The sequence below is a fragment of the Nyctereutes procyonoides genome, unplaced genomic scaffold, assembly GCF_905146905.1.
Source record: "Nyctereutes procyonoides isolate TBG_1078 unplaced genomic scaffold, NYPRO_anot_genome, whole genome shotgun sequence".
In the NCBI taxonomy this organism is placed as follows: Eukaryota; Metazoa; Chordata; class Mammalia; order Carnivora; family Canidae; genus Nyctereutes; species Nyctereutes procyonoides.
The window spans coordinates 14352946-14492479 of NW_026575155.1; the positions used below are offsets into that span (position 1 = coordinate 14352946).

The 139534-nt window shown below is 50.8% G+C and overlaps 2 protein-coding genes across 6 annotated transcripts; one reads left to right on the forward strand and one right to left on the reverse strand.

The window, feature by feature from the left end:
- The first annotated feature begins 15112 nt into the window (after nucleotides 1-15112).
- MX1 (MX dynamin like GTPase 1) lies at nucleotides 15113-44480 on the forward strand. The gene is made up of 15 exons (XM_055313758.1): nucleotides 15113-15200; nucleotides 18983-19073; nucleotides 20059-20179; nucleotides 23955-24141; nucleotides 25425-25562; nucleotides 27769-27923; nucleotides 28588-28726; nucleotides 29261-29459; nucleotides 31519-31597; nucleotides 33186-33308; nucleotides 33631-33772; nucleotides 36779-36937; nucleotides 39413-39489; nucleotides 40428-40676; nucleotides 43626-44480. The coding sequence occupies exons 3-15, from the start codon at nucleotides 20081-20083 to the stop codon at nucleotides 43854-43856; spliced, it is 1977 nt and encodes a 658-aa protein (XP_055169733.1). The 5' UTR covers nucleotides 15113-15200; nucleotides 18983-19073; nucleotides 20059-20080; the 3' UTR covers nucleotides 43857-44480.
- A 4133-nt stretch (nucleotides 44481-48613) lies between these two features.
- TMPRSS2 (transmembrane serine protease 2) lies at nucleotides 48614-83640 on the reverse strand. 5 transcript variants are annotated; one of them, XM_055313717.1, is made up of 14 exons: nucleotides 83504-83640; nucleotides 74908-74978; nucleotides 72571-72793; nucleotides 68321-68407; nucleotides 67462-67581; nucleotides 62241-62367; nucleotides 60867-60977; nucleotides 57762-57805; nucleotides 56096-56267; nucleotides 54643-54818; nucleotides 53580-53675; nucleotides 52490-52632; nucleotides 51993-52145; nucleotides 48614-50044 (listed from the first exon to the last, which is right to left on the reverse strand). In XM_055313717.1, the coding sequence occupies exons 2-14, from the start codon at nucleotides 74920-74922 to the stop codon at nucleotides 50033-50035; spliced, it is 1479 nt and encodes a 492-aa protein (XP_055169692.1). In that variant the 5' UTR covers nucleotides 74923-74978; nucleotides 83504-83640; the 3' UTR covers nucleotides 48614-50032. The 5 variants fall into 5 exon arrangements, with proteins under 5 accessions (XP_055169692.1, XP_055169694.1, XP_055169691.1 ...); XM_055313719.1 differs by having other exon boundaries at nucleotides 83565-83584; XM_055313716.1 differs by lacking the exon at nucleotides 83504-83640 and adding an exon at nucleotides 78910-78928.
- Between the last annotated feature and the right edge of the window lie 55894 nt (nucleotides 83641-139534).

Here is a 139534-nt window from a genome sequence, read left to right on the forward strand (position 1 = left end):
TTCTTTTTTCCTTCTTCTTTGGAATTCTTGGCCTTTTATTTTTTGCTACTTTGTTTTGAAATTTGCTTTTCACTTTAGTAGTCCTTTTATTTTGGTCTGATCTTTGTTTTCAATTTCTGCTCTTTGACCTAATCAGTATCATCCAGGTTGAAATTTACTTAGGTCGTGGTTGATATTCTTGACTCAGCCGGCTCATACAGCCACTCTGCGCTGAGAAAAATGACTAGAAAGAAGAACTCACCACAAAAGAAAGAATCAGAAACAGTACTCTCTGCCACAGAGTTACAGAATTTGGATTACAATTCAATGTCAGAAAGCCAATTCAGAAGGACAATTATAAAGCTACTAGTAGCTCTGGAAAAAAGCATAATGGAATCAAGAGACTTCATGACTGCAGAATTTAGATCTAATCAGGCTGAAATTAAAAATCAATTAAATGAGATGCAATCCAAACTGGAGGTCCTAACGACCAGGGTTAATGAAGTGGAAGACAGAGTGAGCAACATAGAAGACAAGTTGATGGCAAGGAAGGAAGCTGAGGAAAAGAAAGGCTAAGGGAAATAAATGACAGCCTCAGAAGGAAAAATCTATGTATATTTGGAGTTCCAGAGGGTGCCAAAAGGAACAGAGGACCAGAAAGTGTATTTGAACAAATCATAGCTGAGAATTTCCCTAACTTGGGGAGGGAAACAGGCATTCAGATCCAGGAGATAGAGAGATCCCCCTCTAAAATCAATAAAAACTGTTCAACACCTCGACATTTAATAGTGAAACTTGAAAATTCCAAAGATAAAGAGAAAATCCTTAAAGCAGCAAGAGACAAGAGATTCCTAACTTATATGGAGAGAAGTATTAGATTAACAGCAGACCTCACCACAGAGATCTGGCAGGTTATATTCAGGGTCCTAAATGAGAAGAACATACAGCGAAGAATACCCTATCCAGCAAGGCTCTCATTCAGAATAGAAGGAGAGACAAAGAGCTTCCAAGATAGGCAGAAGCTGAAAGAATATGTGACCACCAAACCAGCTCTGAAAGAAATATTAAGGGGGACTCTGTAAAAGAAAGAGGAAGTCCAAAGAAACAATCCACAAAAACAGGGATTGAATAGGTATTATGGTGACACTAAATTCATATCTTTCAATAGTAACTCTGAAGGTGAATGGGTTTAATGATCCCATCAAAAGATGCAGGATTTCAGACTGGATAAAAAAGCAAGAGCCATCTATTTGCTGTCTATAAGAGACTCATTTTAGACCTAAGGACACCTACAGCCTGAAAATGAAAGTTTGGAGAACCATTTACCATTCAAATGGTCCTCAAAAGAAAGCAGGGGTAGCAATCCTCATATCAGATAAATTAAAGTTTATCCCAAAGACCGTAGTAAGAGATGAAGAGGGACACTATATCATACTTAAAGGATCTATCCAACAAGAGGACCTAACAATCATGAATATTTATGCCCCTAATGTGGGACTTGCCATGTATATCAATCAATTAATAACCAAAGTAAAGACATACTTAGATAATAATACACAAATACTGGGAGACTTCAACATGGCACTTTATGCAAATGACAGATTTTCTAAGCACACCATCTCCGAAGAACAAGAGCTTTAAATGATACACTGGACCAGATGGATTTCACAGATATTTACAGAACTTTACATCCAAAAGCAACTGAATACACATTTTTCTCAAGTGCACATGGAACTTTCTCCACAATAGACCACATACTGGGTCACAAATCAGGTCTTAACTGATATCAAAAGATTGGGATTGTCGGGACCCCTGGGTGGTTCAGTGGTTGAGCGCCTGCCTTTGACTCAGGGTGTGATCCTGGAGTCCTGGGATCGAGTTCCACATTGGGTACCCTGCGTGGAGCCTGCTTCTCCCTCTGCTGGTGTCTCTGCCTCTTTCTCCCTCTCTCTCTCTCTCTCTCTCTCTCTCTCTGTGTGTGTGTGTGTGTGTGTGTATCTTTCATGAATAAATAAATAAAACCTTTTTAAAAAAGATTGGGATTGTCCCCTGCATATTTTCAGACCATAATGCTTTGAAACGAGAACTAAATCACAAGAAGAAATTTGAGAGAAATTCAAACACGTGGAGGTTAAAGAGCATCCTGCTAAAAGATAAATGGGTCAACCAGGAAATTAGAGAAGAATTAAAAATATTCATGGAAACTAATGAAAATGAAGATACAACCATTCAAAGTCTTTGGGATACAGCAAAAGCAGTCCTGAGAGGTAAATACATCACAATACAAACATCCCTCAAAAAATTAGAAAAACTCAAATACACAATCTAACCTCGCACCTAAAGGAACTGGAGAAAAACCAGCAAATAAAACCTACACCAAGCAGAAGAAGAGAGTTAATAAAGATTTGAGCATAACTCAATGAAATAGAGACCAGAAGAACTGTAGAACAGATCAACAAAACCAGAAGTTGGTTCTTTGAAAGAATTAATATGACAGATAAGCCATTAGCCAGCCTTATTAAAAAGAAATGAGAAAAGACTCAAATTAACAAAATCAAGAATGAAAAAGGAGAGGTCACAACCAATACCAAGGAAATACAAATGATTTTAAAAACATATTATGAGCAGCTATACACCAATAAATTAGGCAATCCAGAAGAAATGGACGCATTTCTGGAAAACCACAAACTACCAAAACTGGAACAGGAAGAAATAGAAAACCTGAACAGGCCAATAACCAGGGAGGAAATTGAAGCAGTCATCAAAAGCCTCCCAAGACACAAAAGTCCGGGGCCAGATGGCTTCCCAGGGGAATTCTATCACATGTTTAAAGAAGAAACAATACCTATTCTACTAAAGCTATTCCAAAAGATAGAAAGGGATGGAATACTTCCAAACTTGTTTTATGATGCTACCATCTCCTTAATTCCAAAACCAGACAAAGACCCCACCAAAAAGAAGTAGAGACCAATATCCCTGATGAACACAGATGCAAAAATTCTCAAGAAGATACTAGCCAATAGGATACAACAGCACATTAAGAAAATTATTCACCATGACCAAGTGGGATTTATCCCCAGGATGCAAGGCTGGTTCAATCCTCATTAAACAATCAATGTGAAAGATCATATCAACAAGAGAAAAAACAAGAACCATATGATCCTCTCAATAGATGCAGAGAAATAATTTGACAAAATACAGCATCCATTCCTGATCAAAACTCTTCAGAGTGTACGGATAGAGGGAACATTCCTCAGCATCTTAAAAGCCATCTATTAAAAACCCACAGCAAATATCATTCTCAATGGGGAAGCACTGGGAGCCTTTCCCCTAAGATCTGGAACATGACAGGGATGTCCACTCTCACCTCTGCTATTCAACATACTACTAGAAGTCCTAGCCTCAGCAATCAGACAACAAAAAGACATTAAAGGCATTCAAATTGGCAAAGAAGAAGTCAAACTCTCCTTCTTCACAGATGTCACGATACTGTACATAGAAAACCCAAAAGACCCCCACCCCAAGATTGCTAGAACTCATACAGCAATTCGGCAGTGTGGCAGGATACAAAAATCAATGCCCAGAAATCAGTGGCATTTCTATACACTAACAATGAGACTGAAGAAAGAGAAATTAAGGAGTCAATCCCATTTACAATTGCACCCAAAAGCATAAGATACCTAGGAATAAACCTAACCAAAGAGGTAAAGGATCTATACCCTAAAAACTACAGAACACTTCAGAAAGAAACTGAGGAAGACACAAAGAGATGGAAAAATATTCCATGCTCTTGGATTGGAAGAATTAATATTGTGAAAATGTCAATGTTACCCAGGGTAATTTACACATTCAATGCAATCCCTATCAAAATACCATGGAATTTCTTCAGAGAGTTGAAACAAATCATCTTAAAATTTGTGTGGAATCAGAAAAGACCCCGAATAGCCAGGGGAATATTGAAAAAGAAAACCAGAGCCAGGGGCATCACAATGTCGGATTTCAGCTGTACTTTGTAGTATGGTACTGGCACAAATGCAGACACATAGGTCAATGGAACAGAATAGAGAACCCAGAAATGGACCCTTAACTCTATGGTCAACTAATATCTGACAAAACAGGAAAGATTATCCACTGGAAAAAGGACAGTCTCTTCAATAAATGGTGCTGGGAAAATTGGACAGCCACGTGCAGAAGAATGAAACTAGACCACTCTCTTGCACCATACACAAAGATAAACTCAAAATGAATGAAAGATCTAAATGTAAGGCAAGAATCCATCAAAATCCTAGAGGAGAACACAGGCAACACCCTTTTTGAACTTGGCCACAGCAACTTCTTGCAAGACACATTTATGAAGGCAAGGGAAACAAAAGCAAAAATTAACTATTGGGACTTAAGATAAAAAGCTTCTGCACAGCAAAAGAAACAGTCAACAAAACTGAAAGACAACCTACAGAATGGGAGAAGACATTTGCAAATGACGTATCAGATAAAGGGCTAGTATCCAAGATCTATAAAGAACTTATTAAACTCAACAACAAAGAAACAAACAATCCAATCATGAAATGGGCAAAAGACATGAACAGAGATCTCACAGAGGAAGACATAGACATGGCCAACATGCACATGAGAAAATGCTCTGCATCACTTGCCATCAGGGAAATACAAATCAAAACCACAATGAGATACCACCTCACACCAGTGAGAATGGGGAAAATTAACAAGGCAGGAAACCACAAATGTTGGAGAGGATGCGGAGAAAGGGGAACCCTCCTGCACTGTTGGTGGGAATGTGAACTGGTGCAGCCACTCTGGAAAACTGTGTGGAGGTTCCTCAAAGATTTAAAACTAGAACTACCCTATGACCCAGCAATTGCACTGCTGGGGATTTACCCCAAAGATACTGATGCAGTGTAACACCAGGACACCTGCACCCCTTTGTTTATAGCAGCAATGTCCACAGTAGCCAAACTGTGGAAGGAGCCTCGGTGCCCATTGACAGATTAATGGATAAAGGAGATGTGGTCTATGTATACAATGGAATATTCCTCAGCCATCAGAAATGACGAAGACCCATCATTTGCTTCGACATGGATAGAACTGGGGGGTATTATGCTGAGTCAAGTAAGTCAATCAGAGAAGGACAAACATTATATGGTCTCATTCATTCGGGGACTATAAAAAATAGTGAAAGGGATTATAGGGGAAAGGAGAGAAAATGAGTGGGAAATATCAGAGAGGGAGACAGAACATGAGCGACTCCTAACTCTGGGAAATGAACAAGGGGTAGTGGAAGGGGAGGTGGGCATGGGGACAGGGTGACTGAGTGAAGGTCAGTGAGGGGGGCACTAGACAGGATGAGCACTGGGGGTTATGCTATATGTTGGCAAATCAAACTCCAAAAAAGAATATACAAAAAAATAAATATTGCTATCCATGAACATTGGGTGCCTTTCCATTTATTTGTGACTCTTTTAATGTCTTTGAGCAACGTTGTGTAGTTTTCAGTCTGTATGTATTTCACTTCTGTGATTAAGCTAAACCCCAAGTAATTTATTCTTTTTGACGCTGTCATAAGTGGAATGGTTTTTCTTCATTCCCTTTCCGGATCATTCATTGTTAGCGCAAAGAAATGCAACTGACTTTTATGTGTCAGTTTTGTATTTTGACACTCTCCAATTTGTTCATTAATCCTAACAAGTTTGCGTGTGTGTGTGTGTGTGTGTGTGTGTGTGTGTGTAGTGGGTTTATTTGTGGGTTTCCACATATAAAGTCATAATCTTTGAGCAGAGATTATTGTGCTTCTTCCTTTCTGATTTGGATGCCTTTCATTTCGTCATCTTGCCAAATTCCTCTTCTGATACTGTCTTGAACTGAAGTGGCAAAATTGGAGAACCTTGTCTTGTAAAATGTCCTAGGTTTTAGAGAATGTTTGCAATATCATATCGAAGCTGAGAGTTATGAAAAGAGCGTATGAAAGAGAAAATACGAGTCTCAGTTCAGGTGTCCTTTAATTTTTTTTTTGGTAATTTGGACTCATTGTACATAATTTCCCCTTGGTTTATGAGTCGGGTCACATACACAAATAGTTGGTAGCATTGCTGAGAAGACCCACTGTCTTTGATTCCTTGTTTGTTTGTTTCTGAGCCTTCAAATTATAAATGCTGTTGTGAAAATGAAGTCTGAGGAAAAGAAAATCTCATATTTAATATTTATTCCATTAATCGCATATTCAGAGCCTCCTCACCTCACATATATGCACACATATGCACACACACACACACGCATGGCCTCAACCAGAGCTTCTCATCTGCCACCTGGGGATGGACCCCCAAGCCCAGGTGTGAGCACACAGGGAGGTTGCTCAGGCCTGGGGTCCCAGCATCATGGGGGGACCATGAACTGGATGGCTTCACACTGCAGAAATCTGCTCTCTCATAGCCTGGAGCCTGGAGGTCTGAAGCCAAGGTGTTGGCAGAGTTGGCTCCTCCTGGAGCAGAGAACCTGTCCAGGTGGCTCCCCTGGTTGCCGGTGGCCACCGCGTCCTTGGCCTTCTGTGCCTGGCCCCTGTGTTAGCCCCGTCTCCACCCCTTCTTCCATGGCCTCCTCTGGGTCTCTCAGGCCAAGTGTCCCTCTCCTTTCTCTTTTATAGACACCGGTAATCAGGCTGAGTCAGGATGACCTCATCCTGAGATCTGTAACTTGATGACATCTGCAAAGATGCTATCCAAATGAGGTCACATTCCTAGGCTCCGGGGGTTAGCACTGGAACACAGTTTCTGGGGCCACATGGCAAGGTGCACCACCCCGGGCCTCCCAGCAGGGTGGGAGCAAGGGGCTGAATGCCCACCTTCTCTCAGGATAAGACGGTTGCTGCAATAGCCCCTCGAGATCTCCTCAGCTTAACACAACCCAAGTGTGCTCCCCACTCACATCACGGACATCCACGCCGACTAGCAGGGTTCTGAGCCACACGATCCCTGGGGCCCCACCATCGCCGGGCCTTCGAGCCCCCTCCAGATCCTCTGCGCCCACCCAGCAGGTGAGGAAAATCAGAGTACAGAGGATTTGCAGGGAGGCTACCGGGAGCCCTGCTCAGTTGCTGGGTAGCCCACTTCCCCCCCGATTTGCAGTGGGGGGCAGGTGAGGCCCAGGGCCCCCCACTTCACTGTGGTCCAGCAGAGCAGGTGAAAGGCAGGGGAGGCAGGATTTGGATGTTGCCACACCCGTCCCTACATCCACTGGGATCACACTCCTTTTTTTTTTTTCCAAGACTTTTTATTTATTTATTTATTCATGAGAGACACAGAGAGAGAGATGCATAGACACAGGCAGAGGGAGAAGCAGGCTCCATGCAGAGAGCCTGACGTGGGACTCGATCCAGGGACTCCAGGATCACACTCTGGGCTGCAGGCGGCGCTAAACCGCTGCGCCACCGGGGCTGCCCGGGAGTGTTCCCTGCTTTCCCTGCTTTATCCCAGGGTGGCTCCCTCACACACACGCACATGCACACACGCAGGCACACGCATGCCCACGACGGTTTCCTCTTCCAGGGTTACTGTGGGGCTGTGCTTTCGCTCCTAACAAGTGCGGAAGGAAGGCCACCCAAACGGGAACAAGCAGACTATGGCACAGAGGGGAGCCACCATCGCTTAGGTTTTGGCAGAGCCCCCCCCCCCCCCCCCCCCCCCCCCGGGCAGGGAGAGCAGTGGCAAAGCTTCACAGTGGAAACCTCGGACGGTCCCCGGCTGTGCCCGGAAGGGGCTGTGGCCCCGGGAAGCTGTGGGCCCCTAATGAGAAGCAGACATCCCACGTGGTCAGGGGTACACATTCGGCTTTCTCTGGTTGGCCCGTTACAGAATTAGGGAACTGTCTGTTATTAGGCAAACACTGGTCATCTGGGGCTAACCATTGTAGGGATGATTGTTTAACTTCCCGGATTGTTGGTGCTAGCAGGGGGGACGTCCCGCCATCTGGCTTACGAGGGGCTGGCTCACCTGGGCTGGTTACTGCAGAGAACAGATTGGTTTCCCAGGCAGGTTGTCATGACAGCCCTGGGTTTACAGCCCGTCTGGGTGCTGTGTGAGTATATTCAGTCTGCCACAGCTTCCCTTACCCTGTGGGACCCTCCCTTCTCCTCTGGCCGGGGTGCTGCACAACAGCCCCTGCTGGTGAGACCTGCTTCCATCGCAGTCTGGTGGCCGCTGTAACATGGATCCATGCCCCTGTGTGTCTACCTCCTGCTATTCCTCTGGGTGGCAGTTGCTCCTGCGGGGCTGCAGCGGGGTGGGGGTGGGGGTGTCCAGTCAACGGTACAGTGATGAGACCCAAGAGTATTCATGTAAAGGTATCAATAGGCGATTTCCCATCTAGTTTCTACTCCTTGAGGCCCTCCATGCCTCTTTTGTCACACGCAGGGACATGCTGTGTTGGTTATCTATTGTTACCTAACAAATTATCCCCTGGGGCGCCTGGGTGGCTTCAGCTTGCAGGGGGTGATCCCCGGGTCCAGGGAGAAGGTCCCGCATTGAGCTCCATGGGCAGAGCCTGCTTCTCCTCTGCCTGGGTCTCTGCCTCTCTCTCTCATGAATAGATAAAAACTTAAAAAAAAAAAACTATCCCAATTTTAAACCCCAAAATTTCCTATCTCAGTTTCTCTGGATCACGAATTACCGTGTTCCTCAGCAGGTGCCTCTAGGTCCCAGGGCGGGGCGGAAGGGGGTGGTGGTGGAGGCAGGTGTCTCATGGAGCCTGTACAGCTGTGGGCCAGGCACCTGCACTCAGCTTGAGGCTCAGCTGGAGGAGGATTCGCTTCTGTGGTGGGCTGAAGAACGGCCTCCCAGACAGCCAGGCCCCAATCCCTGGCGCCTGCGAATGTGACCAGAACTGGATACAATCTCTGCACAGAGAGATTCTATGTTGAGGCTGCATTTTGCTTTCTAACTAATCAGCTGGAACTGGGTCAGAATCCAGCAAGCAGTTCATAAAATCCACCAGAACGACTAGCATTCGGCCACAAAACTGCTGATATGAACCCTATGATGAGCAAAGAGTTAACTAATGCATACCAGGAATAGTTTTGCTTGACAGCACCAATAAAAGAATTGATTAGCTGGTCATGAAAAGCAGCTCGGCTGGCTAGCACTGAATCCACAGGTTTCTTTTCTTCCTTATCTAAATCACGTGATTACTTTCTTCTTCTTTCTCATAAAACCCCCTTGCTTTCCCTACCTAAATGGGACACTTTTCTGGTTACTCTGGAATCTGTGCTCCCAAAGATAGGGAGATGCCCCCCAATTACCCGAGTGGGCCTCTAGATGCCATCACAGGTGTCATCATGAGAGGGAAGGGGAGCAAGAGCTGGCTACAGAGAAGTCAACGTAAAGAAGGAGCATGTCGGAAGACACTACCCTGCTGGCTTTGGAGAAGGAGGAAGCGGCCATGAGCCAAGCAAGCAAGGATGCAGCTCTCGAAGTGGGACAGGGCAAGGAGAAGTATTGTGGCCAGAGTCTCTAAAGGGAATATGGCCCCGTCAACACCGTGACTTCAGCCCCATGGGAAACTGACCTTGGACTTCTGGCCTCAGAACCGTAAGAGTGTAAGTGTCTGTTGTGTAAGTGGCAATTTGTTACAGCAGCTGCGGGAAGCTGATACAGGCTCCCAGCTCACTCATCTGTTGTAGACAGGCCTCAGGCCCTCGGTAGCCGTGGCCAAAGACATCAGTTCTGTGCCAGGTCACATGTTGGGGCGTTACCACAACATGGCAGCCCAAATGAAAGGTCTATAGGATTATCAGGATCAGGATGGCATTTTGTAAATAGGATTGATTACATTTTCCTTAAAGCTGCCCGAGTGTGATGACAGGCAGCGTGAAGACAACTTTTCAACACAGAAGCCTGTTCTTATCATGGTACCTCGCACACCGCAGACATTTTAGACATGTTTTTCGGAGCAATGAGTAATGGCTGGCAGGCAGGTGCTTGGAATGGCAACCCAGAAAGCAGGCTGGCCTGTGAAAGCATGGAAAGGAGTCTCAGTTTCTCACTAGCTGTCTGAGTTCAGGCAAAGGAGTCCCCCTCTCTGAGTCTCCACCTCCTATTTGACTGATTCTCGGTATATTGGAGATCGCAGAAATTGGCCCAGAATCCGACAGGGTTAATATTGCATGAATGCTCCACAGCCAAGGGATGGCATTTTTAATAGAGGTATTTGTGCGGGTCTCTCCACTTCCTACACTATATACAGGCTGCCCGAGCAAGCATCCCACTTCCTATAGGATGAAATACTGAGCCCGTTGCAGGTAGAGGAGGAATGCCACTGACTGGCTTGGTATTTGAGAATTGGTGAAAAGAACGGATTGCACCAATTCCCAGAAGCCCTTTGGGAAAGGTCCTGGGAAGGCAGGTCACCCGGCAACAGCCTCCCTTATCTGAACAACAAGCTTTCACAAAGCAACCACCACCAGGCCCTATCGCAGAAAAAAGACCTTGTGATGGCCACCGGCCTTCCCGTCACTGCAGGTCGGGTGGGCCCCGCGACACCAGCCCAGGGCCCAGGGCCGCCAGCTCAGCTTCACCATTCTGGTAGCTTATCTGCTCTGGCACCGGCGCTCTGTCGGGCCTGGGGCTTTGAAGGCAACCCCGAGCCCTACACTTAAGCACCAAATAAATAGCAGTCTTGCAGGCACCAGGTTCTCACGCTTGAATTGCAGACGAGCCACTTGGAGAACCTCCTTGAAATGCAGATTGATTCAGTGGTCTTGGGGTGGCCCCAGACCCTGCAGTTCCTGCAAGCTTCCGGGTGACGCCGATGCTGCTGGTCCCTCCTTTGAGAAGCACGAATCTGGGGCCGGATCTATGGAGGAGAAAACAAAACCGGGCAAAGGACACCGTACTCTGGCCTCGCGCCCCGGGCGGCACAGAGGGGACGCTGCGCGGGGGCCCACTGCTCTGCCCCCCGGCCCAGGCGGCGTCAGACGCCCCGCGCGCCCCCTCGAGCTCCCACCCCTTCCCGGCACCGGAGAACCGAGTCCAGGCTGCGCGGCGCCTCCCGGAGGCTCCCGGGCTGGAGGGCCTCCGCCGGTCCCGCCCCGGCCCTCCCGCGGCCCTCCCAGGGCCGCCCCTCCTCTGGCCCCGCCCCTCTCCTGCGGCCCCGCCCCCGTTCCTCCCACGGCCGCCCCTCCTCCTCTGGCCCCGCCCCCTCTCCTGCGGTCCCTCCCCTCCTCTGGCCCCGCCCCCTCTGCTGCGGTCCCGCCCCTCCTCTGGCCCCGCCCCTCTCCTGCGGCCCCGCCCCCGTTCCTCCCACGGTCGTCCCTCCTCCTCTGGCCCCTCCCCCTCTCCTGCGGTCCCTCCCCTCCTCTGGCCCCTCCCCTCTGGCCCCGCCCCCTCTGCTGCGGTCCCGCCCCTCCTCTGGCCCCGCCCCTTCTACTGCGGCCCCGCCCCTTCCCTCCAGGCCCCGCCCCTCCCCCCCTCCCCGGAGCCCGCACCGGCAGAACCGCGTCCAGGCTGCGCTGGACCTCCGGGAGGTGCCCCGGCCGGAGGGCCTCCCCGGTCCCGCCCCGGTTCCTCCCACGGCCGCCCCGCCCCCTCTGGCCCCGCCCCCTCCCGTCCAGGCCCCTCCCCTCCTCCTCCCAGAGCCGCCCCTCCTCCTCTGGCCCCACCCCTCTCCAGGCCCGTCCCAAGCCCCTGAACCCGCCCCCTCTCCTCCAGGCCCCGCCCCCGTTCCTCCCAGGGCCGCCCCCTCCCCCGCACCGGCACCGGCACCGGCACGGGCACCGGCAGAACCACGTCCAGGCTGCGCCGGACCTCCCGGGGGCACCGCGCTGTAGGGCCTCCCCCGGCGCCGCCCCCGTTCCTCTCAGGGCCGCCCCTCCTCCTCCCAGGGCCGCCCCCTCCCTCCTCTGGCCCGGCTCCATCCTCATCCCGGTGCCTCCCCTTCCTCCTCCTCGGCGTCGCCCCCTCCTTCCGCTCTCGTGAGTTTCCTTTCTGGGAACCTAGGGAAAAAAGAAACTGAAACTGAACCCGAGGTGACTGGGAAAGGAAATCAGGGAGGAGGCGCTGAGGGTAAAGCCCCCGGGGGTCGCCTGAGGAGCACAGCCAGTCCCCCCGCTCCCCATTCACGCGCTCATCCTAGAAGCGTGATCGAAATACTATGCGCCACGCGCTGTGCTAGACCCAAGTGCAGCAGCAGCTGCACCGGCCTGCTGCGGCCCTGGGGCCACCTGGGGGCTCGACGGGCCTTCACGGAGGTCGAGGCCGAGCGATGAGGCCACGGTCCGCGAGTGGGAATGGGAGGGAAGCTGGGGCTCTCAGGAAGCGGCCCCTGGGTCTGGGAAAGGTGGCTGGAGGCTGTGAGCTGGGAAGGAGCCCAGCGTGCAGGTGGAGGAGGAGGAGCACCCCCCCCCCAGGTGAAGGAGTAGCTGGAGGAGTTGTGTGTAGTGAGCAATAAGCAGTGGGAGCAGGGCTGAGCCAGGGGAGGCTGGGCACGGGCACGGCTGGCGCGCCAAGCTAAGCAGGTGGGAACACCCCACACACTCCCACTCCCTACAGCATGTAAGCCGGGTGCTGTCCATTTCCACGGAGGGGGTAGTGGGGAAAATCCACTGGCTTGGAGGAGGTAGGGAGCCACCCCGCAGCTTCCCAGGCGTGGCTTTCCATCCATTAACACCAGCACAGCTGTCCGCAGCAGGTCAGGGCCAGGCCTGTCTGGTGGAGAGAGGGTTGGACAAGGACCAGAGACACCTGGGGTGTCCTGGGCACCTGGGTACTGGCAGCAGGGTGATTGTTTGTCTACTAATGTGCTTCTCTGTGGGTTTTTGCCAGATGTCTTTTAATGCACACAGGAAACAACAGTAAGAGGGCAGTGCCCACTGGCCCTGGTGGCCCAGGGGGAGGGGGCTGGGCACCTCAGTCCATTAAACTCAGCCCATGCTTACGGAGCACCTGCTGTTGGTAGGTGGTAGGCACTGGAGGGAGCAGGCTTGCCTTTGTGGACATGTCAGCCCCGTGGAGGTAGGTGATAACCGCATCCCTCCCGCCCACCACCCAACAACATCCACCTGAGAGCAACAACATCTAAGACTGAGCTAAGATGGGCTGATGGGCTGGAAGAGGCATGACCCAGGCTTGGAAGGAGCTCCCAAGGGTGGCTGCATAGACAGGGAGCATCACAGTTGGGACTTGGCAGGGGAGGAGAGGGTGTCTCTGGGAGCCTGGGAGGAAGGCAATAGTACCGTGGGCTGCATTCAGGGATGTCTGAGTGGGGTGTGGAGCCGGAAAGACAGTTCTCAAAGGCTGAGTTTGACACTTACTTGATAGAATACACAGTCATCAGTGAGGGTTGTTTTTGTTTGTTTGTTTGTTTTTTCTAGAGAAGGAATCGTCAGTAATTCGGGTGGAAGACTGTGAGCCTGTGGAGGAGCAAAGGGAAGATGCTCCAGAGCTGAGGAATAAACCTGGGGTGGCAGTCTGAGCTCTCCTGCGTGCTGGCCCCTTCCTAGCCCTGGGACCCAGCAGGGACCTCATTCCTTGGTCTCCCCATCTCATGCATAAACTGGGAGTGATAGCCTTCCTGCCTTCCTCGTGTCATAGGAGGGCCGTGCGGGTGACTTACTCTCTGGGGCTGGCGTGTGGCACGGCCTTACTCAGGACCTAGGACCTACTATTGTGTTATTTCTGAATTACACCCCCTCACAAGCCCCTGGGCCCTTCAGGGAACTTCCTATAATGAGCAGATTAGAAACAGGGAGGTACTAAAATCTCACACCAGGAGTCCCTGGCATCAGGAGAGGGAGGCGCCAAATAGCTGGCAGTCGAGCAGTGCCTTTTAAATTTGGCACACCAGACCTATCAGCCACCTTCCCCTAGTCCTGGCCCGGGCATTGACTGGTTCCACCTGGCTGTCACTTTTGCCCCAAAGCACTTTGTGATGTCATTCCTCAACCTGAGTGGTTGGGGAGAGCCTCCTGGGTTTGCAAAAGGACCATCATTCCTCGGAGTTCTGCGTCCTATCATTGCACGCGCACCCACACTTTCCCGTGTACCCATGGGCACCTTTCCTCCATCCTGCTCACAGCCCATCAGGAATTGGTGTCATTCTACCTCCTGACCAGAGAGTAACTGAGGCTCACAGGAGTGAGTGGCCAGACCAAAAGTCCTCCCTGATGATGGGGAGAGCCTGAGCCCCCTTCTGCCCCCCTCCTGGCTGGGCTGCCCAGACCCCCACAGTGGATCCTGCAGAGCAGAGTTCAACCAGAGAGTCTAACTGTGGGGCCTCCTCCCCTTTTCTGGGGTGGGCCATACTACCTTTGTTTCCATCTGGGCTTTCCCTGACCCTGGGGGGCTTGGAGCTGAGGTGGGTTCTGGGGTCTTCCAGCAGACTGGGGTGGCCCTTTCCCATCACAGCCTTCCGGGAGCCTCTTGTCTGGGACTCCGAGCCGAGCTAAGGAGAATGGAGAGGCCTTCCAAGAGGAAATGTGACTCCCCGCCCAGGGAGGGCCACTCTTGGGCCTGCTTGCTCTCTGCCTCCACCTCCCCCACCTCCATCTCCATCCTGGAGAAATCAGATGCGCCCAACTCCCCAGAGGACCTGACGTGGACAAGGAGGCAGAGGATGAGGATCTGGTGAAAATAAAGAGAAGCTCACTGGAGTAGAAGCGGGATGCTAAGTGGGGAGGGTGGCGCCACTGGGTGTCAGTGACAGGCCAGGCGCAGATCCAGCGCAGACTCACGACAGGGGAGAACCATCAGTTAGGGCCCAACAGGGAAGCGTGCGCGCCGCACCTGGAACCAGAAATGCCACCCGTGCATCTCAGCCAACGGGAAACTGCCGTCACCCCCATGCTCGCTTTTCTCCAATAGACTTTTGTTCAACATCCCCCCCCCCCACCATTTCCTCCAACTTCTCCATAAAATAACGTTCCTCCCTTCTGTGTGTTGGACTTGCCTGTGGTTTTGCCATAGCTTGCTTGTGATTGGCAATCCTGTGCTATTCCCAGGGGCCTGCGCCCCCCCCCCGCGATGGGCTCCCCGGGGCGCAGAGGCGGAGGGGGGCGGGGTGCCCGGTTTCGTTTCTGCGCCGCCGGAGCCCCCTCCCTGGCGTCCAGCAGAGTTTCGTTTCTCCGCCGCGGCGGCTGCGGGGGCGGGCGGACCGCGAGGGGCGGCGCCTGGCGCTGCATAAAAGCCGAGGGGCAGCCGGTGGCCCTCGCGGCTGCGCGGGGACAGGTGAGTGTCGCGCTCCTGGGTCCCAGCATCTTCCATCGGGCTGGTGGGGGGGGGGTGTGCTGGCTGCAGAAACCAGCTCTCCGGGGCGGCGGGCGCGGGGGGGTGGGAGAGAGATGCGGGATGGGAGATTGTAGCGGCTGGCCCTGGTGATGATGGGGATGGGGATGGGGATGCTGCGCTCTAGCGCGCCTGGTTCTCTTCGGGCCAACAGGCTGCTGAGGCTCTGATGACTCATCAGGAACAGCGCCCCTCTCAACCCTGCGGGATCTTCTGCTGGGGAAGGTGGGCAGGCGGAGGGGGTGGCAGCCAGGTGGGGGGGGGGTCTCTCAGGGAATGCGCACTGAGAAAGTTTCACATCCACCGCGGCGGGGCCTCCACGGCCACCTCCAGGGTGGATCACCCCTCGGGCCCTTTTGTATTTCCTGCTGTTGACCCGAAAAATAAAGCAGTGAGTTCTTTCGCCCGCCCAAGTGGGTTTGTTCGGGAATAGCCGAGATGCGCAATCCGGGACACGCAAGGTCTTGGCAAAAGCGTAAGAGCAGTCCGCCCAACCAAGGGCAGGAATGATGTTTCCTGGAAGGGGGTGGGGAGGGGCTGTTTTGACCATTAGTCCACCCGAGAGCAATGCAAGGGTTCGGGGTGATGGCGGCTTCTCGTGGGCCGGGGTGCAGGAGTGGCGGATGTCGGTGGGAGACGTACTATTGCCTCTTTCTCCGCGGAGGCCCGCCGCGGAGGGTCCTCGGTGGGACTGAGGAGGAATGGTACAGGCCCCTTCCGGCCTCCCCATTGCTCCGGGGACGTTTTGACTTTGTCACTTTTCCCACTGTCGGGGAGCGCAAGCCGGGCGGGCGCACGGTTGGGACTGCGTAGACGCGGGGTCCGCAGGAGCCGCTGCGGACGCGGAGGGTGGAGCGGAGGGTCCCCGCTAGGGGGCGCGCCGAGTCCCGAGCCAAGCAGCGGGAAGGAGCGGCAGGTGCCAGGCCCGCCCCGGGGGGGCCCAGGCGTCTGGGGAGGGACCCCTGCCCAGGAATGGGCTGCGAACACGCTAGTCCCCAGGGATGGAGGGAGGTGAGACAGTCCTGGGGGCTGACCTAGGGAACCAGGCTCTGACACCTGCACTCTGTCCACCCCTGGTGACCGCTGAGCTGTGCCCGTGGGATTCTAGGAATTTGGTTAAATTTTAAATCGGACTTTGTCAAGTGATTCTGACCCTTAGCTGTCAGTCCCAGGCGGCTCCTGAAATGTCTAGCTGTGTCATTTTTTAAAAAATATTTTATTTATTCATGAGAGACAGAGAGAGGCAGAGACACAGGCAGAGGGAGAAGCAGGCTCCATGCAGGGAGCCCCACGCGGGACTCAATCCTGGGACTCCAGGATCATGCTCTGGGCCAAAGGCAGGTGCTAAACCGCCGAGCCACCCAGGAGCCCTGTGTCATTTTTAAAAAAATTTTTTTTAAATATTTATTTATTTATTCATGAAAGACACACACAGAGAGAGGCAGAGACAGGCAGAGGGAGAAGCAGGCTCCATGCAGGGAGCCCGATGTGGGACTCGGTCCCGGGTCTCCAGGATCACGCCCTGGGCTGAAGGCAGACGCTCAACCGCTGAGCCACCCGGGCATCCCTCATTTTCTTTTTTTCCACTTTGGATCCAAGCTGCTGGCCAGGATGGCCAGGAGCCCCTGTCATGCGGGCGTCCCTTCCCCCCATTTCCATCCTGGCTTCCCTCCCATTCTAACACCCCCTCCCTTCACCTCCCAGCACTGAGCTTTGAGTGGAGAGCATTAGGTCTAAAGTACACCATAAAAATTTTAAACGTCAGGGGGTTTCAAGAGAAAAAGGTAAATTTAAGTTCTGTGAGGATTAGTTTTAAAACTGAACTTAATTTTTGTTGGGCACGTTGTGGACTTTGAATCGGTCATTTGGCAGGATGCGCACTGGTTGGTGGTGCTTATGAGGGGTCGGGAGATCTCTATGGGGTCTGGGTTGAGGAGGCTTTCCCACAAGGGTGGCAACCCACTTGGCACCCGTTGAATGCCACCTCCACCCCCCAGTGCGGAGACTGCCCAGTGACCCTGCTGCTGGATGGTGTCTGGGTCTGGAAGCCACTGGCAAACTTCTGCTCTCTGAAATCAAACATTCAAGGGGCAGCCGGACAGCTGCCTCGGCGGACAGCAGGGCCCTGAGTATTCACAGACCTGCCCTAGGTAGTCTCCCCCACCCCTGCCCCAAACTTTGGCAGTTAGAGAAGAGGCCGTCCGTCCTGGCTGCTGGGGTTGAGCAAGATGGGTGAGGATGGAGGCTTGGGGGTGGTGTGCACCTACCTCAGTACTCCTCGCAGTCTTGTCTATAAACATGGGATAGGGATTAGACATTTTATTTTTGTTTTGTTAAGATTTTATTTATTTATTCATGAGGGACACAGAGAGAAAGAGAGAGGGGGGAGAGGGACAGAGACACAGGCAGAGGGAGAAGCAGGCTCCAGTCAGGGAGCCCGATGTGCGACCTGATCCGGGGACTCCAGGATCATGCCCTGGGCCGAAGGCAGGCACTAAACCGCTGAGCCACCCGGGCTACCCGAGGTTAGACATTTTATAAGCCGTTTGGGGCTGGGAGTTTGACTCCACCAAGGCTGGAACTAGTGAATGCATTCAGTTGAGTTTGACAGCTGCCGTGGGGTGCTGAGTGTAATGGATGAGTAAGAAATGAGCTTTAATTGGGGCACCTGAGTGGTTCAGTGGGTCCCAAGGTCCTGGGATCAAGTCCCACATCAGGTTCCCTGAGGGGAGCCTGCTTCTCCCTCTGCCTGTGTCTCTGCCTCTCTCTCTCTGATTCTCATGAATAAATGGATAAAATCTTAAAAAAAAAAAAAGAAAGAAAAGAAAAGAAAAGAAAAGAAAAAGAAATGGGCTTTAATGACGGAGATCACCTTGCTCCTGAAATTTTCACAAAATCCTGTGTTGACCGAATCTGAACCTGTGGTCATGGAGGTACAAGCCCTGGGGACCACCGATGTCCTGACTGGATGCATTAAGGCCAACTGAGGCAGCTGTGGTCTTCAACCTGGAGCTCCAGTCTGGGACCCCTTGAGCACAGAACAATTCCAAAAGCATAGAGGGGAAGGAAGGGGAGCCAAGGAAGTAAATTTCCAAATTTCCATATTCTGTAAGTAGTCTTTACAATCGATTGCCTTTCAGAAAACTTTTCTCCCACTTGCATTAAAAGGAATACATCCAAAAAAAAAAAAAAAGAATACATCCCTCTCTCCCCTCACCCTTTTTCTTAACCTGGCTCTTTCAACTGCCCCAATATTTGTTTGTTTGTTTGTTTATAAAGATTTATTTATTTATTTGAGAGAGAGAGCATGAGCAGGAGGGACAGAGGGAAGAGCAGACCCCACACACTGAGCATGGAGCCCGACTCGGGGCTCAATCCCACAATCTTGAGATCACAATTCAAGCGGAAGCTAGGAGTTGGTTTCCCAACTGACTGCACCATCCAGGCACCCCTCAACTGCCCCGATATTAAAGGAAGATTGCATAGCTCTTGGGGGAGGGTCTTGTGAAAAGAAGCATAGAGAGCATCAAAAAAAAAAAATCTTGGTGTCAGGCAGTAAATTTATAGCAAGGCTCTGTGCCTTGTCCATCTATCTTAGAACTAAGATATTTAAGAGTTACCAAAAGGATTCTGAGAACCATGACCTCGCTTCAACGCACATCCCCTGCACACCGTTCTCAGCAGTGGGACTTTCCATTGATGTGCGCTCACATTTATTCACCCAGGTTGTGATCACCGGGCGTGAGAGAACAGCTCTGCGATTCGGTCCAGCTAGTCAGCGCTACATCGTCAAGTTAAAAGGAAGTTGTGTTGGAGGTAAGTACGTGCTTTATAATTTTCATAACATTTATTTCAAGTTACGGAAAAATTCTCATGTACTTTTACCTGAGATTATTAGATGTGTAAAATTTAATATTTAGAGACTTGTGGTCCCCGAAGTTATGAAAAATGAATTTCAAATATGTATGTATATGTATTTTTGGATGCAGATGAGTATGCTAAAGTGGTTGATTAACTTCTTTCAAAAGAAAATGATACTGTATCTATATTGTATCTATAGGAGAAGGTGGGTGTTAATGGAACCTATGGTGGTAATCAAAATAGGTTCAAAATACACAAAATGTATAAATCAGACCATCGTGCTGTACGCCTCACACTTATGCAGTGATGGATGTCAGTTATGCCTCAATGAAACTGGGAAAAATACAGTAAAAGGCAGTAAGATACACTTGTATGGGGGAAATGGAATAAAAATATGAAGTCTAGAGCAAGAGGAACAAAGTAAAAGAACCTAAAGGTCAGGTATTTTTTTCAACCATAATATTGGGTATCAAATTCCCATAATAAAAAAATAAAATAAAATAAACAAAAAACAAAACAAAACAAAAAAACAAATTCCCATAATATTCAGATTCCTGCAGCTACATTGGAAGTGGTTCTGTAATAATTTTACTTTTACACGTGAATTTCAAAAGCGCATCAGTAATTTTATTCTTTGCCACAATTTAAATTTATGGCAAAAAGATTTTTGATGTTCAACCTCAAATTGTAACAGGAAGTATGTAGTTGGAAGGACTCTTTTGGGCTCTGGAGCACATTCCTGAAGAGGGCTGGGCTGGGAGGCAGGTCTGTCTCCATTCATCATTTGGCTCCTTGTTGTCATTTCTTTTCCTTAACTCTTTTCCTAAAGAGTTAAGGAGCCCAGGGTGGGTCCCCGCTGTGTCTTGCAGTAGGCGTATTTCTGTGACTGACGGTAGCTCAGCTTCTGAACTGTCTTAATTCTGATGTGCTTTGGTTTTAGGCTGCATTGATAAAGGAAGAAGATGGTTAATTCTCAAGGAAAAATCACTGACTCGAATCCTGTACCCAATCATGTGTTACTAAACGGACTTACTGAGAAGGCAGAGAAAAATCAGGGAATAGTAAGTTGCTATCTGAAAACGTCTATCTGTGTGGACATGAGCTGTGTTGTGTGAGGACTGTCCATGTAGACCGTGCTTCCTCCCTGCTGCCCCCACCCCATGTCAGATGCTGCTTCCTTATCCCTCTTGCCCTGCTTGCCTGTGTGATCCCTCCCTTGTTCAGCTGGGGCCCGTCTTGGCTGATGCTGGTTGATGGGGTGCAGTTTCAGCCTGGGAAGCCACGGGAGACACTGACGGGCTCCTGGTTCAAGGACCACTGTGCTGTCCCGTGCCCACTACATGGCTCCACCTCCAGTTGCAACCCTGAGGTGTCATTGTGACGCTCCCTCAAAGGGAAGCCATGTGGTGCCCTTTTTTCCAGAATCAAGGGGGGGTTTTTGCAGGGGTGGGGGGAGCCAAACTTGGCCTGTGGAATTGGTCTGACCTGAGTTTTATCCTAATGCGGACACTTCCAGCTGTAGGATCTTGTTTATAACATGGCTCTCCCTCCCTGGTTTGAAAGCCTGGCTTTCCATCTCCCGAGTGGGAATGATAATAGTATTTACTTCATGTGACTATGAGAGAGAGAGAGCTCTCTTTACTGCTGTCATGCATCTGAAAGTCACATAGGTCGTCAACCTCTTTCAAGTTGACTCCATATTTGTAATTGATGCTTGATATATTTTAAACAATATTAAAAGCCACACTGAAGGGCATAGAAAGATAAGAGGGCTCCTAATATAACTGTGTCTCTTGCCTGACTCTAACCAGCAGCATATGGGGCGGTAAGAGCTCATGCTACTTGTAGGCACTTACTTGGCCATAGCTTGGCCTTTTCCAGGCACATTGAGTGGGTGTATTTTATAATTCAGCAATTCTATCTCCACGCGTAGACCTTGTAGACCTTGGTTCTCCAAGTGTGGAGACCAGCATCCTCAATAAGGCCTGGAAAGCTCGAAATGCAAATGTGTCTGAAATGCAAATATCATCCCCACACAGCCACCTCCCCCAGACCTAAAGCACTAGGAACTCCAGGGGTGGCGCCTACCATCTGTGTTTTCATGGGCCCTCCTGGGTGATCCTGTTGGTGCTCAGGTTCGAGAACCACTATGCGAATTCTTGCAGGTGTACTCGCTGAGAGCCATGTTCAAAATGATGTTGTTTTATGATAGCAAAACCCAGAATCAACACAAGCACCCGTGAATGGTGGACACATATGTAGATAGCGGTACGCTCATGCAGTAGAATTCTTATATAGGCGTCAGAATCAAGGCATGAGGTCTGAAAAACCTCATGGTGAAACAGAGTCAAGTCATCGAAAAAATGTATGGTGTGGTCCCATTTATATAAAGTTCCAAGTCAGGCAGCGGGAAGCAGTGTATTGCTTCAAGATGGGTAGGTGAGAGAGCCATACAGAAGAACAAGGTTCTTATGAGCTCAGGCTGGAGGGACCCTGGGTGGGGGGAGGGGTGACAGCAGGAAGGTGATGGGGGAGCATACTGGAATTTTGGTGTTTTCTTTTTAGATTGTGTGTTTTCTTAATTCAGGTAATTGGCTCATGCACAAGCACTACTATTCATGTTTTATAAACTCTTGTGAATGGGTGATATAAAGAAATGAAAACCTAAAAGAACCCATGAGAAAGGCTAAGATGGCGTCTGGTGGGTACAAAGGTGTAGGCAGGCTTCCAGCATTACCACCACAGGGCTTTTCTTGTGGAGGTGTTCTCCAGACCTTTCTGAAGTTTGTTATAGAGAAAAATCACAGCAGGTGCTTGTTAAAAACACAAGCAGGAGGATTTTATTGGAGGCTATGGCTATAAGGGAGAGAGATCGAAGTCAGGGTAACAAGGGACGATGGGGATATATAGACAGCCAGAAGGGTGAGAGAGAGGAGCAAGAGTTACTAAGATCAGGCTAGCAACAAGGGGCCAGGGGAGGGAACTTGATTGACTCTAAACGGTGAGTGGATTCTGGATGAACTGCCTTAGCAGATTCTTTGCTAAATCTGGACTCAGCACCCCAAGAGGTAAAGCAGAGAAGAGGGCTCAAAGGGGCCCCACTAACATTGGGTCAAGGGGGTCTTTGTCTGTATGGACCCCCTTCTCTGCAGAAATCTGTCAGCATTGTCTGTGTTTCAACTTTTGTACTCACGAACTTTGTAAGGTAGTGGTTCTCAGCCAGAGCTGCTTTATCCCCTTGGAACACATGGCAATGTCTGAAATCATTTTGGGGTCTTCAAACACCACTTTGGTGGTATTCACCTCAGGGTGAATGACGAGCCAGGCGTTCTGCTAAACCTCCTGCAATGCACAGGATGGCGCCCAACAATGAAAGCTGATCTGGCACAAACTATAAATAGCTTCTCACCATGATATAAAGGAACTACTAAAACTTATATATATATTACAAAGTCCATTCTTGTATTTTCTTCTTAATCAGGTAGGTTGTTCTCTTGTTGAGTTTTGAGAGTCCTTTATATATTATGGGCATAATTCCTTTATCAGATATATGTTTTGCAAACATTTTCTCCCAGATTATGGCTTGCTTTTATTCTCCTAAAAATCTTTTTTAAAGATTGGGTCTTTTCAATTTTGATGAAGTCCAATTTATCAATGGTTCTTTTAGGAATTGTACTTTGGGGGCCACATCTAAGAAAACATTGCCTAATCCTCAGCCACAAAGATTATTCTCCTGTTTTCTTCTAGAAGTTCTGTAGTTTTGGTTTTGGGTTTTGCATTTAGGTCTATGATCCATTGTGAGTTAATTTTTTTATATGATGTGGAATATAGACACAAAATTCTTTTGTGCATGTATATATACGCCCAGTTCTCCCAGCACCCTTTGTTGAAAAACGTATCCTTCTACTACATTGCCTTTGAACTTTTGTCAAAAATCAGGTGGCCATACATAATGTCAATTTATTTCTGGAATACATATTCTGTTCTATTATCTCCTTCTTTATGTTTGCACCAGTATCACATTGTTTTGGTTACTGAAGCTTTTTAAGTAAATATTGAAATCAGATAATGTTAGTTCTCCAACTTTGTTCTTCTTTTTCAAAATCACTTTGACTATTCCAGGCATATTTAGAACATTTATATTTATTGTGCATGTTAATGTAACTAAGTTTGAGGTAATTTTACTATTTGCTTTCCGTTTGACCTACCTGTCCTTTATTTCTCTTTTTCTCTGCCCCTACCTTCTTTGAAGTAATCAAATTATTTTTTATGATTTTAAAGAAGGACTCTTTAATATTCCCTATGGTGCTGAACTGCTGGTGATGAATTCATTTACTTTTTTATGTCTGAAAAAGTCTTTGCCTTCATTTGCTAAAAAGATATTTTGGCTGGGTATAGAATTCTAGGTTGATGGATTTTTTTCCCCCAATCCCCCAGTATTTAAAAAAGGCTATTCCACTCTCTTCTTATTTGTATTGTTTCTGATGAGAAATCTACTGTAAATTTCATCTTTGCTCCTTAATGTGTAACATAGTCCCTGGCTGCTTGAACTTTCTCTCCATCACCAGTTTTGAGCAATTTGATTAAAATGGGCCTTGATGTAGTTTATGTTTCTTACATTTGGGATTCCTGGAGCTTCTTGGGTCTTTGGGTTCATCATTCAACAAGTTTGGGAAATTTTTATCTATTATTTCTTTACATATTTCTTTCTGTTCCTTTCCCATTCTCTTTTGTGAGCTCCATGAACCTATGGTATTAGGATGATTGAAGTTGTCCATCTTTGATGGAACAAGTCCTCCAGGCCAGGACAGAATTCTTTGATTCTGCTTTCTTTAGGGGAACAGCCTGTGTAGCCAATATGAGGAGAAGGTACGCCCGTGCATTGACCTCATCGACTCCCTGCGGGCGCTGGGTGTGGAGCAGGACCTGGCCCTGCCGGCCATTGCTGTCATTGGGGACCAGAGCTCGGGCAAGAGCTCTGTGCTGGAGGCTCTGTCAGGAGTTGCCCTTCCAAGAGGCAGTGGTAAGAACTTGCCCTCTGTATTAGTCAGCTCAGGCAGCCATAACAAAATGCCACAGACTACAAGGCTAAAACAACAAAAATTTATTTCTCATAGTTTTGAAGGCTGGAAGTCCAAGACCAAGGTGTTAACAGGGTTGGCTTCTCCCAAGACCTTTCTCTTCATGCAGATGATCATCCTCTTATTGTGTCCTCATGTGGCCCTTTCTCTGTGCATGCAGATGTCTGATGACTTTCCTTTTTTTTTTGTATGGATGCCATCATATTTGTTAGGGCCCCATTCTTATGAGCTCATTTAACTTTAATTACCCCTTTAAAAAAAAAAAAAAAGATTTTCTTTATTTAATCATGAGAGGCACAGAGAGGCAGAGACATAGGCAGAGGGAGAAGCAGGCTCCCTGCAGGGAGCCCTATGTGGGACTCAATCCTAGGACCCTGGGATCATTCCTTAAGCTGAAGGTAGGTGCTCAACCACTGAGCCACCCAGGCGCCCCTTAATTACCCTTTTGAAGAAAGGCCCCATCTCCAAATACAGTCACATTGAAGGTTAGGGCTTCAACATATGAATGGGGGGGGGGTCATGATTCAGTCCATAGCACCCTTGTGTTGCATATTTTTGTATGTATTGTATGTAACCTGCACTTTGTGGAAGGTCTAAGTAAATGTAGTTGGGTCCCTAGAACCATGTGCATGTGGGTGTCTTTCCTGAGCCCCTTCTCATGAAGTGACCCTCCGAATGGGAGGTCAAGATTGGTGCTCTGGTTAGTGGTGCTGTTTGAGTGCCAAGGCCAAGGGATCAGTGAGGGCTGAAGGGAAGGAGGTAGACCTGAGATGGACCTTGAAGTACAGATCAGATGTAGAGGGTGGGATCTGGAAGTTTGGAGCAAAGGGATTGTGGTAGGATGGCCTGGTGACAGCAGTACGCATCCCTGATGGTAGTAGATCCTGTATCCTGGGGAATAATGGAGGATATTTACCTGAGTTTGGGGGTTTCTCACTGCAGTGTGCCACCTGAGCTGATGGCAAAACACTGAGATGAAGTGAGAAACCTAAAGTGATGGCTTTCAAGCATTTGTGAGCAAAAAATTACCTGGGATGTGTACTCTAGATGCATATTTCTAAGGCCACCCCAGACATAATGCATCTGAATGTGACAGAATAAGATCAGAAAGCTTTAGAAGTCTGCCCAGATGATCATGGAAAAGTTTGTACACCACTGGTCTGAGGCCACCCTCTGGGACCACTAAGAGCAGAGTTTATAGGACTGATGTGCATGTGGTCTCCAGGTATTGTTACAAGATGTCCTCTGGTGCTGAAGCTGAAGAAGCTCATAAATGAGGATGAGTGGAGAGGCAAAGTCAGTTACCAGGATACTGAGATGGAGATTTCAGACCCTTCAGAGGTGGAAGTGGAAATCAATAAAGGTGAGTGCCCCACGTTTGTTTGTCATCACCTGCTTGGATGTCTGGTCACCTGTGTGAAGTGGGAGGAGGTCCATCTGTCATTGTTCCTACCTTCCCTTTCTGGGCTGGTCCTCCTCTCACCCTGTGTGCATCAGGCCCTGGCTCCCTCATAGCTTCTCTTCTTTGACCCTCATTATGACCAGCACCTTGGACAGGATCTGATCTCAGCAATTTATTGCTTAGTTTGTAAGTAAGTATCTGGAGGTAATGTGAATTTTAAAATTTAAACAAGGAGCTGTCCTTTATTCAAGGGCTTTCCCCCTCCACAGATCTGATGGAGGAAGAATCGGGTTGTGGGGCTGGGAAACCTCTTTCCCATTCACTTGGGAATTCACCTGGTTGAAAGGCATTCTGGAACACTCCTGAACCCTCTTTAGAAGCTTTCCTGGGGCCCTTTCCGCCAAGAGTGAAATGCATGTGTGTGCATAATCCTAGCTTGGGCTGACTTACGATAGGTCTCAGTGAATGCAAGCCATGCAGGTCATGCTGCCAACTTGAAGCATCTGAAAGGGGAAATAGCACTTGAAGTAGGGAAGGACCAGTAGTGACCCCATTGGTTGCTGCTGAGACTGAGGAGAATAAATAAGCTTTTCAATCATTTGAGGAGGGTTCAAAAGTAGCATAACATTAATATTGAGCAGCAGAAAAGGAGTTTGACTTTTATGAAGTAAAAGCCCTAAGTCGTATTTACAGACTGTTTTTACAAAAGTTAAGGGATGTTTTATAGTCAAAACGCTATTGTGTGATTGTTGGGGTCAGGTTGGCTCCTGGGGCAGAAAATTCAAAACCACTGTGTATACTTAATTGGCCCTTTCTGTGTAACAAACTGATCTCAAAACCCAATGGCTTGGAACTGTTCATTACTCCTGATTCGGAGGATCAGCTGGCTTGGCTGGGGCCAGCAGTCCAAGATGGCTTTGGTCACATACCCAAGCTCAGGGCTGCAATGACCAGGCCTTCTCTCCATGTGGTGGCCATACTCTTCCAGGAGGCCAAGTTGGGCACTTTAGATGGTGGTAGAGGGGTTCCCAGCAGCAAGGGAGGAGGAGCCCCATGCACAAGTTCTCAATCTCTATTGCAATCCATTCTGTGATGTCCTGTCAGCCAAAGGGGGTCACATGGGCAAGCCCAATGTCAAGGGACAGACTGTCTGAATGGGAGAAGGTCACCCTGTAGAGGAGCATGCAGACAGCGATGGAAGGGACTGTTGAGGCCATTTGTGCAAGTAGGCTGCTAACACGGTGGTTTAAACAATGTGCCCATTTTATTTCTCTCTCACATAGATGTCTGGAGGTGGGCAGACCAGAGCTGGTTTGAGGGTTCCAGCGTCAGGAACCAGCCTCCCATGTTTCTCATTGTGTGTGGCTGTCACTCCCAAAGCCACATGATTAATCAGAATTCCCTTGTCCCAGCCAGCTGGAGACCAGCACAGGGCTTTTCCTGCCTGTTCAGGAGAGTTTCTGGAGGTTGCCTGTGCCTTTGTCACATTTACCTCATGGGCCAGACTTAATCTCACAACCACATGTCAGGTAAATGGAAATTGGAGGCACAGTTATCAGATGATGACACACACGCTATTGCTGTTACTCTCATCCCAAGTTCCTGACTGTATAAAACAAGCCAAAAAGGCATTCTGGGTGTAGAAAGAAGTCAAATGGTAGCAGCTAACAATTTGACAAAATCCATTTATATCTTGAAATTTTCATCATTAAGGAGGAAGAAGTAAAATGAAATCCCATAATGGAATACCAGTGCTCATCTTGCTTGAAACAAGCACGTTCCCCTCCATACCTTCCCAGATCATGTTTCAAGAGTCCCTGTGTGTTTTTATTTGCTTTCATTTTACCTTGTTGGTAATTTCCTAATGACATCAATGGGAAGATTTAGGTGTGACAGCAGGAAGAACTCAGGCCTGCCCAGCTCTGAACTGGTACAGGTGGGGGTGATCTTGAGGGATGTTTTCACTAGGTCTCTCTGCATATGGTTCTTCCCATTGGCAAAGAAAATACTGAGTTATCCTTTGAGGTTCCTTTTAGCTCCAGAAAAGTACATCTGTTCCAGATATGCCTTGTCCAGGACTCATGGCAGGGAAGTTTTGCTGTAGGGCTGTAGGGAGATGCTTCCACTATAAGCTCTGTTGAGTTTCTCTCATTTCCCCCTTTCCTAGCCCAGGATGCCATTGCCGGGGAAGGACAGGGGATCAGTCATGAGCTAATCAGCCTGGAGGTCAGCTCTCCTCATGTCCCGGATCTGACCCTGATAGACCTCCCTGGCATCACCAGGGTGGCTGTGGGCAATCAGCCAGCTGACATCGGACGCCAGGTAAAACCTTGGTCTGGGAGGGGTGCAGAGTGGTGCCCCAGACAGCAGTGGGTTCAGGGCTGAGCCAGGATAGTGAATCTCAGGAGGTGTGAAGGGGATGGGGAGAGCGTGGTGGTCTCTGTGGCCTCTACCAAGCCAGATGGAGGCACTCTGGGGAGTGTGAGACCAACAGGCAAGACTGGAAATCCATTTTACACACGTTTGGGTTTTACCCCATGACTCGTTTTTGGTTATAGTTACATTTTGTGGCGTATCTAGACCAATGTGTATTAGGAAGGGGTTTTATGTGGGGAGAGAAAGCATTAGAAACAAGTATAATGATATTTTCGTATTGGCGAATGTCAGCCAATAGATGAAATAAAGATTTAGGGCACAGTTGAGTGCTTTTTTGAGTTTTATTTTTCCCTGTGGTTATCAGCTTTGGAGGCTTAGAAGGCAGTTAATGGGCTAAGATCTGGTGTTTTCCCAGAGCTCTGGACCTCAGAGCTCTGTTTCTGCCATGGGGAAACTTGGATTCTTGTAACCCAGGCATGAGTTTTAAGTGCCACCAGGATTTGCTGTGGGCTCATTTCTTTTGGGGAGATACTCCCGGGACTTTGAGGTCCCAAAGCAAGTGCAAGGTTAGGCCCTGTCCCTGCTCTCATATGCTCTTATTTTTCCGCAGACCAAGCAACTCATTAGGAAGTACATCCATAAGCAGGAGACGATCAACTTGGTGGTGGTCCCCTGCAACGTGGACATTGCCACCACGGAGGCACTGAGCATGGCTCAGGAGGTGGACCCCGATGGAGACAGGACCATAGGTAAGAAGAAGGAAGAACCTAGACACCATAGTGGTCTTCACTTTGCAGCGGCCTCAGCCAATGATGCCACTGTCCTGGCCGAACTTGTGCTTCTCCGAGGGTGGGCCACTTGCCACCTGCTGCAGGAATAACTGCAGAATGTTTAGAAATTCAAGTGCCTTGACCCCGCCAACCTTCCTGTGTCAGACTCTATGGGGCAGGGCCCTGCATCCTAAGACTTGCCTCGGGAAGGGGGTTCTGCTGCACAGGGATATTTGAAAACCACTGCAGTAATACTAGATTGAACTTTGCCACTGGGCAGAAAGAACATTAAAAGGCCATCATATGCTGCTGTCTCTCTGGCAAGGGCCAAGAGCTGGGGGAGGTAGGCCCCCCACCGCCACTCACGAGGGCAAGTTGTCTTTGTGCAGCCTGAGCTGTGGTTCTGTCGCAGGCGGGGGGGGGGGGGGGGGGGGGCTCTGCGTCACACTGGGCTGTGGTCTGCCCTCAGGCTAGGCTGTGAATGTTCTCTAATCAAAAGGCCCCGGCTTGCAGGAATCTTGACAAAGCCTGACCTGGTGGACAGAGGGACTGAAGGCAAGGTGGTGGACGTGGCACAAAACCTCGTCTGTCACCTAAAGAAGGGCTACATGATCGTCAAGTGCCGAGGCCAGCAGGACATCCAGGACCAAGTGAGCCTGGCCGAGGCTCTGCAGAAGGAGAAAGACTTCTTTGAGGACCACCCACATTTCAGGTACCCTGGCTGCGTTTTCTTATGGGTGAACCCAAACCTAGGACCTCTGTTTTGCCTGGGGACAAAGGAGATATTCGGAGTGTATGTGTGAGCGTGCTTGTATAATGACCCTGGGAATCGTCTGGAAGAATAAGAGAGGAATTGACATGGGGGCGCCTGGGGGGCTCAGTCGGTTAAGCATCTGCCTTTGGCTCAGGTCATGACCCCAGGGTCCTGGGACCCAGCCGTGCCTCAGGCTCCCTGCTCAGTGGGGAGTCTGCTTCTCCTCCCTCTCTTGCTCCCCCTGCTTGTGCTCTCTCCATATCTCTCTGTGTCAAATAAATAGTCTTTTTTTTTTAAGAGGAATTGTCAAAGTATTGCAGAAAATAAATTTAAAAAATCAGATAAGGAGGGAATTTGCTATAGTCATTTATATATGGTGTTTGAACCAGAATGAAGACGTAAATGCCTCAGAATAGAAAAAAAATTTAGAAAGCCTGGAAATTGACCCAGATACATATATTTGATGTATGATAAACATGGCCTTTCAAATCACTGGCCACATGAGTTTGATTATCAATCAATGGACTGGAGGAAATTATAAACTTTATGTTATGTACATTTTATTACAATTTAAAAAGTTGACAGTTGTAGAGACCAACACTTAGCCATGTGTGTACTTTCACAAATAGACATGTAAACTCATGGTTCCCTGCTGCCCTTTAGCCTAAAAAATCCTTTAAAATATAAAGAATCCAGGATCCCTGGGTGGCTGAGTGGTTTAGTGCCTGCCTTCGGCCTAGGGTGTGATCCTGGAGTCCTGGGATCGAGTCCCGCATCGAGCTCCCTGCTTGGAGCCTGCTTCTCCCTCTGCCTGTGTCTCTGCCTCTCTTTCTCTGTGTCTCTTATGAATAAATAAATAAAATCTTTAAAAATAAATAAATAAAATAAAATATAAAGAATCCTGTAAAATAAAAAAAATAAAAATAAATAAAAAAGGAATGAGCACCATGGTCAAAGAGGATTCAGCTTTATTTTTTTTTTAAATAAAAAATGTTCATTCAAAAAAATGAAAAACAAAGAATCCTGTAATAACTCAGCGAACATAGATTTGGGTGGAGTAAGAATAAGGCTTCCTTCCTCCAAGCAGCTCGTGGTTTAAGATCTCCTCTTGAGGAAGGGCCATGTTCCACAAACCAGTATCCTGCACACTCCTACGTAGGTATGCATCAGTGTATTTTTGTGAAGCCCTATACCGACATGCATTGTGTAGACTGGCATGTGCATCACACACAGAAGGATGTGAGTGTTATGAAAATACATTTGTAAGTGATCACGTGTGTTTTTATAGACTGGTTTTATATCCACATGTCATGAGACATATTTAATGTATCAGCTGGAAGGAATCACTCAATACTATTTTTTTAAATATTTTTTTTTCATTTTTTAAAAAGATTTTATTTATTCATGAGAGACACAGACCAAGAGGCAGAGACACAGGCAGATGGAGAAGCAGACTCCCTACAGGGAGCCTGATGCGGGATTCGATCCCAGGACCCTGGGATCACGCCCTGAGCCCAAGGCAGACGCTCAACCACTGAGCCACCCAGGCATCCCTTTTATTTTTTTAAATAGACTCCATGCCCAGTGTAGAGCCTAATGCAGGGCTTGAACTCATGACCCTGAGATCAAGAGTTGGATGCTCAAAAAAAAAAAAGAGTTGGATGCTCCACCGACTGAGCCACCTAGGGTCCCCTGTACCATATTTAAGTTATGCTTTTTATTTTAATTCCAGTTGTTAACATACAATGTTATATTAGTCTGAGGTGTATAATTGATTCAACAATTATAAAGTGATTCAACCATTCGGTACAACTCTATGCCGCTGTTGAGGTATCCAAAATAACTACAATTCGGTCACCATTCCATGGAAGCCAGTTCTGACCCTCCATTGGGTACTACTTGCAGGACCTCCCTTCCAGGTGGAAGGAACTTGACTGTCCCTGCAGCAGAGAGCCGACTTGCGTTTCCTGGCCACACCACGGTGGATGTGTGCATGTCTTCTCTTCTCTGTCCGCAGGGTTCTTCTGGAGGAAGGAAGGGCCACAGTCCCCAACCTGGCGGAGAAACTGACCTCTGAGCTCATCACGCACATCTGTGTAAGCACGTGCAGAGCCGTCCGTTTTCTGACTAGAATCCCACAGGCCCCAAGCTCCACCACGGGGGCCTGACTAACCCACTAACGGATCTCCCCGGTGATCTCTCCAGGGTGCAGGCTCAGGTTCAGTGGGTCTGGAGTGCAGCTTGGGATTCTCCATTTCTAGCAAGCTCCCAGATGGTGTGGACGCTACACGTCAGGACCACAGGTTGGGTGGGATCTGATAGGCTATATCCACGTGGCCTAATTAAAAATTAAAACCTTAAGGGCACTGCACCAACTTTGCCTTTCTCCTAGCCAGCCACTGTCCATAATGTCCCGGTAATTGTGATGTACATATATTTCATATTTTAAATCTCTCTGTGGGTTCTTTTTCAAATTTGTCTGGCCAGAACTCTCCTGCACTTTCACATTTGCCGTCCCTCAGAAAGAGTTGTCACTTGTGTTTTGAGCTCGATAACTCCAACGTCAGAAGCCTTGGTTCTGCGGGCCAGCCCCTACGAGGACCTGGGTCAGGGTTTTGACTTTGGGCCTGTTTTGGAACGTGATCTGAGGCTGTTCGTGGAAGCCCGGGTTCAGAATGGGTTTGTGCAGGGAGAGAGGCAGCATTTGCTTCAGCCAATCCCCAAGAAGGGCCTCCCGGTGGAACCGCTTTACAAATTCTCAGCGTGAGGTTTTGGGGGAACCCCTTGGGGAGTGGGAATTTGGGCAGCAACCCCGTTTGAGGGCTGGCTTGTAGTTACAGATGTTCAACAGAGATTTTATGTTGTCCCACTCAGCATGGAGTTCAGGCATCAGTCCCCAGGAATGGGGATGGAGGGTGGGGTGGTGCTCAGCATCCCAACATCGTGACAGCCTGGCTCCTTGAGGGTCCGGCTTTACTTAGAAAGAAGATGCTGGCTCACTGGATTCCCCGCCTTGAGCAAGCTTACCTGGATTTATTCTTTGCCCCAACCAAGGGAGGCTCTGAAACGTAAGCTCAACTCTTCTCTCCTACAAATGCCCTGTGAGGCTCTACTCCTCCCTCCTCGTCCATCCCTGGGTGCTCATGTCCCCTGGCTGTGCCTCTGGGTGTCTGTTCTGTGCCTGCCCGCTCACAGAGGCATTTCTAGGGATGCTATGATGTGTCAGCCCGCAGTTTTCAATGACTGCAGTAGAAGAGGGAGCTCATGCATGCCATCAACCACGTTATCAGAGACAGAAGTCCCTGATACAGTTAGTTTGTGAACAGCGTAAAGGTTGGTTGGATCTAAAAAAAAAAAAAAAAAAGTTGGTTGGATCTCAGATTGTTCTAACTGCTGCTAAGTGGCTCTTTCTCATCTCCCTGCAGAGTGTATGTAATGTGGTCACAGAAGGAATCCTTCCTGGCATCATGTGGGGTGGTCGCTTCAGCACATCCCGAAGGCTGTCCTTTGGGGAGCAGGGACGCGGGGAGGCCTCGGTGACATTGGCACCTGCGGACACCCCCCCTCCATCTTCTCCCTAGAGGAAGCCAGGCAGTCAGGCACACTTTGCAGGAGGAGGCCTGGGAGCTCCTGCTCCTTCCTTGTCCATACTCATGTCTTTGCATTATTTTCTGTTTTCCTCAGAAAACCCTGCCCCTGTTAGAAAATCAGATAAAGGAGAATCATGAGAAAATAACAGAGGAGTTACAAAAGTACGGCTCAGATGTGCCCGAAGACGAGCACGAGAAAATGTTTTTCCTGATAGATGTGAGTATTGCCATTGCCTCAAGTCAGGGAATCGCACCTCGTTGTCCAGAAAGGGATCCTGTGCCGCACGCACTCTCATCCTGCTCCCCGAAAGCTGACTCGGGCTCAGTCTTCCCTCTCAGCACCAAAGAGGGCCCGGGGCGCGGAGAGACAGTAAGCAGGGAGTGACAGGTGTCTAGCACGCTCCCCCAGACCCCGAGGCGGTCAGGGCAGGGTGCGGGGATCCGTCACCCCGGCAAGGTGGCGAGGAGTCACGCACCCTCCAGGCCCCCCTCACTTGTGTTCGGAACGTCTCCACTTATACTCCCATTCTTCTTGATAGAAACTGAATGCCTTTAACCAAGACATCAACTCCTTAATCCAAGGGGAGGAGTCCGTGGGGGAGGACGAGAGCCGGCTGTTCACCAAAATCCGAAATGAGTTCCACAAATGGAGCGCTGTGATTGAAAAGAAGTTCCAAAGAGGTGAGTGGAAGCCGCGTGCGCCCCGGCCCACATCCCTGAGCTCAGGCCAGCAGGTGTCTGCTGCAGATTTCAGAGGACACCTGGCCAGAACACGCAGGGGGATCGGCCCAGGTCAGCCCACGCTTCCACGAGGACCAGCCCTCCCTTGACAGCGGCGGGTCAACACGGCACCTGCCACATGCACCCGGGGGCCCCAGTGCTGCTGGCCCCAGAACAACGGCGCCTTGGGCTCGGTCTGCTGGCCATGGCCTTGAAGGCCGTGCGTATCTCAGTGCATTTCATAGTTGCGGCGGCGGTGGCGGCGACACAGAGGACACGAAACACACCCGAGGCATCGCCTTGCAGCGCCAAATCCCCAAGAATCCGAAAAAGGTGGAAGTGTGACCTGAAGTTTATGTTTCCATATTTCAAGAAGCTCAAAGTTAATCGTATACAGACCAGTGATGAAGCTGCAGCAGCTGAGGGGAATTTTAAGGAACCTTGCTTTTATTCAGGCAGCTTGGTGGGTTCCGTGACTTATTCCAGCTGACCCGAGGCTCGGTTTGACCGCTGTCCTTGGCTTTGGGTAATGAACGTGGGAAGATAGATCGTGCCATTTTTTTTGCACAATTCAAAAGCCACACCTCTCGGTCCTGTCTGCTCCTTGGCAGAGGGCATGGAAGGTGGGACGAGATAAATAACAGTGTTTCTTGGTGGAAAAAAAAACAAGGAGGTGGCCACTCGCCACGTGTGCACAGCTCCCATACTGCTTACTGATCTGCGGCGCAGAGGGTCGAACCCCTGCCGTGCGGCGTGTTCTTACAACAGGGAGGGACCACTGTCCCCCCCTTTTTTTTTCCACTGTCCCTTTCAAGGAAGACAAGGGTCCTGACCTCCAGCAACCCCCTCATGCATTGCTCAATAAGCTTGCGACGGCACACAGCCCGTGAGCTAATGTAGCTCATTTTTTTTTAAGGGGCTAAGTTCTTCCCAACGAATGATCAGTTGCAGATCACTGGGCCCCCACCTGCAAGAAGAAGAATTTAGACTCCTAACTCGCCCCTCATTCAGAGATAAACTCAAAATGGATCAGAAACCAAAATGTGAGCCCTAGAACTCTAAAACTCTTAGGACAAAAATGTAGATTTGAATCTTTGTGACTTTGGATTAGGCGGCGGTTTTTAGATACAGCACTTACGGGATGGGCGACAAACGGAATACTAGACGAAGTGGACTTCGTCAAGATTAAAAACGTGTGTTTTTAATCCTCGTGTGTGTGTGTGTGTGTGTGTGTGTGAGAGAGAGAGAGAGAGAGAGAGAGAGAGAAAAGGCACCACACCCCACCCCACCCCATAGAACAGGAGAAAATATTTGCAAACCACACATCTGATAAGGGTCCAGAATCCAGACTATACAACGAACTCGTAGGATTCGCAACAACAAGAAGACAAATAATCCAAATTAAAGATGGACAAAGGATTAGAGGAGACATTTCTCTAAAAGAAGACATACAAGGGGCTCATGGATGCTCGGCGTCATTAGCCATTGGAGGAATGCAAACCGAAGCCACGGGGAGACCCCGTCTCACTCGCATGTTAGGATGGCTAGCGCGTGTTCATGTCCCCATTACTGGTCTCCTGGGACTTTCATCACAAAGACCGGGGGTCTGAACAAACCTATCTTCTTATAATCCTGGAGGCTGAAAGTTTAAGATCAAGGGACCGGCACGTTCAGATTCTCCAGACGCCTCTCTCCACGGCCTGTAGACGCCACCTTCTCCCTGTATCTTCACGTGGACTTTCCTGTGTGGGTCTGTGTCCTGCTTTCGTCTTCCTATAGGGACACCAGTCAGATTGGATTTGATCGCCTCTTTAAAGGTCCTGTTTCCAAACCCAGTCACATTTCTGAGGTGCAAGGGGTTAGGACATATCAATTTCGGGGAGATACAATTCAGCCTTTAGCAGCAGACAGCGGAATCTTTATTCAGCCACAGAAGGGCATCAAGCACTCAACATGCTCCCACAGGGATGAATCTTGATCACATCTTGCTAAGTGAAGGAAGTGAGACACACAAAAATACACTTTAAAAAAAATTCCGTTGATATGGAATGCCCAGAGCAGGCAAATCCATAGAAATAGGAAGCAGGTGAGTGGTTTCCAGGTGCTGTAGGGGCAAGGAATGGGGGGGGGGCACATGCCGATGGGCACAGGTTCCTTGGGGGTGACAGAGGTGTGTGAAAATTAGCTAGTGGGGATGGCTGCACAATTCTGTTAATGTTCTAAAAATCACTGACCTGTACACTTTATAGGGTGGATTTTGTAGCATCTGAATTATGTCTCCGTGTAAAACAAAACCAAAAACAAAGATCCTATGAGAAAATGTCTCCCGACCAAAAGAGGATGATACCCAGACCTTGATTCCTGGTTGGTTCTTCGAAAAGAGGCACCAGAGCCCTCCTGAACTTCTACCAGCGGAGTTAGCCTCCACGGTGCAGTTTGTCGAGAATAAAAAGAATTCCAAAAGCGTAAAGGAGAAGTGTCTTATGGCGGACAGTGACCTTATGTGCCTGGTGACTCTGCTATATTTATATTTGATTTATAAACACGCTCCACTCACACTATTGCACGTGACTTCATTCATGATATGTCACTGATTCTGGGTGGTGTTCATGGCCGTTTTTATTTTTCCTGTGATACAATTTCTTTGGTAAACATTACAGGATTTCCTCTTGGGAAAGTTCCTCTTCCTTGCTCCTGGGTTGTGCATTCACTGCCCTCTGGTGTCACCCCCAGCTCCTATACTTGCCATCTGGAGATGACTAAGGAAAATGGTCTTGAGATCTGGCTTTTTATTGCAAACCCCAAATTTCTTTCAGTTTTGGAAATCAGATTTGAAAAAAATATATATATTTTTTTGCCCCTTGCCTCTCTGTGTTTGCAGAAAGTCTCAAATGGTAGTGTGAAAAAAAAAAAAAAAAGACCCACAAGGTTATTTTTGTAAAATAATTCAGAACCATTGTCTTCCAGGTTACAAAGCTATATATAAACAAATGGAGAAATTTGAAAATCGGTATCGTGGCAGAGAGCTGCCAGGATTTGTAAACTACAAGACGTTCGAAATTATTATAAAACAACAAATCAAAGAACTGGAAGAGCCAGCTGTTGATATGCTGCACACGATAACTGGTGAGTTCTTGATTTTGCTTTTAAGCATTTTATGTCTAGGGCAGGGAAAGGCTTGAACCCAAACCAGTGCTGAATTCCAGAGTCCTCTGCCTGGGGGTGTTTTCCAGCATCCAAGAACCGGACTAATTCTCTGGTCCTCTGGACACCAACTGGGTGTTCAACATCTTGGTTCAGTTCCGATGCTGAGTTAGCACTGATCTTACAGCTTAAAAGCTCAGGCCCACAGGAGGGCCCCCACTTTAGGCTGGGCTTCCTTTTTTTAAAAAAAAAAAAATTTTTTTTCATGAAAGACACACACAGAGAGAGGCAGAGACACAGGCAGAGGGAGAAGCAGGGTCCCTGCGGGGAGCCCGATGTGGAACTTGATCCCGGGACCCCAGGATCACGCCCTGGGCCAAAGGCAGATGCCACCCAGGCGTCTCTAGGCTGAACTTCCAATGGACAGACTATAAATTGGAGTTTCCACAGCCCCCTTCTCAGATTCTATAATTTGCTATAACAGCTCAGAGAACTTAGGAACACACTTTACTTCTCTCTACTGGCTTAAGGGATGTACTTACCTTTGCCAGTTTATTATAAAGGATGGGAGTGAAAGAGATAACGTAGAGGAGGTCTGGGAGGGTCCCCAGGGCAGGTGCTTCTGCTCTGTGACATGGAGGCGGGGGGCACCACCCTCTTGACACGTGGCTGTGTTCAACAACCTGGAAGCTCTCTGAACCCTGTCATTTAGGGTGTTCAAAGGAGGTGTAATCCATTATCTCAAGGACATAATCAATTATTAACTCCATCTCCAGCCCCTTTCTCCTTCCCAGAGGTGGTGAGGTGGGACAGTGGGGTGGAGAAATGGGGCTGGAAGCTCCTGGCTTCTCAGCCAGGCTTGGTCTCTCTGGTGACCAACCCCCATCCTGAAGCTGTCCGGGGCCCACCAAGAGTTAGAACGAGAGATGCTCCTGTCACCCAGGAGATTTTGAGGGGTCTAGGAGCTCTGGGTTAGGAACCAGGAACACAGACCAGATGCATATTTCTCATGGTCCACACCCCCAGGCAGCTCCACAGCTGGGATTACTTCATAGTCTCAAAATACTCCATGTATTGAAGTCTCTGAGGGTTAAGGTTGACAGTTGACTGTCCACTGGGGGTGAGTGTTGGGTGTTCTAGAGTGCCGTATGAATGTAGGGTGTCAGAGCCGTTGTCATAGTCAGTGGGAGACGTCAGCTGGTGAGGAGCGATGTGGCATTCCGCAGGACTGGCCAATCCCTTCTCCTGGAACTGCCATGCTCTTGGGTTTTCAAGACGTCCACTGAATCTCTTTTCCTTGTCCCCACCGTGGCTGATGCCATCATCGCCCAGGCTTCAGCTGGCTCAGTTCAGCAAGAAGTAATAATCATTCATGGATCCGTGAACCTGTAGAGGTTGGGGCCAGTCCCATGGCAGCAGCTTACGACATGTATTTTTGATAAAATGTGACCTTGAATCTTAATAAGTGTATATCAAGATTGGTAACTGCATTGTGCTGATCAATTTTTCACTCTTAGTTTGTTCTGGAAGAAAATTCGTAGTGCATAGAGCCTTATAATCATAGAAAAAACCCTTTAAAACCTACATATATATGTTTACCTCCTTCAGTTTCAGAGAGATATGATGTGGAGTCAATGAAAGATTTCAGGACACCTGGGTGGCTCAGTCGGTCGAGCCGTCTGACTCTTGATCCCGGCTCAGGTCTTGTCCTCAGGGTGCTCCACTGGGTGCGGAGCCTACTTGAAAAAACAAATTTTGAGCATAAAGATGCTATGCACATCTTATTAGGATAGAATTCTGTGAGGAAGGGAAATGGAAATATGAGGAGTTTCAAAAATAAAAAGAAATAATGTAAATTTTCTGATGGAGTAAGAGCATGTTCATATAATTTTTTTTTCAAATGGGTAACATGGACGGTTAGGTCCTATTGATACATTTAAGGGTGCTGTGTTTTACTATAGAATATGAATATATTTATAACTACAGAAATTAAATTCTTTGCAACTATTTTTGCTGAGGATGAAAACAATTTCTAAGATTGTATTTATGTATTTGAGAGAGAGAGAGAGAACATGAATGGAGGGGGCCAGAGGGAGAGGGAGAGAGAGAGAATCCCAAGCAGACCCACCACTGAGCACAGAGCCCGAGCTGGGACTGGATCTCGCAAGCCTGAGATCATGACCTGAGCTGAAACCAAGAGTCTGGACACTCAACTGACTGAGCCACCAGGTTATAAATGCCAAAGAAATAGACCAGGGAACAATTAGGCTTTAAAATTCTTCCACATTGTTCTCTAGCAAGAAGGTACAGCATGGCCTCCATCCCCGAGTGGGAAGAAAGGGCGGCAGGGGGAGGAAACCTCATTTCTCAAGATTTCAACCTCTCTCTCTCTCTCTCTCTCTTTTTTTTTTTTTTTTGCAACCTATGATAAGGAATGAATCTTGTTTTTTTCCTCAGATATGGTCCAGGTTGCCTTTGGAGATATTTCAAAAGCAAATTTTGATGAATTTTTCAACCTCTACAGAACTACCAAGGTAAAACTGACCACATGTTATTCCAAAAAAAGAAAAAGTCAGCCTGATGCTGGAAAACAAATGCCTTGGATTAAGACCATGTTCACTTTCTTGGGTATTTGGAGAAGCGGGCTGGGCGGGGTGGGGGTGCTTGGGGCGTGTCACTTAAGCTGCCTGGGCCTCTGGAAGGAACATGGAAGAAAATGTTTGGGGTGCACCTAGCAATTTGCATTACACTTGGTGGCCACCGGTGAGCTCCGGGGACACCAGATATTTTCTGCCTGAGAGACCTATTCCCCGGCCTTGGGGAGCCAGTTTCTCTAAACTGTAGGAATGTGAAGCGTACAGAATTAAATGGATTTAAATTTGGCCCCACTTTTACCCCCGTGAGCTCTCTGATGGGCATATACTCCTTTTTTGTTTGTTTTTTAAGATTTTATTTATTTATTTGAGAGAGAGAGAGCACAAGCAGGGGGTGTGGCAGAGGGAGAGGGAGAAGCAGACACCCCGCTGAGCTGGGAACCCGATGCGGGGCTTGATCTGAGCTGAAGGCAGAAGCTTCACTGACTGAGCCCCCCAGGCGCCCCTTGATTAGATGGGGCTCCATCTAATCCTGATTAGATCAAAACTCCTGATTAGATGGAAAAGATCCCAAAAGAGAAAGAATCTTAGAAATCAGGTTGGCATGCAGGGCCTGTGTGGGTTCCCAGGCTCAGGTCAGGGGGGTAGGGGGTCACGGTCTGGGCACACGTGCGGCCCCAGGCTCCCGGGAGGTTGTGACCCCCGGCTGGGGTGGGGGCCCCAGCCCGGATGGGCCAGCGTGGGGTGCAGACCTCAAAGGGAGGTGCCGGCCTCATTCACGCGGGAGCTGGTTAGCCGTGGGCTTCACTGGGGACCTCCTTCCTCGACCCGGGGATTTGTTTCTGAGGGAACGCCGCCCTGCCGCTCTTTTGCCATAGTCCAAAATCGAAGACATTAAATTCGAGCTAGAGAAAGAAGCTGAGAAGTCCATCCGACTTCACTTCCAAATGGAGCAGATCGTCTACTGCCAGGACCAGGTCTATCAGCGGGCCCTGCAGAGGGTCAGGGAGAAGGATTCGGACGAGGAGAAGAACAAAAAGAATACCAGCAGCATGAGCCCTGACGAGGTTTCTTCTGTCAACATCTCCTTGTCTGAAATCTTGGAGCATCTGCTGGCCTACCGCCAGGTGAGTCTGCAAGCGTCTCCCAGGGGCGGTTTTCACGCCGTGTCCTTTCCTTGAAATGCCTCCCCTTGGCCCCCCCCACCGGTCTGTGAGGCCACCGCCAGCCGGCGGCTCGCCCTCCAGCCCTGTGGGCCCAGACACGTCCCTGAAGACCCCATCTTGGCCCTACTGATGTGCAACGGGCCCCTGTCAATCACCCTCCTCCTCTTTGTCCTGGAGTCTTTTTCCAGAACCTGAATTCTGCTGGTTTGCTTTTTTTAAATAAAGATTTATTTATTCATGAGAGACGCACACAGAGAGAGAGAGAGAGGCAGAGACCCAGGCAGAGGGACAAGCAGGCTCCATGCAGGGAGCCCGACGTGGGACTCGGTCCCGGGTCTCCAGGGTCACGCCCTGGGCTGCAGGCGGCGCTAAACCGCTGAGCCGCCCAGGGAACCCCCATGGTTTGCTTTTTATATATGTCAGTAGCGACAGGATTACATTAGTAGCTTTTTACACAAGGCCTCAATGTCTAATGCAGCTGGTAACCCTCCCGCCAGCCACACACACCTCCCCCCCCACCAAATGCCCACTTCTTTTTCTTTTCTATGATGTGGTAAAATGTGCATCATGTAGAATTTACCATCTTAATCATCTTTAAGTGTCCAGGTCAGTGGCATTAAGCACGCTCACACTGTTTTGCAGCCGTGTGCACCGCCCGCCTCCAGGACTGTCCCCACCCCGTCCCCACGGGACGCTAAGTCTGCATCCCCTCCTGCCCCCCCCATTGCCCCCATTCTGCTTTCCTATTCTATGGATCTGCTTATCCGAGGTAGCTCCTGGAAGTAGACTCGTGCAATCTCGATCGCTTTTTTTTGTTTTGTTTTCTTTTGCAATCTCTGTCTTTGTGTGTCTGGCTTATTTTACGCAGCATAACGTTCCTAAGGCTCATCTGTGCCGTAACGTGTGCCAGCCTGCCCCCCCTTTCCCCGTACAGTGATATTCCGTCGTATGGGGTGACCACGTTTTGTTTCTCCACTCCCCTGTCCATGGACATTGGAGTTGTTTTCGCTGTTGGGCTGCTCTGGATAAGGCTTCTGTGGCCGTCTTTTTTTTTTTTTTTTTTTTTTAGATTTTATTTATTTATTCATGAGAGACACAGGCAGAGAGAGAGAGAGAGAGAGAGAGAGAGAAGCAGGCTCCATGCAGGGAGCCCGATGTGGGACTCCACCCTGGGACTCCCACTGTGGCCGTCTTTTTAGGCAGAAATGTCTGCCCCGGTTCTTGCTCCTCCCAGCCTCGGTATGAATTTTCAAATGAGCTTCCCCCCCCCCAATTCCTGATGAGAAAAGAGAGCTGTTGGCATCCTCCTGGCGATCCTGTGCATTTTGTCGCTGTGTCGGGGAGAGCTGACATCTTTGTGACGGGAAAGGTTTCTGTCCAAGAGCCTCGTGGGTCTCTCCACTTTGCAATCTCCTTTTTGGGTGGGGGGGGTGGGGAGTCCCAGAGGTGTTGGGGTGTTTTGTCTTGGTGTCGACCGTGCACACTTGTGAAGTTTGTTCCCACGTGGTTCCTCGCGTCTGTCCCCGCTGTGAGCCTTTTCTTCCACTGTGTCTTGCTGGCTGTTGGATACGGTTTACGCGTCTTCTTTCACACGCCAAGCCCTGCGGACGCTCCCCTTGCCTGTAGGACTTTTGCAGCCAATTCTTGTGTATTTTCCCAATGAGCACGATGCCAGCGGTGCTGCCCCTCGCGGACCTCCTTCCCGACCACAGCCCCTCCCAATCCGCTGCCTGCCTCCTTCCTTTGCGCTGGGCCCTGCAGATCATCCGGGATGCTCTCCCTAAGGTTAACGTCAGCTAACGATCTTCATTGCACCTGCATCCTCTACTCCCCTTTGCGGCGTGAGAGCGTGTGCCGTCCTGAGGTCAGGATGCGGTGTCCCCGCAGCCGACCCTGTCCCTGGTGTGCTCATCGTGAAATCGGGGGCGAGGGGCGGGGGGTGTCCCTGGGGTCAGCGGTTGGCACGACGGCCCGGCTCTGTGGGACCTGGGGAGGGCCAGGGCAGGGGTCCAGGGCGCCTGTTGTCACCACTCAGAAACTTCTCCTCCGTCCCCAAGGAGCTAGTTTCCTGCAAATGTGGCCGGTCTGCGTGGTCCTCTGTGTGGCCATCCTCCAGCATCATCTTCTGTGGGGCCCCAGCCTCCGCTGCTGGCTCCTCGTCCCCTTCCCTCCACCTCCATGGGGTGGCCGGCCACGTCCCTCGCTCCCTGTCATCCCCGGCACGAGCAATGTGTCCCAGCACCGCCCCTCGGGCTGCATTCACTATGCACTTATTCTGCACCTGGCATCTTTTTAAACTTTGGTGTTTCAGCTTGTTTAATCCTTTTTTAACCATCTCACGAGGCCAGGCATAGCCTCAGTATTTCCTGGAGAATAGTGAGGCTGAACTTGCTGGGGTGCCGGGATGAATCGGCTTCCCGAGAGATGAGCCTGTCTCAGGAAAGAGAGGCTTGTTTCAGGGGCAGGTGGGGCCTGGGGAGGGAGGTGGTGGTGGCGAAGCTGACTTTGGACACGCAGACCCCGCAGGGGGTTCCCCCTCTGTGGATTTTCACAGCCCAGCCTCTGTTCTGCTAAATAATTTTTGTGTTGATTAAAAAAAAATATTTTCAGCAGAATTGTAAATAAATCGAAAATGGAGTTTTCTTACCCCATCCGGCCATTTACCTTTTTCACATGCATTTTATTGTCTCTGATCAGAGAAGGAAGCCGAGTGGTCAGGAATCCCTGGCAGGGAGGTGGAGTCAGGGCCGGGATTAGGGGGGGGTCCCCCCATACTGTGGGTTCCCCGCTGCCTCCAGCCCAGAGGACAGTGCTGAGTTCGAGAGATCTGGGCAGGGGGGACCTGCACCTGCCAGGCCCGGCCCCTCCGGCCCCCTCCCCAACCCTCTGTGAACTCTTCTTCCCTGGCAGGAGGCCACCAACCGCATCTCCAGCCACATCCCCTTGATCATCCAGTACTTCATCCTGCAAGTGTACGGCCAGAAGCTGCAGAACGGCATGCTGCAGCTGCTCCAGGACAAGGACACCTACAGCTGGCTCCTGAAGGAGCGCAGTGACACCAGCGACAAGAGGAAGTTCCTGAAGGAGCGGCTGGCGCGGCTGGCCCAGGCTCGACGTCGCTTAGCCAAATTCCCTGGTTAAGGCCGGCTCCCTGTCCCGCCTGCATCTCCAGGGCACGTCTGCAGGGAGCAGCACCCGCCCTCTCTCCCCAAACCCACATCGCAGATACTCGAGGAGTTAGTAGCCAGTCTTCCCGGTCACCACCCATGCTTGTCCCTGAGTGGGCAAGGACTTCCTAAGAAGACGCAGGTCATGATTAAGAGCTAGACTTACGGATCCAGTCCCATGTCGGGCTCCCTGCATGGAGCCTGCTTCTCTCTCTGCCAGTGTCCCTGCCTCTCTCTCTGTGTCTCTCATGAATAAATAAACGAAAAAAATCTTAAAAAAGAAAAAGAAAAAAAAAAAAGAAGAAGAAAAAAAAAGAGAAAAAAAAAAGAAAAAGAAGAAGAAGAAGGAGATTCAGATTGGGGGTGGACGCCGCCGCCCTCCTGGTTAGGAGAAATGATTTTCTGCCCTCGGGGTTGTTCCCCTTGAACCCTCTCCATCTTCCACCAGGGGACCAGTGCATGCAAAGCTTTGTAGAAGGATTAGTTCCTGCTTTTGTGCAACTTCTTTCATGCACCTGTTTTGGGAGCATTAGTGCCACGTGTGGGTGCTCTTAGAAGCTGTATTTCACTGATTTGTAATAAACTTGTTTATACCAGACATTGCTCTGATGCCTTATGTTCGGGTGGGAGGTGGAGAAGCCTGAACATGACAGCAAGTGGGACCCCAGTGGAGTAAATGATGGGGCGCTGGCCTCCGTGGCCCGGCCAGGGAGAGTGCAGGAGCCGAGCAAAGAATGAGGCCAGAGGGAGCCAAGGACTCGAGCTAAAGAAATGGAATATAAATGAAACAAGAAATGTGGGTGAAGGGGGTCGAAGGCCCAGGCTTCCAGTTCGAAGACACATAAGCTGACAATACTGTATTGCGCATTTACAAGTCGCTAAGAGTGTAGTTCTTCAAAGTTCTTATCACAAGAAGAATTGTGAGAATTGTGAGGTGGTGGATGCTAATGAACCAGACTCGATGCGATGATTATTTCACAAACAGACAAAAAGCACACAAGCCCGTTAAGGGGGGCGCCCGGCGGGGTTTTGCAGGCAGATGCTCTGGCTGTGGCGGGGGGTCCGGGAGGTGGACAAGGCGGGGTATTGACCTTGAATTGCCCTGGGGGAGCCCTGCAGAGTCCCGACTGCCCTCCTTGGTCTGGCCAGGGCTGGGGACACGTGCAGACACCCCGCTGTGGGCGGCTTAGGCGTGGGAACCCCAACAGCGGGCTGTGGCCATGCAGGGCGCAAAGGGATCTGCCTCCATGTCCCTAGAGGGGGTCAAATTGTCCGAGCCCACGGGAGAGCCCCCTGAGGGAGGGCTGGGAGCGGGTGCTCTCTGGGGAGACACATTTCTGTCTGCACAGTGTGGGCGGTGGGAGCACCGTCTGCCAGGTGTCTGGAAAGGGAGAAGCTTCCCAGGAGCTGTGCGTTTCCAGGCAACGGGGGCTTCAGGCTGAGCCAGCCAACCGCTTGTTGGGGGAAGCAGACTAGTGATTCTGTCCCCTCCGCAGCCAGCCCCATCCCCCAGGTCCCTTCTGACACGCGGGATGCTAACGACCCCCAGTGCTTTGGCGCAATCTGAGAATTTGCTGACAAGGGAAGATGCCGGGAGAGCTGATGGGCATTCCACAGGTTCCAGTCCGCACCTCACGCCAATGACACACCTGAGGGTTGACTCACAACCACTGAGGGGCAGGGGCAGGTTTCCTTCCTGCTGAAAGGAAACATTATTGCACAGACTTCTGCAAGAGTCGGGGAGGAGCAGGCCCTCCTACAGCATGTGAGGCCCGGGTCCCTCCTGTTAGCACAGGGATGCGGGCCCGCTTCTGGGAGGGGTGTGGGGGACGGGGCTGGGCTGGGTGACATCTCCAGCACCAGGCATCCCTCCCCCGCCCCAGGAGGGTTCTGCTGGGACCAGAGCAGCCGGGGATGTCAGAGTCGTCCGGGGGTCTTCTTTGCTGGGCTTCCGATGTTGCTGGAGCTTGAAAGAGAAGGTGGACGAAGGAAGCTGAGCGTGTGTGCTCCCGAGGATGGAACTTCCCAGGGAACATGCCTGCTGCAGACTCACGAGGTGCTTGCAATTGCTTTCGTTTTATGCAATTTTTAAAGATTTTCTTTATTTATTCATGAGAGACACACAGAGAGAGGCAGAGACACAGGCAGAGGGAGAAGCAGGCTCCCTGCGGGGAGCCCGATGCGGGACTCGATCCTGGATCCTGGGATCACGCCCTGAGCTGAAGGCAGACGCTCAACCACCGAGCCCCCCAGGCGTCCCAGCAATCGCTTTCATTTTGATCCCAAACAGCAGGTGTCTACGGGTCCCCCAGGCCTGCCCCAGGGAAGCATACTGTCCTTTCTCCTGTGTGTTCAGACTCAGGGAGAGACAGCTCTGGAGTCCACTTGGGGTGACTTCTTTGCTCAGACAGCAGCCGGGCTCAGACGAGGGGTTGACATGTCCTCCGGTTCTCCCATCCGCTGTCCCTAGCCACCCCCTGGCCGTTGAGGGACACGACACTGCTAGGATCAGAACCTGCATCTCCAGTTGCTGCTGCCCCTTCCTCTAGAAGGAAAGTCCATCTATCTGTCCAGAATCTAGTAGAATATCCAAGATGCCCACTCCTGAACCCTCTCTTCAGGTAAGTCTGGGGCTCCGTTGACCCCACAGGATGGCGCTGAGTTCGGAGCAGACCAGGAAACGGGCCAGATAGAATTTAACTGATGAAAATAGAAAGCCTTGGTTTTCCAGAACAGAGGGTCTGACATGCTGTAGGTGCTTAATAAATGCTGGGAGAGGGGACGGGGCGTGGGACACCCTGGGCATTTGTTCAGAGGACTTTCTGGATTCGTGACTATCTCCCGAGGAGCTTCAGAGCACCCGCTTTGATTACTGTCGCTCTCGAGGGAAAGTAAATGCAACCGGCCAGCCAGAAAAGTTCCTCAAATGTCAGTTTTCATTTCAAAGGAAAGGAACCCAGGCGGCAAGTCCTCCACCAGGTAACGGTGAAGGCAGCGAAAGGCACACCGCCCTTGGTGTTCCCTTGGTCAGACCTATTCTTTTCTTCCCCGGGAAGAAAGATCGAAGTGGTTCCGTGGGCTCTGGGTTGCTTATGAGCTCAGTCTCTGTAGTCACAGCGAGCTTCTAGAAAACACCTTTTGTGGGATGGGTTCGTTAAAAATGAGGCAGCTGGGACGTAAGCAAAATTTTTTTTTTTTTTAATTTACTCATTTGAGAGATAGAGCACACGCATGGGGAAGGGCAGTGCGAGAGGGAGAAGCAGACGTCCCACTGAGCAGGGAGCCCGATGCAGGACTTGATCCCAGGACCCTGGGATCACAACCTGAGCTGAGGGCAGATGCTCAGCGGCTGAGCCACCCAGGTGCCCCCATTAGTGAATTTTTAAATGTCACTTTTTCTCAAAACACTGGGTTTACCAGGAGAAGAAGGTCTGACGTGTGTTGCATCATACATCACCTTCCCTGAGTGCAATGCAGTGAAAGGCTGGGGCCTGGGGTTTGACCCCACCCACGGGGTGCGTGGGCTCCTTACAAAGCCAGGCTCGGGGTGAGGCCTTGGTTGGAACAGGAAGCGGCCATGAAATCAGAGCGGAATCAGGTAAGCCCTAGAAGGACAGAGAGAGAGAGAGAGCTGAGAACAGGCCTGGAACCTGGGTTCGAGGCAGGACTGTCCCGCATGGACAACTCAACCGGAGGCAAACCGAGGGGAGCGCAGGTTTCCATGCTGGGAACCCACCCGCTGAGCCAGCTGCAAGAGGCAACATGAGGACCAGCACACATTACTCCCTTTCTATCAACACGCGTGTCTTCACTTTCATTAGTATTTGGGGTTTGTTTATATTAAGTCAATGAACTTACATCGTTGATAAAGGTTTTAACGCAAAACTGTCAGGATCTCCCTAGTTTCAGCATTCCGGCGAGATCCTCTAAGTCGAGTCAGCATCACGCACAAGTAAAACCACTCGCAAGGCGGCTCCAGCATGAAAAAAAGTAACTGAAAAGGTTGTCGGCTGTGAAGGCCCCCGACCTGTCTCTGCGTGTCCCCTAGAAGCGATGATTCACTATTCACTAATTCAGCGTTCCTGACGGTTTTGTGGGACATAATTACCATCAGACTCGACTGTATTTCAGGGCATGGCCTAACAAAAATGTGTTTTATCTTTTTTTTTTAAATACAGTTTTTTTTTCCGTAATTTTAACCCATCTTGGTATAATGAAGACGATCACCTGTCATGCATGTAGGGCCCACAGGGTTTGTGGAATGAAGGCTCCAAATGGATTTCTGTTCTCGGGCAGATGAAAACCTCATCCAGTCTTTCTCTCCTGCTCACGGTCCCGACTCCACGGGACCAGCTGAGGAGGCGGTGCTGTCACCAAGAACCAAGAGGGGCTTTGGGGGACAGCTTTAGGGGACAAGATGCTGAATGCATTTTTTAGCAGGCTGGGCCTGGGGATGATGTGTGGGGTAATGGGCAGAGAGGTCTGGAAGGGAGTTGGGTCTCAGGGTCTGAGTCTAGGGGAAGCGGGAGCCACGGGGGATGCCCATGCAGGAGATGCTGCGGGTCACTTCTGACCGGCCAGGCCTGACCCCGCGCCTCTCGGTCCTCAGACCAGCCCCCCACTGCCCTGCCCCTGCCTCCACGGGCAGCAGCTACTCAGCATCCTTGCCCGACAAGGAGGTGCAGACCTGGTCGGCTCCCCATGCAGATCTCCAAAGACTCAATAAACATTTGGAAAAAAAAAAGTATAATTTATTTGTACAATGCTCACAATTCAATTTTACAGTTTTAAAAAAAGATACAAACCAAAGAAGACAAACAGTGGTCACATACACAGAAGCTAAGGAAGGAACACGTTCTCACCCCGACGATGCTTTTCAAAATCTGGCTTGGAGAGCTGGGACCCGGCGGTGCCGAGGGTTGGGAAGGCCCCCAGGGATGCTGCGGCCAAGGAGGCACACGGATCTGAAGCATCCCGCACCCCCGCCTGGGGATGGGACCCCACGACCTTCCCCTTTCGGGGTTAAGCCCCAGCAGCAGAATCGTGCGTGAGCAGAGGCAGAGCCTGGGGAAAGCAGTACGCACGGGGCAAGAGCGCTTCTGCTCCCGCCCGGCATTCAGGCCTGGCCCTTCCCTCCAGGGAAAGGCCGCAGGGCAGGAAGGGGCCTCAGGGCGTCCCCACCCCCCTCCTCTGCTCTGTTGCAAGCCCAGGTGCTGCTCCTCAGCAACACCTGTGTGCAGAACCCTTTGCAAAGCCCGTTCTAGCCCGCCACCGTTGGCACTTGGCCGGGACCATAGTCTCAAAGAGCCAAAGTTAGCGACTATGCGGAGGCATCAAGACTCGGTGAGCACTGAGGTAGGTAAGTAAGGTGTAGAAGCTTCACACCGAAACAGTGTCTCTTGAATCACACATCCCTGATTTCCCCCGGGGGTGGCCTCAATTTCCATGTGATTGGCAGGCCCCAAGAGGGTCAAGCACGGCACCCCCAAGGACGAGGATGGGGAGTGAGGCTGGGTCTCCCTTGGGGGCGCCCCCGCCCAACACGCGGAGGCCAACCACCCAGCAGTGCGCATGCGGGACGTGTCTGCAATGGCTTTCCTTGTTCGGAGGGCTCTGTCTGCACCCTCGCCCTCACGTCCTCAGCCATGAAGGGCTGGTCCCTTTATTTCCAGCCACCATCCGAGGTTACTGAAAAGGCACTAAAAAATGATCAACGAAGACCCCTGTGGGGAGACTGGCCCTGGGGTCGCCCTCCAGAGCAGTGGCCTCAGAGCCTGCCCCTGACGGTCCCACCTGGCTTTCTCCCTTTCCATCTCAAGTCATCCAGCAGCTGAGAAGTCACTGACCCCATGTGCATCCGAAGGTGGACCCCGGAGAGGGCTCGGAAGGAAGATCCCAACGGGGGAGCCCCCACCCCATTGCTCCGCGTTGGTGCTGGGTGCCCGCACCCAGCTGGGCCTGGCCACCCTTTTTGGATGAGGGGTCAGGGAGCAAGTTCCGCAGAACCGTGGAGAGTGCCAAAGACAGACAAATTCACTATTTAATAACCATGAAAGGACCTTCGAAGCTTCTCTAAAAATACATCGTGCGCGAGGAATGGAGAATCAGCCCCTTCATCTCCTCGAGGAACAAGGACAAAGGCCACGGGGATCAGCTGTTTGCCTGTTTGGCGGGAAAAAAAGAAATAACGTTATTTTCTTCAGACATAAAAGGGTAGCCAATGGTTTTTCTTCTCCCTAGATTGACTTAGAACCTAATGAGCGAGCTAAGAGGGGCCATGAGGTATCTTTCCTACAGCACGGAGGTCAAAGCGTCGGGCTGGAGGAGGTGGACAGGGCAGGTGCGAGGACGTGGCGTGTGCACGCGTGTGGCTAGCACAGCCAGCACGTGGGCCTCCTCCGGGGACCTCAAACGTGACCCGAGTCCTTGCAGCCCAAGTGCTTAATTAGTGCCACTCGGGCCTGTCACTCCATGCGCTGGACAGTCGGCCCCTTGGACTGGCCCAGCCAGCTCCCCCTCCAGCCCGCAGCCCCCCAGCAGGACAGAGGTGGTGGCCTGTTTCCAGCGCTCGGCCCTTTACCAGCCACAGCCTGGCCCCCGCCCCCTCCGCCCCGGGGTCACGTGAAGGTATCAGGTCCCACGGTGTGATCTGCGGGACATGCAGGCCGCGCCGCCATCAGGCCACCCCTCTGGTTTGATAAAGGAAGTTTGCACCTTTCTGTGTTTGTGAGCCCTGCTCCTGGGCTCCCAGGGAAGCTACACCCTAATTTTCACCCCGGTCAGAATGATTTAACCAGACTTCGAAGCCTGGGCTCTATTACTGCCCTGAGCATGCACTGTACGTCCGTTTTGTTAGCGACTAACCTCACAGACACGGTTCAAACTAAAAACAAGAGTAATAACGTGGGCAGCCCGGGTGGCTCAGCGATTTAGCGCCGCCTTCAGACCAGGGCGTGATCCTGGAGACCCGGGATCGAGTCCCACATCAGGCTCCCCGCATGGAGCCTGCTTCTCCCTCTGCCTGTGTCTCTGCCTCTCTCTCTCTCACTCTGTGTCTCTCATGAATAAATAAATAAAATCTTAAAAAAAAAAAGAATAAAAATCATACTTAAAAAATAATAATAAAAAATAAAAATAAGAGTAAGAGTAAGAATGTCCATTAATTCCATCCCACTCCTCTGAGGCCTGCAGCCTCGCACACACTGAAAACATAGGATACAGTTTGCAAATTTACGGGATGTTCTTCGTCATGACGACGTGTCCCTCTTGAGGCCACGTACAACCCCTTAGTCTATGTCCCTAACCCGGAGCAGTCACTCTGAACCACCCCAGGCAGCCATCCTCACTACTTGGGCTCGAATAAAACTCTTTTTTTTTTTTTTTAAGGAATTCTAAAAGTTTTGTTCATCTTGCGTGGACAGGATGTGCCCCTCCCTCGACTGCGTGGGCCCCTTGGGAAGCAGAGAGGAGACAACAGAAGCTTCCCTTTAACCAATAAGCCCCGGCCCTGGAAGGGGTGAAATCGGGGCAAAGCGCCCACGGGGAGTCCTCGGGGTGGGGGTAGGGGGTGAGATCCGTTTCTAGCCCAAGATCTGGGCGGAGCCTGAGAAAAGGACTCTGCGAAGTGGTGAGAGGCAGGTGGGAAGGATTGCAGGGAACCCCCCGGACCCTTCCCTGTCTTTACCTCCTCTCCTCGTGCCAGAGAGCTCCAGCCCGGGGCCCACGGGACCGGGCACGGCCACAACCCCCTGTGGCTGGTTGGCCTTGCTCTGCTCTCCGCCCATCCCCAGAAGGTGATCCCGTGAGGTCTGGGTGGGTTAACAGGGCCAGCAGAGCACGGGGAAGCCCATCTAGAGCTGGCTCTGGACTCTGAAAAGCTCTTCCCTGGAGTTTTTCCACCCGAGTGAGCCCTGGGCCGCACGCAGCAGCGAGGGTGCACAGTAGAGGGACGAGGGTGCGCAGTAGAGGGACGGAGGGCGGTGCTCACTGCAAACCAGAGCCTGGGAGGTGGAGTCTGGGTGCCCCCCTCCCCCCGTCAGCCTCCCGCCGGGAACCCACACCCCACAGACTTCTGGGCTTCGACAGCAGCCTGGGAGCACGGGAAAGTTACCCTCATTTGCCGATAAATCCAGTCGGTGAAAACGGTCATGTTTCCGTACACTCCCGGCCTGTTAGCCTTGGCACAGCCGGATCCCCAGCTCGTGTCGCCGATCAACCACCAGACGCGGCTCTTCAGAGTGACCAGGGGACCTCCGCTGTCACCCTGGGGGACACAGCAAGAGCAGGGGTTCAAGCCGCAACCCGTGCACGCAGCCGGCCATGCACAGAGGGTGGGGGTCGGGGTCCCCATGGGAGTTACGAGTGGGTGTGCGGCTTTCGTGTCCCCCCCCCAAGTAGAGGGACAGTGACATATAACCTCGAGACTAGCGTGTACCAGGTAGGAGCTGCTAGCTAAATTGTCGACCGTAGTTTAAAATAGTCCAGAAGCTTCTTTCTGTCCCACCGACAAGCTGACAAAATGAAAACCCCCGGGGGGGGGGGGGCGGGGGGCACGCAGCGGCGCCAGGTGGGCGGCAGCGCAGGTGACAGGTGACGGCGGGCACTCACCTGGCAGGAGTCGACGCCTCCCCGCAGGAAGCCCGCGCAGATCATGGCCGGAGTGACCAGGTTGTTGTAGACGTACTTGCTGTTGCAGCGCCAGGGCTCGATGAGGGGCACCATGACCGCGTTCAGCTCGTCCGAGGTCTTCCCTGGGACAGAGGACGACGCCCAGCTGCCACGTGGCCAGCGGCCCGCAGGGGACAGTGCACTCCCTCCCGGGACACACCGCGGCGACAGCAGCGCCCTGGGCATGTCCCGTCCCCCTGCCCCCCACCCCGGGGAAGCTGGGTCATCCAGACCCTTCCTGTCCCGGGAGGGCCTCCTCTGTGTTCTAGAACCTCCCCCCCCCCGCCCCCAGCCACTGGGCCCTGAGGCTCCGTCCCTCACCACCCCGCTCCTGTGTTCCCACCCTCAACAACCCCACGGCCCCACTTCTCTGCTCCCCTGCACGTCAAGACGTCTCTAAGCCAGCGTGGGCTCTTGTCACCGCTGCCCCCTGGCTCCCACCTGGCCGTCTCCACGCGGGTGTCCTCCGGGCACCGCGGGCTTCACGTGCCAACATGGGGCCCCTCCCTGCCCTCCTCCGCCCCAAATCCTCACCGAGCGCCCCGGACTCCCCGGCTAGGGAAGCAGCACCATGGCCCACCCTGGGGCTCAGAGCACGAAGCAAGCAGCTGCCCTCCCCGGGCCCCTCATGCTCCCGACGCGGACTTTCTTTTTCTTTTATTTTTAAACATTTTATTCATTTATTCATGAGAGAGGCAGAGACCCAGGCAGAGGGAGAAGCAGGCTCCCTGCGGGGAGCCCGATGCGGGACTCGATCCCGGGACCCGGGGGTCACGCCCTGAGCCAAAGGCAGATGCTCAACTGCTGAGTCACCCAGGTGTCCCTGTCCCCTCCTTCCTCTTTTCTTAATAAGATTTACTGATTCCCGAGCAGGAGGAGAGGCAGAGAGAGAGGGAAAATCCTCAAGCAGATTCCTCTCTTGAGCCTGGAGCCCGAAGTCCTCTAATCATGGGGTCAGGAGGATTAAACCCCGGACCTCCCACTTCCAGACCCGGTGCTGTGTCCCCGCGGGGACCCCGGGGAGCCTCACCTTTCTCCTGGGTGGCCCCCCACCCGGAAATCCAGCAGGACTGCTCCGGCTCTAGCATCATGCCCGGGTTAGGCAGGCACACTGGCTTCACTCTGTCTGTTCCCGGGAGAGAAGTGCGGTGAGCTCGGCCCGGTGGGACCGGGGGCCTGGTACCAGCCTCCGTCGCTCAGGGACAAATCCTGCCTCCTGTCCCTGCCGGGCCCCTCCTTCCCAGGAGCAAGGTGCTCCCTTCTCCTTGGCAATGGGATTCTTTGCAAGTTCTGCTTCTAAAAACTCACAACTAACGGGTTTTTTTTTTTTTCCAGACTTAAACCTTCGAGAAAAAGAGCAAATAGGTTTCAAACAATGAAACCTTTTTTCAAAGCTTAAATCCTCAAGGAGCACACCCTTCAAAATACACAGTGTCTCCAGGTGATCGGTGGCAAGAAGGACACACGGGCGGCAGCGGCCGAGAAGCTGACGGGCACTCCCAGCCCGCACCTCCGATGCCCCCTGGACCGATTCCTTCTGGGTCTACACTGTATCCCGGCTTGAATCCAAACCCCTACAAGGGAGGGACGAGGCTGGGCTTCGTCTGTGCCCACGTGGGCCGGAACATTCCAGCGGGGCCCTTGGATGGACTAGAACGGGGGCCGAATGAGAAGCTGAAGGAAATTGGTGTTTTTTTATTGTTGTAAACTGTGAAGTATCTGGTTTTCGGGATTTATGTAAAGAAAGTAAAGTAGTGATGAATTTTAGACAGTTCTCAACCGGAGGTGACTTGGCCCCCGGGGGATGTTTCACAGCGATGGGACACTCTTTTTGTCACAACTAAAGGGCACTGAGCGGGTGGATACCTGGGATCCCGCTATATGTCCTACTATGTGCAGGAGGGCCCCACGGCCAAGAGGCATCCGACCCCAAGTGTCAACAGCGCTGTGGCTGGAAACCCCTTCTGGGCTTGCCTGTGTTGATGAAATCATCGCTCAACGCAAACCCCTCCGCCCGGTGAGATCGACCTCTGTCCTCAAGATGTGGCCAAAGCTCTCCGCGCACCCTGAGCCCCAGGGACACAGGTCCGTACCGTTAAAAGTCAGAGGCGTCTGCAACTTCATGAGGGCAATGTCGTTGTTCTTGGTCTTGGAATCATAATTTGGATGGGAAATCACTTTTCCCACTCGGTGTCCGTGTCCATAGAACATGAAGGATTGTCTCAAAATTCCCGCGAAGGCCGTCCAGTACCGCGCGTTGTTTAGAGGTCTGGAAGGCAGAGCCGGACACCACTTAGCATCTCAGACGCGCGAACGTCACTCACTTGGTGACATTCAAAAGCAGGAGCCAAGTGTCCAGTAGGTGACACGACCTGCTAGGAGCAGGTCAGCCTGCACATCCAGGGCACCCATGTCTGTGGAGGCTCCTCCACAGGGCAGGGCTGGGGAGGAGGTCTCAGGCTCCTCCCTCGGCTCCACAAACCCCCCCCCCCCCCCCCCCGCCGTGAGGCCCGTCCCTCCTGTGCTCCTGCCCCGGCCTGCAAACCCTCCGGGTTCTGAGGACACTTTCACTTGGGCCTGATGCCTCCTTGAGGTTTCAAACCTCATTTCTGGCAGGACTGGGTCTTACCTATGGGGCATCTTCTCGCACACAGTGGGTGCTTAATAATAAATGTGCACGGATGCCTGGGCTCCAGGCCTAACAGCCATCAGGGCATTAGCTTTATCTAGGTGCTTCCCTTTGGAGAGAATCCCAGTCCCGGGGAGGGGGAAGGAGGTCAGAGAGGGAACACCACTGGGTAATGAACGTGGGTCCGTCCACCCTCCCAACAGCCCTCGGGAGGAGCCGGCTCGCCTGTCCGGCAGGTGTGCAGAGGTGACGCTGTGGCCGGCCACCTTGAGTGAGCGGCCCGCGGCCACGCGGCTGGGGAATGGCAGAGACCGGACCCCAGCCAGGCTCGAGCTCATTCCAAATCAGAAAGGCAGCTCTGCTGCGCCAAGTTTCCTCCAGAACGGGCACGTGACCAAAAATCTCTATGTTTAAGGAACAAGGAGGAGGACGAGTCCTTCCACAAAAGCTAGCGCTATACGTTATGGCCACCTCCCCGCTTCCTGCCCATCTGTGTGGCCGGCATCTGACGGAACTTTGGGGCAGAGCGAAGGGAGGTCCCCTGGTGTCCTCCTGAAGACGGGCATCCAGGGGAGACCAGGCCTCCCACGGGGCCAGGGGTGCTGAGAACCCAGGGAGGGTGCGGGCTGGAAGGGGCCCGGCTCACAGCAGCACCTGTCGCACACGGAGCCCGCCCGGAGCGCACCTGCTGAAGGGACGGGCTTGGCGTCCGCTCCCCACGCACGAGCTCACCCGACCCTCCGGCAAGGCCTCCGCAGCGGGTGCCGTGCCCACGTCCAGGCAAAGAAACCGGAGCTTGAAGAGGTCAGAGACTTCCCTCCGGGTCACATGGCCCCAGAGCCAACTCCAAACCCACGACCTCACGGCCCTGAGAGCCGCCCCCCCCCCCCCCCCGCCCGACCCTGTCAGGGACTTACTCCTCCACACAGTGGGCGGCTGTCACGATCCACTCGGGGCTGATAATAGAGCCTCCACAGACGTGGGTGCCCTGGACGTGCAGGCTGACCTGCCAGGGCCAGTCCCCCAGGGAGGCGCTGGTCCCGCCCACGATCCGGCTCTGACGGGTCACCTTCGCAGAGACCCCGCACTCTGAAAGCCACAAGCACCGCCGGTGAGCACAGCAGGGCCGCCCCGGGACCCCGCAGCCTGGGCCCAGCCAGCGGGTGGCTGCTCTCGCTGCCTCTCATTCCCACTGGTCTGGGGTCTGAATTTGAGAGAATGTGTCCCGATCTCTTTCTGGTGGAGGGGAGGAGAGGATGGCCCTCCAGCCCCCCAGGCCCCGGGGCAGTCCCGCTTCTGCGGGCACTTGATGCCACCTTCTGTTCAGCACTCACCCCATCAGTGTCTCTGGCAGGCCCGGCCCAGGGGCCTTGGATAGTAAAGTGCCTGCACCTGCTTGAGTCATGGGGAGACCCGATGCTCAGAACAAAGCACAGGAGGGTGGGCAGGAGGGAGGGAGGAGGAGGAGGAAGAGGAAGGAGAGGGAAGTACAGGGAAGGAGGGGGAAGGAGGAGGGAGGAGGGGGAGGGAGGAGGGGGAGAGAGGAGGAGGGAGGCAGGAGAAGGATAGGGAAGGAGGAGGAGGGAGGAGGGAGAGGAAGAAGAAGGAGGGGGAAGTACAGGAATGGAGGGGGAAGGAGGAGGGAAGGAGGAGGAGGGAGGCAGGGGAGGGAGGAGGGGGAAGAAGGAGGGAGAAGGATGAGGAAGGAGGGGGAGGGAGGAAGAATGAGGGGGAAGGAGGAAGGGGAGGGAGGAGGGGGAGGGAGAAGGGAGAAGGATGGGGAAGAAAGGGGAGGGCGAGGAAGGAGGGGGAAGTACAGGGAAGGAGGGGGTAGGGGGAGGAAGAAGGGGTAAGGAGGAGGAAGAGGGAGGAGGTGGAGGGAGGCGGGAGAAGGGAGAAGGATGGGGAGGGAGGAGGGAGAGGGAGGGAGGGGGAGGGAGGGAGAGGGAGGGAGGGGGAGGGGGGAAGATGGGAGAAAGGAACAGGGATAGGAAGGAAGAAGGAAGGGGAAGGAGGAAGGAGAGGGAGGAAGAAGAGGGGGAGGGAGTGTGGGACCCTCAATGCCTGGCCTGGTGCCACTTGTGCGCCACACTCTCTTGCGGCCTAAAGCAGCTTGAGCTGCGCGCCCGGCCCGGAGGCGGCTGCTGGGACCGTGGGGTCACGCAGCCCACCCAGAGCAGCTGCTAGTTCCATCTGCTCACCCTGAAAAGCTGAGCTCTGGGGCCATCCCAGAGAGGGGAGCCCAGGGACGGTGCACCCACCCTGGGAAAAGTGTGGGAGCCATACATAATCCCGACACAGAGACGGGAATTGCCAGGGCCCGTCCATCTCCCGAGCTCGACGTCCTCACGGGACGGTGCTCCTGGACCGGAGGCTGACGGAGGCTGACGGTGTCTCCAGGACACCGCGGGACAAGACAGGTGTTCCCTTGGGGGGGGCGGTGCAGATGGGGCACAGGGCCTCTGGGCGCATCCCAGCCCATCACCCCGCCTCCCCAGACCCAGGGGAGGCATTTCTGAAGGTACAGAGTGACTGTTCCTATTTAGGGAAAGAAAAAAAAAGGGGTAACCAAGCATCACTTACCTATACAGCGTAAAGAAACCACCGTTTTTGAAGAACAGACGTCACTACAAAAGAACAGGGCACGTTCTGGTCACTGTGATAAGCAGGGGATGCTCGACTCTCAAGACTCTTAGAGAGAAACATTTTCTCCCCGTGTTCTCACTCCCCCGCCTCCCCACGACTGAAGACTCAAATAAGGGGAGTGGATCCAAGTGGGGGGTTTCAAGTCTCCGCTGTGTGACCTCGGGCTGGTTACTTAATCTCCCTGTGCCTCAGTGTCCCCCATCTGTAAAGTGGGAGAATGAGGGTAGCAGGTCGGACTGGTTGTAAGGGGAAGCACCCAGTTACACGAGCTACTGTTTTTATTCCCAGAACTTAAAAGTCAGCCTCTGGTCTTGCACGGGAGTCCCCCGTGCACATGCAGGCCCCTGCAACTGCTGTGCGCTCACCGCACACGCAGCAAGAACCACCGACCGTTTGCTCAGAGCCGAAGGGCAGTTACTTGTTTGGGAGGAGAGTGTTCGAGGCTACGTACAACCCGCGCGTCCTGCCCCAGGGGGAGCTGCCCCTAATACATCGCGAGGGGGAGAAGCAGCCCTAACATGTGGGCGTTTGCAGCTGGTCAGACCCGCAGGGGCCAGGCCCGAGCCGTGCCCAAGCCACGCGGTGAGCGACAGCCTCCTCCGCCGGCCAGCGGCGCTGACGGCACCGGTTGGCCAATCCTGCTGCAGCCTGGCTCCATGCCAGCCCCCTTCTAGAGGAAAAAGCATGAAGATGCCAATCACAAGGGGCACCTGGGTGGCTCAGGGCATGACCCCGGGGTCCCAGGATCGAGTCCTGTATCGGGGTCCCCGCAGGGAGCCTGCTTCTCCCTCTGCCTGGGTCTCTGCCTCTCTCTCTGGGTCTCTCATGAGTAACTAAATAAAATCTTAAAAAAAAAAAAAATACCAATCACAAAATCATCTCGCTTCCTAACAGCATCCAATCCAGAGCAAAGCCCCTGCTTCCTCGAACCTCCCCAAAAGGACCCAACACCAGCCTGAGTCCTATATATCAAGTCACCTCTGACACCCTCACACCAAGAGGCCCCACGGTTCCAAGGACACCCCGTGGTCTCCGGTTGCAAGACATAACAACGCCAAGAGAACACATGCTTTCATTAAAAGAAGATGTTTTGGGGGCACCTGGGTGGCTCAGTGGTTGAGCGTCTGCCTTCAGCTCAGGGCATGACCCGGGTCCCGGGATCGAGTCCCGCATTGGGTTCCCCACAGGGAGCCTGCTTCTCCCTCTGCCTGTGTGTCTCATGAATAAATAAATAAAATCTTTACAAAAGTAAATAAAAGAACAGGTTTCTAAGAGTCATGAGGCTGATTGTCCTCCGTGTGGAGGTGCACCTGCAGCCACCAGCGTGTGGACACGCCCACGGTCACGCAGGTGAGCCCCGCCGGGAGCCTGCGGCTCGGGTATCAAAGCCAAGAGAAAGGAGCCTTGGCCCCCTTCTCCATGTCCGGGATGCCCCGTGCCAGGCAAAGAGCACCTCGTCCTCCCCCCAAACCCGGCTGCCACCTTGTGAGGCCCCGAGGCTCCTGCGGGGAGGTGCCAGCGGCCCCCTGCTCAGCCCTGATTCCGCGCGTGAGCGTCACGGGGAAGGACGGGAATACCTGGCCTTGACGGAGAGCCCAGGCAGCTGCGTTTGGCTTCCTGGGCGGGCAGGCGGGCGCACCTGGCCAGGCCGGCCCTCCTCCCGGGCTCAACCCGTCACATTCCTGGGGACAGCCGGGCGGAAGCCAGCCCCCCAGCCACGCAGCTGCCAGGAATGCAAACCGGCCACTAGGCTCCCCCTGGAAGGAAAGGAGGGGCGCCGTGGCTACCTCAGCCTGCCCCGAAATGCAGCCGCTGGCACCTGGGCGGTGGGGAGGAGGCGGCCGGCCAGCCACCTGGGGGTGACTGATGGGGACCTGGGAGCTGACCAAGGCTCGTGCACAAAGGACGCTGTGTGACTTTGCCATTAAAGGACAGCCACGGAGTAACGACGATCCTAGGAAGCCCGCACACCCGGTGAACATACGCAAAACAGCACGCGGAGCTTCCGCTCCTTCCCTCGGCCCTGCTGACCGGTCAAGCCGTCCGTCACGGGATCTGCTGCTCAGGTGATTTTCCATCCGCTGGACACACCGTGACCTGCCCAGGGCCACACGCTGGCTCCGACGTGCAAGACACATCGCTCCCTGCCCCGCCCAGGCCCCCGGAATGCTGCCCTCCCCCCCGGGCAAGGCGGCCTCTGGCAGGTGGCCCAGGGCCAGGGGACCAGCTGCCCCTGCCGCCTGGGATGGAAGGGGTCCCTGAGCGGCAGGACGTCCGGGCTGACACTGGCAAAGTCCAGGGCAAAGCAGGCTCAGTTGGTCGCCCCGGTTGGGACCCCGAGGCTTTCTCTGGGATTCCTGGAGATACACCCTGACACGCTAATGTCTGGGGAGTAAAGAATAGCAGTAAAGGGGGGCGCCTGGGGGGCTCTGTCGGTGAAGCGTCTGCCTTCGGCTCAGGTCATGATCCCGGGGTCCTGGGATCAAGTCCCACATCGGGCTCCCTGCTCAGCGGGGCCGCCTGTTTTGCTCTCTCTCTCCCTCTGTGCCTCCACCCCCCTGCCCCCGCCACGCTCGCTCGCTCTCAAATAAATAAAATCTTAAAAAAAAAAAAAACGCAGTAAGGAGGACTCTCCATTTTATGATGTTATCCAGTGGCAGCAAGGGCACAAACCAAATGACAAATAAGCGCAGCCGGTGGCTCAGCGGTTTAGCGCTGCCTTTGGCCCAGGGAGTGATCCTGGAGACCCGGGATCGAGTCCCACTTCGGGCTCCCCGCAGGGAGCCTGCTTCTCCCTCTGCCTGTGTCTCTCATGAATAAATAAAATCTTTTAAAAAAATGACAAATAACCCACAGCTGCTTCCCAAGGACGAACCCACAGCAACCAGCCCCGCGTGGAGTCCAGACTCCTCATGAGAAACTCAGCAATGCAAGGAATTACGGCGCAGAGCAACCAGCCTCGGGACCTCGTGGTTCTCCGTGGTGTCTCCTACTCGCTCTCGGGACAAATTTTCCTAAAGGAAACACGAAATCGCCACCTACCTGTGGTACAGTTTCTTGTAGAGATCCATATGGCCGGCGCTTATGTTCAGCTTCATGAAGCTGGTGGCCCCGCTGTCATCTGCTATTCCTTGGCTCGAATAGAAACTATTCCTAGAAGAGGCAGAAAATGTTCATTGAAACGAGGGCTTCGTCACAAGCCATTGCAAATCCGGTGCCCTATCGTCGCACGTCTCTCCGGCGGTGCTCAGACTACGAGGAACAGCTGAGCGTTTGGAAGACGAAGATCACAAGGTCTAATCAAGCCACCTCGGGTGTGAGAAGCCCCTCTGCACCCGGTAACCGGCAACTGTCGGGGAGAAGCTCTCTCTGCCGGTTGTTTTCTAATCTCGTTTGGGTTAGGGATGTTTTTAAAAATTTTTTAAAAAGATTTTATGCATTTATTCATGAGAGACCCAGAGAGAGAGGCAGAGACACAGGCAGAGGGAGCAGCAGGCTCCCTGCAGGGAGCCCAACGTGGGACTCGATCCCAGGACCCCAGGGTCACGCCCTGAGCTGAAGGCAGATGCTCAACCCCTGAGCCACCCAGGTGTCCCTGGTTTGGGTTAGGGATGTATGAGTACGTGTAACTTAAGAAAATTTGCAGGTATTAAGACACCACCAGCTACACGATCCCATCAGGTCCTGAATGGTGATGAGGGCTTCACAGTGTCATTCCCTGGCGATTTGGGGATTGGCATTTTGAAATATTTCATTAGCTAAGATGCCAAGTTTCTTATCAAGTGGTAATTAATTCTGAAAAATGGCATATGGAGATCCCCCTAGTATTGCAGGGGAGCCACACAGGGACACCCCGAGGAAGAGGCCGTGGTGATGAAACCACACAGACTTCTTCCCCGTGGGGCCAGACGGCTGCCACGTGCCCCTGACTGGGAACCCCTGGGAGGGACCCTCTGCCTCTCCCACCCTCCCTGGGGCCCCCTGCAGGACCGAATCCCCTTCTGTGTAAATGTGATGTCACTGCTCTCTTGTTCAAAAGCTCTAGGGCCATCCCCCAAGCCTGCCCGCCGTGAAGATCGAGCACGATCTGTTCCCCTGCGTCTCCCCCAGAGCCCCCTGCTTGTCCCCAGCCAGGCGTCACCCAGCCCTCGGCCCTCGGCCAGCGCTGTGGACCTTGGTGGCCGTGGCACTAGACGCCCCCGGGTATCTGGGAGCGGATGGCGGTGGGGAGGCGGCGGGGCTGGGTGCAGTGAGTCGGGTCCTCTAGATGCAGAGGAGGGTGGGCACCTGCTGGTTTCCCCGACCAGCGCTGGGAAGGAGACAGCTGTCCCCAGCATTGGGGTGTGTGCTGTGGCACCTCCGGGGAGGGGCTCAGAGACTCTTTGCTCTGTTTCTGCGTCTGGGGCCACAACTCACCGGTAACCCATGTCCTGGCACGCGGCCCTCCCGTAGCTGTCACTCCAGTTGTCCTGACACACGGGGTGCCAGGACTTCCTCTGGGACGAGTACACCTGGAGGATAAAGTTCGGTCCGTAGAGGCGAACTGCACCAAGGGAGACAGTCTGTGAGTCTCTGTAGGTTGTCCGAACGCCACCCGGGCCCTCCCGCACCCCCCCCCCGGGACACAGAGGTTCAGAGGTGCCAGGCCTCAGGCCCCCTGCTCCCCGGGCGCTGACCACACACGAGGGGGGTCCCCGGTCTATCCCTTCCCGGCTCGAAAGTGCTCTCCACCCCAAAGGACTGATAGCAGGTGTTCAGACAAGGACTTGCACGCGGATGTGCAGCAGCAGCGTTTTTCACAACAGCCACCAGGTGGGAAAACCTAAGCGGCCACAAACAGATGAACGAACAAAATGTGGTCCATCCACACCGAGGAGCATCATCAGCCGGGAAAGGAGCGAGGCCCCGGCCCACGCTCCAACCCGTGGGAGCCATGACGACACTCTGCTGCGTGGAGCATCCAGACACCCTATGCCCCAGGCTCTGTGACCCGCCCGGAGTAGGAAATCCATAGCGACAGAGAGTAGATTAGCGGCTGCTTAGGGCCCCGGGTGGGGACGGAAGGAGGGACAAGCCGGGGGGCAGGGGAGTGGGGGGATCCCCGCTCTGGCTTCCCTGAACAGGTGATGCAAGTATTCTAAAATTGAAATGGTGATGGATGCACTTCTCTGTGGATACGGAAAAGCCACTGAATTGTAGGATGAATTTTATGGCATGTGAATTATACCTTGATAAAGCTAATGTGATTTTTTTAAAGATTTCATTTATTTATTCATGAGAGGCACAGACACAGGCAGAGGGAGAAGCAGGCTCCCTGCAGGGACCCCGAGATCACGCCCTGAGCTGAAGGCTGATGCTCCACCATGGAGCCACCCAGGCTGTCCCAAAGCTAATGTCTTTTAAATAAATGGATAAGATCAAGGATTTTTTTTTAAATGATCTTCTAAATAATCATTTTGAACAATAAATTGACCCCTCCTGCTCAATACCCTGGATCCGGGCAGTGCACCCAGAGATGAGCCAAGTCCCCTGGGCCACGGCTCTACCTCTAAATCCAGCAACTCAGCTCTGCCCGAGTGACCTCAAGCTGTTTTGTTCAAAGAAACGAAACATTATAGACATAACATAGGTTAAGCCTCTCGCTACTCCAGCGCCTTCTCCCCTCCCCGGAGGTCACCACAGTCCAGAATTCTGAGCATTCTCCTCGTGTGGGCAGCTGGGCGCAGCCACAGAGCAGGATCCCGTATGGCTCGAGGATCGGCAGGTGTCGTGCATGAATATAAACGACCTTGATGACACCGCACCGGGAGGGAGGGCACGCTGCCGAATGCTGTGTCCCGCCCGACGTCACTTAAGCAAAGTCTAAAAATGGGTGAAACCGTGCTCTGAGGTCTGAGTGGGGGGGACTACGTGTGATGTAAAATATAAAATGAGGACCTGGTGACCACAGACCTCACACTCGCCACCCCCACCCCCCGTCTGGGGCCACAGCCCACTCTCTGGACGTTTGGACGGACACCTGGGGGCTCATCCCCTGTGAGGTGAGCATCTGTAGGTCGGATTGTTTCCTGATGCTTCCGGGATGAGTGATCCCACATACCAGGTGCGTGCAGGCTAGCCACGTGCTACGTGAGTGGATAAACACACTGTGGCCCGTCCAGATGATGGAGTATTATTTGGTGCTAAAGAGAAATGAGCCATCAAGACGGGAAAAGCCAGGGAGGAAAACCTAAGTGCACGTCACTAAGTGACAGGAGCCAACCTGAAGAGGCTCCAGACTGATTCCCCCACATGAGCTTCTGCTTTGTTCAAACGCAAATGCATGATACACGTGTCCACAACGGCAAGACCGAACTCCAGTGTGAACTAAGACCTTTAGTTAATAAGAATGCATTAAAAAAAATTTAAAAAAATTAAAAAAAATAAGAATGCATTAATTAATCATTGGCTCATCCATGAAAATGGAAGCCCCATACCCCAGTGCAAGGGGTCAAAAATGGGCAGCTGTGTGTGGGGGACGGGGATTTGGGAAGTCTGTATTCTCTCCTCAATCTTCTGTACGTTTGACACTGCTAAAAAATAAAGTCCATTAAATTAAAAGAAAATAACTGGAATTAGGGGCGCCTGGGGGGCTCAGCGGGTGAGCTCAGGGTATGGTCCCAGGGTCCCAGGATTGAGTCCCACATCAGTCTCCCTCCGTGGAGCCTGCTTCTCCCTCTGCCTGTGTCTCTGCCTCTCTCTGTCTCTCGTGAATAAATAAATTCTAAAAATCTTAAAAAAAAAAATAACTGGAATTAAACATAATTGCAAAACTAAAAATAATACTGACACTGTGGCATAGCAGATAGTAAAGGAGACTATTTGATTTGTATCTTGATTTGTGGCCCTCTTAGAGATTTATTTTTCCCCTTCCATCAAATGCTCACTAGGGTAGGTGATGGGGAGTAAGGAGGGCGCTTGCTGTGATGAGCGCAGAGTTGACCAGGTGTTGCATCGCTATGCTGTACACCTGAAACCAATATTCCGCTATAGGTTAACTAACTGGAATTTAAGTAAGAACTTAAAAAAAAATGCAACTTGGGAAGAAAGCACGACAGCGGATGTGCCAGTGAGCTGGAAATGGTCTCAAGCTCAAGTTCTTTTTTTTTTTTTTAAGTATTAGGGATCGTTTGGCTTTATTGAGGCACAATTGATGAAGAACCGCTGTATATACTTAAGGGGTACGGCCTGGCGTTTGTTTGGATTCATGCACAGGCCGTGACGCATGCACCACAATCAAGCGGGGTGACACCCCCATCTCCGCACACGGCTTCGCTTTCCTCTGTGGCGAGCACATCTGACGTCTTCCCTCTCGGCCAATCTCAAGCGTGCAAAACAGCGCGCTTGCTGGGCCACCCCGAGCCATTCTCGTTTCTCTCGTGACAGGTAAACGTCACAGAAACCATGGCAACAGATGTAGAAAGTGAACTAATGTTAACAATGCTCGCACATTCAATACGCACATAAATATATTCGAGAATATATACACTCCTAGGCAGAGAACGCTCTGCACGTATATTTGAACGTTTTCCACGGGACGGGGGATGGTCTTGAGCACCAGAAGACGTGCATTTCATTGAGAATCATTTCTGCTCTACGAGGTGGGCGACTTAGAAGCACACCAGATGCGTGTTCTGATGGGATGCAGAACACGCACACGACGTCATGTTCATCTACTTGGTCTTATGTAAATAATCAGCGTGGAAATGATATAAACCGCAACTAAGGGGAGTCTATCAAATTACAGATGTGCAAACGCTCCGACCCGGCAATTTTGCTTCTGGGGCGTGTCTCCTGCCAATGTGCTCCTGTGGTTGGAACACGCGTGTTATGTCCACCGAGAAGAGAGAGCTCCCGTGGCTCCGGAGCCACACACGGGAGCACGGGGTGGGCCGCCGCGGGGAACACGGGGACCCGCGTCCCAACCAGAAGTGGTCCTCAGGACGTGGCATCAAGGCCTGCGTGGTCGGCTGGGCAGTGACCACTAGAAAATGAGGACCGTGGGAAATACGCACACGCGTATTTGCTTTTTCACTTAAAACCTTAAAGAAAAAAAAGTGAAGGAAAAAACGTCTATATGTTGCTCCTGAGAAAGTAGCGTGATTGGTTGGTGCCTGGGCACACATGCGTGCATGTGCGTGTGCATGTGTGTGTGAGCAGAGTGGGGGAGAATGAGTTTTCCTTGCACCCTATGGTCCTTCCCGATTTCGACCTACTTGAGGATGTCAACTCCAAGTATTTAAATAAACACAACGTAAACATCAAGAAGAGAGGAAGGAAGGGGAGAGCCTGCAGGAAATAGAACAAATGTGTCTTGCCGGAGTCTCTCCTTGCACGCGTGCATGCACACAGATGAAAACACCAAAAGCCATCACCCATGATAGCTTAAGGGTGCTCTATGAGCCTCAAGGCCCCCTACTTAAGAGAATGGGGAGGGTCACATCATCACCAACGTGCAGGCAGGGCGCTGTGTTGAAAGTGTAAGGAGCACATGGGTCATTGCTTAGTGTAGATACGCTCCAGACGCAGGCACAGCTCAAGGGACATGGGTGACCCCAGGGGCCGCACGGATCCAGGGCCCAGCCTTCCTCTCCGGGGAGTCCCACCGGCCAGGCCCAGCGGCATGCCCCACACCAGCGTCGTGACCGGGCAGGGAGGAGGGGCAGGGGGGCAGTCCTCACTCGGGGTGGCCCGGAACAAGAGAGGGGACCCGTATCCCCCGCCCGCCGCAGCCCTCCTCATGTTTAAACAAAACCCTGAGGAGTGAGGGGACACTTGAGAGCAGAAGAGGAAAAGCTGCTTGTCCGATTTCTGGTGACCCCTCTGACACCACAATTTTGAAATTTCTGTTTAGAAAACTGAGGTTCTCATGTGAAGGTGTCAGAGGGAGCAGCAGGAAGCGGGACTCGGGGGCGCAGCCGTCGGCCTGGCTGGCTCACTCGTTCTGCTGGAGGACCACAAGCTAAAAGCTCGTCAGAACACATAAGCAGGCTGCACGCCACAGGCAGAAAGCAGTTAAACCCGCGGCGGATGACGCTCGGCTCGCCCACCTCGGCCCACCCAGAGGACACGGAGGCGGCCGGGGAGCAAGCAGCCCCCCGTGCTCAGGCCCCTCGGCAGGTGCCCGACTGGGGTGGGAGTCACGCTGGGGGTGGCCGTCGGTGGGTAGGAGCACGACACCTGCTCAGGACAGCCGCTCCTCCACCCTGGAAATCACTTGGAACAGTGATCGGAAAATAAGGCAGGCCACCTCCGCGGCGAGAGATACACGTGGCCGTAAAGGCGAGCTGGCTTGGAAAATAACAGAGGGCACTCCCGACTCTCTACCTTACACCCTCTGCTCATGGAGTTGCTGTCAGGTGACGTCCTGGGCCGGTCGGACGCACACCGTCAGCGTGGCCCCGGCCCCGCGGTCTCCCTCCTACCGCCGTGTGACCCCGGGCCAGGAGCGCAGCCTCTCTGAGCCCCGCTCCTCATCTGGGGTTAGAGCAAAGGTTCAGGGTCCCGAACGGGTGGCTGGGCCGGACCCAGGCCCGGCCACCGTGCCCAGTACGGGCCGCAGTGTCGGTGGTGGATGCCCGGGGCCCCCTGCACTTACCGCACCGGTTCTCGTCCTCCCCGCTGGGGCAGTGCAGGACCCCGTCGCACCACTGAGAGGGGCTGATGCAGGTCCCCGAGCTGCCGCACTCTATCCCCGACACCGAGCACTTGTCCTCCACTTGCAGAGAGACAGGAGGGAGACTGGTCAGCCCGAGACACCGAGCAAACTTCAAGCACCTGCCGCGAGTTCCAGAGACCACTCTCTGGGCCCCGAAGCAACAGGAGAGAAGAGCCTTTCCCCCCCTTTGGTTTAATAAGGAGCAGATGTGTCCTTGCCACGGTCGATAGCAAGGGAGGCAGGGCTGGCAGCCACAGGAGCCCCCGCTGCATCACCTCCAGGGGGACCCCGAGGGGCCCGGCACCTTGGACTTGGATAGTACCCCACCTCCTGTCTGCCACACAGGTGACTCCTGTGGTCCCTAAACTCCATGAGCCTGTAGTGCCCTGCGATGGTGGAAGAAGCCGGGCTGTGGTTAACGAGGTGGCACAGGCAAGGCTCGCCCCTGCACGTAGCAGGTGACACGGCACGCTGAGATCCAGGGGACAGGTGTGGCTGCACAGCGGGGAGTCTGTGCTCACCAGTGCCAGGAAGCACCTAGCGCCCCGGATCTACCCAAAGTGTGTCACCACGGCGTGTGTCACCCCGCCACCAACATCACGGGGTGCTGACCACCCACAGATGAGGATGATGCACGCAGGTGACTCCTAACAACCCAGACAAGGTGATCGGATGAGAGGGGTCCTCCCTGTCACCGAACAGAGGGGAAGAGAAGACAGCTGGTTTGATGGGAGAGACTGCAGGAAGCAGAGAGAGGGCAAGGCCCCCCACGAAGCCTCGGCCCCCTTCCCACACTTACTGAACTTCCAGAGCAGGACCGCGGCCACAGCTGCCCCCGCCAGGATGGTCCCCAGGGCGACGGTGATGCACAGCGCTTTCTTAGTCTCTAGGAAAGGGAGGGGGGAGCACACCGTGGAGCGACAGAGTTTGCTCAAAGTCACACTCTCCAACGGTGCCCGCCACTTGGATAGTACAGCGTGTCAAGCAGTAATTTCTCATACAGTGAGAAATGAGACTTTGAATTTTTCATTTAAAGATTTCATTTGTTCATTCATGAGAGACACAGAGAAAGAGAGAGGCAGAGACACAGGCAGCGGGAGAAGCAGGCTCCCTGCAGGGAGCCTGACGTGGGACTCGATCCCAGGACCCCGGGGTCACGCCCTGAGCCGAAGGCAGATGCTCAACCGCTGAGCCACCCGGGGGTCCCAGTTTCATGCTTTTTGAAGCCATGATATGAAGTAACCTACCCTTATGTTAAATTTTAAAAAGCCATGGTCTTAAGGGCGCCTGGGTGGTGCAGTCATTCAGTGAAGCCTCCGACTCTTGGTTTCCTCTCAGGTTATGGTCTCAGAGTCGTGAGATCGAGCCCCACACTGGGCTCCCTACTACATGCGTGTTGGCTGTCTCTCTCTCTCTCTCTCTCTCTCAAATAAATGAATAAATAAATAAATAAATCTTTCTTTTTTTTTTAATGTCTGGTCTTAGACTAGTCAAATACATGATTAATGTAGAACATTGCCTAAAACTTGGGAAAGTACCTTGTTTTTGGTAATTCCAGGCATAGGAAAACAGCCATAATGCCCCCAAACTATGACCTCAAGGTAGAATAAATCGTCTAACTCAAGACAGTTCAGGGAGTGGATGCCGCCGACCCACAGAGTCCCAGCGACAGCCACCAGCCACGTACGACTGTTTGCACTTCAATCACTTATCATGAAACGTACTGAGTAGCTATTCATTAAAGGTCATTATGTCAATTCCAAAGCTCAGCAGTCACGTGAGCAGAGGGCAGCTGTGGAACATTCTCGCCCCCCGTGGAATGTTCCACCGGCAGTGCTGACATCGGCCCTTTGGTTTGAGGCAGGAGCACTGGGCTCACACCTCAGCCAAGAGTAACGTCATTTGGAGAAAGTCACCCATGCTCTCCAGTCAAAACACACCGGCAGGTCACTGTTTGGTCAGCGTGTGAACCAAACGCCGTATCAAGGTTCTGAGAGCAGCGCCAGACACACCACACCCGGCAGTTCCTACAGGGCGGCTCCTGCGAGCCCTCCTCAGAGGAGAAAGGCGGAGAGGCCGGGGTGGGGTGGGGAGGTGGGGGCATTCAACAGACCCTCAACAGCCCCTCGGTTTACAGCAGGACACCCTGTAGGTAGGTGTCCCAGAGTGTGCGGGGAGGCCGGCCACCCTCTGTATGCGTCTGTGCTTCTGGACACAGGTAGATGGGGCTGACCCACCGCCTGGGCTCCAAGCCGCCCACTGGGCTCACCTCTGGGTGAGCATGTTCTGGAACCACAGCAGGCTCAGGGATCGCCTGGGAGTCTGCCAACCACTTTCCTGGCCCTCCTCACCAGGAGCTCAGTTCCACTGAGAGAGGGGAGGCATGAATTTACAGTCGTAACAGGTGCACAGCTGAGGCAGAGGCCACTGGCCTGAGGAGGGCCAGGTGACACTGAAAGCCACGTTATCAGAACCAGGCCTCCGGTGATTACGTGTCAGGGCTGAGCTGGGTGGAGTGGCAGGGGAAGCTCACGGGGGAAATCCTAAATTCTAAATTCCTTGGAACTCACTCGCCAAGGACGATCTCTTCCGTTGGAGGGGCAGTAGGGGGTTTCCTGTGTATTTTATCTGGGATAAAATAACACACCTGGCGAGCTAAAAGCTATTAAATTAAGCATTCTTAACCTCTCACTGAGCGTACGGCTGTCTGCCCAGCTCTCCCTAGGAGCACGTAGGCAGTGGGAAGCCCCGACCCTGCTTTTGGTGGAGGGGCACCTGCCATCAGGGTCTGCTCAGTCCACGCTGGGTCATGATTTGCAATCGTGCTCCTGTTGCGTTTCACTACGACGTACTGTTCGTGCACCCTCATCATCCTCAATTTAGTCTGTTGATGCAGCCCTACCACGTCCAGGGCCAACGACCTGCCTCACAGACCGCTGACCTTCAGTTTTCCAAAACCCAGACCTCAGGATGTACAGGCCTGGGGACTCGTTGTGAAACATTTGGGACCGTTGCCATAGCAAACAAATACAGTGAGGCCCGGGGTGGCCCTGGCACTCCCGATGGGTTCTTCTGGATTTGTGCTTCGTGAGTAACTCGCTAGACACTGACAAGGTCCTGACACTATGTGTGGCTACGTGCGGCACGATTCCCACCACACCACGTTCTGGAAGAAGCAGAACAATGGAGATCGGTGGTCGCCACGTGCTGGGGGAATAAGGGAGGGATGAATGGGCGGGCCTCAGGGGATTTTGAGGGCACTGAAGTATTTTACTGTGACGATGCACATGTCTTTACACATTTGTCAAAAGCTGCAAAATGTACTAGGAATGTGATCCTAAAGTAAAACTATGGACTTTAGTTAATAATAATGTATCCACATCATCCATTGCATCGATTGCAACAAGTGTAGCACCTAAGGCAAGATGATGGGAAAACCTTGGGGGGTGAATGAAAGGCTATGTGGGACTCAGGACTCAATTTTTCCTCAATTTTCCAAGCCTAAAATTACTCTAAAAACTAGTCTATTGATTGGGACACATGGGTGGCTCAGTGGTTGAGTGTCGGCCTTCAACCTGCAGGGTCCTGGGATCGAGTCCTACATTGGGCTCCCTGTAGGGAGCCTTTGTCTCCCTCTGCCTATGTCTTGGCCTCTCTCTCTGTGTCTCTCATGAATAAATAAATAAAGTCCTAAAAAGGGGGGGGCAATGGTCAGAAACCAAGAGTCCCCTCTTGAGGTTAGCACGTTCAGAGGGTGGAATTCATACTAGCGACCGTCCTACCCAGGCAAACAAGAGGAGCCCACTTGCCTGACACCTACATCCCCAGTCTTCCAGGGGTAAAACCTGGAGATGGCAAGTGATGGAGGGAAAGAGGGAACCACATAGGAAAGAAAGAGGAAGACTAAAGGGTAGGAAATGAGGGAATAAATGAGAGTAGAGATTATGGAAGAGAAGGAAGGACCAGGAGCCCTTTGCAAAGGTGAGTGTCGGTCAGGACTAAGGGTGACAGTGCTGGTTAAGGGCTGCCGGGGCCTGGGGAGGGGCATGCCGGGACTTTAGGCAGCACAGGTGTTAAGGACTCATTTCCATGCTCTACGATGTGCTGGGGGCGTGTGGATATTCACTTTGCTATTGCTCTTTGACTGTACAAGCTGCATGTACACACGAGCTTGCAAAATAAAATAAAAACATCGTCAACAAAAATGGTAACCGTTCAGTGGCTGGTACTGGTACCAGCTATACTGGTTTCCCTGGGCAGTTCTTCACCCTTCCCCTAGCCCGCAGTCAAAGCTGGGAGGGTGGGAACCCTGGGTGACTCAGTGGGTTGAGCATCTGACTCTTGGTTTGGGTTCAGGTCACGGTCTCAGGGTCATACGATCGAGCCCCACGTTGGGCTCCACGCTCGGTTGGGGGGGGGTCTGCTTGCCATTCTCTCCCTCCAAGTGCTCTCTCTAAAATAAATCATCTTAAAAAAATAATAAAACAAAAACAACGAGCTGGGAGGGCCGCAGGAAGAAAGGAGATGAAGGAGAGAGTCAGAAGGAAGCATGTGGCATTGAGGGGATCAGTCCCGGGAGCCCTCGCCCTGCGCTACGCACTGCACTCTGCCCGTGAGATCCTTGAATTCGAGACCTATTTCCGTGTGCGCCAACCACACCAGCCGCTTCACTGGCTGAGCACCAAGCCCTCGTCCAGCATCTTAAACATGACTTGCTGTATCCAGAGAACCATGCCACAAAGAAAGGGAGGGGGGTACAGGATCCCTGCCCTGGAGGTTACCCTTCATTGGCAAGAACGGGCAGAGGCCCGGCTTGGAAGACCAACCCGGGTGGTCAAGGAAAGTGAAGGAAAGGCTTTGCAGGTTGGCAGCCCTCACAGGGCCCCAGGCTGGAGGTGACAGGGGCAGTGACAGCTGTGACAGCGAGGGAGAAGGGAAGGGTGCGGGACCAGCCCCCGCAGAGGAAGGACAGTCAGCGACAGAGCCCCCTGGGGAAGGCGGACCCCAGCGCTGGTGCTATTGTTGGAAAGAAACACAAAAGGGTCCTACTTGCGGTGCACCCCGTCCCCAACGGGGACTTGGGCTGCGTGTGGATGGCAGGTGTCGAAGTGTGCGTCAGCACCCTCGGGGTGTACTGGGGCACTGCAGGCGGGTAGTACGGGGCCGGATACACCGGGTAGGCTCTGGGGGCCGTAGCGGGCTGTGGGGGGTACAGGCTCTCGGGTTGGTATCCATGGTTTTCGTAGTAAGGTCCAACTCCTGGCGGTGACCCCTAAACGATGAAAGAGAAGGTGAGTGCTAGGAAACCCCAATTACCCCGGAGGTTAGGTGTGCATCCATCACACTTGGACAAGGTGCTGAAAAGCTGCTGCAGGTTCCCCTCAGGTTCAAACACTGAAATCACCTAGACCAAGAACTAACCAGAACTTTCAATAAGTGTCAACAGTTTTTGGGGATCCCTGGGTGGTTCGGCAGTTGGGAGCCTGCCTTCGGCCCAGGGTGTGATCTGGAGTCCCAGGATCGAGTCCCACGTCGGGCTCCCTGCATGGAGCCTGCTTCTCCCTCGGCCTGTGTCTCTGCCTCTCTCTTTGTCTCTCATGAATAAATAAATAAAATCTTTTAAAAAAAATGTCAACAGTGTTTTTGTGTGTTTGTTAACTAATTTTTTTTTTTTTGGAAATAGAGATAAATAAAATACTTTGAAATAAAGTAAATAATCAATACCGAGATTTAGTAAAAAAAAAAAAAAGAAATGATATAAAATAAAATAAAGTAAAAGAAAAGAAAAGAAAGGAAAGAAAAGAAAAGAAAAGAAAAGAAAAGAAAAGAAAAGAAAAGAAAAGAAAAGAAAAAAGAAAAAAAATGTGTAGAGGTCTGGATGTGAGCCTGTGTTCACTGCCTCCTGGAAACCGGGCCACACCCCCTCGGATGATGCAGGTTGGACGGACAGACCCATTTTGCAGGGAGGAGCGTGCGTGATAGAGGTTAAGAAAGTTACCTAAAGGCTCACGCTATCCATGTTATTCTAAAAGTTCCTTTTCCACCTCGTCCTCCCTTAGGCGATGTGTCACCATTTACTGGGGGACCCTTGAACCGTGTGCACGGCAGTCCTGCTGCGAAGAGCCAGTTCCGAGGGGAGCGCTGGGTCTGTGGGCGCACGAGGTGGAAGCGGCTGGCCCCAGCTGCAGAGGTGCAGCTTGTTGGAACACCCTCCCCCTCGCCCTCTGCCCAGGTAAACGCTGCCTCCTCTGGCTGCACCTGCCAGCACCCCCCCCGCCCCGCCCTCCCCATCGCCCACCGGCTGGGCCGTCCTCTCTGGAGGACCCTCAAACTTCTTTCCCCTCGTTCACTTCTCCTCCTGCTTCTTGTTGAGCGGGGTCTCGGGTAGGACCCGGGTTCTGACCCCAGGCACCGCTTAGCATTTTAAATGGGGCCTCCCGGGAAGCAAGATTATACGGGACGAGCCAGAGCCGGAGCCGCGTGCGGGCTGCCGGAGGTGACCTCTGCTTAATAACTCACCGATGCTCTCCTTCACGAGTCCAAAGACCGTAACTCTGAACCAGAGCAGCGGACAGAGAGGGAAACAGTGTAATCTCCCATCTAAACAGGCCACCGAAGGCCAAAAAAAAAAAAAAAAAAACCTAGAGCATGTGGTCTCTATCGGAAGCATCTAAGAACACGCCGTCCCACCCGGGAAAGGTCGTGGCAGGCACAGCGTCTGTCCCAGCGAAGCCCCGGGGCGATGGATAGGAATTTTAAAATGGATCCAATGAAAATAAAAACCAGCAACTGCTAAAGAGGGAAAAGCAAAAGGTCCGTTTTCCAGATACGAGATATGGAAAATCTTGTTGGTTAGGAACCACGACTCTGTACCGCATGCACGCATCCCCGGGGAGATGAGTCGGTGAGATAGAATGGGGAACAGAGGTACCGCATTTGCCCCAGCGTTGTTGCGGGGGGACGTCGGGGGGCGTCCGGGGAGAGGGGTAGCCTCCCCCTGTTTTATCAGGACGTCGGGCTGCACAGGGGCTGCACAGGGGTCTGTCGACCGGCGGTGACCCCCGCACCTGTTCCGCCTTGGGACTTACTCCCCACACCCCCTTCTGCCCCTGGTTGTCGCCACAGCTCACCCCGAAACTCACCTGCAGGGCAGGAAGAGGAGGGGCCCAGGTGAGCAGGGCACATACCCCACACCCATTCGGTCTGGGTCTGTCTGCACCCTGACCCACTCCCACCCGCCCCAGAGAGAGAGCCCTGACCAGAGTCCACGGGGCACACGCAGCCCCGCAGCCAGCTCTTAAAATGCTGCCCAACGTACAGCTTTGGAAAATAACAGCAGGAATAAGGAAACAGAGAAGACTGGGAAAGTAATAATTAACCACTTACTGAGTTTAAGGCCATCTTGATTTTATCAGCAGCAGCAGGTAATGGCAAAGATTTGGGACGTTCGAGATGACCTAGAAGAAAGAATGATAAGACTGTATGTATTATTTCGAGACCGGTTAATATTTAGGAGACACGTGGAGAAAAAAACCAGAAGATATTCCAGACGAGAGTTAGCTCTCTCCGGAGCAAACAGCAGTTTTACCCACTCACCTTGGCCCTCACCTCCACCTGCCTCTTCCCCACCCAACGCTCGCGGAAGGAGCTGGGTGCTTGCCTGCATTCAGGGCCCGGGGCCGAGACGTCCCGCGGGCTGCCTCTGGCGACGGAGGACCCGGGACGAAGCACAAAGTGACTCACAGACCATCAAGGTCAAGGGAGGGGAAGGGTGGGCAAAGACCTGGGGTCACCTCATGGCAATGACACTTCCTGGCGGTGTCATCATGCCAGTGCCCGAGCCTCTCTGATTCTGGGATGGACATGGATGTGGAGTTGGGCACGGTCTCGCTCGGGTGAGGATTTAACCAGGGGGTCTAGGTGGGTCCAGCTCATGCTCCAGGTGAGCAACAGCATCCCACGAGACACCCCTCCTTGCTCCCTCCTGCAGAGGGTTCAAGGGGTGAGGGGAAGGCTCCCACCCACGGGGATGAGGGGAAGGTGCCCACCCACGGGGATGAGGGGAAGGTTCCCACCCACAGGACAAGGGGAAGGTTCCCACCCACGGGACGAGGGGGAGCCTCCCACCCATGGGACGAGAGGGAGGCTCCTGCCCACAGGGACGAGGGGAAGGTTCCTATCCACCAGGACAAGGGGAAGGTTCCCACCCATGGGGACGAGGGGGACGCTCCCACTGCGCAAGTGGTCCAGAACTTAGTACCAGATGGAGGCCACACGTTTCTTTCTAAATAAGCCGTATGGAAGGAATCTCCCACTTCTTAATAAACACGTGTAACAAAATTCCATAAAGCTCACCCACATGCACCCACTAAGTCACGTGCTACCCCAAATCCAGAGAAGAAAACATTCCAGAACGAACCATTTTGACAGTTTCTAAGGTTAGTGGGAATGAAAAGAAGGCTCTGTTGTTTGCAGATGTTTGTGAACAGTTAACAGTAATTTCTAGAAAAACCATCAACGTGGAATGCTTTATAGTAAAGGCCCCATCGAGGCATCACCCTCGCCCTCGGGTGCTCACAGAGGGTTTCTCTCCGCCCCTCCCCGCTGTCTCCGAGTGACCAAAGAAGACTCGAGGATACGGCCTTCCAAACCTTCCACCCACAAGACCACATTCCCGATGAGAAGGCTCTGGGCTTCCTAGCACCTGCCAAGTGCCTGGCGCACAGTAGGTGCTCAAAGGGCAGCACAGTGCGGGGGTTGAGCCCATGACCTCTGGGACCTGGGGCCTAGGGCAGGCCAGTTAAATGTTCCCAGGCCTCTGTGCTCTCGTCTGCAAAAGGAGATAAGAGCAGGGTTGTTGGGGTGTGAAATGAGTTGATGCCAACTCATGGTGGTGCCTGGCATACGGTGAGGGGAGGGCTGCTGACATTTTTGTTAAATAAAGGTGATTGTAAAGCTGATAACTGTTGCCTCCAAGGGGGTAGGGAAGGAGGTGGCCGATAGGACGCATTTGCAGGTTTGCAGATTTGCATCTGGCACTTCTCCCCAAGTCCCAAGTCCCAAGTCCACTGGGAGCTACATGCAACAGGACCAGCTCTGGCCCACTCACTGCCTTGCACCTCGTGAGCACAATGGTTGTTGGACTCGTTAAACTAAAAACAAACAAACTCCCCCCCACACACACACACAAAAACCCACATTGGCTTGCTATAAATAAAAATGTGAGTATGGCTTTTTAATCTTGGGGAACCTCAAGGAACAAGTCGCAATAAAAATGCACCAGGTCATTTATTTACTTTTCACGTGAAGCTAAGATACAAGAATGAGGCACACCGGGGTGGCCCGGTCGGTTGAGCGTCCAACTCTCAATCTCAGCTCAGGTCTCGGTCTCAGGGTCATGAGTTCAAGCCCTGTGTTGGGCTTGACGTTGGGCATGGAGCCCACTCAGATTTAAAAAAAAAAAAAAAGAATGAGTTCGTATTGATAGCTTTGAGGCTTTTTTAAGTTTTTAAAAAAGGTCAACACTTTCTAGGAATGAATAAAAGTGACCCTTATACAGGTGAGAGGATCCTCGTGTAAGCCTTTAAACGGTGTGATCATCACATACATCACATATGAAGACACCTGTCCGATGTCCACTCCTTGAAGGATGGGGGCTCTATCTAAGACTCGCCATCAAAACAGGACCCCCCCTCCACTCCCCTCTGGTCCAAGCAGGGGAGACCATCACAGCATGTCCCTGACGTTGCTTCCCGAAGCGTCCCGCCTGAACACACGTTCTCAGCCCTCCGGTCTCCAGCTCCCCGTGCCTCTGAGCTATCTCACCAGTTACAGATTTGGGGTGAAGTTTCAGGAAATGAAAATTCGATCCTCCTGGCAGCTTTACCTGGTTAAGAGCCCTCTGAAGGGGATGATGGGTCAACGCTCAAAATCCACGCTTCCTATTCCCTCGCGATCCCCAACGGCGAGGGGCCAGGTAGCCAAGGAAGGAAGGAGCGCAGGCGACCGCAGCTGCGAATTGTCCAGTAAATGCCGCAGGACCCAGAAGTAATCGCAGGATAAGCCTGTCTCATCCAGAGATCCCTTGACCCGCAAAACCGTAGAACCAGAAACACCCAGCGGGCCCAGATCGGCCTCCGCGGACTTTGGAACAGAAGACAGGAGTCGAGCTGCCTGTAATTTCTCTGGCCCAAAAGCAAGAAAGGGGAAGTGTCTCACTCTGGGACTGGACCTACAAGAAGCACCGCTGTCCGAAATGACCAGGAGGCCACCGGGTCTGGTTCATCTTCCAAAAAGGCGTTTACATATAACGTTGTATGAAAAAAAAAAACAAAAAAACCACAAAACCACGCACACACACAAACCACAACACCCGCACAGAACAAAACAGACACAAAACCCCAAGTCTTTCCATAGCAAAGCACATCTCTTTAACTGGCTTTTTTTTTTTTTTTTTTAAACAGAGCAAGACAGCCCGAGGTAGCGAGAGAGGACAGTTTCTCGAACGTTCTTTCCTGTCATTTAAAGGACACGGATGATTGTCCTCGATTCCGGAAAGCCAGACCTAACAAAGCACATTTCCTTCAAGTGACAATAGAGCAAATGTGTGACAAAGCTCCTGGTCCCTCCTGGTCCTCGGCCAGCTCCCGTGCCAACACTAACAGAAGGGCCCACTTGAGTCACACCACACCACACAACACGCTGGCTGGTTTCGGTCACTCCGGGCTCTCTTTTCAGAGAGCTGAGTCATCCCGAGCACCTGCCGGGCCCCTGCCTGCCCCCCCACCCCATGACATGACGAAGCTTTTTCCAAACCAAGACAATCTTTTCTCTGGGGATCTCTGAAAGCATTTGCTGGAGAGGTACTTTGAAAACCACCCAAGCAATGCAAATGAGGTCCATCTCATCGATCCGGACTCCCATCCAGGGGGCCCGGGGTATTATTCCTCATAACGGGGTCCCCGTGGACCCCACCACGCACCTCTATCATGCATTTGCTGTTGCCCCGAGCCCCACTGAGCGCCTTCAAGATGCCGGGGGTGTGAGGAGGCGTGAGGAGGTGTGACAAGACCGCGAGGCCCTACCTTCCTTGACCCCTGTCCGCCTCCTTCAATCCCCGAAGCAAACAACACCAATAGACGCTCCCTGTCCAATAAACAAACGCTCGCTATGAGCTGCTTACACCCCAACCAGGGCATAAAATCACAGGATATGCAAAGATGCTCTCGTATCCTGTTGCGGATACCAAGCGAGGTTAGGTGCCGGTTATCGGACACTGAGGGTGTAAGCCACAGATCCACGTAAACAAATATAAGAGACAAGCGATCGAGAGGCCTGCGCAGTGATTCACACGGGGGTGAGAGAGACAGACAGAGACAGAGACATCACCTCCGAGAGGTACTGCCCGCATCTTCCAAGTTTCTCTTTCTATGAATGCCCCTTTGTCCTAGTGAGATTACAAACTTTTTAGGTCAGGAATTGGGTCAGGTCCTTTTTTCTTTCTTTCTTTCTTTCTTTCTTTCTTTCTTTCTTTCTTTCTCTCTCTCTCTTTCTCTCTTTCTTTCCTTTTCTTTCTTCCTTCCTTCCTTTCTTTTTTTCTCTTTTCTTTTCTTTCCTTTCTAGCTAAGCTTTGTAGCATACAAAAAAAGTGTTCTGATATTTTTCAAGTTCCAGAAGCCAAATGAGTAAGATGGAATATGAGAGAGAGAGAGAGAGAGAGAGAGAGAGAGAGAGAGAGAGGAGAGCAGGCTGGGAAGCCCGCACCTGGACAAAACCAGCCTCCAAGGTGGGGATGTGGGTGACCTCAGAGACGCAGGTGCACAAAACTGACTGCATACCTAATGTGGCATGCCGGCTGGAGAGGTGCCCAGGTCCCTCCGGGAGGGAGGAGTCCCAGGCTGTGCTAAGGGCTAAAGACCTTGCCCGGGGCCCATCTGTGGAATGGGATGGTCAATAAACAAGGTTGTTTCCAAGGAACGAGTGTGTCTGCTTCCAGCACCGGGGCCGACACACAATGGCACACGCTAATAACATCACGACGGCAATTAAGCTTTTACCTGCTGGTGTATCAAAGGGACGAATACGTGCAAAGGAGATTCAGTTTATTCTGTGTACATCCAGAGGGCGAAAGAAAGCAGGATCCCAGTGGTCAGAAAGGCTGGTTCAACTCAACCCGGGAAAACCACATTTCCAACAAGGCAGGTGTTAAGTATCCACCAGTTGCCTTGGAAAGAACAGAGTTCTCCAAACTGAGAAACATTTGATCCAATGTTTCCGGAAGGTGGGCTATCTGCGCGTATTTTATCCGAGTATATTCTAGAACAGAACTGAGTTTGGTCGGGGGCCAGGCAGGACGGTCTTTTATCGCCTGTGATGAGACACTTGCAAAACGAACTCCAAACCCGACGTCCCTAGAAAACAGGGGCTCTGTGTGCCCAGAGTCTGATCGAGGGTTGACATGAAGTCAGGTGTGGTGCCCTGGGAGCGGTGGCCGGGGGGGCCTCTGGCACCAGGTCTCGTGCCCATGTGCAACCTGGGCTGTTTTATCTTCCAGTTCAGCTGTCACTGGAAAATATTTCTCTGTTGAGCTGGATGCCATCGCCTCTTCTCAGTTCCACTTGAGCTCCCGATCCTTCTGTCAATTCTGCGTTTGCATGAACTTCCAGGAGCTTCCAGACTTCAGCGGCCGGCACCTGCCAACACTTGGTGCCCTTCAAACATTCTGTGCTTTCTTATCACATCTCTGTACCCTCACCTTCCTGCACACACAGCCCGGGAGGGGCCTCATGGCTGGGCTCCGTCCACACCAGCAGAATGCCTGGAGTTCTCACCCAGAGCAAGCCCTGTCTTCCTCCTCCTGGACTCACCTCGACAAGTGTGACTTTGAGCCACCTTCCCTCTTCGAAGTCCACACTGTTCACAATCCAAGTAACTGCCCACACCCTCCACCTCTTTCTCCCTCCGTGTTTCTAAGGTTGACTGTGACATTTCCACCCGTCCCAAGTCCTTCGGCTCCTGACCACTGTCTGGAGGCTGGGACAGACCAAATCTCAGGCTGGCTCTTCTCCTTCCTGACCGCAAGCTTTGCCTCTAGGTTGTCCCCTATAACTGCCTGTTTGACCAGCCAAGCCCTTTGCTACTCGACGGGATTCCACATGTAGTTGGGGCCAGGACGGTTAACAGCACAGAGGGGTGTGAGCCTCCCTCCTCCATCCCCGGAAGCCACCAGCCTGTCCTGGGGCAGATCCAACATCAGGGGGTCCCCATGGGTGCCCTGGAAAGGAGGGGGAAAGATGAGCAGCAGAGGCTTAGCAGTGTGGGGGGCAGGATGACCCCCGGAGACCCTGAGCAGTGGGAGCAAACAGAGGTCAGAAAGCTCAGAAAGCGCGGAGACCCTGAGTGCCTCTCTAGACGCACCCCCCGCCCCCATTCACCCTCCTCACCAGCCGGCCAGCTTCCAGTCCTTAACCAAAACTGATGGGCCACTAAATTGACCCAGTCCATTTCCTCTCTGCTTCCATTACCAAGGCTTGGACTTGACTCTGGTCCCCCCAAACCTGTGATTTTCTGGAGGGCTTAAAAAAATAGAGAAGTGAGCTCCACTGCCAATCTGATGCAGTGACTGGAATGGGGGCAATGACTCCATATTGTGAAGCTCTCTTGGGACTCCTGACACAGGTTTGGGTGGAAAGAGTGAGAGCCACCAGCCTGGACTCCTGGTGTTCACTTCCTGGGAGGCCCGTGTGTGTCTAGGCTACACCATCTACTGGATATTTTCATCTGACTCTTGTCCCTCATTGCTCCAAGGAGCTCAATTGTCTACACCGCCCTACCGAGGAGTCCCAGACCCTTCTGCCCCGATCACTCTGGAAGATTCAGCACAGAACCCAGAGGGGGCTGTACGTAGGTGCTCCGTTGTCTGGGCAGGGGGAACCAGCTCAGCGCACCAGCACACCCCTTTGGCCTGAAGATTCCTTGGGTCCCTTGGGTCCCTTTCTCAGCTCCCTTGGCGCTCCATCCAGGTACCTGTACCTGAGACATTCCAATCTCCTGGAGGAAAAGGAGGTCACAAGACCAGCCACAGCCCTACGGAGCCTGGCCGCCAGGCTTCACCCTTAGGGCTTCCCATGGGTTACAGGACCCTGGGCGAGGATCTTGCCTCTCTGCCTCAGTTAACTCACAACTAAGTGAAGGATGTTATCAAGAGTTTGGAATGACACCTGGCTGGAAGAAAGTGCCTCATCCACCTTTGCTGTTATTATAATACTAATGCGGCCACATTTTCTCCTACCATTCCAGTGACTGAGCCCCTGGGCAGGGCAGCCCAGGGTTCCAGGCCACCTCCAGGGCTCTGGCAACAGCACAGCCCTGCTAGGAGAAGCCTGACCTTGGAAATGCGGAAGAGCAAAGTTGCTGGGCTGGACTGGTGAAGGCCCATGCAGCCCACCCATTGATATTTAAAAACTAAAAACAAATACGGAGAGGAAGGTGTTGAATGGATCTCCAGGCACCAGTGAGGACTCCCCCAGTTCTGCATGCTTGCCTTCCTAGATAACCCCAACCTCCTGCTGTGCTGGGGGCAGGGAGGCAGGCCTCACCCCTGGAAAAGCTGGAGGAAGGGAAGCTGCTCCCCAGTGACTTAGGGGAGTCTCCTCCATCACCTGGCCCAGCCTGGCTCCATGGGGGCCTGCGCCCCCAGGTTCCTGAGCCTGGGTAATCTCTGCCCACACTCCCAGCGGCCACTTGCCTTCAGGGGAGGCTGGCGACAGCCTCACTTCCTGGAGAACCTTCCCAACCTCCTGGGCTAAGTCAACAAGCCTGCTCTCACTTCGAGTTTCCTAAACACCTTGGAACTCCGCTTGGCAGCCCTTACAATTTTCCGTGATTCGGTGACCCTCTACAGCTGCCAGGACGGTGACCGTAAGGCTCAGCTCGCCCCCGGGGGGTGTCCTCATCCTAAGTCCCAGGACCACTGCCCGAGTTGGAACCCAGAGGCCGCAGTCTCAGGGCCCAGTGGTGGGTGCCACCTGCCCACCAGGTGGACCTGGGGCGGGGAACCACTAGGAGCCACTAGGATTCCTCTCCGGCGGGCCGCTGCCTGTGTCTTGGAAGAGGCATTTGGGCTTTGCAATCCTGGACCAATGCGCTGTGCCCTGGGGAGGCGCAGCCCGCTTCAGGGCGGGCTCAGGGCTCTGGGCACGCAAGGGCCCTCTGCAGAGAGGACGCACGGGCTTTGGGGTGCTTGGACTCTTCTTGTGCAGGGCCCGTGGGGCCGCGGGCAGGTCGCCCACCGCCGGGCTGGTGCGCTCGGCCGACAGGCGCCCCGGGTCCCCTTGTCCCCGCAGGGAGTGCACCCTGGGGTCAGGACAGCTCCTCCGGGGCAGCCTCCTGCGGACCCCGGTGCCCAGGACGCCTGGCTCTGATGGCCTCCGCCGGGCCCCGCGCTCCCGAGCCGATGGCGCCCTCCTGCCCAGGGTTGGGGCCAGGACGGGGTGGGGGGCCCTCCGGGATCCCATCCCCGCCGCGCCGCCCTATCGCTCCCAGAATCTCAGCGAGTTTCCAGTTTCCCGGAACCTCCGGAGGGAACCAAGGAGCAGAAGGAGTTCAGGTAACACTCCGGGGCTGCAGAGATTTTCCCGAAACAAAGAAACGGACAGGCCACTCTCTGTCCTCCTGGTCCCCCCCCCCCCGGCGCCCCCAAGATAAAGGCGCACGCGGGCTCCCCAGCTCCGGGGCGCAGAAGCAGCTGGGCCCGGAGGCGGCTTGGGCGAGAGGCCGGACCCCGAGGGGCCCCGAGCACCCCCTGCTCCCACCAGTGAGCGAGAGACTCGGGGCCGCGTGTCCCGGCCGCGCGGAGCGATCGTGGGGCCCCGGGGACCTGGGAGCTGCGCACCGAGGGGTCCCGGGGGCGCCGCGCCCTCCAGCCCCCCCAGGGCGCTGGGCCCGGCCCGGCCCGGAGGGTCCCGCCGGCGGGAGGACGCACCTGCTGCGCTGGCGCTGCTCACACCTGGCCTCGCTCACGTCCAGCCCCGCGCGCGGCTCACCTGCGGGGCTCGGCCGGCGCTCCCCGCCCCTCGCCCTTCCTCCTCCGCCTCCGCCTCCTCCGCCTCCCGCTGCGCTCGTCTTCCTCGGCCCTGCACTCCCCGGCTCTCGCTTTAATCCCGGGAGGCGGTGTCCAAGTGCCCAGGGCGACACCCCTAAACGCGGTCCCAGGTCACCTCTGGCAGAGGGAGGGGACGGGCAGGTGCGGCGGCCCCGGGCGGGGCGGGTCCCGGCTGGGGCGGGGGCGGGGGCGGGGGGGGAGGAGTTTGCCCCAGGGACTGCCCGGGGACGCGCTCCCGCCCCCCCCCCAGCGGGGGAACCCCATGGAGCTCCGGGCCCCCCCACCGCGGTGGCCGGCAGTGCCGGGCTGGGAGGAGTGTGTCCCTGCCCTTGTCCTCTGCACCGCTCCGGTTGTGAGCGCTTCGAGTTTGGATGGAGGAGCAGAGTTCTGGGGAGCACTGACTGAGCCCCGCGGGAGCCCCAGAAGCAGCTGCTCCGAGAGCTCCTGGACCCGACAAGCAGAACCCAGGCCCCCAGGACCCCCGGCCCTGGCGCCCAGGACACAGCGCCGCGCGCCAAGGCCCCTCCAGCCCGCCGGTGCCAGCCTTTCCTGGCCTTCAGGTCCCCAGCTCCTCCCACCCTCCTGACACCCCAGGGAGCGGGGACAGGTCTTCCCAGCACGGCAGGCAAGGGACGCGGTGAGATAAGCCTCAGTCCAGGAGAGGCGTGGCTCTTCCCTGTCCTGCAGACTCTTTCCAATGCAGTTTGCAGCACACTAAGTAGCACGCGTGGCTTTACAATAAAGTGGAAGCAGAAGAAAACCTAATTCATTCGAAATCACATGTCTCCTTGGCCTGGGAGCTGGGCTCTCCTAGTAAGTTCTTTCCCACCCTGCACCTTGCCCCCCGCCCTCCCCGCGCAGAAGGCAGGTGGTTCCGGAGGCAGCTCTCTGCCTTAGCTCCTTAAAGGGGACCGTCCCATGTGCGGGGAACCCACCCATCTCACATACCTCACAGGTGTCCAGGTTGCCCCAAGGAGGAGACAATCCAGGACCATGTGTGGCAGATACGCTCAGGTCAGATTCTGTCCTCCGGGCAACCCACTTACTTCTGTCCAGAGGGGTGTGTGTGAGTGACCCCGATGTGTAAACCCCTAATGTCCACCTTCACTCAGGTGGTACGGGGTCCCTATATTCAGCTCTCCTGAAGGTTATTCTCTCAACATGCATTTCTCCTCTCGACCGCTTCATGGAATTTTTGTTGCCGTATACACACCTCCCTGGGGCAGACTGTCAGCCTGCATAATCAACGTCACCTCGGTGCTAGAGGTGGGCGTGTAGCCAGCTAGTCTCTGGCTCAGCAGCTTAATCACATTCCTGCTTCAGGGATGAACACACAACATGCTTATGGCCAGCGAGATGTGGGGTTTAGGGGAAGGAGGTTGGATTTTTTTTTTTTTTCACTTTTCTAAGGAAACTTCCAGAGAACCACTTCCTTGTCCTCGGAAAAAGAAGCTAGTGGTCTCAGGAATTGCAGATCATCATCTTTCCATCACCAGGAAGGTAGAGCCCAATAAACAAAGTTCCTCCATCAAAAATAACAGCACAGAGAAGACTAGAAACCCGGTTCTTCATGGTGTCATTGAACCACTGACTCAAATCCACATTACCACTTCTTTCATGAATACAAGAGGAAAATCAGGATTGCTCACCAAGAGGAGTAGCTGTGATACAATGAAAGCAAAATACTATTATTAAATGTTAAAAATAAGCAACAGGGGATCCCTGGATGGCTCAGCGGTTTAGTGCCTGCCTTCGGCCCAGGGCGTGGTCCTGGAGTCTCGGGATCCAGTCCCACGTCGGGCTCCCTGTGTGGAGCCTGCTTGTCTCTCTGCCTATGTCTTTGCGTCTCTCTCTCTCTCTGTGTCTCTCCTGAATAAATAAATAAAACCTTTAAAAAATAAAAATAAAATAAAAATAAGCAACAGAGTTCTGTTCATATGGCAGGGTCGATATCTTGAAATAATGCTTATACTACAAAACAACCGAAGAGGCTGGCTAGGATATATGTTGTGACGTCCTTTAAAATTACAGCTGAATTTGCAAGAAAACTTAGGAAATCTCGAGGCACAAAAGTGAAGTGGGCATATGTATCTAGGGAAGTGAAGAAGGAATCTTAGTGGCAGACATCCCGAAACCATTCTCAAATACTGCAGAGTTTTGTGCACAGGGGGTGAGGGTGAGTGGTGAGTAAAGTCACAGGCCTCAGCAAGGTGGCTGTGATATCACTCCAGCAAGTGGACACCCAAAAATCTCTTCCCTCAATAAAAGAATGATTTTTAAAAATTGATATACACCCCACTGGAACGTGGAGGTATAAATTTGTCTATAGTTTACAGAAGGAATAATGGTCTCGTGAGAATTTATAATTACAGGGGAGTCCTCATATCACAATTTATATCACAATTTAGGTTTTGAACCCAAACTCCCACCTTTGTGGTCAGAAAATGTCAGGCCAAGAGTTTAATCTAAAATGGTATAGGTTGGGGGTCCCTGGGTGGCTCAGTGGTTTAGCGCTGCCTTCGGCCCAGGGCGTGATCCTGGAGTCCCGAGATCGAGTCCCACGTTGGGCTCCCTGCATGGAGCCTGCTTCTCCCTCTGCCTATGTCTCTGCCTCTTGCTTTCTGCCTCTCATGAATAAATAAATAAATAAATAAATAAATAAATAAATAAATACCTTTAAAAAATAAAAATAAATAAAATAGTGTACTTTGGTGATGCCCTAGGCACATGGCCAAAGTATACTCAGAGCCTCTCTAGTGGAATGCTGTTTGTGCTGGTTAATTTTTTTAAAACATTTTATTTATTTATTTGAGAAAGAGAGAGAGAGAGGAACAGAGCACAGAGGGAGAGGGTGAAACAGATTCCCTGCTGAGCAGGGAGCCCAATGCTGGGCTGGATCTCAGCACCCTGAGTCCATGACCTGAGAAGAAGGCAGACGCTCTACTGACTGAGCCACTCAGGCGCCCCATGTGCTAGTTAACTTTATGTGTCAACTCCACTGGGCTAAGGATTGCTGGGATAGCTGGTAAGACACCATTTCTGGGTGTGGCTGTGAGGGTGCTTCTGGAAGAGATTAGCTTTTGAATCAATACACTGAGCATTGCCCTCTCCAACGTAGATGGACATTATCTAATCACTTGAGGGACTGAGTAGAACTAAAGGCAGAGGAAGAGTTAATTTGCTTTCTCTGCCTGACCTCGGACATCCATGTTCTCCAGCCCTCCAACATTGGTGCTCCTGGTTGTCAGACCTTTTACTCAGATCAAATCATGCCACCGGTTATTCTGTCCTCCAGCTTGCAGAGAACAGATTGTGGCCTCCATTATCACATGAGCTGATTCCAATTTCAATAGGTGGGAAGGGGAGGGAGAGATGGATATAGCCTATTGGTTGTTTTCTCTGGATAACCTTGACTATTTGCTGCTCAGCCCAGGAGAAAAAGTCCCATACAGTCACAATTAAAATGAGCTTTAATTTAGTTAAAAACAACTAAAATAAGACATCATGAAAAATAAGCTATGGAATCAGACCATACATATTGGAATTATTAGACACAGATGAGACAATAAGTATGTTCATTATGTTTGAAAACAGAGAATCTAAAAATGACTAAGAAGCAAGGATTTTTTTTAAAGGATTTATTTATGTATTTGAGAGAGAAAGAGAGAAAGAGAGAGTGGAGCGAAGAGCAGAGGGAGAATCCCAAGGGATTCTGTGCTGAGCCAGGAGCCCAGGGTGGGGCTGGATCTCATGACCCTGAGATCACAACCTGAGCTGAAACCAAGTGCTGGACACAACCAACTGAGTCACCCAGGTGCCCTGGAAGCAAATATTAAAAAAAAAAAAAAACTTAGTAGAACTAGAGGGGGAAATAATAAAGAAAACTTCCAGAAGAAAAAGAATTTCAGTAGCTGAAGAGAGACTCCATGATATGGAATATAGACCTGAAGAAATTATTCAAAATTCACGCAAGAGGACAAAGTCTTTTTTTAAATATCTGAAAAATATGCTGTATGGTGTGGAGATAGAGGAAGATCTAAAATAGACCTGATTAAGGGAGTCTGGGTGGATCAGTTCATTAAGTATCTGACTCTTGGTCTCAGCTCAGGTCCTAGGCTCAAAGTCAGGAATTCAAGCCCCACATTGAGGTCCACGCTGGACATGGAGTCTACTTAAAAATAAAATAAAATAGGTCTGATTAGACTTCCAAAATGTGATAAGAGGTAGAACAAGGCAGAAGCAATAATGACTAAAAGTTTTCCAAAATTGGGGCACCTGGGTGGCTCAGTCAGTTAAGTGTCCAACTCTTGATTTTGGCTCAGGTCATGTTCTCAGGGTTGGAAGATTGAGCCCTTCATCAGGCTCAGTCTCAGCGGGGCATCTACTTGAGGTTCTCTCTCTCCCTCTGCCCCTCCCCACTCTCTAAAAGAATAAAACAAATCTTTTTTAAAAAGTTTCCCAAAATTAATAAAAGTCATGCGTCTTTAGATTATTCAAGCACAACAAATTCAAAGCAGGAAAAAGAGGAATCCATAGTTAAACATAATATAGTTAGAAGGCAGAACCCTTAAAATAAAGAGAAATTCTAAAAAAACCTCCTGGGGCAAAGAACTTAGCTCCCTAAAGGGAGGTCAGAATAAGATGGCATGAAATATTCAAAGCATCATGAAAAAGTGACTGCCAAACTAGAAGTTTATATCCTGCAAAAAATATCCTTCAAGAAAGAGGGTAAAGACATTTTCGGACAAATCAAGACAGTATTAACCACAAGAAAACCTGAAAAGGACACAGTTGAGGAAGAAGGAAAATGATCCCAGAAGGGAAGCCTGACACACAAGAGGCAGTGGTGAGTGAAGGACGTGGTAAAAATGTGGGTCAATCTAAACCAATATTGCCAGCAAAATACGGCACCTCTGATAATGTTTAATTTGCAAAGGTAGAAGAAGCAGCCGCAGCAGCAACAAGTAGAATGGAGATACCAGAAAATAAAAGCGTGAAAACTTAGTGTTACCCTTAGCATAATGAATAAGATTAAGGCATTTTGATGATTGTATTCCTCTGGAATAGAAGAAACACACTGATTAATGTTTGACATTGCTGAAATGCTTGTTAAAAGGATAATTACAAAAGAATAAGAAATAGGGGAGCCTGGGTGGCCCAGTCGGTTAAGCATCTGCCTTCAGCTCAGGTCATGATCCCGGGGTCCTGGGATCGAGCTCCCTGCTCATTGAGGAATCTACTTCTCCCTCTTCCTCTATCATTCCCCCCACCCAGCTCATGCTTTTTCTCTCTCAAATAAATAAATGCTTTTTCTCTTTTTTTTCCAAATAAATAAATGCCTTTTCTCTCTTTTTCTCTCTCAAATTAATAAATACAATCTTTAAAACAAACAAACCAACCAACCAACAAAAAATAAGGTATAAAGTATAAGAATAACAGTGTATGTTGATATGTCCAACCCGAAGAAGAAAAAAATGGAATAAGTGGGAAAGAACTCAATGAAGCCAAAGAAAATGAAACAAAGAAGGATGATGGTGAAAGGAGTAAGACTGAACCCAGAAAAAACAGGACAAAAAGAAATCACAAAATATATGTGGAGAAGTGTATGCAAAATACATGAGCAATGATAGTACATGTAAATACTCTGAACTAGGGGACACCTGGTGGCTCAGTGGTTAAGCATCTGCCTTTGGTTCAGGGTGTGATTCCAGGGTCCTGGGATCAAGTTCCACATCCGATTCCCTGCATGGATCCTGCTTTTCCCTCTGCCTATGTCTCTGCCTCTCTGTCTGTTTCTCTCATGAATAAATAAATAAAATCTTTAAAAATATACTCTGAACTGTCCAGTTACCATGAATAGATATTTTAAAAATACATAGATTATCAGATCATCTAGTTTTTTAAGACAGCCATATGCTGTGCTACTTATGAAACATATGTAGAATGGACATATATAAAAGAAAGCTGGTTTGGCTATATTAATAATGGACAAAATAGACCTGAAAACAAAAGGCTTTATTGAGAATAAGGAGAGCCACTTATAATAATAAAATAAACAAATTGCTTGGAAAGTATAGTAGTTGTGAACTTGCATATACCTAACAACATAGTTTCCAAAAATGTATAAAGGAAACATTTATAGAATTACAAAATCTTTCCAAATCTACCACCTTCTCTCTTGACCATCAGAGAGGTCAAGCAAATAAACAAATAAACATCAGTGAAAACATAAAAGATGTGAACAACACAACGAGCAGACTTTATTGATGGACATATAAAGACACTTACACCAAATAACTGGCCAGATGATTTCCCAGGTTAATTCTTAGGAGCAGTTAAGAAATTTAGTATTCTAGTTTTCCAAAAATTCTTCCAAGGAATCAAAAAAACAGAAAATATTCATTTATTTATCAATGCCTACACCAGCAAAGATAGTTAAGGGAAAATCACAAGCCAATCTAACTCATGAATATAAATGTGAAATCCTAAACAAATATTAACAAAATGAATCCAACATTCTACAAGAAAGATTACAATCAGGTTGGATTTATCCCAGGAATATAATGCTGCTTTAATGTTAGAAAACTTCTCACTACAGTTCAACATGACAATATAAATCATAAACTACCTTAATACATTTAAAAAGAGCATTCAATAAAATTCAACATGTCTCCATGATAATAAAAAAAAAGGTCCTTTACAAAGATGAAATGAAAGGAAGCTTTCTTACTTGATAAAGGAGATCTATAAAAATTTCCAAAAATATCACTCTTAGTGGTGAAAAGGAAGGGATTGTTGCTAGCACCACTTCTACTCAACTTTGTATGGGATGTTTTTTAGCAAGAATGAGAAATTAACCTGATGAAAATTACAATGGAAGAAACTAGTCTGTCCTTATTTGAGAAATTAACCTGATGAGAGTTACAATGAAAGAAATTAGTCTGTCATTATTTGAAGTTGATGTCGTTGTGTACCTACAAAACCTCAAAGATTCAAGAGAAAAACAGAATTATAAAGAAAGTTTAGTGGTCTATATTTGATGCAAGACGCAGAGACAATGCACAAAATAACTTGCTTTCTTCTATGTCACCAACTAGCCACTGGAAGTGCTTTTTAAAAATGTATCGTTTAATCATGGTAGCATGATTTTGTGAGTGAGTGTCATTTTTAGAAGAGGCATGTAGAAACATTGAGGAATGAAGTGTCATGATGTTTGCAATTTAATTTCAAATGGCTCATTAGAAAAAGCCACCTATGGGGAAATGTTAAGGGTTGTTGGCTCTAGGAGGAGTGTGGACATGTGTCTATTGTACTAATCTTTCAGATTTTCTGCATCTTTGAAATGTGTCATCAAAAAAGTTGGGGGAAAAAAAAGCCTACAAAGGTTTACCACTTAAATGGCAACAAAATTTAGTTGCCTTGAATAAATCTTACCCAAATATGTGAAAACCCTTAGAGAGAAAATTATAAGCCTTTGCTGAAAGGTATTAAAGATTAAATAAATAGAAAGAAAGAAAGAAAGAAAGAAAGAAAGAAAGAAAGAAAGAAAGAGGGACGCCTGGGTGGCTCAGCGGTTAAGTGTCTGCCTTCGGCTCAGGGCATGACCCTGGAGTCCCCGGGATCGAGTCCCACAACAAACTCCCTGCATGGAGCCTGCTTCTCCTTCTGCCTGTGTCTCTACCTCTCTCTTTGTGTCTCTCATGAATAAATAAATAACATCCTAAAAAAAAAAAAAAGAAAGAAAGAAAGAAATACATTGCATTTACAGAAGATGTAGTATTATAAGGATGTCAACTGTCCCCTCAAATTGATGTCATATATTGAGCACAGTTGCAACCAAAATTCTAATGCATGTGTCCTGGAGCTCACTGATGAGTTAAAATATATATGCAAGAGCATGGAAGAACAAAGAGCTAAGAATCACCAAAACAAGCCCGACAAAAGCAAAGACATGGCAGGATTCTTCCCAAATAAACTGTCTCAGAAGACCAATTGCAGGAGATTGAGTCTAATGACTTTGTTATAAGAAGCAGCCCAATGGTCCTGGCGTGGGGAAAAGAAGAACGGTGAAGGGGAAGAACAGAGAGCCAAGAAACAGAACCACGTGTGTACGGAGATGTGACATGTTAACAGGTGGCATACAGGTCTGTGGAGAAGTCTCACGGAAACCGAGGATCATATGGAAAAAGATGGAGTTAGAATCCTCCTTCCCATTATACGCGTAAGTCAATTCGGATGGATTAAAGACCATACGTGAAAATAAACGTGCTAGAACTTCTAGGAGATGTAGTAGCTTTGCAATGACACGACTTCACCAGAATTCCCTACTTTGTGTGTACGGGTTTAGGTTGGGCCAAAAGGGATCTTGGGGCATCTGGAGGGCAGAAGTGAAGCAGGACTGGATTTTGCTCCCGTATCGTGTTGCTGGTCAGTTGACACTCCTCCTTGCACGAGGCACAGCCAGGCCTTTCCCCACAGATCCTTCAGCTTCTCCAACTCCTTGGTTGTTGGTGTGTGTTTAGCTCTGTGATGACCAGCCCTTGCCCCAGCTTCCGTGGGACACTCTCATCAAGGTCATGGGCTACCTTCTGGCCTCATGGGCTCCAGCCCATGCATCTGGGTTCTAGCTTGCCTCTTCTGTCCCCCACTTTACATCTGTTGTGGACTGAATGATGATCCCCCACATGCCCATGTAGAAGTCCTGACCCCCAGTGTGACTGTATGTGGAGATAGGGCTTTTAGCTGGATTTAGGACTAATCCAGCAGAAATGAGGTCACAGGGTGGACTGGTGATTGACAGGGTTGATGGCCCTTATAAGAAGAGCTAGAGAGATCTCTGCAGGTGTGTCTGTCTAGGTCTCTGTCTCCGTCTCCCTCTCTTCATGTGTGCACCCCAATGAAAGGCCATGTGAAGACACATCAAGAAGGCTGCCATCTGCAAGCCAGAGAGTCCTCACCAAGAACCAAACAGGCCAGCATCTTGATCTTGGACTTTCCAGCCTCTGGAACTGTGAGAAATAAACGTTCACTGTTCAAGCTGCCCTGCCTGTGGTATTTTGCTAGAGCAGCTGGAGCCAAGACAATATCCTTCCCTGCTCTGTGGTCGTCAAGCTTCAGCATCACATGCAGAGACAAGGGACACACAGGGGCTGGTTGGCAGCTCCCTCAATTGCACCATCTCAAGTCCTCTACCCAATACCCTGGAAAATACACACACATGCCCCCTGTTATAGTACATCGAACACAAAACTGAGCAAGTGCTCCAGCGTAGAGGAACCCTTAGGATACCACGTTGAGTGCACTAAGCCAGACACGATAGCACAGATGCTGTATGATTCCACTGATATGAGGTCTCTGGAATAGTCAGATTCATAGAGTCGGGGGTGCCAGGGGCGGGGGGGGAGGGGGTTATTGTTTAAGGGGGACAGAGTTTCAACTGGACAAAGTGGAAAGTTCTAGAGATGGGTTGTGGTGATGGCTGCACGATAAAGTGAATGTATTTTAAAACCACTGAACTGTACCCCTAAAAATGGTTAAAATGGTAAATTTTATGTCAAGCATATTTTAACACAGACACACAACAGATAAGCAAAAATTAAAGTCGCTCAATACCATGTATGACCAAAACTGAGTCAGCTGGAAGGGAGGGGGCGAGAAAAGAAGAGGATTTGAATTGCTACAACCACATTGAAAACCTTTTCTGTATCACCCCACCATGTCGAAGAAACGTAAGACTTTTACCCAGAAATTCTACTGAAGTGTGCACCCTAAAGCAACTCTTGAACTGTGCCCAGAAATCCCCCCAGGAATATTCACAGAAGCACCATTTCTATTGCAGAAAGCTGGAAACCACCCAAAGATGGACAGGAAACTCCTGTCAGCTCTTGCTAATAGGAAAGGGGATACATGTGTAGTGCTCTATTCAAAAGACCGAAATTACTGTACCCATTAAGACGAAAAAAACTCCTACAAATTTTTGAGCCAAAAAGCAAGTTGTCCTAGGACACATGCAGGTGATTCCACCTACATAAATATCCATACATTCAACATTAGATGATATATTTATAGCTTTTCGGTATATGCAGCTATACATACATATAAAGCCATGAAGCATAGAACGAAATGGGCAAATATAAGATTCGATATTGTGGTTTCCCCCAGTGGGAATAGGGGCCGTGTAATGGGAAAGGATATTAAGTGAGGGGACCAACGGGCTGGTGTTGGTGACCATTGTTAACCGGGACCATGAGGACATAGGTGTTCCCTTCCTTTTCTCTTTATACCTCATTTTTTTTTGCATTATATGTATGCTGTCATATGTATGGAATATTTCATAATTTTAAAAATGAGGTGGGAAAAAATTAAAAATAAAATAAAAATGATGTGGGCATAATCATTAGACTGATTGGTTTTAAAATGTGTGTACCTAGGGATGCCTGGGTGGCTCAGTGGTTGAGCATCTACCTTTGACTCATGTCATGATCCCGGGGTCCTGGGATTGAGTCCCGTCTGGGTCTCCCTGCAGGGAGCCTGCTTCTCCCTCTGCCTGTGTATCTGCCTCTCTTTGTGCCTCTCGTGAATAAATAAAATCTTTTTTATGGGTCAAATAAATAAAATCTTTAAAAAAATAATAAATAAAATAAAATAAAATAAAATAAAATAAAATAAAATAAAATAAAATAAAATAAAATAAAATAAAATAAAATGTATGCCCTTAGAAGCAAATCTGTTGATGGGAATAATTCATGGTCAGCCGTTAATTAGACCTTCGGCTCTGCGCTATTTATGTCGGAGAAGGTAATTTTGTACTTCCGTTGTGTTAATGAGCCCCGAGAGTCCCATCGGTACCCACAGTCGGAAAGAGACCGAACACATCCCTGGGAAAGGCGGGGCACAGGATTTATTCCCAGTGAAGTGCTGCAGGAGGAGTGTCAGGGCCTTGGCCACTTGAAACCATCCCTGGGAGTGTGCAGGACCTTTGGCGAGTCCTGGAGAGATGGGTGAGGCCCCTCCGGAACCCCACCCCGTGGGCCCCTTCAGGCAGACACCACGCTCTCAGCCAGTTCTTCACACAATTCCGCATCCCAGTTGTTCAAACAAAGGAAAAAGTTTTCCGTATTTGTTCTTTTTTCGAGGTGGAAGCCAGTTGCAAGGCTTGGCTCCGAGGCTCAGCATGCACTGCGTCCCGGGCCCTGTGAAAATAACAATGGCCTTCTATTAAACAGTCACCAAGCCGGTGACCTCGTTAGGAGGTAGGCGCACAGGTATCCCCGTGTCACAGCTGAGGACACACGGTGTCCCGGAGGACACAGAGCTCCCGGGGCCACACAGGCGTGCGGAGACCAGAACTGGGTCTCTGGTCTTGGGTGTCTCTTAGGCAGCTAATTGGGAATGAGGGCCTGGGCTCCTGGCCCAGGGTTTGGGTAGAGGCCCCTGCCAGGGAGACTGTCCTGCTATTGGAGCCCCCAAATCCTAAAGTCCCCTTGACTCCAGACCCCAGAGGCGGGCAGTTCCAGGGGAAAGGGTGCCAGGGACCGGGGGGAGGACCAGCAGAAGCTGTTAGTGGAGAAAGAACACCTCTTATCTCGGGCTTCCCTTGTCAGCCTCCTCCGATGCCCTGAGTCCCACCAGCCAACCTTGGTCCTCCTTCCCAGCGGTTCTCAGCCCCAGGGGGACACCCCACGTGACGGCGGGGGCTGGCTGATGTACATTCATTGAGAGGCTAAGTTATCACTATCACTGTCCCCAACACACCTGATTCATAAGGATGGAGGAAAAATAGGGGTAATTGTGATTAAAAAAAAAAAAACTTCATTTGAGAAGGGGAAGGAGAAGCAGCAGTTGGTGGTCACATGGCTTCCTTTGGACCCTGTCCAGCAGGAAGGACCAGGATTCCTGCTCTGCTATCCCGAGGTCCTGGTAGCCCCCAGCTCTGCCCTCAGGGGACTTCCTTGGTCCAGTGGGGCAGGGGAGGGCTCCCCCCACTGCCCAGCTGCTTGAGCAACTGTCTGTTGCCCGATGAAAACACCTGGAAGCATCTGTGCCTCCGGGTGGAGGGATCATAGACTTTTCTGAGCCAGACCTGGGCTTCTCTGGCCACGGGTCTGTGCCGGGCTTTCTTGGGTGTGGTTTCCATCAACCGGAGTCCGAGTCAGACACAGTCCTTGAAGCCAGACTGGAGCCTGGTCTTCTGGTCTTTACAGCTGGTGTCTTGTCCCCAAGAGCAGAGGTGCTCAGACGAGGTCCCACTGCCTTCCTGAGACACCCCTCCAGTCCCAGGACGCCAGGGAGGGGAGGCCACATTTTGCCTTTGACATGACTTTGTGACCTTTCTCTTGCTTGATGGCTGTTTTCTCTCCTCTCCTGAGCTACTGGGCTTACTTGTGGGTGACTCTCTTTACCCTCGCACGGGGATGAAGGGACAGGGACACAGCCCATCGCTTCCAAGTGTGCAGGCTCTTCATATGCAGGCTAGTCAGCTCCCTACATGTGCCCACCACTACCTGCCTACCCCCCCACCCCCTGGGCCCCTGCTGAAGCCCATTCCTCTGATTCCTAATCTCCCCACCTCACCCCACCCCAGCCTACAAAATCCACGGCTGTCCTGCCGACAGACACCTGGCCTGTGAGCTCAGCGCTTTCTGAGGCAGCCTGCATCCAATGGCTGGTTGACTGGAGCCCCTGTCTCCAATTCGGGACAATTCAGGTGGAGCCGGAGCTGCCCAGGGTGGTGGAAGACTCCTTGGGTGACTGCCCCACAGCTTGATGCTTCCCTCTGCCTGACTCTGTCACCTTCACTCCCCGAAGGCTGACCCCAGTAACACTCCCCAGGAAACTTCCTTCCTGCCAGAGAACCTGCAACAGGACAGAATTTCCTAACCTCTTGATGCCCTAGTCTTCTCTGTAAAGTCTCATAGAGATGCAACTCTGTTCAAATGAGTTATGACGTGTTAAAGATTTTGAAGAGCACCCAGCACCTACTAAATGCCCAGTTACTGCTATTCCTACTTCTAATCCTACTTCTACTACTACTACTACTACTACTGCTGCTGCTGCTGCTGCTACTGCTACTACTACTAGAAAAGTGCTCAGGATGCCTCCCCTCCTCCTAAAACATGCCTAGCAAAACACCTACCCAGACTCAGACCCGCATCCCTATGGGGACATATTCTAGACTCTCAAGATGATACCTGTGGCTCTAAAAACCGTAAAGTAAAGGTACTCCCTTCCAACCTATGTGAATTAATCCATTTTGAATTAATCCATTCTAGAATCAACCTCTGGATGGATGAAACACCAACCTCAGCCTGGGGAGTCCTAAACTCTGCCTCTCATCAAAACACTTTGGGTCTACTTTGGAGGACCCAAGTCTGCCCTCCCCAGTGTTGTCCATCCTCCACCTACCCTCTCCCAGGGGCCCAGTGGAATATGTTCCACTCGTTATAGTGAAATAAAAACTTGTTTTCACTGTGTCAAGACTAATATTTACATGACATTGTCGAGTGCCAACATTCTGGACATAAATGACAGCATAATTGCAGGCTCCCAGGAGAGTGCAGATACGAACCGGGTATGGGTACCTGCAGTGCCCTTTAAAGCATTTTAATAAATGCAGCACTAGCCCTAACAATAACAATTCATGGTTAAACAAACTTCTTTAAAGTTCAGCCTCCAGAATTCAATTTCAAGCCCAGCTCCTGGGCTTTGAATGCAAGGTTATAGAAGTCGGGACTGGTGAGGTGTGCAGGGGCTACTCTGCAAGGTGGGGTGGCTGTCACAAAGCCTTCTCTTCCACACGTCCTGCTCTCCAGACCTGCTGCCCATCTTATCCATGAGGATTCTTCAGGGAGGGGCTGGGAATTCTCTGCACCTGTACAAAGCCAGGCTGGCAGTCTCATCAAGGTGAGGCTAGAGGGAGGCAGCGAGTGGCTCTAGTGTGGGACAGGGAATGTAAAGGGGCCAGACAGGGAGACCTGTTCCCTCACTTTACATGTGTGTGGACAAGCTACAGAGGGCAGGGCCACACCTGTACAGGCATGGAGGAGATGCCTGTGGTGGGCACCGAAGCAGGGCAGGCACCAGCAGGTCCAAATCCCCTCCTTTGTACTCTGCTTGGGTGTGTTTTGCAGAGGGTGTGCCAGATGTTGCTGGAAGGACAAACGCTGCACCTTGACAACATTTAAAAAGGGGCTGGATCAGAGCTCAAAGACTCATTCAAAGAATTTGGTTTGACCTCAGTGCGGAGGGGGGTGGGGAGGATCCTTAAGGGTTTAAGCGGGAAGGTGAGATGAATTTGCACCTCTGGTTTCTGCCCCCTTCCCTTCCCCCACCCAGGTACAGGGCAGGGAGGGGAGGTGCTTGCAGGGGATGGGGGTGGTTAGAAACCAGGAATAGCTTTCGGCTTCATTGGTATAGCAAATATTTTTCCATCTCTCTCTCTCTCTTTCTCTCTCTTTTTTTTTAGCATTTTATTAAATTTGTCTCTAAATGAGTAATGCAGGTTTTATTATTCATCTCAGAATGCACTGAAGGGGTTCAGAGTATGTCTTCCCCCAAATACACCCTTTTGGCCTGTGGACTATTTTGAGCTGAAGGCAACCAAGACCCTGTTGGCTCAAGAGAAACTTTTACCCATCCCTTAACTCCATAGAAGAATCCAAATTGAGGATCTTTCCCAGAATTGGAGTTATTAGCAGAGATGAATTTATCTGGGTGACCCATCAGGGTGGACATCTGATTACCAAACATCTGCTCTTCATCTCATCGCCCTGTGAAGTGTTCTCTTTCCCTTTGAAACCCAGACCCCTAACCCATTCCTTAGCTCAGGGGGGCAGAGACAACCTCATTTTACCTTTCTGTCTTGGAAACTTTTGCTTTTGGAATCATTTTACCTTTCATGACTTGGCTTCCATAGTCATGAAATTAAATTTTATTGTTCTCCTGTTAATCTGCATCGTGTCAATTTGGTTCTTAGACCAGATGCAGGAACTTTGGAAGGGTAAAGGAAAATTTTTCTTCCCCAACAGCACGTTACCTAGGGTCTATCAAGAGAAATTAAATGTATTAACTACCAATGCAATTCTATTTCCAGAAAGGTTGCTCTGATGAAATGGGTCTTACCGAACCCCTCATGTGACCCCTGGAGTTTTGCCCTCCTGCCAGCCCCACCTTACAAAAATAAGTCTTTTTAGGGGTATTGATCTGAATAAATATTTTTTTTGAAAGAGAAGAATTAGAAATAGTTCATTCATAGTAAGTTTTTTTTTTTTTGAGGGAGAGATAAAGGGCATGAGTGAGGGGGTGGATAGAGGCAGAGGGAGAAAGAGAATCTCCAGCAGACTCCCTGCTGAGTCAGAGCCTAACATGGGGCTCAATCTCAAGACCCTGAGGTCACAACCTGAGCCAAAACCAAGAGTCCAGAGGTTAACTGGCTGAGCTACCCAGGTGTCACCATAGTAAGTTCTTAAAGATTTTAAATTTAAGGTTTTCTTTTAAGGGTATTTCTCATCATTAAACATACCCCCCCCCCCCGCTTCTATATATTTTCTTTTTTCTGGCTAAAATGCACAACTTTAAAAAGAAGATTAAACCGGCCTGGTGATTCTATAGATGTTCTCTTCCGTATTCACACTTAAATATCCTTCAGATTTTGAGTGGACATTTGGGACTCCCAGAGCCTCCATAACCAGACCTTGGTACACCTGCTGAATTTGTCACCATTGTCCCAGTCCCTTCCTGCCTCCCCCTCCAAGCCCTACTACTCTGAGTTAGGAAGTCAGCTTGGGGAGCTATGCCAGTTCTCTGTCTCCTTCCTGGTAATGGTTGGCCCAAAGTTTCATAAAACTCTTAAATCTCTCTCCCCCGAGAAACACAATGTCCAGCCATGAGAGCCACTACAACAGGTGAAGCGGGCGACAGCTATGTTGGGTTGGGTCAATGTGCTCTGAAGCAGAACAGGAACATCTGGGGACAGCCAACAGCTTGCAGTGAGCTCTGCTCCTCCTTCCCTTTCTTCAGGCGCGAGGACGCCCCACATTGCAACTTGGTTATCACACCGACGTCCACCTAGAAAACGAGCCATAACTGATCGACAAACAGCATAGCTCATCTTGACTTGAATGCTCCTCGTTCTATTCATTTGGGGATCTCTGACATGCTGGACACAATTTAAATATGCACATACATGTGCTCATACGCACATATGTGTATATACACGTGTGTACTTTTTTTTTCTCACTGGTTTTCAGAAACCATAACTGCTTTAGTGAATCTGCCCTTTAAAGAATGAGCACAGAGACCACTTAGGCCTACACTCAAAACAGCTCACTGTCTCCGTTAACAAGATCTGACTGTCTTCAGTAGCATGACTGCACTATTCCAGGAGATCTCTGGCCCAGGGAAATGACTCGATTGTTCACTACTGAAACCTCTAGGAGGCCCCACCAATTCTTCAGTGACAAATATCATTAATTTATGCCCTGTGATTCTTCAAATCCCTGCCTCACACTCCTTGCCCAGCTGTTTCCACCAGTCCTGAATGTTGCAACAGGATCCACACCCAGTTCCCCTCAAACCATCCCCCCACCCTACCCTGAAGGCCCCACCTCAAGCTCCACTTCCAGGCCTGGGTGGGTCCTGCCCCCCCTCCCCTCTCCCAGACATCACAGGGCCTTATCATCATGACTGATAAACTGGTCTTTGTCTGGGTGTGTTGGCGGTTATCTGGGGAGCCCGCACCTGACAATAAAGGACAATTTTATGTAAATGGAGAGTGATAAGTTACTCAGCAAAGTAATAAGGAAAATATAACTGGTCTTGTTCCCAGTTGTAAAAGTCTTTCAGTCTTGGGTACAAAATGTCTGCTGTAAAACAGCAAATGATTCCACTATAAAGAAGGAAGAAAACAAAAATCGACTTCCTTCTTTACTGATTTAAAAAAGGGACTGTTGACGGTCCTTGCCCCCCACCCCCAGTATCTCCCTGGCTGTGTGCCCTGGGAAGGGCTGGAGATCACTGTTCAGTGAGCTAAAGGGCCGAGCGTGAGTGAGAGTGCCCGCCAGGATGAGGACAAGGGCAAAGCGGTCCGGACCATGCCAGGTGGAACAGCCCAGACCTCAGGGACTCCTTACGTCAAAGAATTGGGGTTTGTACTCCACTTTGCCTCTAACTACTTTCAGAATCTCACAGGCAAATTGCTGAAATCCTCTGAGAATGAATTCCTCTGTCCATAAAATAGGCATAATAACATATATCTGTATTGCAGGGGATTCAATTAGCCAATGAATGAAGAGAGACTTTGCAAACCGTGAAGAGCTGGGCAAGTAAAAGTTGCCACCTCTTCCAAGGAAGGGAGAATTCAGACAACTTTCAAGCAGTTTAGGTCTAGGATGGGCTGGACAGAGACATTCATACCTGGGGTTGGCCTGTGTGGCTGTGCATGTCATGTACTGACCAAATCCAAGGAGTGCCTTCCACATTTGTACTCATATGTATGGCAGTTTTATTTTTTTTAATTTATTTAATTATTCATGAGAGACACACAGAGAGAGAGAGGCAGAGACACAAGCAGAGGGAGAAGCAGGCTCCATGCAGGAAGCCCGACGTGGGACTCGATCCCAGGACCCCGGGATCACACTGTATGGCAGATTTAACATGGCAGGTTTCCAACAAGCCAGGAAATGTCTCATGGAAAAGACGATTTATTCCGATTCATATGAAAATTCCTCATGAGCCCCTCATGAGGCTGCCTGTCCATGCGCTGTCTCAAAGACAGGAGAAACTAACCCTCTAGCACTACTCTCCTGCACGTGGTTTGTAAAGTTGAATCATGGTTTTGTATCTTAATTGTTCTCTGACTTAAATACATAATTAGAGGCCAGAAGTAGAGGCATCAATCACTTTAAAAATGTGTCCAGCCACTTTAGATTGATTTATAACAAACCTCTTAATTGGTTGTCACGGTCCAAACCTGCTATGATGTGTCTTAGAATCAGAGTGCTAAGAATGTTTGAACTAACAGTTTAAAATCAAGAAACTTCACATAAAAATGCAGCTTTCCAGCTCCTCTTTAAAACTTGGAAGACCTGGCTGCCAGCTTGCACGGCCCATAAGGAGCAGGCTGGCCCTGCGTGGAACATGCTTAGAACTGTCATGAGCTGTTCCAGAAGTTGCTGGGTCTGGTGGACGCCCGGTGCCTTGTGGCCTGTCCCAGAGTCCTCGTCTCCCTAGAGGGCTGAGGTCAGAAGCTACTACTGAGTAGGAATCATCCTTGCCTTCTCTGCTCTCTCTCTCCTAGCCTCTTAAATTCCTCAGCTTAGAGAAACGACAGAGGAGGCCCCCCCCCCGCTCCCACATGCCTCCTTCTGCTCTGTGGGGTGGCCTCACACATTTACTGGGCACCTGCGTTGTGCCAGGCCCTGTGCTGGGGGCACAGAGGGAGCCCACTGTGAGTCATCGTGCAGTTTTCATCCCATCAGAGAAGGTAGAAACTTATAAATAATAAACACGTGGAATCAGAGGGTGCTAAGGGCTAAAAAGAAAAATAAAACTCACTGCAAGGGGACAGAGCGATGATAGGAGAGGGTTCCCGTCCAACCTGTAGGGTAGGAGAGGTAACAGGTGCATCTGCCAGAGGAAAAGCTTTCCAGGCAGAGGTCCCTCCCTCCAGGAGTTCACATGGGGCCCAGAGGAACAGCCCAAGAGACAACAACCATAAAGTATAAGAGATTGGGAGTAGGGCTGATGATGCAAGGCCTCCGAGCAACAAAAAGAATTTTCGGTTGTATTCCGAGGTGGGCGGTGGCAGAGAAATCACACGACCTGGCTCGTGTCCGGGAGGCACGATGAGACTGTGCTCTCGGCCACGATAAGACTGAATTGCTGGGGCCCCGTGCAAGTGAGGAGGGTCCTTGGAGAGGGGGCCTCCAGTGGTGCTCTGGGTGTCACGGTGCCTGGGGATGGGTGGGGGAGCAGATAAGATTCACATTAGCCGAAAGAATGTGGGCCTTGCAGTGAGAAGTCAGGGAGGCCCCCAGGGGCTTTGGTCTGAACGGCTAGAGCAATGGGGGTGCCCTTGACTGGGATGGGGAAGGCAGATTTGGGGGATGAAACCAAGAGCGCAGCCGTGGGCGTACTGAGTCTGAGACGCTGCTGTGGGCTGAATGGTCCCACACCACCCCTCCCATAGGGTGAAGCCCTAACCCCAGAGCCCCAGGGTGACCGTACTTGGAGATGGGGCCTTCAAAAGGGTGGTTCAGTTAAAATGAGGCCCTTAGGGCGGCTCTGATCCATTGGACTCACGTCCTTATAAGAAGAGGAATTTGGACATATGGAGGGATGACCGGGCGAGGGCACAGCGAGAAGACCACCACCCAAAGGCCAAGCAGAGGGGCCTCAGGAGAAACCAACCCTGAAGACACCTTGATCTTGGACTTTTGCCCTTCAGAACTCTGAGGAAGAAAATTGCTTCAGCTGCCGGGCCTGTGGTATGTAGTGACAGCAGCCCTGGGCAGTGAACAGAGATGGCCATCAGCCCTCTAGGCGGAGATGGTTGGGATGCCGTTGGAGCCGGGGGAGTGGACACGGCGGGGTTGGGGGTCAGCAGGGGGATGCTGCCGAAAGCCAGAGGCTTGGGGAGACAGAGCCCCAGGGGCACCTGCCAGGGGGTCAGAGGGAGCCCATAGAAGGAGGATGAGAAGGTGCAGCCCATCATCAGTCAGGAAGGGGGCCACCCAGCCAGGGGAGCGTCTGGGAGGCTGCGTGACAAAAGAGTCCAAGGAGAAGGAAGCAGGTGCCTGTGATGTGTGGGAGGACCAGGCTGCACCTGTCTTGATCCAGGGAGCATGGTGAGGGGGATTCTAGGATAACAATAACCTGGTTGTTGTAGAATTAGGAGAGCATGAGAGAAGGAGGTGACACCTCATGCTCTTCTCCTTTTTTTTCTTTTTTTAAGATTTTTATTTATTCATGAGAGACAGAGAGAGAGAGAGAGAGAGAGAGAGAGAGAGAGGCAGAGACACAGGCAGAGGGAGAAGCGGGCTCCATGCAGGGGACTCAATCCCAGGACTCGATCCCAGGACCCCGGGATCACGCCCTGAGCCGAGGGCAGACGCTCAACCTTTGAGGGACCCAAGCGTCCTCCTTCTGAGGCACAATCTTACAGCCAGTCCAATAATAGAGGATTTCCCTCTGTATTGTTTATAGAAGGAGCACCCAGTGTAGAGAACGGGCATTCCTACTGGCCTCCCAGGCCGCACGCAGCCCTGTCTCTGTGCCGGCAGGGGGACTGCAGTGCAGAATTTGGTCCTTCTGGAAAGGACCATCATCTGCCGAGGTGAACTGCTCCGCTTTCCCCTCCACAGGACTCAGAGCTTCCCCCCACTTCTCCGCCCTTGGTTTCCGGGAAGCTCAGAAGCACATTTCTTGTGTCCACCTCTATGGTCAGTTGCTTTTTCTTCTTCTTTGTCCTCCTGTCCTGTTTCTTTATGTTGCTCACCTTATTGTTTAGTTTTTCTTTCTTTCTATTCTATACTTGTATCCAACTCTTGAGACCAGCCGTGTATAAATCAGTCTCTGCAAACACATTCCCTGTTGGGTCCCTTCCAGCTCTTTCAGGCCGGGTACCCTCATCGTGTAGCCTCTTAAAGATTTATTTAAACTTCGGATTTATTTTTTTTTAATTTGGATTAAAATAGACATAAAACATAGACATAAAACATAAAACATGGATTTATTTTTTTTTATTTTTTTAAATTTATTTTTAAGACATGTCTCGTCATCATGACAACAGCGACGTTTAATTCTTGAATTTTCCAACCGAATGAATCTCCCCATTTCAATATAAAAATTTACAGTGAGATGCCTCGCAGTTGCTTAAAAAGGAAGCCACAAACCCAGAGCACAGCTAGAGATAAGGGGTGGCTGCCATGAGGAAGCACATCTACCCTCAATGTTTTGCTGAAAAAGATGTGAAGCCGTCACCAGCATCAGCTGCAGAAGGTTGTCCCCATGGGCCCTACAGGGCCAGGAGGAGGGCCTGCCCCGCCAAAGGGAACTTCCTCTCCCTCGAAGCAAATTGTCTTCCTCCTTTCATTTTACAGCCTTTTAAAAGGCTGCTATCTAGAACATTCTGCTAAGGCTTTAGGCTTTTGGACTAAAAGAACCAGAAAGACCCACTTCTGGCCACTTCCCTCCTTGGGCTCCAGTGCTGGCTTGGTCTGGACCAGGAGGAAAGAGAGAGGGTAAGGAAAGCAGATGAATTAGTACCTGAAACTGTCCAGCCACACATGAAACCATCAATGATACCACAACTGCATAGGATGAGGTGGCTTCAGGTGTAACAGTGAGAGTAGCAAAAACAACAGGATTTCTTTTTTTTTTTTAAGATTTTATTTATTTATTCATGAGAGACATAGGCAGAGGGAGAAGCAGGCTCCCTGCAGGGAGCCCGATGTGGGACTCGATCCAGGATCCTGGGATCACACCCTGAGCCAGAGACAGACTCTCAACCACTGAGCCACCCAGGTGACCCACAACAGGATTTTTTAAAAGCACTTTGTGTCCTGCATGGAGAAGTGGCCCAAAGGCTCAAAAATAATGAGTCGGTTGCTTCCTGATGGTAAAACAACTGTGCAAGTCAGGTCACAGGGGGTCAGGTGGCAGGCGGCCAGCTCCGCACCAGCGGGACCTCACCTTCATTCCATCCAATGTGAATCCAGCTAAAACAAGCAAACAAACAAAACAGAAGAGGGTTGATCAGACACGGAAGATGGGGAAAGTGCCGCCACGGAGGTCATCTGTATGGATATATGAGTGTGTAATGTCTCCAGTAATTCTCAGGGGTCATTCTATGTAAGAATCACCTAAAAAGCTTGATAGAAAATGCAAATTTATGAGCCTTGCCTCCAAGAGCCTTCTATGGTGGTTTCAGGGGTGAGGCTGACGCTGGTGGTCCGGGACACACTCTGTCCACCCCCTCCCAGCCGCCTCCGGGCTTCGGGGACAGGAGGCTGCCCCGAGCAGGGTTTTAGTCCTCATCAGATGGATGGGGTTTCACCTGGAAGGGCGAGGGCCAGCCTTGCACTGTGACTTCCCCGGGGGGCTCTCCTCTGGTCCTCACTGGTGACCACCTGGACCGCCATGCCCTCAGAGGTCACTCTCTTGCTGGCTTCCTTATGTTGATTTAAATTTTAAAATCATCGGAAAAGAAATGGCATATTTAAGGGGGCACATTTGCAGCTTGGCTTTTATACCGACACAAGGGTGATGGTGGGTTTAAACCTAAAAGTTAAATTAAATCACGAAGCGATGTTTTGACAAAGCTCCCCACCTCGTCGCCGGCCTGCTGTCCCTGAGATGCCCTCCCTGCGTGGAGATGAAGAGAGGTCCGGATTTACATTCTGTCCCACTGGTAAGTAGCCAGAGGGACCGCATCCACCACTGATCCTCAGTGTCGTATTTCACAAGTCATACTAAAAGCCAACTGGACTCTCCTTTTATTTTATTTTATTTTATTTTATTTTTTTATTTATTTACGATAGTCATACAGAGAGAGAGAGAGAGGCAGAGACACAGGCAGAGGGAGAAGCAGGCTCCATGCACTGGGAGCCTGACGTGGGATTCGATCCCGGGTCTCCAGGATCACGCCCTGGGCCAAAGGCAGGCGCCAAACCGCTGTGCCACCCAGGGATCCCTGGACTCTCCTTTTAAATGACACATATGAGCATTGGGAAGCATTGAGTGGAGAACCCACCTGAGAAGCCTCACCTGCGCCAGGTGCCCAGACGGCGTGTCGGGGCGAGTGGTGGCGGACTTAGGGGGCTGCTGGGTGCTGGGCAGAGGAGAGCATTTGGAGGAGGCTTTAGGAGGGGTTGGGAGCAGACTCCATTATGGAGTCTCGTTGGGGAGGCAGAGGGTCATAAATAAATAATATAGGTTATAATACCTAGATATATAGATATATATAATCTATAATATAGATTATAAAATAATAAAATTTTAATTTGTGAATGGATGGAGCTGGCTGGAACAGTGTGAGACAGACGAGAAGCAACCTGAGCAAAGTGAATGACCTCCCAGGGTGATTTCTAGTCTTCAGAAAAGCAGTTCCTTACCTGAGAGACACCTTTGCTGGAGCTAAAATCTCCATGAGGCCGCACACCATGGCCCCTCAGCCAAGTCTTGATCCCAATAATTAACTCTTGCTTGGGATGAGCAGGTGCTCCCTGGAGAGGGAGCTGAGCAGTGTGTTCTGATCAAGCTGGTTAAAGCCAGACAACTGGTTTTAAACCCTGGCACCGTCATCTGTGGAATGTAATCATGAGAAGTAGATGACATTCTCCAAGGCGGGCCCAGTGCTCCCCGTTACTGAGACGATCAAGGGACACGAGGTGTAGAAAGGCACTTGCCGGCCTCTGATGCGCCCAGCCTGTCGTTACCGCACTTGGACGGCATCTGACACCTGTTAGAACGCCCTCACAGGTGTTCTCCAGGGACCAGCCACCGAGAAGATAGAGCGGGAAGGGAAGAGTCTTTCTACCTCTACAGAATAACGGTGATGACGGCCTGACACGGAGCCACGGGCGGGAGCCAGCGGATGGCCCGTCCAGCGAAGCAAAACATCCAGGTCCTGGTCTTGAGAAAGGAGCCTGTGGCCCAATTCTCAGAACCTGGGCATTTTTGTCTGGTTGTTGACGAACTTTAAAGTCATAATCTCACCGTGGCCTTGGTGCTGTCGACATGAAGCTTGACACGTACCCAAAGGTAGCTTGACTTCTAGGTATCAAAGGTTTTCCCTCCTCCCGAAATCCAATGAAGAGGTGGTAAAAGGGGAGCCAGGTACATTCTTATTTTTACAAACTCTAGACGAATGTAATTTCTGGTTTATCAAGGAGGAGTTTGGGAGGATAAAATAATTTCCCGGTGCCATGTTGGTTCTTATTCAGGAGAACCCAAACAGGAGAAAGACTTGAGAAAGGAGAGTATATGGTCAATATTTTTATAATATAATCTGTGATGCCAGTTATTAAATCAGTACTACTTATTGCACTGATTACATTCCCATTAAAAAGAATAAAATTTTGGGACACCTGGGTGGCTCGGTGGTTGGGCGTCTGCCTTCCGGCCTAGGTGTGATGCTGGAGTCCTGGGGATCGAGTCCCACATCAGGCTCCCCGTGTGGAGCCTGCTTCTCCCTCTGCCTATGTCTGTGTTTCTCTTTCTGTGTCTCTCATGAATAAATAAATAAAATCTTTTAAAATAATAATAATAATAATTTTGTGTATTTATTCACAAATTAAAATTTTATTATTTTTAATGGGAATGTAATCAGTACAATAATGCTATGAATAAAATATTTGATTTACATGGTGAAATCCCAACCCCCAATATATTAGGAGGTGGGGCTTCTGGTAGGCCCGTAGGTCATGAGGATGAAGCCCCATGAATAGGGTCAGTGCCCTCATGGAGGGGGCCCCTGCAGAGCTCCCTGGCCTCTGGCTCCATGTGAGGACACAGGAGAACACAGGTGGCAATGACCCGGGAAGAGGTGACCTCACAGAATGTGCAGGCACCTTGATCTCAGTCTTCCGGGCATCTAGAACTGTGAGCAATGTTTGTTGTTTGAGCCACCCAGGCTGTGGTATTTTTGCTGTAGCTACCCGAATGGACTAAGGCACTAGGTTTAATCTTTTTTTTTTTTTTTTTTTTTTTTTAAGTTTTAAGAGGGTTTACCATGTGCTGGGTCCTTTGATGGCATTTGCTAAAAATGATCTCCTTAGATTCTGGGCATGATATTGGAAGTCGGGGGCTATTAGCCTACCCTACAGAAGCGACACAGAGTTTGAGCGTGTCCCTCAGAGTTGCACGGTGGTCAGGGGCCAGGCCACCATTCAGGAGATGGGACAGACCAGAGTCCGTCTGCATCTACTGCATGTCCTCCAGCTGAGTAGTTGGGCTGGGCATCATATGGTACCACCATCAAGGTGAGCGAGATACGGAGTTGGAGCTCCAGGCTGGACCAGCACCCCTACACCCAGAGTGGGTGACAGCAGAGTCACGCCCAGGCATGAGCCCCACAGACTGTGTTCCCACCCTCCCCAACTCCTAGATAGCCTCACCCGGGGAGTTGGGTTTCTCACATTTCCAAGTTTACTTCTCGGCAACAAGAGCAGAGCTGGCCGGGGTGTTAGAAGAGGCGCAGGGTCGTGGGTCCTACCTGGGAGTTGGGTGGGAGGCTGGGAGATGGGATGGAGAGCAAGGGGAATGGTAGAAATGGGAATCAGTGAGGAGAAGAGGCTGCATGAGCCCTGACCCTTCCTTGGCCGGGACGTGCAGCCAGGGTGCCCGGGGTGAGGGGCCCAGAGCCCCCCAGGACCGGTTCCACCAGTGGGAATCTGGGTGGTGTGTGTTTACTTGCTGAGTGATTCAGCTTCTTTTCTTACCTTCTTTTCTCACTACTAGCTTGAGGAAACTTCTCCTCTTCCAACTGGGCAGCCTGCAACCACCCAGGGCCTGGCCTGGTTTTTCCAGTTGGACCAGAAACGCCTGCTGAGGTACATTAACCCCTGGGGCTCATGAGCATCCTCCTTTGGGCCTGGAGGAGAGAATACTTCCTTGCATGCATCTTGGCTGCCCCTGCAAATGTCAGCCTCTGACCCTCACTGGGTATGTCCATATTCACTGGCCGTGCATCCAGGCAAGGACTGGAGTGTCTAAGTCTGGATTCCAGGCCCCTAGGTTTGAGCGGGCATTGCCAATGGCTGAGCCCCTGTTTTGGTCGGTGTTTATTTCTGTCGAGCAGGGACTTGTGACCTGCCAGTCCTGCCTCACTGCCCCAGCTATCCCAGGACATGATGGATCAGAAGGCAATTTTAAAAAGAGAAGAAAGTGCTAAACCAATGCACAGAACCAAACATAAAATCCCAACCATGACCGGAAGGACCCAGTAACTGGGCGCAGGTGGGACTGGATTTTTTTAGGTATTGACACATTCTAGTTCTTCCCTGAAGCAACGGCCTATTTACACAAGGCCTGAGCATCTTACGCTTCTGGAAGAGGGCCGTGCGTATTTGCAAGAAGCTCTACTAGAGCCGGGCCCGTATTGTACGGGGGCTGAAGTTTATCCATTGTGGGAGGACCCTCTTTAAGAAGCAAGCCATAAAATTATAAAATATGACACAAAATTATAAATACGACAGCAGCCCAGGAGCAGGTATCTATTTAAAATGAGAAAAGAACCCGCAATGAATTATAAATGCTCAAAAACCAGCAGTACTGCAGCATCAAACGACCGAAGAGTCTTATTTCTATAATATCTGAACTACATTTTCGGGGTGCATATGCTTTGCTCACTTCTTATGACAATTTATAAACAGCATTTCTAAGGAGGGGATGGATGGACCCTCTGCCGTTCCCCATCCTGGAAGCTTCTGTCTCCAGCCCTCTGGAACCCACAAACGTGGGGTGCTGGGCAGCATCGGAGAACCCGAACCAGCGCTGCGGGTGGTCGGAGCGTCCCTGGAAGCCGTTCCCACCCTTCACAGTTAACCACAAATGACCTACACATAACGGCAGACAACATCAAAATGACTCATCCCAACCGAAATGTACCCCCAACTCAGCTTCCCCTCAGCACGCGTCCAAATGTGCCCGCGGCGGCTGTAGCATCCACAAGAGCCCTGGGATGAAGCCAACGTGTGGGCAGAACGAAGCTGTGGTCCTCAGGATTGCAGCGAAAATATTTCACCTTTGCAATGTTGGCAAAATGCTGTGACCACACGGTCGCCGTCCCAGGGCTGCCAGGTGAGCCCCACTCTGCGCTCCACCGCGAGGCTCCAGGACAAAGCCTGGCCTCCCTGCAGGGGAGAATTTTACTAAGTTTTAAACATAAAATTGAAATGTTTAAGATTGTTTGCAAGTTTATAAGTCTGGGTTGTTAAAATGGAATAAATGCTCCAAAGGGTTTTGCTTGTCAGGTGCCTAGCCACCACCGACCTTCTGGTGTCTCTTCCTACAGGTGACAGGAGACAGGACTGAGCCCAGACCCCGTCCTGCGGGCACCCTCTGAGATGACCAGCCTCTGTGCCCTGATTTCTCTGCAGCCTCACTTGGTTAGTTTAGAAGAAAAGCATTCGTGGCTCATTCTCTTTCCCTAATTACTAGCGAGAAGGAGCGGCGCACTGAGGCCGTTGGGCCTGGCGTCGGGGGGATCAACGTAGGTGGGAAGGAGACTGAGTGTCTGCCGGGAGGTGACTCGTTCAGGCTTGGATAGTTCCATCTGCAGCGCAGATTCCAGGGAGGCCCGAATGGAGACAGCATTGAGGGAGGGAAACCAAGGCTTGAGTCTGGAGCTCAGAGAGACCCGGGAGAAGGTGGAAACATGGGCATCATTTGAGTTCAGAAGCAGAGACAGCCAATAAAGCCTGAGGTTGGGCCCGGTCGCCGAGCCTCAAGCTGGTGGCGACAGCTCTGATGGAGCCCTGGGGACAGCAGAGGGTGTGGAATGGGGCAGGGTGGGGCCCTGCGCTGACTTGTGCGCCACCCCCCAAGCTCATCCACGGAAGGCCTGGGCCCTGGAACTTCAGCAGGTGACTGTGTTTGGAGCCCAGCTCCTTGAAGGAAGTGCTCAGTTCAAGTGAGAGGGTTAGAGTGGCTCTGGCCTGAGCCCACTGGTGCCAGAGGGAGAGGAAATGCAGAGACGCCAGGGAGTGTGCGTCCAGAGGACGACCATGTGAGGGCACGGGAGAAGGCAGCCGTCTGCAGGCCTCGGAGAGATGCCACGGGAGACGCCAGCCCTGTCCACACCTGGCTCTTGGGCCTCCAGCGTCTGAACTGTAAGAGGATGGATCCTCAGGCTATAGGATTGCTTCAGGAGCCCCAGGAGACTCCTACAGACATCCAAGAGAATCTGTGCCCCAGGAGGTGGGGGACAATCAGTCATGAGGCTGTTGGGGGTCACGTCAGGTGAGGACTGACCGTGACCTCCCAGGTTGCATTCTGAATTTTTGTCTGGTAATAAATGGGCAGCTAAATCTTTGAAATAGTTTGAATGTTGCAGAAATACATATGTATATACATGAGAAGAAACTCGAAGCTGATACGCTGTCTGGTCCCTTGAAACATTTTCATTGTCTCGAACACAGTAATAACAAGAAGTGTGTAAAAGGAGACGCCTGGGTGGCTCAGTCAGTTAAGCGTCTGATTCTTGGTTTCAGCTCATGTCATGGTCTTCAGGTTGTGAGATCGAGTCTCGTATCAGGTTCCGTGCTCAGCTCGGGGTCTGCTCAAGATCCTCTCGCTCTCCCCCTCCCCCTGCTCTCGCTCACTCTCTCTCTCTCTCAATCAATCAATCAATACAATTTAAAAAGGAAGTATGTAAAGAGAAGACAGATGCAGGGTAAAAACTAGATCCACACCTTTTTCGGGGGCCAACACGGAGCAACAGTGCTCTGGGTGGGCTCCCGGGGGGGTGGGGGGGACGGACACCCGGGGCATTGGGAGAGATGAGGAGCCGGGATCAGACTCTGGGGTGAAGCACAGGCTGGGACAGATCTGTACCAACCTCTCCTGGGGGGCTCTTACAAACTGGGAGGTATGTGGACAAGAGAGCTGCAGCCGGAAATGGGAGAAGGCCCACTGTCGCACCCAGCTTCCCCAGTGAGGGCGGGAAGGGGCCCTGGATGCCCAGGTTAGAGCTGACTCTGGACAGGGAGCTGCAGGGCTCCAGGGCACCGGGTGGGCGAGCTCTCCTAGAAGGGGCTGCACACAGGAACCTCCTTATGAACTGGAATGCTGGGAGACACACCGGAAAACTCATCTTTAGATTGCAAAATTCTCTCTGGGCAAATTCATTTTACAGAAGAACTGATAATGGCTTTTTTTTAAAAGATTTTATTTATTTATTCATGAGAAACACAGAGAGAGGCAGAGATACAGGCAGAGGGAGAAGCAGGCTCCCTGCAGAGAACCCGATGCAGGACTTGATCCCCGGATCCTGGGATCACGCCCTGAGCCAAAGGCTGATGCTCAACCACCCGGGCATCCCTGACAAAGGCTTTATATAGGGTACATAAGTCTACTCACAGCCATACCTGGCAGAGAAGCTTCTATTTTTCGATTTGGATATTGTGATGTCCTGGAGGACATTTTTGCGTATAGAAAATATTATTTGCAACAATCTCATGTTTGCTTTATCCACAGCTGTCCATTATATTTTTATTTTTTAAAGGTTTTATTTATTTGAGAGAGACAGACAGACAGACAGACATAGCGACCGCAAGAGCACACGCAGGGAGGAGAGGGATAAGCAGGCTCCCCACTGAGCAGGAAGCCTGATGCGGGACTCGATCCCAGGACCCTGGGATCATGACCTGAGCCAAAAGCAGATGCTCAACTGACTGAGCCACCCATGTGTCCCTTTTCTTATGCTTTTACGTTTACTTTACCTTGTTGCTATAAATTTGGAGAATTTGAATAATCATTTGGGGAGGAAAGGAAGCCTCTGAACCTGTTTATTGAATTTCCGTAAATATTTTGAATGCATTTCTTATATTAAAATATTTTTATTTTGGGGGTGCCTGGGTGGCTCAGCAGTTGAGCATCTGCCTTTGGCTCAGGTCGTGATCCCAGGGTCCTGGGATCGAGTCCCACATCGGGCTCCCCATGGGCACCCTGCTTCTCCCTCTGCCTGTGTCTCTGCCTCTCTGTGTCTCTCATGAATAAATACATAAAACCTTAAAGAAATAAAATATTTTTATTTTCCCTTCAAGTACTTTAGTTGTCTAACAAACAAAACCCTTTGAAGCACTTTTTAATTTTAACAACCTAGACTTGTCCAAAGATGGACAAGGCAAAGAGTTGGATCCTCCCCTACAGCCCTTGGAAGGAACACAGCCCTTCTGGAGCCTTGGTTTTAGTTTGGTGGGATCTGTGTCTGACTCCCCATCTCCAGAACTGTAGGACAACAAATCCGTATTATTTAATGCACCAGGTTTATGGTGATTTGTTACAATAGCAATAGACAAAAAAAACTCATATAGAAAGAAGCTCACATGTACGCGCTCACACCCACCCACCCCCCACACACACATGTGCACACCTTCTTTTGGAGTTTAAAATAGGAAAAAACAGAACTGTAGGTGACAATAGCGATCATTAGAGGCCATCCATGTCTCCTGCAGAAGAATAGAAATGCTGATTTTCTTTATATTTTTAAGAAAATGTATAGTAGTGGGTCCCTGGGTGGCTCAGTAAGTTAAGTGTCTGCCTTCAACTCAGGTCATGACCTCAGGGTCCTGGGATTGAGTCTCGCATCGGGCTCCCTGCCCAGCAAGGAGTCTGCTTCTCCCTCTCCAACTGCCTACCCCTGCTCATGCTGCCTTTCTCATAAATTAATAAAATCTGTATTAAAAAAAGAAAAGGTATAGTATGACATGCATGTTAAAAAGGACGGGTACTCAAAGAATTAAAATTACAGAAGCGTGGAACCATTTGGGGACCTTTGCAGAGAGCAGAAGATGGAACAGAGCCTGATGGAGCAGCCCCGCCCTTGCTGGGGGGCCGACCCGGGCTGCAGGTGCTATGGGGGAGGGGGACAGAGGGTGTCGGGGAGAAGGATTCCTGCCCCCTTAAGGGTCCTTCTAGCTAGACTAAGAATCAAGTTGCCATGAGACAGATTGACAGGAGAAAATCAAATTTAATAGCGTGCATCAGGGAGTCCACACGGATGTGGACGTTCAGGCAGTCAGGCAGCATGAGGCACAGATGTCATCCTGAAGGAAGTACAGACAGCCAGGGGTCTGGGGCTTCGGGGGGAAGGAAGGCACTTCACAGGCCGACAAGGAGAGCAGATGTTTGGTGATGAGATGGTTGCTCCGCTATATAGACAGAATTTATCTCTGCTAAGAACCCTTATTCTGGAAAGACCCCCAATTTAGATCCTTGTATGGAGTTAAGGGAGGACCAACAGGGTCTCAGTTGCCTTTAGCTCAAAATTGTGTCAAAGCGGCATGTTCTTGGGGGAGGTGTTGTCTAACTCCTTCACCCTCAACCAAAAGAAATATCAAATAGTTCGATCGGTTAATTGTTGATAATTTATTAGGTCCAAACAACTCAATAACAGCAGGCTGTCTGGTGTCCAGCAGTACCCCTGAGAAATTTTAAATACCCCACAGTGCCCCAGTGAACTTGCTGAGGTTCCTCAGGGTGCCCTGGTGCACAGTTTGGGAACCATCGCCTTAGGATCCTGGGGCATTCCTTCTCTTCACCTGCATGTCACCCAGGGGGCTTACCTGTGACATAGGTCACCCCCTCTGGCAGAGGGGGCACTGTCTCTGTGGACTCAGCCGTGGGCGGATGAGGTCACTCGCTCAGGTCCCTCTGTCCCAGATGCTCCAGGACTAGGTGGATGGTGGACAGAGACACTGGGAAAGTCTAGTCACTGAGGGAAAGGCAAGGTCGGGATTCATTGTAATTTTGAAGTCCCGCTAGGCGTTGGTTTGATTGGAAATGGCTAGAGTCATAGGATTGTTGGAAATAGCCAGGAAGGGATTTTGAGGGGGGGGTGGGTACGGAGAGAATATTTGGGCTGTCTGTGGATACTGTCCACTGAAAGTTGATGGATCATTCAGGAATTTCCTACACTGAAAGCTCAAGCCATTTGCCTGGGAGCAGATGCCAGGAGTCAAGTCAAGTCATGCTAGTGAGCATAGTGGGATGGGTCCTTTCCTTGAACCGAGGAGCGTGTGCTGCTTCTGCTCTCAAATCAGTTCGTCTCATTAATAGATGCATTTCCGATAAACACTTCGTAAAGCCAGAAGTTACAACCACGTCAAAGTTTGTACTTCGGATCTACATCACTGCCCCCAGCTGTGCATCGATCAGAGCGACGACCGCAATTCAAGAGTCATTTTTCCATACTCAGTGCCCTACGTCCCAGATAATTTAAGAATTACATTTTACTAGGAAAGCATATCAAGGTAACTCAAAAAGCCTTAAAAGGATATTGTCAAATCAAAAACCAATCTGGGCTTTAGTAAGGAGAGACTTTGAACGAAGTCTTGAGGGAGGGAAAGCCACCTTGGCCAAGAGGAGGGGACCGTGGGCACAGTAAGATCACACTGGCTGAAGATTTGGCCCCTTCTCAAGAGCCAGGCAACGGGGGCAGGGGGTTCGTTCCAACAGAGGGGTAGACAAAACTCAAAGGGACAAGGTATGAGGAAGTGAGTTGGAGGAGAGACTGCAGGATCCCATAGTAAGCTGGAGACACCTGCTACGCTCAGGAAGGGTGGCTGTTGGCTCAGGCCAAAGCTCGGTGACCCAGAAGAGATGGTCCTTAATGAGCTCTGATAAGAAGCATTTGTTTCAGTGGATCAGTGGGAATGAGCAGTTGAGCTAATTATTGATGAGGCAAAGAATGGGAACTTGGGGGGATCTGTGCCTGAACCGGTCATAGGTAAACGAGGGGGGCATCCGTGCATCCTACCAAGTCACAGGAGGAAGGGCATTCCTTGGAGTAAACCATTTACTGGGGCACAACAGGGTCAGGGGATTTCTCAACCCTCAGGCAACATTCAACAGTGTCAGTATTTAATATACTATGTTCGGTTGACATCGGTAGACGTGGGAGGGCGGAGATCCACGTTCAGAGAGGAAAGAATCCACACAAAATTCCTGACTATCCAAGAAGAGCTGGCTCTTGTGCTTCTTCAATGGCCAGTGGCTTGGTGTCAAGTCGCTGGGTTATTTAGATTCAACTAGTTACACTTTAGAGATGATAGAAGGTTTTTTTTTTCTTTCTTTTTTTTTTTTTTGAAAAATGTCAATATTCACAAGGGGCTGGATTCCATCCTTGACTGATTACAGGCATACTGGTGTTTACCTATCAGGTTGGAAAGTGATCTTGCATGTGATCTTGCAAAAGTACTTTAGAAGTTATACAAGGGAAAATTTGAAGACTAGGAGAGGAGCCAGAGGATAGGAGGGGCCCTCCTGGGAGCCGCGGTGGATGGAAAGAAATAGAGTTTTTTTGGTGCTTCTTATCTGAAAAAGAAGCATATTTCTTAAAGATTTTCTTTATTCACAAGAGAAACAGAGACACAGGCAAAGGGAGAAGCAGGCTCCTCAAGGGGATCCCAATGCAGGACTGGATGCCGGGACCCCGGGACCACGCCCTGAGCCGAAGGCAGACACTCAACCCCTGAGCCACCCAGGGGCCCCACAAAGAAGCATAGTTATGTTGGCTTTTGTCTTTGTGCAAAACAGTGGGCTGTTTACTTGTGACCTATGAAATGAATAAGTAAGGTTACTGATGTTTTATAGGCACTAGATACAATCAGCATGTTGCTCATTTGCTGGAAATGCGTAAGCGGTGTCCAGGGCCGATGCCCGGGGTGCCTCCCACTCTGCTTCAGATCTGAAGACAAGGGACACAGGCCACCAAAGACATTCTCATATGAAAAATCCCATATAAGCTTTAATGACAGATTAATGGTCAAATCTTCACTTAAAATATAGCATTTGGGGATGCCTGAGTGGCTCAGCGGTTTAGTGCCTGCCTTCAGCCCAGGGCGTGATCCTGGAATCCTGGGATCGAGTCCCATGTTGGGCTCCGTGCATGGAGCCTGCTTCTCCCTCTGCCTGTGTCTCTGCCTCTCTCTGTCTCTCATGAATAAATAAATAAAATATTTAAAAATATATAGCATTTGTTAATTTCCTTACACACATTAAAAAAACCAGAGAGCATACAAATAAATTCCAAGTTACCGTGGGGCTGATTTTGCATATGCCCCGTTGGATGAAGAGGTGCCCCTGAGTTCTGTGAGTGCGCATGTGTGCTGCGGACCCCTCCAGGGTCCATCCTGGGGTCTTTGGTTCTAATTCCTTTGAGCTACAGCCAGTTGGCTGAGCAGGCTGTTGCCACTAGAAACCTTATCCCAAACTGTGCTACTGAGGGAACAACCCTGGTTTCTTGCCATTCCTTCCCCAGGCGAATGGGTGTAACATGGACACCCTATGGCTTTTAGTGCGGCCTTTAAAAGACAAAAACAAAAACAACTTACTTTTAGCACCCTCGTCCTTGGAGGGTGAGGTCAGACCTCCTGGACTAATTCAATCCTCACTGAATAGCTTTTCTTCTCTATCTCCTGTTAGTGATTCAACCAGGGGGCCACTCAAAGCATCCGGACTGAGCACGGACTGGGGTCACTTCAGGCCACCGTGCTTCTAGGAAAGAGAAGTTTGTCTTCTGTAAAAAAGCGGCTGATGTCGTACTTCACAATACAAACACTGTTTGAAAAGCAAGTAGGAGTGTCTTACACGATGAGGAACCCTGTACGAACTTTAACAGAGGCAGCCTCATCTTTTCTGGGGGATGACTTTTTTGGGGGGGGAACCACTCTCATGATGGATAGAAGCAGTGATTGTGATTGATGAAGACTTTGATGTCATGGCATCATTCGGTGGCTTTTATATGTAATTTATTTACTTATTTACTTATTTATTTATTTTTTATTTATTTATTGTTGGTGGCTCTTAGTTATCACTACTACACTTTTTGCTTATCAATTGCCATTGGGTTAGTTTTTTCAAATTAATGTAATGGGTTTGGGGTTATTTGGTTACAGTAATGCCTTACTAGGATTTTTGGTCTAGAATTTTCTAATAACTAAGCCCTGTGCCATTGGCATTCACGTGTGTTAACCCACCCACTTCCAGGCAGGCGTGAATGGAAGCTCACGCTCGGGGAGCTTATTGGGCCTGTGACGATGTGCTGCTTGTAAATCCACATAGATTCAAGTATTGGCAAAATTCTCTCGAGGAAAGTATAACTAAAACCATCAGATCATTTGAAGTTTTATAGAGTGTAGTTTATAATATTGGGTAGTATATTTAGGCTGATACTTTTGTCTAATGGAGGCATAATTAAATGATTCATGTACATCTGCAGGGCAAGTGGAGATCAACTTCTGTTCATCTTTGTTGTGGTCACCAAGTCCTTTTCTGCTGCAGGACAATAACGGGAAGACGATGGCAGATTTCTGGGTCCTTTGCTCTAATTAAATGCATTGAGATAAAAAAAAGATTGTAAAGTTAGCTAATCTTTAAATCCTGTTTTTCTTTTTTAATTTCTAGTAGCTGAGGAGGTCTATGGATAGTGGAGAGCACATTGTGTGCACACACACACACACACACACACACATGCATATGCGCCTTCACACCTGTATGCACGTGCCCCATTATGATCTCAGGCATGCTCACTCACACATGCATATGCATGCACATGGCCTCACACACACATATATGCTCAAACATGACAACACAGATACACACACACACACACTCCTGTCATTCTTTGTTTTCTTTTTACACAAAAACAATTTTATTTTCCAGGTCAAGATTCACCCAGAGGGAGCAGGCTGGCTTCAAATTTTACTGCTGACAAGAGAAGGGAGGAAGGAAGGAGGAAAGAGGGTGAAGAATCAGGACAAGTTTCGTACACTGGATATAGTATCACCTTTTATAGGTATATGTAGCAATTGGATGTAATTTATGGAAATTCTCATTTCTCTTCTTGTGAAGAAACTTACTTAAATGATGGATCTTGAAATAAAAACTGTCTCCAGGTCTGGTTTCACAGAAAGGGAGAGAGGGTGTGGTGTCTGACACTTGACACTCAGTTGGCATTGGACCCATCATGAACAACACTCCCCCCACCCCACCAAGCCTTTGACAAGGGCCCTCTGGAACGCTGCCATGGTCAGACTGCATCAGGATAAAAGCCAGCCCCAGAGCTATACCCGAACCTGGCTGGCTGCCTCCCCACCTGGTGTGGATGTCCTTATGGGACACAAGACCTCATTCAAGGCAATGCTCTGTGATAGTCATTCTCTTCCAGGTAAGGAAACCAAGAACATTTTTGCATCTTGGAAGTAGTCTTGGATCTGGGGACTTATTAAGGCTACAGGAGACTTTACTTTCAAATAACAAGTGTCTTCAGAAGAACTACAAAATTCTGGGCACCTGGGTGGCTCAGTTGGTTAAGCGTCTGACTTTGGTTCAGGTCATGATCTCAGAGTCCTGGGATCGAGCCCCACATTGGGAACCAATGTTCAGCAACGGGTCAGCTTGTCCCTCTCCCCCTCACTCTGTTCCTCCCCCCAGTAGTGCTCTCTCATACTCTCTCTCTCTCTCAAATAAAGTCTTAAAAAAAAAAAAAAGAAGAAGAGCCGCAAAATTCTATAGACTGCCAAGAAAAGGGAGTTGTCATGGAAATACATCTTCAGATTCAGAGTTGTTATCCTCTGTTCTCTCCAAACTTAGCAGAAATGGTGAATGTCTCCTTGTCACCCATTTCACTCCTGCCCCATCATGTAGCAACAGCCTTGGGATTGGAGGATGGATCTCAGAGCATCCTCCTAAGCCAATCATAGCAGCTTCTTTGATAGCAATGGGTCTGAACACTCCATGGAAGTCAACCAATACATGGCCTTTCTCTGGAGGCCAGGAATTGGCTCAGGCATGGACACGTGAGCACTTATGGACAACGAAACATCAAGGGAGGTTGGTAGGCAGCCCTGGGAAAGACTCCTTGATCTTTGAAGAGATGATTTCTTCTCTCTCACTGAACGTTAACATGTATGCGCAGTTATTGCTGGCACCAGCTGACAACCAACCACTATTAGGAGGAAGGTCATACTGTAGATGGCAGATTGGAGACTCAAAAAAATACCTTGATCCTTGGTGACTTTGTTTTTTAACCAGTCAAGTTCCCAGTAGATGGCACATTGGAATCAGGATAATGTGGAGAGTCTAATAAAGTAATTATTTAAAAAATTATATGGGAGGTGAGTACAGTGCCCACTTGTAGTTAGTAGCAGTGAGGGCAGCTGTTCCATCCTGCCCTCTGCACCTCAAGTCCTGAAAGGGGAGAGGATCCCTCCCAGAACTTGGAGGCAGACAGGCTGTGTGGAGATGGCCTTCTGAGAAGTTGGGTCCATCTGTGGGGGCTGAAGCCAGCTTGAGGGGTCCCTGCAAGGAGACAGCTGGGAGACAAAATGCTCAACCTCACAGCCACTTCCCACTAGGATCTTCTGTTGATGGCCATCATTAGGAAAATTCAACTGGGAGTCCATCTGGGTGGGCTTCTGGGGTAGAGAGCTCAGAGGGGACCCAGAGAGGCTGAGAGACAGTCTAGAGGGGTGAATGGAAGCTTCCTAACACATTGAAGAGCAACTGGACCAAGTAGAGCCAGATTGCAGCTGCATTTCATAGCAAAGTTCTTTAAAGTCATATTGAATTGGCTTTTCTCCTTCTAGCACCCCAAAGCATCCAAATACACATGCACACAAAATAGTTTACATACACAGCTATTCTATTCTATAGCTATGCTATAAATTGAACGAGCAAACTCTTGGAAAGGGCCAAAGCAACCTGCCTATGGGGTCTAGGCCTACAGACAGGCGGTGCCATCAGTATGTCAACTTCCAAGCAGCAAAGGACACCAATGGTGCCCCATGTGTGACAAGAGCCTGCGATTGGCTCATTCTGAGAAACAAAGAGCAAGACTGTTGCTTTCCTTTTGTAAACAAACAGCTGATTTCTTTTGATAAAGATTGTTTCCCTGGCTTTGATGAGGGGTGGATACACAGGTGGAGTTGACCATGAACCTGCCAGCCATAAAAGGAGAGAGTAGAGGCACTGAATGGACAAAACAATAGGAGACTGCAAAATAACATCCCAGAACACAGTAGAGAAATAAATGCCTTGAAAACATTTCCAATAACTACAACAAATAAGACAATGCCTCTGAGGAAATCCAAACACTAGAGCCATTATTAAAGGGCTTTAACTCACTACAGCATTCTTCAAAGACACGGAGGCAGGGGTAATAGTAGAAACAAACAGCTCTCAAAGCTGGCAATCAAGAAGCAGGTGAGAAAAATGACTGACTGGAGAGCCTGGAAATTTAAAAAAAACTGGAAATATTGAGATAAACAATTTAGTGAAACACAACTAACTCTAAAGTAGATACAGTGAAAGAGAGAGTTAGTGAAAGAGAAGATTACACCAGGGAATTAATGATAATGAGACAAAAAAGGAGAGATGTGAAAGAGAATGAAACAAACTTAGGATGAACTGAGATGCTGAAACATGCATCTGATAGAAGTTCCAGGATGACAGATGATAGGATAGGATAGGATAGGATAGGATAGGATAGGATAGGATAGGATAGATGTTGTGGCTACATCCTCCACCCCTACATGTAGTAGCTGTTGGGTTTTCAAAATTTAAGAAAGGCAGCATTTTCCAAATAGACAACACTGAAAAGCAAGCAGGATACCCACCAACAAACCTCCAGCCAGATGCACTGCAGTAAGAATGCAGAATGTCAAGGACAGAGAGACTAGGTGAGGGGTGCTGGGGAGGAAAAAAAGACAGACAACCCACACAAAGGAAAAGAGGTGACATTCACACTGACATTGAAGATGGTGAGTGAACACTTGCAAAATGCAGGGGAAAATGACTTCCAACCCAGAATTCTGCGAGTGACCAAATTACTATGAAGATCGAATGTGGAAGAAAGACGTCAGTCTTAAAAGGAATGAAGATGTTAGCACAGACTTTTGATGAAAGACAGAATCAGTGGCTCTCAACCTCTTGGGTGCCCATTAAACCACTTTGGGGAAAATTTAAAAATTCCAGGGCCCGGGCCACATCCAGGGCCACGAGTCCGCTCATTCATGTCTCCGGAGGTGGGTCTGACAGTCAGCCAGCATTGAAATCGCCGTGCTACCTAAAAAAAAAAAAATGAAGAAGAGGGAAAATGGATCCAGGAGAGTTTCCCCAAGAGCACGGGAATCAGTAAAGTATGTTAGTTAATATTACGGACTCTTGTTTTGCAGAAAAAAAAAATACTCCCCTATAATAGCTTCATTGGTTTGGGTGAGCTGGTTATTGGATAATCTAAGCTCTCTGGCTTCATTCTATCCCAACTGGATTTTTCTCACTCATTTGTGACATGATTGGCATTTGTTTGGAGGAGAAAGTTCCGTTTAGTGGCATGAGGCCATGAAGGAAGGCAGCAGATGCCATCTTGCTGCATACTGGAGACAACCGGGAAGTGTTTCACACCTTTTAATGCTTGGGGTTTATACCCTGTGGTTCTACTTTAGTGCATATGGGGTGAGGCCACAGTGACGGGACTCTCAGGTCTCCCCAGGGGTAGCCACGGTGGACACCCACTGAGTAACAGGTTCTCCAGCCAAGGACATGGGAACAAGCAGAGGAGGCTGACCCAGGTGTGGAACTGCTCTGGAAACCTGGGCTTAACGGATCACCAAGCCCTTTAAAAAATACAAATAAATACTGCTCATCTTTATTTTAAACAAAGAATTCATACATTGGCCAAATGGGCCAAATTGATGTCTTTTGGACGCACTGGGACTATCAAGAGGATCTGTGGCTAATTTAAAGAATTGCTGACTTCTAAGTCTCCTAGGTCTACTTCTGCATTTCATATCTGGAACCTCTGTTGGCTCTTGGGAACGTGATGGATTCAAAACTCTTATCTCAACTATGCTGTTACTTGGGGGACTTTGGACACATCAATTTATTGTATGTTGAGGTTACTTCCTTAACAGTGAAGTGGGAGGCCCGACCTGTCCTGAGTGTACATATGGCTGCAGTCACCTGATAGCGTGCCCTCGGGGCAAGCCTTGGGTGGTGATGGAAGATAAGGTGCTTACCTGGGGCTTCCGAGGAAGCCTCATAGCCTTTGTGCAAACATCTCTCTTTAATTCACTTCAACAGGCATTTACATGGAGCACTCCCACTGCATACGGCCTCTGGCCCTGACACATCCCAGTCGGGGATAAGTAAGGTGCCATCCCTGCCTCGAAATTTGAAAATCCGTCCCAAGTATAAGCATTCCTGGAACAAGAGTTGCAAACTTAAATGCATAAGGAGCAGACGATGGTCCTGTGCGGGTCGAGAAGATGAGCTAGTGGGGGGGCTGTTGTTTGCGTGTGCACCCAAATCAAGGTGTTGATCAACACGGCTGCCTCCATCCGGGCATTTCTGGGCTGATTTAGGTGAGACCTGTTCGCTAAAATAAAATAAAAGCCGGCCAACTTTAGCGGGGGTTCAAGGACTCCCTTTTAAAACTCAAATTCTGCTGGCTGGCTCGTCGCTGTCTTCCGCACTTTGCATGAAAACTGCTTGAGCACCTGGTGCAAAATATAGATTCCCTGGGGCTGCCCTCAGGAGATCTGAGTCGGTGGGCTCGGGGCAGGGCCCAGGAATCTGCATTTTAAGCCAGGGGGGTCACACCTGGGGAAACACGGCTCCGCTCTCTGTAGGTTTGGGCCTGCCTTCTCGCTGGCTCCGTCCTCCAATGGCCGGGGGTGTCCGCTGTGCCTCTTTTGGGGCTGAAGTCCCCAGAGTGGGGGTCACTCTTGCAACACCCTGAAATCCACCGCTCGGCTGCCTTGCTGCTGCGAGAATATGGAACTACAGTGTATGGACCTCTTTCTTTCCTGCAACACTTTACAGGTATTGGTGCGACGTCGCCACGGTGACACTGTCACTGTGAATGGCTGCCGTCAGCCTTGTTCAGGGGCCCCTCAAAGGGCATGCCTCTGTGAGAGCTGGATTATTGGTGCGTCTCCGAGAACGCTGGACTGGTTCCGTTCCCTCATCTTACACGTAGGGAAACTGAGGCTCGCGAAGGGGATTGGCTCCCCTCCACTCTGGTCCCACACTGAGACGTCTGTGATGTGTCGACCCTCTGAGACCTTTGTCTACGGCCGGGGTCTGTGACCCTACTGAGGTGGAAGTGGGGGGAGCCCTCGATTGCCCCATGGCCCACACAACCTTGCTGATTTTGAACGGCTCTACCTGGGGCAGAATCACTGTCCCCCCAGGGTCGTGAGTGGGTCCTCAATGGAACTGGCAGGTCTGCAAACCCAACTTTTATCTCAGGAGGGCAATGGGCTTACAGCCCTCTGCCCTCTGCCTCTGCCTCTGCCTCTCACACACACACACAACCTCCAAGATTATAGGCCTCCACAGGTCGACTCCGGCTAAAATCACAGTTCTGGAGGAAAGGAAGGAGCGTCATCCAGGACAGTGTCACTTCATCCCGTCGTCCCCTCACTACCCACCCAACAATGCAGACAAGGGAGGACCAGCGACTTGGATTGAGGGCCCCCACTGTGGTGGCTGGGATGCATGCGCCTTTGCTCCTTGGGTTCCCAGGGCCACTGGTCGAGGCGCTCGGGCAGCCAAACCCCCAGCGGGACCAACAGTCACAGCGAGCCAGTGACGTGAACCACCTGCTGCACTTACATGTGACACGGCATTTTGCATCTCAACCCACGTCCAAAGTTGGGAGGGTTTTGTCTTACAAGCGAGAAAACAACCTTTAAGAAAACGGCAACCGGTAAATGGAACGAGAGAATGACGAAAGGTTGCCGTCACAGCACCCCTCCACCTCCCCCAAAGCTCCTCAAGAGTTGGGCTTGTCTCTACACAAATGCTGACCTAGTAGGTCACCCACTTGGGAATGTGGTTCCTGCAGGTGGCAGGTGGTGTCTACTGTGACCCTGCTGTAGTCGGCACGTTCATGTCCCCCCAAATCCCTATGTTAAATAGCATCACCCCCACCTCCCGCCCCGCCCCCGCTCCCGATGATGGTATTAGGGGGTGGGGCCTTGAGTGATGCTCAGGTAATGAGGGTAGGGCCCTGGTGAGTGGGGTTAGTGTCCTCACAGAAGAGACCCCGGAGAGCCCCCTGCCGCCCTCTATTATGGGAAGCCACAGCAGGAAGACCCGGCCAGTGCAAACCGGGAAGCGGGGCTCACCAGACACCAGCTCTCCCGGCCCCTGTCAGACAAATGCTGTCCCTCTGTCCATAAGCCACCCAGTGTGTGGGATCCTGCCACTCACAGACCCTGTCTCACGCCGCTCCTTTCTGGCCTGTCCCGGTCGAACCTCACGGAACAGCACCTGCTACCTGCCGCTCTGTACCGGCTTGCAGGCTGGCGTCCACCTGGAGCTCCGGAAGTTGCTCTGATGTGGCTCTGGGACCTTCCCCCTGTTTCAGTCCCCCTGCCACTGTGCAGTCCTCACCCACCTCCCCTGCCAGACCCTGACTTTGCCAGCACATGTGCCTCCGTGAAATGTCTGCCTGTCTTGCACCGGGGCCCCTGCTGGCTCCTCCTCCGTGCCTCCAAAGGCGGGCACTCGAGGAGTCCCTGGTCCCATGCTCTTCATTTCCCTCCCTTGACACTGTACCAGTTGGCATCGTGTGCACCCTGCCATGGCCAGCGGACCTTCCACCTCTGTCCTAGGCTCTGTCTCTTGGGCAGCTGTGGACCAGGAAGCTCACCTACCCTGTCCTTGGAGGGGCTGCTCAGGTGCACCCAGGAGGCCAGACAGCTCCTGCAGCTCCAGGGCGATGTTGCTGAGCAGAGGCCTGAAGGACAGAGGGTAGAAAAGATGATTCTTTGCCCCTCGCAGCTCCAGCCCCGAGGGAAGCACAGAGCCACCCCTCTCCCGTCCTGCCTCCATCCTCCTTTCACTCCCGTGTACGCACAGCCAGGCCTCCCTGCTCTCCCCAACTGGGGGTGGCCTGTGGCCTGGGGGGACCCGGGAGCCCCAGCTGGTAGATCCTTAACTCCCAGATTTCAAGGGGCCTGGGAGGCATGGGGACCCTGACTGGTGGAGCAGAATCAGCTCTGGAAGGGAGGTGTCCTTTCTAGCTTCTCACTCTAGCAGTTTCCGTGGAGCTGGTACTGTGTCTAGGTGGCCGCCAGCCACAGGACGGAGCAGGGGGGGGCATGACGCGGATGCACGCTGCTCTTTCGGGAAGTTCGAGGGCAAGTAAGGAAGGGCTACCCTGAAAACCAGAGGCAAGCACGGGCTCTGAGATGGGGACAGGGAGGGGATGGTCACGGTGGGGGGAGTGGGCGCTCCAAGACGCACAGGGATGGGAAGCGGAAGGGGACAGGAAGTCTGAGACGGCCAGCAGTGACGGAGGAGACGGACGGGGGATTCTCAAGGCCCTATCTGGGGGACTCACACACCTCCTCCCTCTTTGGTCATTTTCACAGGTCATTTTTAAAGGTGATTTATTTTCGTTCTGGTAAAGTTAACGCATATTAATCGGCGTACAACAGAGTCATCCAACACGTCCGTACAGCATCTGCTGCTCATCACGACAGGTGCACTCCTTCATCCCTTCACACTTCTTCTTTTTTTTTTTAAGATTTTATTTATTTATTCATGAGCGACACACAGGCAGGGGGAGAAGCAGGGAGCCAGATGTGGGACTTGATCCCCGGACCCCGGGGTCACTCCCTGAGCAGAAGGCAGATGCTCAACCCCTGAGCCCCCCAGACTCCCCTCCAAGCTTCATTTTTATGTAGCTTCCAGAAGAGGCAGCTTTCACTATGATTCACTTTGATTTTAGACCTCCTGCATATGTACTTTCAGCTTGGGGACCATGATTTTCTGTGAAGGAAAACATTTTGGAATTCACGCAGAGGCCACCCCGGAAGGGCAGGTGGTGGCTGTCAGGGACTGGTGCAAGGCGGCCACAGCCAGACCTGACTCTGGGTCTGGCTTTTCCAATGGGGGACCCTGGTCACCGTCACCTGCCCACGGTCAATTTCTTGCTGAGACACACCAGAATAATTCTTGCAAATTCCCAGGGAATGCCTCCAACACATTTGCCACAACAGTGACATCCTCCTGCCTTTCTCCTCCTTTCGGCAAAATGGTTGACTTCCGGGGTGACTGGTGTGGTTTATGAGTCACTTGTACCTGGGAACTAAAGTTTCCCCAGTGCCCGATAGCTTCCTTGTTTCTAAATATGAACTCTTTTTAGAGCTTTTTTTATTCAAAGGGCTTCTGAGGGATGCTCAGCACAGCATGAACTTCCTCGGGGAGTCCCCTCTTTTATTCCCCGTATCTTCCTCTTTTCACATGATTTACCCTCCCCAACAGCTCAAGGGCAACGCATGACACGTTCCCATGCAGAATCATCACCTGCTGGTCAAGCCCTCATTATCCCCTTCATCTCCCCAAAACTCTGAGTAGGCGCCCTGATAATATTACTCACACGTTAAGTATCACAATTTGTAGCAAATCAGTCTGAAAAAAGAGTCAAACCAGTTTTCAGTATACAGTAGTCTTTCAAGCAACTGTCAATGTGCATTTTATTCTGCTTATTTTTTTTAAAAAAAGATGTACTTATTTATTTGAAAGAGAGAATTGGGGGGGGGGGTTGGGGAGGAGGGGCAGAGGGAGAGGGAGAGAGAACCCTAAGCAGACTCCTTGCCGAGAACGGAGCTGGAGCCGGACGTAGGGCTTGAGCTCAGAATCCAGAGATCACGATCTGAGCTGAAATCAAGAGCCAGCCACCCAGGCGTCCCTCAATATACATTTTAAATGATGTCTAAAATTTGTGTCTAAAATTGGCCGGCGGAATTGCCCGCTTGTCATCAGGATCTCCCTTCGATGACACAAAATTAAATGTTGGTTAAACCGTGCGCACTCTGGGACCCGCTTCCTCTACTTGATCTTTAGGAATCATGTCACCATAATCCAATGAAATAGAGTTTTAGGTTGTTTTTTTTTTTTTTTTTTTTTTCAGATTCCATGCACAAAGACAAAGAGTGCGAAGGGGAACTTCGAATACACTCTGCTGTCTGAGCACGTCCTCTTCTGGCACAACCCTGCTGATGGCTGAGAGTGCGGGCGGATGCCCTCCCTCAAGCTCACACCAGCTCTCATCCACTCCTCGGCGTGACGTGCAAACTCTCCCCTGCTGGCCGTCCCAGCCACACTCCCTGCCTTGGGCACCTCGCACGTCCTCTTTGCCAAAACCACCCTCAGCCCTGGCCTCGGAGCCCTCCTTCCTCCGTGAAGCTGTCCCTGACCTTCAGATGAGCTCACGCCTCCAGAATTTACGGTTTTGTCGCTCGCGCCCCTTGCAGTTGGCCTGCGGGCCTGGATGACGCGTCTGCGGTCCCGGGCACCTGCTCCTGCCCGGGAAGCAGGCACGGGTCATGCAGAGGCCACATGCGCCGAATGGACGACTCACCATCACAAGCACTTTTAAGTTTATCACCGTAAATAAATCTGTAGAGGAGGCACTGCCCCATTTTATGGGGACTCGGGGAGTGTGAACTCCAAAGCCAGCCTCTTAACCGTTGAGCTAAAGATTCCCTCAGATTTTCTTTTTTTCTTTTTTTTCTTTTTTTTCTTCAACATTTTCTTAAATTAGATCTGGCCTTGGCTGAGTTATCCCGATGACTGTCCTACAGTTGACTTCCCTCGGGGCTCCTTGAACCCTCCTTTGTAATCCAAAGGGCACAGAGGCAATGCAATCCTTTGGGGCTATTCCTAGGAGGTAAGGACAGCCCAGGAGCCGGATTCCTATTTCCTAGATGGGGCTTTCTTGGAGGGAGGGGTCAAGGGAACAGTTCCCAGGCCTCCCCCCAGCCCAGGAACCCTTGGGGAGGGTGAGGGGGATGGGCACCACTGTCCTGCATGGAAGTAAGCACAGCCTGTGTCCCGCCACAGGGCCAGGGGCCGGGGGGGCGGGTAGTTTCATCTGCTTCTCCAGTGAAATAAAATGAGTGAATGAATTCTACTAGCCTTGCCAATAATGGCCTGGGCGCCACTTTTAGGGTCTGGTTTCTGTGTTACATGGGATTCTCTCAAGAGGTCTAACTTAACACAATCCCTATCCATCTTTTACACTTTAGTGAGAATTTGTATTTACTTGCCCTCCTCCTGCCCTCTGACCACTAGCCACATAGAAAAGAGAAAGGCAGGGGAGCACCTAGGTTATAAAAAGCTTAGAGACCTAAAGTCCCAGGAGGGAACGAAAGGGCCCTGAATGTAATCTTTGTCCAAGTTATAGTCTTCGCCAGATGGGTCCTGGGTTCACTGAAAGCCCCAGAGAAGTGACCTGGTACCCAAGCACTGTAAAGAACGAGGACCGCAGAAGAAGCAAGCCTGGCTTTAGGGTCAACCCCCTCTGCCCCGCTCCCTCCTCTGTGGCAGATGGTGGCCAGCAGCCGTGATCCCAGCTCAGGAAACTTGGCACGTGTGTGGCAGGCCTGCTGGGTCCCCAGGCAGCTCCCTATACGCCCCCGACCTGCCCTGCTCGGAAGTCGTCCAGCACTCCCTCTGCTGCCTGAGGCCACCCTGGCTCCTTTGTCTTGTCCCCAAGTCCCATTTCCTCCTGCTGGATTGATTATGTGCCAAGCCCTGTTCAGGGCCAGGATGCATGGTGGGCCACCGGCAGGGGCTTGTCCCAAGGGGCTGTTGGAGCCCATGCCTGGGCAGTGCACATCCCCAAGCTGCACGGGGTCGATTGGGGATCATGCACTCGGGGCCCTGCTCCAGTGTCCTGTGTGGTGTGGCTGCCTGCTGAGGACTCCCCGTGGTGGCTCCAGCAGGTGATCCTAGGCCCTGTGGGACTCAGGGTCCTCCCCCCGCTGCTGCCACCCTGGTTGTGGGTCCCACAGCCTGGAGCCTCTGCCTTCCACACCTTCCACACCTTCCACAGCTAGGCTTTGCACAGACCCCGCTGCCAGCCAGATCTTCCTAATTTTCCTGGGAATTGCTTTGAGCTCAGCCTCAAGAGCAAACACTCCGTTAGCATGTTGACCTAATCTCCGTATGACAAGGGGTCGGGGTTCCAGATACCAAGCCGGGCCGTGACCGCCATGGGGCCAAGAGCTGATGAGAGCCCGAGGGGCCTGGCAGACAGTCACAGGAGGCAGAAGGAGGGGAGAGGGACTGGAGGGGGGCCTCTGACCCTGGGCAGCTGTGAGGGGCTCAGAGGGCACAGTGCAGGGCGTCCGGGGAGGGGAGCAGAGCAGCCCCGTGCACCCCCTGGCTGGAGACAGCCACGTGGAGGTGCAAGAGCTGTCGGGAAGGAGGTACTTCGACTTCACCAGCATTTTGTGGGTGTTTCGAGGCAGCTCATGCAGCTCGGTTACATTTAACAGCGTTTTCATTACGCCTCTGAGTTCCAGGTGATTTTACAAGGCTTTAAAACACTTGATTCGGTTTACACTGCTGCTGCAAAGCAGATTGCGGCACGATTTCCACTTTATGGAAGGGAGCTGTGCAAACAGACACCTGGTTCCTGTTTCCTGGTCACGTAGCCAGTCACCACTAAGGTAAATTCCAGAACTGTCGGCTCCCTGGAGGTTGGCAAAGTCCATAGGACGTATTTCTCTAGGCTGGGGCCTTTGGGCTTGTCTCACCCCCTTCCTATGTGCAGGACACCCTCCCCAAAGAGAAAGAATGAGCACAGAGGCCCAGGGAAGTGGGGAGACCCAGGGTAAAGGGGAGGAAGCAGAGTTGGTGAGGCAGTAGGCATAGATGCTTGCTGGCAGCCGCATGCAAAGGGCATTGAGAGGTGCCCAGACCTCAGAGAGGACGTGTCTAGGCTGCTCGCTGACCACCTGGCTCTCAGGTGCATGCCCTAAGCACAGGTGAGCTTTTCCTATACCCTGCTCATCTCCTTACAGAGCCTCCAGAGTGTCATTCAATCCCCTCTCCTAAAGCAGTCCTGCTGGTCACCCAGACAACAGAGAGGTGGCCGGGTCATTCTGGCCCTGGAGCCTGTTAGCTCATAGACACACTCCCTGGAGACATCCAGTCTAGTGGGAGATGGTGCATCTCTCCTCCAGAGGGGACTGGGAGCCCGGGTGAGCCCTATGAGCAGGGACAGGTACTCCCTGTGTTCAAGTACAGAGGGAGCTGCACTGTGCAGGGCTTCAAGGCAGGTGATAAAGCATCAGGCCCTCCAAGGGGGGAAACTGATAGCGGCCCATGCCGACAGCTGGTGTCTCCAAAGCTTATATCCAGGGCATACAGTGACAAATGAATGACAAATAAACCCACTGCCAGAAGAAGGAGCCAGCCAGTAAATGGTCCTAGAGTGAGCTTATTATTCTGAGTGGAAGGGGAAAGTCTTGTATGAAGATCCTTCACTACCATGGCCCAAGTGCACTAGTGAGAGGCAGGTAGCACAGGTGACAGCCCAGGAGCAGCACAAAGTGACACCAGTGCCTCCTGGTAAGGTGGCATTTCTGCCAAAAATGCATCACTGGAATTTAGTCATGAGGAAACACTGGGAAATGCACATGGAAGGACATTTTGCTAAATAACCAACCAGGACTCCTCCAAAGAGTCAAGATCATGAAAGTCAAAGAGAGCCCAGAATACAAGGAGACTAAAGAGGCATGGCCGTGATGACATGCAGCTTGTGACTCTGGACCAGAAAAGGGACACCCGGGGCGGGGGGGAACTTGGGGGGTCTGACTAGGTGTGCAGGCGAGACAGCGGCGTTAGACCAGTTTCACTCCCTGACTTCAGCAGTTGTGGACGGTGTCATCACCCACCTGGGGAATCGGAGTGGAGCATATTTGAGAATTCTGCATGCCTTGTTTGCAACATTCTTCGATGTCTGGAGTTATTTCAAAGCAAAAAGTTAAACAGTAAAAACATTTAATAGTAAGCTGGAAGACACATTAAAAAAAAAAAAAAAAAAAAAAAAAAAAACAACCTATCCAGAACAGAGCCCAGGGAGACAAAGGAGTGGAAAGGACATGAGAGAGACAGAGAGTTGGGAGAGATGGAAGAGACGGAGGCCTAGAAGACGGGGTGAGAAAAATCTGATGATTATCTAACCGGAATTCTGCAGGCAGATAGTAGAGACAGTGGGAAGGCTGCAGTACTCAAAAAGGTCATGGCTAGGAACTTTCCAGAACTATGATAGACATCAAGTCTTAGGAATGACTCCAAAGCACATAAGTAAAAAGGAAATTCCTATCTACACCCCTCGTGGGAAGGCTGCAGAGAGCACTGAAACAGAAAAGGGAAATCATAAACATAGAATTCGTATGTAAAACGGGGAAGGAACAGGGGTGGTGCCCACTCTCAGCTCAGCTCAGCGCTTTACCGGAAAAATGCACACAAGGGACTAAAGCTCAGAAAAGAAGAAGTCAAATGACATTTGTTCACAGGCAACATGACTGGGCGTGCCATGTGGGAAAACCCACGGAATCTACAAAATACAAACAAATGGCCGGAACAGATGAGCAAATACAGGAAGGTGGCAGGATGCAAGTTTGGTGTTTTCTTTTCTTTCTTTCTTTCTTTTTTTTTTTGAGAGAGAAAATCGGTGAAGGGAAGAAGGAGAGAGAATCTTAAAGAGACTCCAAAGTGCAAAGCCCAATACAAGGCTCGAACTCACGACCCTGAGACCATGACCTAAGCCAAAAACAAGAGTTGGATGCTTAACCCACTGAGCCACCTAGGCGCCCCTAAGGCCAGTGCTTTTAGAAGTCTAAATTTTCTGTATGCTAGAAAACTAGAAAACGAACCTTAAAAAAAAATAGTTACCATAGCATCAAAAGATCAAATACATGGAGATAAATTTAACAAAGTGTATCTATAAAGCATTTACACTGAAAACTAAAACCCAGTGCAGACAGAAATGTAAAAATGTCTAAGTAGGAGAGATAGAACATGTTTTCGGATCCAAAGATTCCATTGGAAACCACACTATGTCCGTTGTCTCCAAATTATCCTACAGATTAAATGCAATCTCAAGCAAAATCTGAGTCATTTTATTGTAAAATTTTTCAAAATTCATTCTAAACTTTACATGTCTCTCTGAAGAGACGTTAAAAAAAAAAAGAATAAAATTGGAGGACTTGCACTATTTGATGTCGAGATTTACTTTACAGCTACAGTAATCAAGATGGAGCGGTATTGGCCGAGGATAGACCAGTGCAACAGAATAGCATCCAGGGATAGACCTACATGTATCTGGTCAAGTGAGTTTTGAGAAAGGAGCCAACGCATTTCAGTGGAGAGAAGGGAGCCAGGGAGATGGATGAAGGGGATATCTGTATTAGAAAAATGAGCCTAAACCGCTTCCCTGTGTCACGCACAAAAATAAATTTGCAGTAATTATTGCCTTAAATGTAAAAACTAAAACTGCAAAGTTCGATCTTTGGGCAGGCAAATATTTCTTAGGCAGGATGCCAAAAGCCCTGGACATGAGAGAAAAAAAGTGATTTCATTTAGGATCTTCCAATAAAAACCGTGAAGCAAATGGACAGGCAACACAGAGACTGGGACACAACATTTCTAATACAAATACCGGACAAAGGACTTGTGTCCAGAATATATAAACAGCTGCTACAACTGGACAATACTCAGCATGGTTACAGTCTTCTAATTTCAGAAAACACAGTGTCCTATAAACTTGTTCGTGTTTCCATAATAAATAGAGTGCAAGCACGTGTTAGCTGGGTTCTCTCTTTCGGAGTCTTCGAGTCTTTGACAGGCTTGTAATCGAGGTGTCAGGTTGGCTGTGTTCTCCTCCCGGGTTTGAATGGAGAAGGGTCACTTCCAAGCCCACTCTTGACCTTACAGCTCCTCATGGTGGTTGGGCTGAGGCCTCAGCATGTCATTGGCTGTTGGCCAGAGGCCACCTTCAGCCCCTAGAGCCACCCCAGCTTCCTGTCACGCAGGGTTATCCACCATGACCGCTTGTTTCCTCAAAGCCAGCAAGAGAGGGAGAGCAAAGTTGGGGTGGAGGGGAGGAAGGAGAGGGAGAGGGAAGGGAAACCCAAGAGGGAGAGACTCCACCAAGAATGATGAAGCCTGGGGATCCCTGGGTGACTCAGCGGTTGAGTATCTGCCTTCGGCTCAGGATGTGATCCTGGAGACGGGGGATCGAGGCCCACATCAGGCTCCCTGCATGGAGCCTGCTTCTCCCTCTGCCTGTGCCTCTGCCTCTCTCTCTCTCTCTCTCTGTGTGTCTCTCATGAATAAATAAATAAAATCTTAAAAAAAAAAAGAATGATGAAGCCTTACATGATTGGAACCACATACATCCAGACACCATTGTGGTGTTGGGTTGGTTAGAAGCCAGGCACACATCTCTCCACGCTTGAGGCAAGGGCACTGCACAGGGTGTGAATTCCAGGACTGGGAGTGGTTGGGGGGGGGCTGCAGGGACCACTTTGTGAGTCTGCCTCTCACAAATGCAAGTGTAGATCCAAGTTTTTCTGGACTTTCCAGAGAAGCTGTAGTATACTAGTACAGCTAAAACAAATACAAAGAACTGAAAAAATGTGGAGGGCACAAATTATTCTGTGAATAGAAGAACATTTAAAGATTATCATGAATACCTTTTATTTAAAAAAAGTTTATTTATTTATTCATGAGAGACACAGAGAGAGAGGCAGGGACACAGGCAGAGGGAGACACAGGCTCCATGCAGGGAGCCTGATGTAAGACTCGATCCCAGGACCCCAGGATCACAACCTGAGCAGAAGGCAGACGCTCAACCACTGAGCCCCCCGGGCGCCCCTATCATGAATACCTTTTGTGAGATTAAAATTACTACATTCATAAAGCAAATAGCATGATTTGAAAGAGAAGCTGTAAGTGAAAAAGAAAGCATATGCGTAAAATATCAATCTAATCATCAATACAGAATTTCAAAACTTACGTTCTAAATAAAGGCAAGGAAAACACTTGGGAGGTAGAAACTCACCGTATTTCTAGTTTTTTCTTCTACGTATCTCAAATCAATAAATTCGAAAATAGAATATGTTCAGTAGTTTAAAGTTATGGTGGTAAATTACAGACATTCCAGAAGAAATGAAGTGACCATTTAATGACTGGAATGGGTAGGGGTGAGGGAGGGATAAGCTGTTTGATGATGACCCTTCATTGTGTGTAATCATAGTGGTTTCATTTTCAAAAGATACGTTTAGAAAAATAAGACCATTTTTAGCCAATAACAGCACCGGAGCTGCAACCAGAGAATGAACAACAAATCCAAGAGGACTCACAGTTTGGTATATATTTTGGCAAACATAACATGTGTCTAGATTTGGGGCCCAGCCCTATGGATTCAGATCCCTAGCTTTTGAGTCGATGCTTCTGCAGCAGTAGACTCACATCAATCAACCTAACAGTCTGAGGTATAAACCCTAACTTACAGCCTATAATAAACAATTGCCCAAGTGACAATTTTTTCACGTGGATACTCAGCTTGGAAGCCGAACTGGAACCAGAAAATTGCAATGGGAGACCTGGACCCCAAATAAAGGAATTAGTTGAATAAATGAAGAGTTCATTCCTTTTTTTTTTAAGATTTATTTATTTATTCATGAGAGACACAGAGAGAGAGGCAGAGACACAGGCAGAGGGAGAAGCAGGGTGCCCATGGGGGGAGTCCGATGGGGGACTCGATCCCAGGACTCTGGGATCCCGACCTGAGCCGAAGGCAGGTGCTCAACCGCTGAGCCACCCAGGCGTCCCTGGAAGTTCATTCCGATTCAAACATATACAAGGTGTTTTGATGGGAGAGTCTTGTCTGGAGTATGGGGGTGGTGACAGTCCTTGCCCGGAACCGTGCTTCCTGAGCCCAGTGAATATCTATTTCTGTGACCACCTTTTTTTTTTTCTGCTTCCTTTGGCTGATAAGTCTGCCCCACATCCCCACACCTAATGAGGTCAAGATAGTACATCATTCAGGTCATTGTCGGGGCACCTGGCTGGCTCAGTGAGGAGGGCATGTGACTCTTGATCTGGAGGTTGTGAGCTCAAACCCCACGTCAGGTGTAGAGCTTACTCAAGACATTACATCATCCAGGTCATTGTCAAGCCACACTTTCCGGGAGCTATTCTGTACAATTAAGAAAGTTTTGCGCATCTTTTCCCTCAGGAGCTATTTCCGAGTTTCAGTTTCACTGTCATAGGACAATCTTAGTTTCTTTTTCGTTTCAAGTGCTTGGAAAGCTGCTCATCTGTGTTCCTAAATCACCAAAACAGTCACGGATAGTGTGTTAGCTAAAATAATTCTATTTTTATCGTTCCTTTATTAGTCAGAGTAAAGAATGATAGTTGAAAAGAAGATTGTTTAGGCTTGCGTGAAGTTCTTCTGTTTCCATATCATTAAAATAGAGTCTTTTCACCCTAGTTATGTGATAGTGATGATTGGGTCTTTTTTAATGCACTTCAGCTCCCCAAGGAGAAAGTCATAAAGAACGGTGAGCCTAGTTCCCTATTAAATAAAGAGAAAAAATAAATTACCTTCTCAGCTGCCATTTCTTCAAATATCATTGTGTCCATTCTCTCCGCTTCTGAAATGTTGCACTTTCACTGTATCTTCCATATTTAGTGCCTTCTTTTCTCTTTTCCGGTTTCTTTGTCACCACTTGCTTGGATCTGGATTTTTTTTTTTTCTCTGGCTTACCTTCCAGGTTTTAATTCTCTCTTCAGCTGGGTCTAACCTGCTGTAAAACACACTCACTGTGTTCTCAACTTGTGATGTATTTTTCAGTTGTGGAATTTGTATTTTGTTCCCAAACTTTTCTCACTTTTTTCTTTAAGTTTTCTGTTTCCTGCTAAAAATTTTGAATATCGCCTTTTATGACCTTGAACACCATAAGCATGATTACTGTAGTGATTATGTTTGATAATTCTTTTACCCAGAGCGCTCATATGCCTCTTTCTATTGTCTGTTCCTTTTGCTAGTTCTGATTTATGTTGTCTTGTCTCCTTGTGTTTCTGGTTGTCTTTGATAGAGCGCCAAACATTGTATTTCAGAGATCACTTAGAAATAATTTGAGGTGCGGTGGGATATTACCTTTCTCTAGACAGGATTTTCTCTTATTTCAGCCAGGTACTGGGAGGTACCACCAACTTGGGATTGCCTTAATACAATTTCAGTGGTTGACATACTTGGGACCATGTGGGTGTCTTGAGGCTACGTGGTGGTCCACGTGGGGGCCGAGTGGCTTTTTCTTCCTCTTGACCTCTAAAGTGTCACCCATTGGGTTCCCAACTCAAGGCTTCAGGGAGTTATAAATACCTAGACTTGGCAGGCCTGGATTCCTGTCCTGGACCTCCTGCCCCACGAGGTGGCCAAAGTGCTACTCAGATGCTTGGCCTTCTCTTTGTGAATCCACAGACGCCCTCAGTACAGAGGCAGCATCCAATGCTGACCATCCCTCTCCAGATTTCCATCTTCTTCTGAATCTCTGTCCATACCATTTTACCACCTTGTTAGGGCTCCAATTGCTTTAAACTGTTTATTTATTTATTTGTTTGTTTGTTTGTTTATTTATTTTAGATTTATTTTTATTTATTTATGATAGACAGAGAGAGAGAGAGAGAGAGGCAGAGACACAGGCAGAGGGAGAAGCAGGCTCCATGCTGGGAGCCCGACGTGGGACTCGATCCCGGGACTCCAGGATCGTGCCCTGGGCCAAAGGCAGGCGCTAAACCACTGAGCCACCCAGGGATCCCCACTTTAAACTGTTTTAAAAGACAGTTTACCCAGTTGCTTTCACTGGGGTTGTTGGTCTAAACTCTCTATTCGGTCCAAATACGCAGAAGTGGAACTCACTCAAAACCCTGACGAACAAACGCAAGTTAGCATATGCTCTCTTTTCCTTAAGATAGCCTTCGGAGTCTCGGTCAAACGGTAGTTCTCCACACTCCAAATATTTATGTCTCAGTTTATTCGATCCACAGCCATTCGCTTTAATAAACTCAAAGGCCGAAGTGTTAATTTATGACTCGCACCGCAGCAGTGGCTCATTTGTGTTCTTTGGGATCCACTCAAGATTACTCTTCATAAGCTGCACTTCTTCCAACAACAGGAAGTGGGGTTATTTATTTCAAATGAGAAAAGCACACAGACAGATGGGGGGTCTGAATAAGCAGTTACGTCTGTGGAAGTGAAAATACGCCCCGATGTTTGAAGACAGGGTTCGTAACGCAAATGTAGCCGCGTACGCCTCCGCCGTAGGGTGTGGGCTACTGCAGTCACGGTGGTGGCACAGTTAACCTCCACCAAAGGTGGTGAAGAGTATGTCTCTGATGATGGGACGTGACCTCATGGCCAGAGCAAGCTTCTCCACTAGCTGCTTATTCTTTTTTTTTTCTATTTTATTTTTGCTTATTCTTTAAAAAAACAAAACAACACTCCCCCCCCCAAAAAAAAAAAAAACCCTGCTGAGACACATCTGCTCCATTGCACCACCAGCCAGGGCACCTGTTTCCCTGAAATGGGGGCCCCATAACATCAGGGACTTTGTGCATTGGATTCACTGTCATCCCGTCAGGGCTGGAAAGGAGGTCTGACGCATAATTTGCAGAATCGACCAACAGAGGCCAACATTACCGATTGTCCACTCACAGGCAATTTCTCCGGGGGTGGCCACAGGGGAGGTGGGACAGTTAGGGTGTCAAGGTTTGCAGGGACCAAGTCTGGGAGTGATGGCCTGCCTGCCACTGACTTTCCTGAGGACGTGATTTAGGGTAGCACGCTGGCAAAGATGACTGGGCTCAGCAAACCCAGCAAACGTGTGATGGAATCTGGCCGGGTGCCGCCTCAATGGCTTTTAGGCTGTCCCTCTTCACGTCAGAGGGTGCCCTTGCCTCTCCAGCTCCTGAAGGCCATCCCAACAGTAACCTAAGTCCCCAGGAGGTTTGCTCCCACGGGTGCTGGGATCTCCAGATTTCCCCAAGAGCAGACCAGTGGGTATTTGAGGTTATGGGAAGCCAGAGGACCACCTGCCTTCGACAGGGGCAGGCATTGGGGTCTTGGGGTGGGACTGCCTGGCGGGGCCGTGGAAGCAAAGAGGAGCCGGGTGTCCTCCTTGGGGACTGGGCAGAGGACTGCTGCCCCGTGGACACATTGGAGGAACAGCAGGGGAGAAGGGCTTGGCCAGAGCTGGCCTCAGTTTCTTTATCTGTGGACTGGGAGACTGCACTTGGCCGCAAAGAACTCTGGTTCCTGACAGCTGTTCCCCTGTCCCCTGGCATGCCGACAGTGACCCAGTTCCTCAC

Excerpts from the sequence above, each read along its gene's own strand:
- TMPRSS2 (XM_055313715.1), bottom strand. The coding sequence starts at position 75,187 with ATGCAGGCAAGCACCCAGCTCCTTCCGCGAGCGTTGGGTGGGGAAGAG. Across the intron at positions 68,408-72,570 it reads GGGGACGGGGTGCACCGCAA|AGACTAAGAAAGCGCTGTGC; the intron begins GTAGGACCCTTT and ends TCCCTTTCCTAG. Across the intron at positions 52,633-53,579 it reads GGGGGCCACCCAGGAGAAAG|GGAAGACCTCGGACGAGCTG; the intron begins GTGAGGCTCCCC and ends CCTCTGTCCCAG.
- MX1 (XM_055313758.1), top strand. The coding sequence starts at position 20,081 with ATGGTTAATTCTCAAGGAAAAATCACTGACTCGAATCCTGTACCCAAT. Across the intron at positions 27,924-28,587 it reads CAGCTGACATCGGACGCCAG|ACCAAGCAACTCATTAGGAA; the intron begins GTAAAACCTTGG and ends ATTTTTCCGCAG. Across the intron at positions 36,938-39,412 it reads TATGCTGCACACGATAACTG|ATATGGTCCAGGTTGCCTTT; the intron begins GTGAGTTCTTGA and ends TTTTTTCCTCAG.